We start from the raw sequence: 144,179 nt of genomic DNA on the forward strand, positions 1-144,179 counted from the left end.
TCTGCACCAGAAACTCCACCATACAATGATCACTCTCCCCAAGAGGATCCTTCACCGCAAGGTCCCTAATTCTACCCGCCTCATTACATAGCACCAGATCCAAGATAGCTCGCTCCCTCGTCGGCACCAACACACACTGTTCCAGGAAACTATCCCGGCAGCATTCCAAGAGTCTTTTGGAGAGTCGTTGCAGACTCAATGGGCTGAATGGCCCCCTTCTGCACTGTCGGGATTCTATGATTTTAAAAAGAAAAGCTCAGAGAAGGCGACAAAAGCAGAAACCCAATCTGTTTATGTTTAACATCCCGATTATTGTTTTTCTCTCCAGGAATGCACATAGCAGTGTCCTGAAAATTGATCTTGAGTTCCTTGGGAGTGGGTTTCCTCTGGGTGCCACGGTTTCCTCTCACAGTCCAAAGCTGTGCCGGTTAGGTGGATTGGCATGCTAAACTGCCACCACTGGGCATCTCACCCATGCCCACCCTTCAGCCGATCCCAAAAATTCTATGCATTTACAACCCCAAAGACGTGATGATTAGGTGCTTGGGCCGTGCTAAATTCTCTCTCAGTGTATCCCCACAGGTGCTAGAGTGTGGAAACTAGGGGATTTTCACAATAACTTAATTGAAGTGTTAATGTAAGCGTACTTGTGACACTAATAAATAACTTTTTAAATAATTCCCTTAACCAATAACACTTTTGGGCACTAGGTGGCAGTTTAGATTGCCAATCCACCTAACCTGCAGCGGGGAGAACGTGCAAATTCAATGCAGACAGTCACCCAGGTTGTGGAGAGTTGGCAGGAGTGGAGAATTTTGTGACTGTGTTACGTCTGTGTGTTGTGAACGGCCCAAACACAGTATGATTTTGCCAGATGTCTGAATATTAAATATTCAGCGTCACATGCAACGAGGAATGGTGTGATGCATCAGCACATGCCTGCGCATATTTTAAGTCGGCTCGCAGTCATTGCATCACATCTCTGAATGAACAGGGAGGAGGACGCAGAGGCAGCCGCAACACTGAAACCGCTTCAAACTCGCTCGCCACTTTGAGCAACCCATTGAAATGCTGGGTTTGGTCGATCCCGTCGAGATGTTATTCCTCAGCCTCCTTCTCGTCCTGAGGCTCGGTTTGCTGCATAGTGCAAGTAAGGGGTTGAATGGAGAAAGGCTTTTTTTAAGAGAGAGAGCTGGAGAAGGTGGTTTGTGTAAAAGGCGTTGGATTTATGAACAAAAAAGAAAGGAACATTTCTGAAGCTGCTGCAGAGTAACCGAGTTCAGGGGCTGGCGAAGAGAAGGGGCAGGGTAGCTGACTCTATTTATTAATGTCACAAGCAGGCTTACATTAACACTGCAATGAAGTTACTGTGAAAATCTGCTAGTTGCCATGCACTGGCACCTGTTTGGGTACACTGAGGGAGATTTGATTTATTATTGTCACATGCATTATTATACAGTGAAAAGTATTGCTTCTTGCACGCTAAAAAAAAAGCACACCATACCTAGAGAACGAAAGGAGACAGTGCAGCATGTAGTGTTACAGTCATTACTCAGGTGTAGAGAAAGATCAACTTAATGTGAGATAGGTCCTTTCAAAAGTCTCATTGCAGCAGGGAAGAAGCTGTACTTGAGTCGGTTGGTAAGTGACCTCAGGTTTTTGTATCTTTTTCCTGATGGAGGAAGATGGAAGAGAGAATGTCCAGGGTGTGGAGGGTCCTTGATTATGTTAGCTGCTTTTCTGAGGCAGCAGGAAGTGTAGGTAGATTCAACAGATGGAAGGTTGGTTTGCGTGATGGATTGGGCTACGTTCACAACCCTTTGTAGTTTCTTGCATCTTGGACATAGTGGGAGCCATACCAAGCTGTGATACAACCAGAAAGGATGCTTTCTATAGTGCATCTGTAAAAGTTGGTGCGAGTTGTAATGGACATGCCAAATTTCCTTAACCTCTTGAGAAAGTAGAGGCATTGGTGGGCTTTCTTAACTATAGTGTCAGCATGGAGGGACCAGGACAGATTTTTGGTCATCTGAATACATGGAACATGCAGACTCCACACAGATAGTAATCCAAGCTGGGAATCAAATGTGGGTCCCTGGTGCTGTGAGGTCAGGGACCCATGTTCTACTGTGCCACCTATGTAGGATTTGTCACTAATTAAGCTAATATGTAATGAAAGAACTTTATTTACTTGAAGATTAGAATATAGAGTAGCAGAAAGAATAGATGAGGGAAATAGAACTTAAAGGAAGCTTATTTAGAGAAAAGAATTTTGAGCAAGGCATGAGTGGGACAAGGATGTTACATTTATTATTAGTTACCTACAGGCCAACACATTGTTGTTACCTCACTAGAGAATCAATTTGTTAATTATTATTCATTACCAACAACATTTCAATCAATTACTGGGTTATTAGTCTAAATAAACAAACACACATGACACAAGGGCTATTTTGATAATTTAAGGAAGTGGAGGTTCATGTGGAATGCAGATGCTAGTGGCTAAATGGCTTGTATATACGATATAAGAATAATGTTTAACCTGACGCTGTTTTATTTGATAGCTGAATGTGGGTTTGCTGTTTAAAAAGAAAATCAGCATTTCAATAAGTGTCAAGCTCTCCGCCCATGAATAATGCTTTAATTTAAAAGCACTGAAAATAACTTTAAAAATATACAGAACCTTTTTAGTTTTGCTGGTGTACAAGTGATTTTTTTAAAAAAATTAAGTTCAGTATATTTTCAATGTCCACAGTACCTGTGTATTGAAGAAGATTAGCACAATGTAAAAGCAGTCCAGCCGAATCTTGCAATGTCAACTCGGTATTGTGGATTGGACCTGATCAGCAAAAGAAAGGCAGAATTTTGGGTGGCACAGTGGTTAGCACTGATGTCTCTCAGTGCCAGGGACCCCTGTTCAATTCTGGCCTCATGTCACTGTGTGGAGTTTGCACATTCTCCCCGTGCCTGCATGGGTTTCCTCTGGGCACTCTGGTTTCCTCCCACAGTCCAAACATGTGCAGGTTAGGTTGATTGGCCATGGTAAGTTGACCCTCATGTCAGGGGGGATTAGCAGTGCAAATATGCAGGATAATGGGAATAGGGCATGGTGGGACTGTGGTCGGTGCAGATTCGAAGGGCCAAATAGCTTTGTTCTGCACTGTAAGGATTCTATTCTATGATTTGTACAGTGCCTTTCACTAATACAGGACATTCCACATAATTTGCTGCTGGTAAACCACATGGGAACATAACTTATGATGAGTCAGTTTGTTCTGTGTCATACATTCCTGTTGTCATAGCTCAGTGGCACACCCATGAGGTTGAAGGCACGTGGGTAGCATGTTTATAGATGTGGTCACCCACAGCTTTTGTGTGCCTTGAATGATCCCATTCTTTAACCAGTATTTTGTTCTGAATACTGCATAACTATTCACTTCATCCCTCCTGTTCATTATCCAGTAAATTCACACCTAACTATCTATCAAGGTTTTTATTGTTAATTTCACCCAATCTCTGGGAATTGCAACCAAGGTCAAGTCCAGAACATCAGGGCTGGCTCAAATGTACAGATGGACAGGGAGAACATTGGGTATGGTGACTCCTTAGTAGTTAGGCATTCCTGTGGTTGTAGACATGAATCCCAAATTGTGTGTTGCCTACCTGATCCGAAGGTCAAGGACTTCATGGAACAGCTACAGGGCCCCCGAGAGGGGTAGGTTAAACGGTCAGCGATTGTGATCCACATCGGAATCAATGAGAGATCAATATAGTTATGTAGTCCTGCAGTCAGAACTTGGCAAGCTAGGTGGGAATTTAGCAAGCAGAACCTTAAAAGTAGTTATCTCTGGAATATATTTTGCTCTTACATTTATTTTCACCTCCTATCGCAGGGAAACCCATAGTTGGAAATGGCTGGAAAACTTCCAGCTCATGTGCACTTACTTGTAGAATATGTACCCTCATTTACTGTTATTTACTTGATTCATTGTTACTTTTTTTTGTTACCAGCTGGAAGTAAAGATGTGTTTGGTGCCATTGCTTCATCAGTTTTACTGGATCCTGAAGTCGAAGGAGATCTCAGCAATAGTGACATTATATGGGAATTTCTTGGTAGCAATCGAAAGATTGTTACTATTTTGGATTATGACCCGATTCACCCTAAAGCGGAACCAAATAGACAGTTCAAATCCCGTTTGTCTTTTAATGCATCCAATGGTTCTTTGATGTTAAATGGCTTGAAACCCAACGACCAAGGAGTTTATATCATCACTGTAGATGGCAAGAGTAGAGGAAGCAGAGTTCTGAAACTCATTAGTAAGTAGTTTCAATGCTTTCTTGTTTTGAAAGTGATTTGGTATGCAAATTATTCAGCACTGTACTTAAAATAAATTTAGCATCGAATTTGTGGTTGTGGTCTTGAAACTTGTCCAGTGGGACACACAATTGAAAGGACAATTGGGTGGCACAGCGATTAGTACTGCTGCCTCACAGCGCCAGGGACCAGTGTTCGATTCCATCCTCGGGTCACTATATGGAGTTTGCACATTCTCCCTATGTCTGCGTGGGTTTCCTCTGGGTGTTCCGATTTCCTCTCACAGTCCAAAGACGTTTGGGTTAGGTTTAGGCCATGCTAAATTGACCATACTGTCAGAGGAATTAGCAGAGTAAATATGTGGGGTTACGGAAATAGGACCTGTTTGGGATTGTGGTCAGTGCAGACTCGATAGACCAAATGGCCACCTCCTGCACTGTAGGGATTCTATAGATAACAAAAATTGAATGTGGCTCTTAAATGTAATTTATTATTGTCACGTGTATTGGGATACAGTGAAAAGTATTATTTCTTGCACTATACAGACAAAACATACCATTCATTGACTACATAGGGGAGAAGGAAAGGAGAGGGTGCAGAAAATAGTGTTACACTCTTAGCTAGGGAGCAGAGAAAGGTCAGCTTAATATGAGGTAGGTCCATTTAAAAGTCTAATGGCAGCATGGAAGAAGCTGTTTTTGAGTCAGTTGGTACATGATCTCAGACTTTTGTATCTTTTTCCCAATGGAAGAAGGTGGAAGAGAGAATGTCCAGAGTGTGTGAGGTCCTTGATACTGCTGGTTGTTTTTCCGAGGCAGCAGGAAGTGTAACAGATTCAATAGACGGGAGGCTGGTTTGCCTGGGTTACTTCCATAACTTACTGTATTTTTGTGGTCTTTTTGCAATCTTCACAAGCCTCCTTGATAAATAAACTTTAAAAAGACCCACTTGGGAGCTTGCTGCTCTGAATCAAGTTTCAGTGCAGTAATGACAATGTCATCTACATAAAAAAGGAAGATAATTCTAATGTGGCCATGTACAGCTTGTTCTTTTAACGTCCTCTCAATCATTAATTGAACAATAATGCCTAAATTCTGAACAAGCTCAGTAAGTTGGGTATCACCTGTGGACAAAAAAAAAGTAGAGTGAATATTTCGGGTCGATGACCTTTCCTCTGTTTCTTCATGATGCCTGATTTATGGAGGGTTTCGAGCATTTTATGTGATGTCCAGCAATTGCAGCATTTTGTTTTGGAAACATAAAGTGTTAATGGGAGTTAGCAATGATGCCAGCTGCAGGCTCAAAGGGCTGAATGGCCTGAGCCTGCTCCTAGTTTCTATGATCTTACAGCTGACAGTCTTTGTAATATAATTATGGCATCAGTAGTTCAGTTTGGAATTGTAGTGTGCAGTTTTGGGCGCCGTACTTGCGCAAGGATATTTTAGCCTTGGAGGGAGTGCAGAGGAGGTTTACTAGGCTGATTCCGGAGTTGAGGGGGTTGAGCTATGAGGAGAGGCTGAATAGATTAGGCTTGTACTTGTTAGAGTTTAGAAGAATGAGGGGAGATCTCATTGAGACGTATAAGATGATGAATGGGATGGATAGGATAGAGGTGGAGAGACTCTTCCCGCTCAGAAAGGATAGTAGGACTAGGGGGCACAGCCTCAAGATAAAGGGGGGGCGGTTTAGAACAGAGTTGAGGAGGAACTTCTTCACTCAAAGGGTGGTGAATCTCTGGAATTCTCTGCCCGTTGAAGTGGTGGAGGCTGCCTCGCTAAATATTTTTAAGGCGCGGGTTGATGAGTTTTTGATGAGAGAGGGGATTAAGGGTTATGGAGAGAGGGCGGGAATGTGGAACTGAGCCACGACAGATCAGCCATGATCTTATTGAATGGCGGGGCAGGCTCGAGGGGCTAGTTGGCCTACTCCTGCTCCTATTTCTTGTGTTCTTGTGTGAATATTATCAGGGCAGGAACAGAGCTCTTGTTTAGCTAACGACACTAACAGCATGTGAAGCAGTGATGTCCTTTTGCTGTTTTCTGTTCATTTCTTCTCTCCCGTAGAGCCACTGCCAGAGCCTTCGATCAGTATTATCCATCTCAATACCACCATCAAACTGACCTGTCAAATATCTGAGGGAAAAGTAAGTTCCATTCTATGGCAGAAAGGTGACAAAATGATCAGAAATACTGAACGCTATTGGTTGATGCAAAACAACAGCGTGTTGATTATATCAGAGGCCAACAAATCAGATTGCGGAATCTACACTTGCATTGTGGAGAACCCTGTCAGCAGGAAGAACTGTTCATTCCCTTTAATTAATGGTGAGTCAACCCAGTCTATCAATTCATTTTATTAGTTATGATCAATATTCCGTGGACGTGCCTTGTTAAAGGTGTGTAATGTTGGACTAACATGTCTTTCTGTGACCAAATAAAGGAGCAAGATGGAAAACACAAGCTGGGACTGTAATTGGGACTTTCCTGATGTACACTCCAACTTTTCCAATCAGCACCAAATAAAAAATCTCCCAGTTTTCTTCAGAGTATGGACAGGTGCAGTGTCCATATCCTTCCTACAGTACAGAAAGAGGCCATCAGCCTATTGAGTCTGCACCAACCACAATCCAACCCAGGCCGTACCCCTATATCCCTACATACTTACCCATCAATCGATGCATCTCAGGGCATTAAGGGTAATCTTTGGCATAGCCAATCAACCTAACCTGCACATCTTTGGACTGTGGGAGGAAACCGGAGTACACCCACGCAGACATGAGGCGAATGCGCAAACTCCACACAGACAGTGACCCAAGCCGGGAATCAAACCCAGGTCCCTGGAGCTGTGAAGCAGCAGTGCTAACCACTGTGCTACCATGCTGTCCATATGGACAATGGGGTCAAGATATGTTGGGACGGAATAAGTTGGCAAGTAGTTTTAAGCCCTTTCACTTATGACTTTTAACAGGGTGTGTTTTGGAGGCTGGTGGGAAACCTCTTAACCTAAATAAGCCAAGAGCTAATTAATTCTGCCTTTGATCCAGCATTCTGGCTTTGACAGCCAGCATAAGCAAGATTTTCCCGTTGCGCCCACTCCAAGACCAGAATTTCCTGCTCCCCCTCGTCAATAGACCTTAAAATGGTCTGTCAAATTTTCCAGTCCCGCAGTTTAGCTGAAGGTTAAAATCAAAGCCTACCAGACCATTCTCCTTACCAAGCTGCTGTACGGCACAGAATCCTGACTCTGTTGTAGGCACCACAACAAAGCTCTGGAAGGCTAAAATATAATCCGTGGTTCAAGGAAATGCAATCCTATCAAAAGTAACAATTCTGCATTGTCAAATTAAAAACTCTTAGAATTATAGAATCCTACAATGCAGAAGGAGGCCATTCAGTCCATTGAGCCTACACTGACAACAATCCCACACAGGCCCTATCCCTGCAGACCCATGTATATACCCTGCTAATCCCCCTGACAATAATAGTCAATTTAGCATGGCCAATCAACATAACCCAATCTTTGGAATGTGGGAGGAAACCAGAGCACCCGGAGGAAACCCACGCAGACATGGGACGAACGTGCAAACTGCACACAAACAAGACTGGATTTGAACACCCATTCAGAGTGCTGTGAGGCAGCAGTGCTAACCATTGTGCCACCCTAATAATGTCTGCACATTCCTGCAATAATGTGGATTGTTCATCATGTGGATTGTTCATCATATTATTGCAATTAGCTCAGCACAATGGTTAGCACTGCTGCCTCGCAGAACCAGGGATCTGGGTTTGATTTCCAGCTTGGGACACTGTCTGTGTGGAATCTGCACATTCTCCTCGTGTCTGCATGGGCTTACTCTGGGTGTTCTGGTTTCCTCCCACAATCTGAAAGATGTGTTGGTTAAGTGCATTGGCCATGCTAAATTCTCCCTTGGTGTACCCGAACAGGGCCTGGAGTGTGGCGATGAGGGGATTTTCATAGTAAGTTTATTGCAGTGTTAATATAAGCCTGCTTGTGACACTAATAAATATACTTAATGTCCGGCTTGTAAGTGTCCCCGTATGTGTTGTGTGAAGTTAATATATTATTCACTCCAAGAGTGAATAATACCTCTCCAGTGTTTCTTTTAATCTCTGTCACCAACCCTCCTTCTGTTAAGGAAGCTGACAATGGAATGCCTTGCAATCAAGATGCAGATTTTCCTTTTCAGTGCAGGCTTGGCCCACAAAGCACCACGGGCAAATTCAAATGCCTGTTGCTCATGATTCCAAATGAATGGTTAGAAAATGGTAGCAACATGTGCTTGAATTTGTATCTGGTGTTCTCAGCAAGTGAAGCTGTGATGTCTGGCTGCAACTCTGAATGATTAGCTATTAATTTGGTTATATTGGCAGCTGTAGTTTCAGAAATTGTGGCCAGAGGTTTTCAGCCATTCATGCCCACTGTCGCTCCAAGCAAGGATGAGAATTTAATGCTAGACCAAATTTCTGTTCACTGCACTGGGACCAGAAAACGCCGCCAGTGTGAATGGCTGGAAAATTCTGCCTGAAAAATCCTGCCCTATGTCATTGTCAACAAAAGTCAAAATGTATTCATTAAAATAGATCTCTCATGGTGTTGCTTCATTTTTATTTAATATCCATTAATGGGACGTGGGTGTCGTTGGCTAGGCCAATATTTACGGCCCATCCTTAATTTCCTTTACAAAGCTGGTGGTGTGCGGCCGTCTTGAACTACTGCATTCTACATGTTGCATGAGTGTCAACAGTGCTGTTAGGAAGGAAATTCCAAGATTTTGACCCATCGACAATGAAGGAATGGCAGTTTAGGTTTAAGTCGGGATGGTTTTATGAGGATTAGATTGCTAACATTTTGTTTTAGACCACAGACTCTTTGGGCAGGCTTTTTTGGTCACATTTGCCCAGGGGCTCGAAATTTCCCTTTGAGGTCAATGGACCTTTCACCAGTCAGTCAAATTATCCTTCCTACTTGTGACAAACCCTGTGGCAGATGGGACAGGAAGATTTAGGCCTCAAATTTATTGGAGATGGCACAAGCAGCAAAAGATGGGAATTTAAGATGCCGTTAATGAGGGTTCATGTCATTTTTCCAATCTATAACGCGTTGTAAGAATCAAATGGGTGAATTTTACAGCCCTTCCCAGCAGCAGCATTTTCCAGTCCCTGCAGAAATCAGTGGACTTTGAACTGCCCCATCCCACCATGACAGGACTATAAAATTTTCCCCAAAGAGAAATATATATCAAGTAGCTGTTTTAGAGAAGGTAGTGGTGTAGTGGTATTCTCACGGGACTAGTAATCCAAAGACCTAGGGTGAGGCTCTGGGGATCCAGATTCAAATACCACCACAGCAGATGGTGAAATTTGAACTCAATTTTTAAAATCTGGAATTAAAAGTCTCATGATATCAAACCTGTATCGATTGTCATCAAAACCTATCTGGTTCATAAATGTTCTTTAGGGAAGGAAATCTGTTGTTCTTACCTGGTCTGGCCTCCAGGTGATTCCAGACCCACAGTGATGTGGTTCACTCTTAACTGCCCTCAGGGATGGGATGGGCTCAGCCAGCAATGCCTACATCCACTAAACAAATTTAAAAAAAGACTATAGTGAGTTTTTCAACCAATATGCTGTCTAAAACTTAAGTTTATGTATTTGTGATTATATCAATTACAGATAAAGATTGTGAATCATCGGAGCTTGCAGCCAATGCACAAACAAGTGTAACTGGTACCATGTTGGGGATATTTTTCCTCTTGGTTGTACTTTGCATCATGTGTAAGTATTGATCACGGTGTTACGGGTTGTTTCAACACTTGTTTAATGGATACAAGCTGCTGTTTGAAGAAATTGTTACTAATGGGATTTTTTCCCCTTTTGTTCATTATTTGGAGCCATTGGGTGTTCATATTGGGATATTCTGTGCTTCCAGGCAAAACTATTTTTTTTCAGAGTGGTCAGCGTGTAACGTCCTTGAGGCCCCGAGAGAAAAGGAGATGGTGGATCCTGTCGGATGGTTCCCTGAGCAGACTGTCAGTGTCATTTGGCAGAACGCCTCATCACCAGAACTCACAAACAAGCACCAAGACTTGGCTTGGCAGGTGGTGAGAAGGGCACTCCCCGTCAGATCCTTTATGTACACTCAAGGTCTCAACATCACCGCACGCTGCCCTCGAAGCAACTGCAGGGGTGATGAGACGGCTGAACACCTCCTTGTGGAATGTGCCTTTGCAAAGAAGGTCTGGAGTGGGATGCAGTGGTATTTGTCGAGGTTCGTCCCGAGCAGCTCAGTGACACAGAACTCTGTGCTCTATGGGCTGTTTTCGGGGACTCACATCGAGACAAATGTCAACTGCTACTGGAAGGTCATCAACTCGGTGAAGGACGCACTTTGGTCCGCCCAAAACTTGCTGATCTTCCAGTTGAAAGAACTGTCCTCGACCGAGTGTTGCAGACTGGCACATTCCAAGGTCCAGGACTATGCGCTGAAGGACGCGTTCAAGCTTGGAGCAGCCGCCGCACAGGCACAATGAGGAAAGGCCACACTGTAAGGCCTTTTAACAGAGGCAGTCCGAGGGCCCGGGAACTGCAGAATACCCTCGGCCTGTGTAACTATGTGTCAATCTGAAAAATAACAGCACAATAAAATCTGAGGCACATATTTGGTTTTAAGTTTTGAAATGTAATGACTGTAATTTTGTATAAATAAGATTGTATATGACTGTAATTTTGTATAAATTGTATAGGACTGTAAAAATGACTTTTTCTTCAGTGTAATTTTTAGATATGTCGATTTGCAATAGTTTAATTGAGTTTTTTTTGTGAGTAAAGTATATTTTTGAAATAAAAAAGTATCTGAGAATTATCTCAACACTCTACACAGTTAACAGTCAAATGTTGTATCTCTCAAGGCAGTTGTAGTTAATAGAGAATATCACTTACATCCCTCTGAAATGTGCCTTTTTAAAGCAGGTCTGGCTGAAAAGAGATATAGTGAATTTTGACCTTCAGGAGATCCATGGCAGGGTTATTTTTGTGAGTCTAGAGAGGATGTGCTTTGTCACTGTTACAGTAGTGCAACTATTTACCCTGTAACTTTGTGTGTTACATGCACTAAAGATTGACATGAAATGCATATTCTAAATATAACCTGTAATGGGAAGTGTGCTGAGCAATCTCGGGCACTGTATTGAAAGAAACTGATCTGTACTATACTTGATTGAGATTCCTTTTAACAATTTTGTGAATCAAGTTTTTTTTATGTAAGTAACTTTATCAAATGTTGTATGTTAACCTCGGATCTATCAGTTAGAGTAGGGTTTCCCAAAATTTTCCTGCTATAGAACCCTTTTGACCATGGAAGCATAGTGACATGATTTTTGGGAAACATTCTCATTATATTGAAGAGTTAAACCACAAAAAACGTTGTTACAAACATACAAAAACAGTTTATAAAAGTCTTTTCTATTTCTCATATGTGTATATTTATTTATTTGCCTTAATCAACAAAGCGTTTAAGCCTTAACTAATTTTTGTAATTTTTAATGGGAGGCATAATGCTGCTGCTTTTGCTCAAGAATTTGTTTAATAATAGGAGTGCTCCTGGAGAGCTGGATTCACATACGAGGTGTGTGTGTGTGTGTGTGTGTGTGTGTGTGTATACACACAGATGCCCATACATGTGCCCTCACCCCACAGTGGCACAGCGGTTAGCACTCTTGCCTCACCCGGCTTAGGTCACTGTATGTGTGGAGTCTGTATGTTTTCCTGTCTCTAGGTGGGTTTCCTCTGGGTGCTCCAGCTTCCTCCCACAGTCTGAAACACATGCTGGTTAGGTGCATTAGCCGTGCTAAATTCTCCCTCAGTGTATCTGAACAGGTGCTGGAGTGTGGCAACTAGGGGATTTTCACACTGCACTGTTAATGCAAGCCTATTGTCACATTAATAAATAAACTTTAAACTTGAACACACTCACTCTCACCTCTTTCTCTCTCACACGCAATCACACCCTCACCTATCTCTCATTTTTCCTGAGCTAGTGATTCTGTCAAAGACTGTGGCAGGTTTGAACCACAAGGGTTAATGATATTTGTAATGTTGTGTAACTAAATGAAGAATCAATGCTTCAGTCAAGGTATGATTCGATTTGTAAAGGTGTGGCCTCAGTTGAATAGACCCAGCTGTTTCTCCAATCTATTCAACCTTAAGTTCCTCAGCTCTGGAACCATTCTTAATCTTTTATGTACCTTCTCTGAAGCATTCATTATTGTTGGCACGCTTCTGTCTATGTGAGAAGATGACCATGCAACAAATCTATTGGAATTGAGGTGAGTGAAATTGGAAAAGTGCTATATAACCATTCCCATATCAAACTTCAAGAATCCAGCAACTTCTGGGAAGACTGATACGACGTACACATGGGGACGAATTTTTTAGCCATTCACACTGTGACAATATTGTGCCTTTAAGAAATGTTTTTAATCATGGTTCTCTGTAGAATGTTTTAGCAGTTCCTGGGATTTTATTGGAGCTGTGTTGTCTGCAGCTGGTGGCCTTTATTGTTACTGAAGCAGTATAATTGACATCATGTTTGTGTTAATCTGAACTAATGCAGTGTTCTATGGTGGTGCTACACTCTCAGGCAATGGAAGGTGACACAGTACAACTGCATTTGCTATATGCATTCCAGGCCACTATTGGAATGTATACTCGCATGCTGGTAATATTAATGCCCAGTACTGAATCCTTGTTGATAAGAATAGTGGAAAGTCTTGTCTTCCTTAAAAAGACTCAAAGTTGGTCTATGGTCCTTTACAATGGTCAACTGCCTTCAATACACAAACAGGTGGAACTTCTTTACTCCATACAGCCAAGTCTTCTTTTTCAAATTGAAAATAGTTTTTATCAGCCTCTGGGTGGAATCTGGACACATATAGGTTTTTAGAACCATCATCCATTTTATGAGACAGAATTGCATAGATGCCATAAGAAGAGACATTATAAGTTAACACCAATTCTCTGGATGGTGGAAGTAGACTAATAAGACAAATGTAATAGCTATTTTACTTTGTTTCTGAGATGTACTTCTTTATTAATATGTCTGTGTTATCAATGTTGACAAATTCAGCAGAAAATAGCCATAATAATACACCATTTCTAAGAAAGGCTTAAACTTTGACATGCTTCTGAAGGCTGGTGCCTCTTATTTCTCTAACCTTATCTTCCATGGAGTGCAACTCATATAAGAACATAAGAACATAAGAAATAGGAGCAGGAGTAGGCCAACTAGCCCTTCGAGCCTGCCCCGCCATTCAATAAGATCATGGCTGATCTGTCGTGGCTCATAACCCTTAATCCCCTCTCTTATCAAAAACCCATCAACCTGCGTCTTAAAAATATTTAGCGAGGTAGCCTCCACCACTTCAACGGGCAGAGAACTCCAGAGATTCACCACCCTTTGAGTGAAGAAGTTCCTCCTCAACTCTGTTCTAAACCGCCCCCCCTTTATCTTGAGGCTGTGCCCCCTAGTCCTACTATCCTTTCTGAGCGGGAAGAGTCTCTCCACCTCTATCCTATCCATCCCATTCATCATCTTATACGTCTCAATGAGATCTCCCCTCATTCTTCTAAACTCTAACGAGTACAAGCCTAATCTATTCAGCCTCTCCTCATAGCTCAACCCCCTCAACTCCGGCATCAGCCTAGTAAACCTCCTCTGCACTCCCTCCAAGGCCAAAATATCCTTGCGTAACTCACTTCATTGATCTGAAAAGTACATTTCTCCTTGTGACAAAGTCTGGCCTCTTGAAATCTTCTTACATCTTCCAAGTTATCAAGTTGCTTGTCTTCTGTTGAATCCATTATCAAGACATCATCCAGGTTGCAAGGATTTCTATATATTACATGTAGAAATCTTGCAACAAACCTTCCATCATTCTCTAGAATATGGCACAAGCTGATGACACTCCAAGAGGAAGATAGATATACTGAAACAAACACGTGTGTTAATTGTAACAGAACTTCAGGAAGCATCGTCCAGCTCTAACTGCTGATAAGCAAGCTTATGTTTATATTTTCATAAGATTGACCTCTGGCCAGCTTTGAGTACAAGTCTTGCATCTTTGGAATGGGATACTCGTCTAGCTTGGCAGCGGGATTCATTATCAACTTACAGCCCCACAGGTGTGGATTAGTCAGATGATTCTCAGTTCTTCTAACCTTTTCAATTCTGCCTCTACCTTTTTTTTAAGAAGGTATAGGTCTGGTCCTGAAAAACCATGGGGCTGCTTCTGGGTCTGCATCAATTTTTGCTTGCAGGCCCTTAAGTCTCCCTAGCTCATCACAAAATGCATCTTTGTACTTCTTTATTAATTCTAGCAGGCCTCCTTCTTTTATCTGAAATATTTCTGTCCAACTTGATTTCTTTGAGCCAGTCGAGACCCAGTAGACTTGGTTCTCAAACTGATACAACAAGTAGTGAGAGTTGGGTAGATTGCTGCTGATATCTCACTATTACAATAGTACTACATTATACTCTATAATGTTAGATATAGTAGTACTATATCTTACTATTACAATAGTACTACCCATGATCTTGATGGCTTCTCCCATACAGGTTGCCAATTTTACCAATGTATTTCTTAAATCCAAAGCCTGAACTCCGTCTTGCAAATACCTGCAAGAGTGTTCCCCTAATATGGTAGCGTATGTTTGTGTCTACTTCCATGTCTATAGGTTTACCATTAATCAAAAACACCGCAATGATGAGAGACTGGGGGTGGGGGGAACTACCTTATCCACTTTTTTGTTTAGTGAATGAATACTCATCATTAGGAGGGAAATCTTCTACACTATGTACTTGTGATGTTGTTCTATTGCCCTTAGCACTGAGCAGGCTTGGCTTGCTTTTATACTGGTGCTCCTTCCTGAATAGCATTCTGCTTCCTTAAACCTCCAAGTTTTTTGGAAGTGATTATCTTGCATTGGTAACACTCTCTGCTTCATTCTTCGGTGTTGCGTTCAGTCTCCTAAAGCTCCTAACACTGCTTGCTGCTACATCTGACCTTTGAAGCGAGCAAGCCAGAAGGTGGATTTCAGTCCGCCTTGCTTGCTCAGCATATTGATGCTGTAGCTTGAAGGAAGACAAAGAACAAAGAACAACACAGCACGGGAAACAGGCCCTTCGGCCCAACGAGCCCGTGCCGCCATTTTAACATTATGAGTGCCCTCCTCCACCCATGACCTTTGTCTACACCTACTGGGGAGGATTGAGTGAAGACTAATTTAGGGACAATTTGTTACCCCAATCAGCCTAAGAGCACTTTTTTTGGGGGGGGGGCTGTGGGAGGAATCCGGAGCACCCGGAGAAAACCCACGCAATCACGGGGAGAATATGCAAACTCCGACAGACACCTGCCCAGACGCCTGTATCTGCGCAGCAAACAGTGATAGTCACTGAGCTGTCACGGTCCACTTTAAGCGCACGCTAACGACATCCGGTCGAAGCAGCGAATCCTGTCCTCTGCGCTGCTATGACATCATCTCCCGGCGGACAGTTCCGCCCTGTGTGCTGCTGCAACCACCGCGCTCTGGCCTGGAAAGGTCTACCGTGATCAAACTGGGAGGGGAAATGAGGAGGGGGAGGAGAGGCCTCGGGCACTGCTCCAAACTGTTCCAAAATAACCGCCGGTTATTTCAAACCTCTCTCTCTCTCTTCACCGAGTAACAGCTGCGTAAGGGCCATCCAGCCGCGATATCTCACCTCGGCTTCCTGCTGGGAATCAGCTTAATCCGCACTGAAGGTAAAGAGGAACTGAGTTTGGAGAGAGTGTATGTGTTTTTTTTAGTGATGGAGAGAGGTGAATTTTGGCCGGTGAACGTTGTTGTTGTTGTCGTTTTAGCGAAAAAAAGGGGTTTGAAAATGTGAACGAAATGGCGGCTGGCTGGCTGGCTGCTCGCTCGCCGATTTGCAACGTCAACTCTAAATACCGCCTCTGTCGGGGGCAAAGTGCCTTTGTTGTTTCGTTTCTAAATCGTACTTCATTCACACATCCGCGAATTCGTTACAAACGTATTTTTTCCCCCTGTGTGTGTGATGGCCCTTTTGCAATGATTTTCAGGTCCTTTCTAACATTTTATCAAGCGACCATAAGATATAGGAGCAGTTTTAAGCCATCCTCCCCATCGAGTCTACTCTGATCATGGCTGATAAGTGAGTTCCTCAACCCCCATTCTCCCCGTAACCTTTTATCCCATTACCAATCAACAACCCTCTGTCTTAAATAGGTGGCACGGCAATTAGCATTGCTGCCTTATAGAGCCAAGGAGCTGGATTCAGTCCCAGTGTTGGGTTATTGTGTGGAGTCTGCACATTCTCCCTGTGTTTGTGTGGGTTTCATCCCACCGTCCAAAAGACGTGCTGGTTAGGGTGCATTGGCCATGCTAAATTCTCTCCCAGTGTACCCAAACAGCTGCCAGAGTGTGGCGACTAGGGGATTTTCACAGTCACTTCATTGCAGTGTTTATTCAGTGGAACTGAGCCACGACAGATCAGCCATGATCTTATTGAATGGTGGGGCAGGCTCGAAGGGCTAGATGGCCTACTCCTGCTCCTATTTCTTATGTTCTTAATATAAGCCTACATGTGACACATAAATATACTTTTAAATCAAGGAACCATAAGATGTAGGAGCAAAATTAAGTCATTCGCTCCATTGAGTTTGCTCCGCCATTCAATCATGGCTAATATTTTTCTCATCCCCATTCTCCTGCCTTTTTCCCCATAACTCCTCATTCCCCCTATTAATCAAGAACCTATCTATCTATCTTTGTCTTAAAGACACTCAATGACCTGGCCTCCACAGCCTTCTGTGGCAAAGAGAATTCAGTCAGAAAATTCACCATTTTCTGACTGAAGAAATTCTTCATCTATTTTTTAAAAGATTGTCCCTTTTAGCCTGAGGTTGTGCCCTAGTTCTAATTTTTCCTACAAATGGAAACATCCTCTCCATGTCCACTGTATCCAGGCCTTGCAGTATTCAGTAAGTTTCAATAAGATTCCCCCTTCATCCTTCTAACTCTGCGTACAGATCTAGAGACCTCAACTGTTCCTCATACGATAAGCTCTCCATTCCAGGGATCATTCTTGTGAACCTCCTCTGGACCCTTTCCAAGGCCAGCACATCCTTCCTTAGATACGGGGCCCAAAACTGCTCTCAGTACTCCAAAAGAGGGTCTGAGCAGAGCCTCACACAGCCTCAAAAGTCCATCCCTGCTCTTGTATTCTAGCTCTCTCAACATGAATGCTAACATTGCATTTGCCTTCCTAATTGCTGACTGAACCTGTACATTAACCTTAGGAGTCTTTGTTCAAGATTCTCTTAAATCCCTTTGTGCCTCTGATTTCCTAAGCATTTTTCTATTTAGAAAATAGTCTATGCCTCCATTCCTCTTTCCAAAATGCAATAATCTCACACTTTTCCAATCAAGAATCTATTTCTGTCATAAATACACTCTATGACCTGGTCTTCACAGCCTTCTGTGGCAATGAATTCAATAGATATATGACTGTCTGGCTGAAGAAATTCCTCCTTATGTCCATATCCATTCTATCCAGGGCTTTTAGTTTTCTGTAAATCTCAATCAGATTTCGCCTCCACCCACCATCTTAAACTCCTTTGAACACATATCCACAGTTCTCAAAAACTCCTCATAGGCCAAGCTTTTAATTCCCGGGATCATTTTCGTGAACCTCTTCTTAACCCTCTCCATAGGCCAGTACATCCTTCCTTAGATAAGGGGCTTAAGACAATGTAGTAAAATAAACATTTCAAACATTTTACAGTGGTCTTTCAAATTTTGCAGTTAAAGGTTGGCTATATAGAACAAGTTGTACTCCAAGGGGGGTGGCAGGGTAGCACAGTGGTTAGCGCTGCTGCTTCACAGCTCCAGGAACCTGGGTTCAGTTCTCGGCTGGGGTCACTGTCTGTGTGAAGTTTGCACGTTCTCCTTGTGTCAGTGTGGGTTACCTCCAGGTGTTCCGGTTTCCTCCCACAATCCAAAGATATGCGGGTTAGGTTGGCTGGCCATGCTAAAATTGCTCCTTAGTGTCCTGCGATGTGTAGATTAGTGGGATTAGCGGGTAAAATACGTAGGGATAAGGGAGTAGGGCCTGGGTTGGATTGTGGTCATTACAGATTCAATGGGCCAAAATGGCCTCTTTCTGCACTGTAGGGATTCTTCTATGAAGGTACTTCAGTATATGTAATATTCCCTGTACACATTCAGTGTGTCATTCTGCTCCTCTTGGTTCATTGTGGTTGAAAGGTCTAAGACAGCGACCTTCCCTATTGTGTCACTGCAGCAGCTGCCCCAAGCTTTAGTGCATTATGTTTTATTATAATCCCAAAGGAGCAACTGAGCAAATCCTATTTAAAAATAAAACATTGTTGTTGTTGGAGGTTTCAGATCTGATCATGTGCCATTTAAAAAAACATTGCTGTGTTTCCCCATCCCACACTGAGCTGGATTTGAAGGACCTGATAACGTCTCTTTGCAAGCGTGTATTTTGTTTGTAAAATTATCTGAAAGAACATTACGCCCATTTCAAAATGGCCCACAGTGCAATAACATTCAGGTATACAATAATATTCAACATGCATTTGATTTATTATTGATGCATTTATTGAGATGCAGCAAAAAGTATTGTTTCTTGCAAGCTGTTACATACAACATACCGGTCATAGAGTACATAGGGGAGAAGGAAAGGAAAGGGTGCAGAATATAATGTTGCAGTTACCAATAAGCTGATCTTTCTCTGCAGTTTAATGTGTGATAGGATCATTCAAGTCTGATGACAGCAGGGAAGAAATTGTTCTCGAGTCAGTTGTGTCTTCAGACTTCTGTATCTTTTCCTGATGGAAGGTGGAAGAGAGTATGTCCGGGGTGCATGGGGTCCTTGATTATACCAGTTGCTTTCCTGAGGCAGTGGGAAGTGTATATATCAGCAGAAGTGCATATTGGCATATAGTCCTAGACTTTGGAATGTATCAGTCTACAACAATTGGTTAAGGACAACTCCTGATGACTGTTTGCCTTGACTTTCATGTTTAACTGATTAGATTCTGATTTTTTTTTTCTCCCAAATTTTACTGTCATCCTTGGAGATCCCTCTGCTGCTGCACCCCTTTAAGAATTGTAGCCTTTATATTGACAATTCATGTTCTTCCTTCCAAAATTAATCACAAACTTTTCTGCATTGAATTTTATTTGCCACTAATCTGTCCACTTGCCTATGCCCTTTTGAAGTTCTACACTGCCCTCTTCACAATTTACAATGCATCCAAATTTTGTGTCATCTTCAAAATTGTTCCGTGCACACCAGGATCTAGATCATGAATCATTTGACTTTAAATCCATGGTTATTGCATAGGAGCCAACTGTTTGACTTCATTTTTCCAAAAAAAAACTAAGTGCAAAGACAACAAAATGTCTCTTTTGGGTATTGGAAGAATAAGTTGCTTCAGGTGTCAATTTAGCTCAGTTTGCTATCCGGCTGGTTAGTGATGCAGAGTAATGCCAACAGCACGGGTTTCATTTGCTTACTGGCTGAGGTTATTCATGAAGGCTTGCCCTTTCAACCTTGCCCCTCGTCTGAGGTATAGTGACTCTCATGTTAGATCACCACCAGTGACAGCAGCCTATCATCATCTGGGACATTGGTGACTTTACATTTTTTAAAAATCTTGCCCTGAGTTTGCACGTGCACTTGAACTCCTGCCAACGCAAACATGGACTTCAGGAGTGTGAGTGCGCACGTGCAGAAATCCACCCTTGTAAATGGTGATAGTTTATTCAGTTGCCCAGGCAGTCACAATGGCAATAAATTAGGGTTGTAGGAATAGAATGGGGGAGAGGGCTTGGGTAAGATACACTTGTCAGTGTTTGTGCATACTTGATGGGCCAAATGGCCTCTTTTGCATTGTCGGGTTCTGTGATCCTACTAAATTAGGGGTGGTGACCCCTCTCCCTCCAAAAGAAATATCCCAGCGTAGACTTACACTGACATTGCAATGGAGTTACTGTGAAAATTCCCTAGTCGTCACGCTCCGGTGCCTTATCGGGTACGCGAGAGAATTTAGCATGGCCAACGTGTGTAACTCGAACGTCTTACAGACAGTGACGCAACTGGGAATTGAACCCGGGTCCTCGGTGCTGTGCTAACCACTGTGCTGCCCCTGAAGGCACAATACTGCAAATGTTGGAATCTGAAACTAAAGGAGAAAATGCTGGAGAAACTCAGCAGGTCTGACAGACCGACTGAGTTTCTCCAACTATATCTGTTTCTGTCGTGACCTCTTCATTTGCGTTGGGTTTGTTCTTTATCAATATGAAGCTATTGGAACCAGCCACTTCCGTTTTTATGATGTGGAGGAAATTACTAATGTTGTCAGAGCAAGGACTGCCTGTTTCCAGTGTTGTCAGAGTAAGAGCCGTCCTGTGGGTGGCACTGACTCAATCTGCAGAGGTCGGCTGGGCAAATAACATTTTTAATTCAATTTATTATTGTCACATGTACCAAAATGCAGTGAGAAGTATTGTCATGCATGCCAGCCATGCAATTCATATGATAGCTCACCAAAGAGTTGTCACGCTATGGCACTGTGTTGAAAATGGATATGGTTAATCCACAGTGAGATAGACAGAAATGGGGAGAAATCAAGAGAAAGAGAAATGCTGGTGAGAGATAGATATGGGGATGTGTAACACCAGCCTGGAGTGCATTGGAGTTGTCGAGTTTAGATGTAACATAGGCACAAATGAGGGTCTCAGCCTTCTATTTATTCATATGCAATAGAAGGGGCAAGCCATGACTTGAAACTCAGTTTCACACACATCATTAGATTTGATTTATTATTGTAACATATATTAGTATACAGTGAAAAGTATTGTTTCTTGCGTGCCATACAGACAAAGCATATCGTTCATGGAGAAGGTACAGATAGTAGCATTAGTTATAGCTAGCAGGTAGAGGAAGATAAACCATATTAGATGAACTATAAGGTAAAAAATGGAGGTTCATTCAAAAGTTTGATGGCAGCAGGAAAGAATCTGTTGTTGAGTCAGTTGGTGTGTGACTTCAGACTTTTGTATCTTTTTCTGAGTGGAAGAAAGTATGTCTGGGGTGTGGGGAGTCCTTGATTATGCTGGCTGCTTTTCTGAGGCAACAGGTAGTGCTGATAGAGTCTGTAGACAGGCAGCTGATTTACCTGATGGACTGGGCTGTGTTCATTAGGTTTCACCTTGAGGTGCTTCAATGCAATAAATTAGTTAATTTTACCATTTGTTGTGTTTGAATCCCTCTTTTGGTGTCACCGTTCTGATTGGGGAATTTTGCGATCCCCATAATTGTGTTTGAATCACTCTTCCCAATTACTCTTAAATACGGTTAAAGAAACATTAGATATTTCAAAATGGATATTGCAAATGGTGCCATGTTTAAGTTTTCTGTGTAAATCGTGCTACACTCGGGTTACTTACAGGTAATTGTGACGTGTAATATTCACGTTCAATGTGAGTCATACAGCCGGAGCAGGTTGTATATAATTCCACTCCTTGGCCATTCCTGGCTGCCTCTATTGCACCTCTGCAGAAGCTGCCCAAGCTTCAGTGTGTCCCTCAGCTAAGACCTGCCATTTGGAATGTGCCAGTCTGCAACACTTGGTCAGGGACAACTCCTGATAACCTGTTTATCTTGACTTTCATATTTAACAGATTAGAGTGCTTTTTTACTCCTGGATTTGCTGTCATGTATTTACTCAGCATGTCGACTAGGCTGATTATATAGGAGATATCTCAGTGGGAGGAGGGGCAGACTGAACAAATGCAAAATTGAAATCATTTAAGTATTTCCAAAGTACTGTGACCAGAGTTCAACCTTGTTGACTAACCCACAGCAGCTGTGCGTCTTTGTTTTTTTAATGAGTGGGACTGCCTTGATTGGTTCATCTTTAAGTGTCATTTTGTCATCAGGCTCTGATTGTCCAATTGGGCATTGCAGTGATGTGTACATGCCAAGGCTTTAGAGCACTGGGCTTTTGCTTTGGCTTGTGTTGGAGCTGATTTGAAGGAGGAATGGACAGATCAAGTTGTAAAACCTTCTGCAACTGTTCTGCCATTTTCAATGATTTACACATATATAATGAGATAAAGATTGCCAGCGTTGGACTGGGGGTAAACACAGTAAGAAGTCTCTCAACACCAGGTAGAGTCCAACAGGTTTATTTGGTAGCAAAATCCACTCGCTTTCGGAGCATTGCTCCTTTGTCAGGGAAATGGGAGTTCTGTTCACAAACAGGGCATATAAAGGCACAAACTCAATTTACAAAATAATGGTTGGAATGCGAGTCTTTACACGTAATCAAGTCTCAAAGGTACAGACACTGAGTGGAGAGAGCGTTAAGCACAGGCTAAAGAATGTGTATTGTCTCCAGACAGATCAGTTAATGAGATTTTGCAAACCCAGGCAAGTCATGGGGGTTACAGATAATGTGACATGAACCCAAGATCCCTGTTGAGGCTGTTCTCGTCTGTGGAACTTGGCTGTCAGTCTTTGCTCAGTGACTCTGCGCTGTCATGTCGTGAAGCCGCCTTGGAGAACGCTTACCCGAAGATTAGAGGCCTGTGACTACTGAAGTGCTCCCCAACAGGAGAACACTCTTGCCTGGTGATTATCGAGTGGTGTTCATTCATTCGTCATGACGTCTGCATGATCTCCCCAATGTACCATGCCTCGGAACATCCTTTCCTGCATCATATCAGGTAGACAACATTGGCCAAGTTGCAAGAGTATGTACCGTGTACCTGGTGGATGGTGTTCTCATGTGAGATGATGGCATCCATGTCAATAATCCAACACATCTTGCAGAGGTTGCTTGGCAGGGTTGTGTGGTGTTGTGGTCACTGTTCTCCTGAAGGCTGGGTAATTTGCTGCAGACAATGGCCTGTTTTAAGGTTGTGAGATTGTTTGAAGGCAAGAAGTGGGGGGTGCAGGGATGGCCTTGGCAAGATATTCGTCTTCATCAATGACATGCTGAAGGTTCTGGAGAAGATGTCATAGCTTCTCTGCTCCGGGGAAGTACTGAATAACGAAGGGTACTCTGTCCACCGTGTCCCGTGTTTGTTTTCTGAGGAGGTCAGTGCAGTTTTTCGCTGTGGTGCGTTGGAACTGTTGACTGATGAGTTGAGTGCCATATCCTCTTCTTATGAGGGCATCTTTCAGTGTCTGGAGGTGTCTGTTGCGATCCTACTCATCTAACCAGATCCTGTGTATATAGAGGGCTTGTCCATAAGGGATGGCTTCTTTAACATGCTTAGGGTGGAAGCTGGAAAAGTGGAGCATCATGAGGTTATCCGTGGGCTTGCAGCACAGTGAAGTGCTGAGATGACCATCCTTAATGGAGATATGTGTGTCCAAGAATGCAACCAATTCCGGAGAGTATTCCATGGTGAGTCTGGGATGGAACTTGTTGATATCTATCATATAGTTGTTTCAGTGATTGCTCACCATGAGGCCAAAGGAAGAAAATATCAGCGATATATCTAATGTATAGCATTGGTTGAAGGTCTTGTTCGAATCTGTGCACGAAGCTGTTGGCATAATGAGTTGCACCACTTTCTGTTCTTATGAGGGCATCTTTCAGCATCTAAGTGTCTGTTGTGATTTTCCTCATCTGAGCAGATTCTGTTTATATGGAGAGTTTGTTAGGGGATGGCTTCTTTAACGTGTTCAGGGTGGAAACTTCACAATGCTCCAGTTATCAGTGGGCTTGCGGTACAGTGAAGTGCTGAGGTGACCGTCCTTGATCTACAACGATGGATGAATGAACACCACTCGACAATCACCAGGCAAGACTGTTCTCTCCCTGTTGGGGAACGCTTCAGCAGTCACGGGCATTCAGCCTGTGATCTTCAGGTAAGCGTTCTCCAAGGTGGCCTTCACGACACCCGACAGCACAGTCGCTGAACAGAAATTGATAGTCAAGTTCAGCACAAGAGGATGCCCTCAACAGGGATCTTGGGTTCATGTCACATTATCTGTAACCCCCACAACTTGCCTGGGCTTGCAAAATCCCACTAACTGTCCTGTCTGGAGACAATACACATTGCTTTAACCTGTGCTTAACACTCCCTCTACTCACATTGCCTGTACCTTTTAAGACTTGATTAGCTGTAAAGACTCACATTCCAATCATTACTTTGTATATTGAACTTGTCCTTGTATGCCCTGTTTGTGAACAAACTCACACTTACCTGATGAAGGAGCACTGCTCCAAAAGCTAGTGGATTTTGCTATCAAATAAACCAGTTGGTCTGTAACCTGGTGTTGTGAGACTTCTTACTGTGTTTACACATATGTACCCATGGTGAGATTTGAGCCAGGGACCCCCATTTGTGAAAGTCTTTTAAGTTTATTAGTGTCACAAGTGGGCTTACACTAACTGCTATGAAGTTACTGTGAAAAATCCCACAGTCACCACACTCTAGTATCTATTAGGGTACACTGAGGGAGAATTTAGCATGGCCAACGTATGCAACTCAGTACATTTTACAGACAGTGACCTAAACCGGGAATTGAACCCGGGTCCTTGGCGCTGTGATAACCACTGAAGGCACAATACTGCAGATGCTGGAATCTGAAACTAGTGGAATTTTATTTTTTTGTTTACTTTATTCTAATCCAAACAAGTCAAATTAAAGCCAATTCAGAGTCCCAAGAAGTTGGGACATTCCCGATCCAAGCTGACAAGACAGGGCTTTCACCACCTGTCTTGGGCTTGATCTACATGATCCAAGCTGATTGGAGTAGGTGTAACTCCTCCTCCAAGGCTTGATCTTATTTGCATCTTAGCCAAATGGCTGAGATGCCGCTTTAAAAAATTGCTTCAAATGAAGCTGAAATGTAACCCAATGACTTCAACCAAGTGCAGCATGTCGATACTACACTTGATCTTAGCCAAAAGGCCGAGAAGCGATACTAGAGGAAATGCTGGAGAAGTGCAGCAGGTCTGACAGACTGACTGGGTTTTCCCAACCATTTTCTCTTTTTGACTTCTAAGTATGGAGGAGGTCTCTAATGTTGTCAGAGCGAGGACCGCCTTGTGACGCTGTCAATCTGCAAAGCCCGGCCGAGGAAGAGGCTTCTCTTCTCCGGCCGGGAGCCGGCTGTGAAGGAGCTGATAACCCGCTTGCCTTTGTGCTTAGCGGCTGAGATTCTCATTCCTTCCCGGGGCTTGCTATCATGTTGTTCTGTGGCCTCCTTTATCTCACCCTCTCTTCGGCGGAGGGGCGATTTTGTTTTTAAGGATCGGCCGGGAGCGCCTGCTAAACGGTAAGGCTTGAGGCCGCCGAGCACAGCCCTCCCTGGGCCGCCGAGCACAGCCCTCCCTGGGCCGCCGAGCACAGCCCTCCCTGGGCCGCCGAGCACAGCCCTCCCTGGGCCGCCGAGCACAGCCCTCCCTGGGCCGCCGAGCACAGCCCTCCCTGGGCCGCCGAGCACAGCCCTCCCTGGGCCGCCGAGCACAGCCCTCCCTGGGCCGCCGAGCACAGCCCTCCCTGGGCCGCCGAGCACAGCCCTCCCTGGGCCGCCGAGCACAGCCCTCCCTGGGCCGCCGAGCACAGCCCTCCCTGGGCCGCCGAGCACAGCCCTCCCTGGGCCGCCGAGCACAGCCCTCCCTGGGCCGCCGAGCACAGCATGTGTGTATATAAGGAGGGCTTTTGCAGTATTGCCATTCAGACTCGGGGCTGCTCTCGATTGACTGACTGTGTGTGAAGCCCGGCCGGAGGAGAGGCTTCTCTGTCGGAATCTGCAGCTCGGAGGTTGGACTCGTACCTGGAGTCGGCTGAGATGGGTTTTACCGTCATGTTGCTCCTCAGCCTCTGTGTTCGGCTTATCGGAGGAGGTAAGGGATTGGGTGAGGGGAGGGGGGGGGGGGCTGCCGCTGGTATGATTTTTAAAGTAGCAGGAGCGGTTGAAGTGAATACTCCAAGTGCCTTGACCTGAAGTAAACTCTGGCCGCAGGCCCTCATTTCCTTGTTATGAATGGGCCAGGCGTGAGCCGTGCTGATTGGGTTAATGTTGTCCAATCAGGGAGTGCGTGGAGGCCGCCATTTCCCAAATTAGTTAACCCTTTGATTTCCCGTCAGGTTTGGATGCGCGAGTCCTGCCGTCAGGCCACGCGCGGCTCCGCCTTCCCCGCCCCTCGCAACCAAAATATTAAGATTTTAATATCGCATTAAAATCGCCACACTTGGAACACTACAGTTCTGATCACCCTATTATAAAGGATATTATTAAACTAGGGGAGAGTGCAGAATGGATTTACCAGGATGTTATTGGGACTAGATGGTTTGAGTGAGAAAGAGAGGCTGGATAGACTGGGACTTTTTTTCCCAGGTGCATAGGAGGTTGGGGGGTGATCTTATGAAGGTCTGTAAAATAATGAAGAACACAGATCAGCTCAATAGTCAACATCCTTTCCCAAAGGTAGCGGAGTCCAAAACTGGAAGGCATAGATTTAAGGTGAGAGGGGATACAAAAGGAATGCTTTCACACAGAGGGTGGTGAGTGTCTGGAACAAGCTGCTAGAGGTGGGTAGAATTTTGTCTTTTAAAATGTATTTAGACAGCAAGATAGGTATAGAGGGATATGGGCCAGATACAGGCAATTGGCATTAGCCTAATGGTTTTAAAAAAAAGCGGCATAGACAAGTTGGACCAAAGGGTCTTTTTTCCATGCTTTAAATCTCTATGACTTTATATGTGGAAAACAAAATTGCAAGTCAAATTATTGGACTAAAGTTAATCAATCACTTCTGATTTTTAAAATGAGATTCACTGAATATGAATAGTACCTGATGTGGGCTTTGCTTGTGGTCAAATAACATTTTTGATTCAATTTATTATTGTCACATGTACCAAAATGCAGTGAAAAGTACTGTTTTGCATGCTAGCCATGCAAATCATATGATACATAGTTCACAAAGAGTTGTTAAGCTCTGGCGCCATCTTGAAACATGGATATGGTTAATCCACAGTGAAATAGATATGGGGAGAAAGCAAGGGAGAGGGAAATACTGGAGAGGGACAGATATGGGAATGTGTGACATCAGCCTGGAGTGCACTGGAATTGTCGAATTTAGATGTAACATAGGCATGAATGAGGGTCTCAGCCTTCTTTATTTATGTGCAATAGAAGGGACGAGCCATGATCTGGAACTCAGTTTCACGTGCATCATTTGATTTGGTTTATTATTGTCACATGTATTAGTATACAGTAAAAAGTATTGTTTCTTGCGTGCCATACAGACAAAGCATATCGTACATAGAGAAGGAAAGAAGGTGCAGATAGTAGCATTAGCCATAGCTAGCAGGTAGAGAAAGATAAACCATATTAGATGAACAACTATTACATAAAATATGGAGGTCCATTCAAAAGTCTGATGGCAGCAGGAAATAATCTGTTCTTGAGTTAGTTGGTGTGTGACTTCAGATTTTTGTATCTTTTCTGGATGGAAGTGAGTATGTCTGGGGTCCTTGATTATGCTGGCTGCTTTTCTGAGGCAGTGGGAAATACAGATGGAGTCTGTGGACAGGTGGCTGTCATTTTGTCATCAGGCTCTGATTGTCCAATTGGGCATTGCAGTGATGTGTACATGCAAAGGCTTTAGGCTTTGGCTTGTGTTGGAGCTGATTTGGAGGAGAAGTGGACAGATCAAGTTATAAAACCCTCTGCACTTGTACTGCCATCTTTAATGAATTACACATATATACCCATAGTGAGATTTGAGCCAGGGATCCCCATTTGTGAAAGTTTTTTTTAAAAAAATATTTATTTTTGTGTCACAAGTGGGCTTACAATGAAGTTACTGTGAAAATCCCATTGTCTCCACACCCTGGCATCTGTTCAGGTACACCGAGGGAGAATTTAGCATGGCCAACATATGCAACTCAGCATGTTTTACAGACAGTGACCCAAGCTGGGAATTGAACCTGGGTCCTCGGCATTGTGCTAACCACTGTGCCACCTACTAAAGGTATAATACTGCAGATGCTAGAATCTGGGATGGCACAGTGCTGCTGCCTCACGATTCCTGGCTTGGGTCACCATCTGCATGTTCTCCCAGTGTCTGCGTGGGTTTCCTTCGGGCTGTCTGGTTTCCTCCCACATTCTGAAAGACACGTTGGTTAGGTACATTGACCTGAACAGGTGCTGGACTGTGGCAATTAGGGGAATCTCACAGTAACTTCATTGCAGTGTTAATGTAAGTCCTTTGACGAATAAATAAACTTTAAGCATAAGGAAGAAATGCTGGAGAAATTCAGCAGGTCTGACAAACTGACTGGGTTTCTCCAACAATTTCTGTTGTCGTTCCCACCACCGCTCTCTCCCCCCCCCCCCCCCCCCCCCCGCCTCATTTGCTCTGGGTATGTTCTTTATCAATATGAACCTGTTGAAACCAGCCACTTCTGTTTTTTGTAATTATGAAAGAAATTTCTAATGTTCAGTCAGTCAGAATAAAGGCCGCCCTGTGTACATTCGCTCAACCTGCAGAGCCCGCCCAGAGGGGAGGCTTCTCTGTCGGTAGTGCCACAGCTTGGCAATTGGACTGGCACCGGGAGTTGGCTGAGATGAGTTTTAGGGCGGCATGGTAGCACAGTGGTTAGCACTGCTGCTTCACAGCTCCAGCGACCTGGGTTTGATTCCTGGCTTGGGTCACTCTCGGTGTGGAGTTTGCACATTCTCCTCGTGTCTGCGTGAGTTTCTTCCGCGTACTCCGGTTTCCTCCCACAGTCCAAAGATGTGAGGATTAGGTTGACTGGTCATGCTAAAATTGCCCTTGGTGTCCTGAAATGCGTAGCTTAGAGGGGTTAGTGGGGAAATATGTAGGGATATGGGGGTAGGGCCTGGGTGGGATTTTGGTCGGTGCAGACTCGATGGGCCAACAGCCTCTTTCTGTGCTGTAGGCTTTCTGTGATTCTATGATACCGTCATGTTGTTCCTCAGCCTCTCTGCTCAGCTCATTTGGAGGAGGAGGAGGAGGTAAGGGATTGGGGGGGTGGTGGGTGGGTGTGATTTTAAAAAAAAATTCGGTAAGGAGTGCCCGGTAAATAGAACTGTTGAAGCGTTGTTTGAAAATTCAATTGCTGTGAACCAAAGTTCACCCCGGTGCATGCCCACGGTGGGGATTCCTTTTTTATGAATGGACCGACCATGCACCGCGCTGATTGGTTCAACATGCAGCGTCGTGTTGGCCTCAGGATCCAGTTGTCCAGTCAGGGACTTTGTGGAGGCTGCGCTCATGCGCTGACTGTTTGGAAGCATGAGACCTGCGCACACAAGGTAAATAAAGCCCTGCCCTGGTCCCTTGCTCTCCAGTCAAGTGAAATATCCCAACCGCCTGAACATTGTCTAAAGTTTATTTATTAGTGTCACAAGTAGGCTTACATTAAGATTGCAGTGGAGTTACTGTGAAAATCTCCCAGTAGCCACACTCCAGCACCTGTTCGAGAGAATTTAGCACGGCCAATGCACCTAACCAGCACATCTTTCGGACTGAGAGGAAACCGAGCACCCAGAGGAAAATCTACTAGAACAGCTTAGCGGGGTTTGTGGCAAGTCCTGGTGCACAAGTCTTCAATACTTTTGTCAGACTATTGTCAGGGTTTATAGCATTTATAGTATCTGGTGACTTGAGCCATTTCTTGATATCAATGGAGTGAATCAAATTAGCTGAAGACTCCCGTCGTGCTGGGGACCTCCAGAGGAGGCCAAGATAGATCTTCTACTTGATACATCAGGCTCAAGAGTCTAGTGAAGCTTCAGTCTGATCTTTTGAATTGATGGGCTCCTTCATCATTGAGGATGGGAATATTGTGGAATCAAATTGGCTGATTGGCATTTGTGACCCTGGAGGTCTTAGGAAAGGGCCAAGGGTGATTATCCACTTGGCACTTCTGGCTGAAGATAGTTGCAAATGCTTCAGCCTTGGTTTTGCACATTAATGTGCTGGGTTCCCTTATCATTGGGCATATTTGTGGAGCCTGCTTTTTCAGTGAGATATTTGCTTTTCCATCACTATTCATGGTTGGATGTGGCAGGACTGGAGAGCTTGTATCTGATCCATTGCTTATGGGGGATTGCTTAGCTCTGTTACTTGCTCCTTATGCTGTTTAGCAAGTAAGGATGATCTAATTGACGTTGATGAAAGTTCAATTTGTATGATAGTGAACATTTTCTTTTGTGAGGAAAGGCATAACTGGAAGCCATCAACATAAGATAGTCACCAAAAAAATTTAATAGCAAGTTCAGTAGAAACTGGTGAGAATGAGAAACTCGTTACCATAGGGCAGAGTTGAAAAGTGCTATGGATTTATTCAAAGTGATGCTAAGTAAGCATGTGAGAGAGAAAGGAATTGATGATTATAATGGTAGATTTAGGTGAGGAATAGTGGGAGGAGGCTCATGTGGAACATAAAAAGTCACTGGGCTGGATGGGCAGAATGAGCTGTTACTCTACTGCCTATCCTATGCCTGTCTATTCTTAAGTCTGAAACCATGTTTGTCCAAGTGTTTAGTCATTGTCCCTAATGTTAAAATGCAGTGACTTCTTCCCATAACAACTGGCTGGTTTAACAATCCATCCTTGGCCAGACCATTAATGGAATGGTGGTTAGCACTGCTACCTCGCAGTGCCAGGGACCCGGGTTCGATTTCTGCCTTGGGTCACTGTCTATGTGGAGTTTGCATGTTCTCCCCGTGTCTGGTGGGTTTCCTCCAGGTGCTCCAATTTCCTTTCACCGTTCGAAAGATGTGCGGGTTAGAGGTATTGGCGCCGAACAGGTGCCCGATTCTGGCGACTAGTGCATTTCACAGTAATTCCATTGCAGTGTTAATGTAAGCCTTACTTGTGACTGATAAATAAAAACTTTAAAACCACGTAAGGAAGTGTTCTACTCTCCATCTAAATCACTAGTCAAAGACTATCCAACATTGCAAAGATTACAGCAAAGATATCATTTAACAAATAAAGGTTTGTGCATAAAAGTGAGAGGGGAGTTGTTTCTGGTGGTTACATTTACATCTCTATCTGAATTAATTTTCCTCATTGCTCCTCTTTCTAAATCTGCCCCTTTTCTGCAATTTGTTCGCAACGGATTCTCAATCTCAGAATAATATCTATACATTGTTGTGCTACATAATTTCCTTGATGATATGATATCCATGTTATTTGATCTTGTTCCCCTCTACCCCCCGGCCCTTTCCATGTCTCTGTGCCTGTAAAGTGCTCGGTTGGTTGTTTTTCTTGCAGGAGAGGTGGAGTTTTTTTTTGTAATCTGTTCTGATATTTGATATGAAGTTGTACAGATGATTGTGTATGGCATTGCAGAGGCTGGTGTTGGTGTTTTCTCATTTGAAATGTGGGATATCAACAGTAGCTGAATCATGAACTACTTTGTGGAACATTGTAAGCCTACTCAGTTATCTTCTTTGTCACATAAGCCAAATCGGAGAGTTGGGCATAGACAATTGTGTGTCCTAGCACAGTCATTGAAGGTGAAACATTCTGAGCATTGTCAAACAATTTCCAGTTTGTATCCAATGATTAATAATTGTTATTGAGTTCATTTCTCATTTTCAAGCATCTTTGAGGTGCGAATTTGGTCCCCATGGCTGTTCCGTGTGTTTGGATGATAAACTGGTTGTTGAAGGTGAAGATATTGTGGCCCAGGATGAAGCAGATGAGTTGTAGAATTACATCTGGAGATTGGCAGTTGTCTGAGTACTGAGGCAGTTGCAGCAATGCCATCGTCAACACACCATCTTGGTCCTTTTGTCACTTGCCATTTTGACACACCATCCTATTCTCACGTCCACATGTCCATCCTTGGCCTGCTGCAATGTTCTGGTGAAACCCAACGTCAATTGGAGGAACAGCAGCACCTCTTCTGATTAGCCTTCTGGTCTTAACAGTATTAACAACTTAATACTGAAAGCTATCTCCTCCACTTTCACCCCACTTTTATTTGTCTATTTTTATTTTGTCCTTTGTTTAATTTTCCTTCCCCTTCTCCTTTTCATCCCAACTTCTATCTATTTCTCTCTCACCATCGTCTCCCCACCCCACCAGGATCATTTGATCCTTCTTCCAGTTGTCTTTCGACACACTACTCACCTTTGTTCTGCCACTAATGCAACCTGATCTCTTAATGAGCCACTGTCAGCAAGCACCTTTCTTAGCCATGATCACCACCATTACCATTTCCTTTGTCTTTTTATGCACAACATTTTTGTCATTCTCTCCATAGCCTCCACCTAGTGCTGGCCCTCTATCCAGCCTTTACAACTCAACCCCACCCCCGACAACAATATAAATCTCATCCAAGCTCTGGTGAAGAGACATTCAGACTTGAAATGTTACCTTAACAAAATTAAGTTAACCATCCCAGAGAGTGGCCTTTGGAACCAGGAAGGATTACTTTGTTCAGAATAAAATGCAATAGTAATCTTCACCCGGGTGATTTCCTTTCGTTTTATTGCTTCCTATGACACATTTTCAGTTCTGTTATATATACAGCTGTGTTTGCAGCCAGTGCAGCTCGTGTAAGTTATATCTGTGGCTGTTTGTACAGCAAGGTGCATGTGTGGTCGTCACTGGTTCTTGACTTGGAAATGACACGGTACCTACAGCATCAAGCTATTGGCACTTGTAAAATAAAACAAACTGAGAACACAGCATCCATTAGCAATACAAGATTGCTGATCTCAATCTGTGTAGGCGTGCTTGTCCACGCATGCGCAAAAACCAATCAGTTCATTTACTGGATGCACCAGCAGCACAAACAGCCCATTTAAAAGACATTGAAAACTAAATTGGGAGATAGTTTTCTCCCCCAGGATAGATATAGAAGGAAGAATGTTTACGGTTGGGATGGGGAAGAGGGATGTACATGGAAGATAATAATGATCTGAAATAGCCTTCCTCATGTGTAATTGGTAAAATGGTAGTAGCAAAGCCATGTGGCAATTTCTATGGAGGGCGATATTAAGGGAGGACAGGAGGGCACTGAGTTCAGAGGACAGAATGTGATGAACTGAGATGGAGTTAAAATCACTGAGCATAAGAAGTCACTTAAGGGGCAGAAGGAGGAAAGCAATTCAAAGTAGGGAGCTGAAACTAAGTCAAAAGGAAGCCCAAATTAGCTCTTCACTGTGAAACCAAATAAAATTGCAAGGTTAACAATCAAATCATGCATCAGGGATAAGTAATTAAAATAACAGAATCTCAACTGACACCAGCAAGATTGGCGTGCTACACAGTCGGAGGTGCCATCTAACATATGGGAGAGGAGAAGGGAGAATGCTGTATCGGTTGGGGGGACGGGTATGGGGCTGGTTGTTGGGGACAGGAGCTCAGCGATGGGGGTTGGGGGTGTTTGACAGATCTCCCAGTGTACCATGTACACTATGGACACAGTATACTGGGAGATCAGCGCACCAGTACAGTGGTGCCCAAGCAGGCTGCAGCTGGCTTCACCCATTCGCCTTACTGGTAGGGATCACATTACAGCCTTTCAGTGCCATATAATTGTTACTTGTCTCACTGGAAAAATGGGTGAGAAAACAGGAGGTTCTGTCACCCGTTTCACACTTCAAATTTTTCTGGGAAAATTCCACCCGTGATATTAAACTGGGGCATTGTTTACTCCTCTTGCAGGCAAAAAAAGGTTCACTAGCGCTTTTAAAAATTGCTTCAGATGTAGCCACGATGTAACCTTCTGACATCAACCAAGTACAACATGTCGATGCTACACTTTTTTTCATTTAAAAAAAACTCTGAAATAAACAATTGTCAAATGACAGATCGAAAAATTACAAAGTGCAAAAAAGAATTGTTTATTTACACGACATTACATTCATTACATTTCATTGCATAAAACTACATACATGCCTCAGATTTTACTGTGTCCTGTTATTTTTCAGATTGACACATAGATACGCTGGGCCGAGGGTATTCTGCAGTTCCCGGGCCCTCGGTCTGCCTTGGATGCAAAAGCTTTACAGTGTGGCCTTTCTCCATTGTCCCATTGCGGCGGCTGTCCCAAGCTTGAGCGCGTCCCTCAGCACATAGTCTTGGACCTTGGAATGTCCAGTCTGTAACACTTGGTCGAGAACAAATCTTTGCTCTGGAAGATCAGCACACTTTGGGTGGACCAAAGTGCGTCCTTCACCGAGTTGATGGTCCTCCAGCAGCAGTTGATACTTGTCTCGGCGTGAGTCCCTGGAAACAGCCCTTAGGGCACAGAGTCCTGTGACACCGAGCTGCTTGGGACGAACCTTGACAAATACCACTGCATCTCACTCCAGACCTTCTTTGCAAAAGCACATTCCACAATGAGGTCTGTGACCGTCTCATCACACCCGCAGCCGCTTTGAGGGCAGCGCATGGTGATGTTGAGACTTTGAGTGTGCATAAAAGGATCTGATGGGGGGTGCCCTTCTCACCACCACCCAAGCCAGGTCTTGGTGCTTGTTTGAGAGTTTAGGTGATGAGGCATTCTGCCAGATGACACTGACGGTCCGACAGGATCCGCCATCTCCTGTTTCCCTCAGGGCCTTGAGGGAACCGCTCGAGGACCGCTGCTTGATTGCCGTGCGTTCAAAGGTATGTTTGCAGGAAAACTTCTCCACAAAGGACAGGTGCTGAGGTACGGCCCAACTACTTGGAGCTATCCACAACAGTGTGGCCAGACCCATCCTCCACAACACTTGGGACAGGTAGAACCTCAAAAAGTAGTGGCACTTGCTGTTAGTGTACCGTGGATCTACACACAACTTGATGCAGCCGCACACAAAGGTGGCCATCAGAATGAGGGCGGTGTCAGGAATGTTTTTCCCTCTGTTCTCTGGAGACTCGTGCATCGCTTCCCTCTGGATGCGATCCATCTTTGATCTCCAGATAAATTTGAAGATGGCCTGGGTCACTGCTGCTGCACAGGGTTTGGCGATGGGCCACAGCTGCGCTACGTACAACAACATGGACAGCACCTTGCACCGGGTCACCAGGTTTTTTCCTGTCATGGAGAGGGAACGTTGCTCCCACAAGCCCAGTTTTTGCCTGGCTTTGGCAATGCACTCGTCCCAGTTTTTGGCGCATGCCCCTGCCGCTCCAAACCACATCCCCAGCAACTTAAGGTAATCTGCCCTGACAGTGAAGGGGACAAAGGATCTGACAGCCCAGTTCCCAGAGGACATGGCCTCGCTTTTGCGTTGATTGACTTTGGCTCCCGAGGCCAGCTCAAACTGCTCGCAGACTTGGAGGAGCCTGCAAACAGACAAAGGGGTCCGAGCAGAAGACAGCTACGTCATCCATGTATAAGGGGGGCTTTGACCTGCGTGCCTCCACTGCCTGGGTCGCTTCTGATGGCCTCGGCACAGGGTTCAATGCAACACACAAAAAGGACGGAGGAGAGAGGACAGACCTGATTTGAAAGCTATCTGATTCCCACCCGTTGACTGAAACTACGCTACTGATGTCTGTGTAGAGCAGCTGGATCCAATTGCGGATTCCCTCCCCAAAGCCCGTTTTGGAGAGCACATTCATCATGTAGCTGTGTGATATTCTGTCAAACACCTTTTCCTGGTCTAGGCTGATGAGACACGTATCCACCTGCCTGTCCTGCGCGTAGGCGATCGTAGCCTAGCGCTACTCGGGGATATCGGAGATCTTTCTGCCGCTTACAGCACAGGTTTGATCAGGATGGATCACTGACCCAGTTGGCGGTGACCTTGGCCAGAATTTTATAGTCCACATTCAATAGTGAAATAGGTCGCCAATTTCTAACTTCTTTCCCCTTTCTGCTTGTAGATGAGGGTAATGATGCTTTTCCTCATGGATTCTGACATGCTGCCTTCCAGAAGCATACTCTGGTATACTTCCAGTGGGTCTGGGCCCATCAACTCCCACAACGCCGAGTAAAACTCAGCTGGTAAGCTGCCGTTTCAGGGAGCTTTACCCTTCTGAAAGGACTCAGCCCATCAAGAGATACTGGTCTGTCCAGGGTCTCCCGCTCGTCGTCGTCTAAGACCTGCGTGATAGATGATGGGAAAGACTGGGAGGCTGTGCTGTCTGTTGGCTTCAGGTCATGCAATCTGGCACAGAAGGATTTGCAGATCCTCAATGTCAGAGTGCGATCTGCGACTTACAGAGCCAACTTCTTCCTTCAGGCTGCTGATCAGAGGTTTCTCTGTGCACCTTCTGGAAAAAGAAACGCAAGCACTTTTCGTCCTGCTCCACGGAGTGAACCCTGGACCGGAAGATGACCTTGGAGGCCTTCGAGGCAAAGAGCGAGGCTTGCTGGCTCTTCACCTCCCAGAGATCCTCCTTGACATCAACCCCTATCGACTGCAGTTGGAGTAGCTCCTGCATGCTTTTTTGGAGTTGGGACATCCCCCCCCGCCCCCCCATCTCTCCCTGGCCTTTTGAACCCCTTTGTGGATGAAGAACCTCTTGATGTTGCCCTTGATGGTTTCCCACCAGAGCAATAGAGACTCAAATAAGGTTTCACGGTCTTCCAATCGTGGTAAACCCTCTTGAGTACTTCGAGGTTCTCTGGGGTCAGTGGTTTGACATTCAGCTTCCAGGACTCCCTGGTTTTCCCTCCAGCTGACAGTCAGCCAGCAGGAGGCAGTGGTCAGAAAAGAAAACCGGCTTGACATCGATGGACCTGACCGTGAGCGTGCAGGATACAAACATGAAGTTGACCCTGGAGCAGACAGACCCATCTGGCCGCGACCACTTGTACCTATGCTGCACTCCGTCTGCTGGGTTGCTGAAGACGTCGAGCAGCTTGGCATCTTTGACCATCTCCAGCAGCGCTCTGGACATAGCGTCCAGTTTGTTTTCAGCCCTGCTGGATCGGTCGGCCTTGTCGATGATGCAATTAAAATCCCCACCAGAATGATCAGCCTGGCAGTGGTGAGCAGCAGTGGCTCAGAAACCGGCAGGACAGGAAGTGAGAGTCCTGTCTTGGACCTGGAATGCCTCGCTTGTTGAGACTTTGAATTGGACTTTGATTTGAATATTAAAAAAAAGGCTGTTTAGTTCCCTCATTGATAAATACCCAGCTGGGAGCCCGGCTGTTGTCAATGTGCCTGCAGTCTGTTGCAGCGAGTCTGAGGGTCGCTGCGGTCGAATCGGGAGTGGGGTGTTGTGTCTGTATCAGGGCTGCAGAATTACGGATACACCGCTAGTCACCGTCATGTTGTTCCTTGGCTGCTTTTCCCTCAGTCTCTCCTTTATATTGATCGGTGTGGGAGGTAAGGATGTCAATTGGAGAAATGATTTCTTTTAAATTCCCGGAAAACCGTCGTAGGAAATGTTTAAATGTGGCGGGAACTTACTGAGTTTGTTTTGCGCGAGTGTGTGTGTTGTCCCAGCGGAGTTGAAACCCGGGAGTGGGGCTCTTTCACAGTAAGTCGCATCCCAGTGTTTCCCAATGGGGATGGGGTTTTGAGCCTCTCCCCCCTCCCTCCTGGGGGTGGGGCCGGGGTCCAACCCTTTCCCTGCTGGAGCAGAGAGGGCTCGATAGGAGGTTTTCTGAAGTCCTGCGCTTGTACCGAATTGGTAAAGGCTCATTTCCACCGGCTTTGCTTTTCTGTGCAGTGGCTGCTTAATTCCCTCATTGTTTCTTGGTCTATTGGTTAAGATAAGTGTGGTTTTACTGTTTTATGACATAGCGGAGACGAGGACTGCGGTCGAGTGTCGCTAGGAGTCATGTTTGTAAGGGCGAATTACAATGCAAGGTTGTGAGGGGGCGGCTGCGGTCGAGTGTTACTCATCACATCATGTTTGTAAGGGCAAGTTACAAAACCCAGTAACCATCCTGACACGAGTTTAGTCACCCCTAAAATGCCGTGGCTCTTTAACCTGTGCTTAATCCTCTCTCCACTCACATTGTCTGCACCTTTTAAGACTTGCTTATCGATAAAGACTCGCATTCCAACCATTATCTTGTAAATTGAATTTGTCTTTATATGCCCTGTTTGTGAACAGAACTCCCGTTTACCTGACAAAGGGGCAGCACTTCAAAAGCTAGTGGCTTTTCCTACAAGTAAACCTGCTGGACTTTAATCTGGTTTTGTGAGACTTCTCACTGTGTTTATCCCAGTTCAACGACGACACCACATCATGGCTAAAATGGGGAGCAGGGAACTCACTGAATAATGTGGAGAACTCAGCTGACATACAGCATCAATCTTTTTCTCAAAGTATTTTAATACACAGATTTTCATACACAATCTTATGCAAAGTTTAATACCTATTTTCAGGATCTTGCGAAGCTGCTTTTTTGTGTTGGGGTCCTATTAATTTTCTAATTTGAAGTTATTGAACAGCAGGAGACCATTCAGCGTGGCTTATCTGCACTGACTCACTGACAGAACATTTTGCTTCGGCCCTATCCCTGTAACCCCACTGATTTACCTCAGTCATCCCCCCCCAACCTGCACATCTTGTTTAAAGTTTATTTATCAATGTCACAAGTAGGTTTACACTAACACTGCAATGAAGTTACAGTGAAAATCCCCTGGTCGCCATACTCTGGTACCTGTTCAGGTACACTGAGGGAGAGTTTAGCATGGCCAATGCACCTAACTAGCACATTTTTCGGAATGTGGGAGGAAACCGGAGCACCCGGAGGAAACCCATGCGACATAGGGAAAATGTGTAAACTCCACACAAACAGTGGTCTGAAGCCGGAATCGAACCCGGGTTCCTGGAGCTGTGTGCAACAGTGTTAATCACTGTGTCACCGTGCTCTCGGGGCACTCTAGAACATGAGGTCACAGGTTGAGAGATGATAGATTTAACACTGAGATAAGGAGGTACTACTACTCACAGAGGGTGATGAATTTGTGGAACCTGTTGCCCCAAAGCACAGTGGAACCTGATTCGTTGAATGGTTTCATGAGGGAGATGGATATATTTCTAATTTTAAAAAGGGGAAGAAGGATTTGGGGAGATGGATTTGGTACCAGGGAGAGATCAGCCTTGATTTGATTGAATAGCGGAGCAGTCTCGAAGGGCTGAATTTGCCGCCTTCTACTCTTAATTCCTATGTTCCAATTCCTAAAGCTGTAATAGGCCTAATGCAAATGCTGCCTGGTTAAAGATGCTGGTTAAAAACATTAGGAAGTAAAACCAGACATTTCAGAATCTCCAAATCGTTTTGGCACAGAAGGAAGCTTTTCACCTCATCATGACCAGACAAGATCTGCAGATAAACATTCTAGCTTAGTACCATTATCTTGCCTTTCTGTATACCTTTGCACACTTTCTAATCAAGTTGCCTTGATTTGGACATAATAAGAACATAAGAAATAGGAGCAGGAGTAGGCCATCTAGCCCTTCGAGCCTGCCCCGCCATTCAATAAGATCATGGCTGATCTGTCGTGGCTCAGTTCCACATTCCCGCCCTCTCCCCATAACCCTTAATCCCCTCTCTTAACAAAAACCCATCAACCCGTGTCTTAAAAATATTTAGCGAGGCAGCCTCCACCTCTTCAACAGGCAGAGAATTCCAGAGATTCACCACCCTTTGAGTGAAGAAGTTCTTCCTCAACTCTGTTCTAAACTGCCCCCCCTTTATCTTGAGGCTGTGCCCCTAGTCCTACTGTCCTTTCTGAGTGGGAAGAGTCTTTCCACCTCTATCCTATCCATCCCATTCATCATCTTATATGTCTCAATGAGATCTCCCTTCATTCTTCTAAACTCTAACGAGTACAAGCCTAGTTTATTCAGCCTCTCCTCATAGCTCAAGCCCCTCAACTCCGGCATCAGCCTAGTAAACCTCCTCTGCACTCCCTCCAAGGCCAGAATATCCTTGCGTAAGCACGGCGCCCAAAACTGCACACAGTACTCCAGCTGCGGCCTCACCAATGCCCTATGTAGCCGCAGCAAGACCTCCCTACTTTTATATTCAATCCCCCTCGCTATGAAGGCCAGCATCCCATTAGCCTTCCTGACCACCTGCTGCACCTGCAAGCTGGGTTTTTGCGACTCATGCACAAGGACCCCGAGGTCCCTCTGCACCGTCGCCTGCTGCAGTTTTTCGCCACATAAGTAATAATCCTTCCTACCATTATTCCTACCAAAGTGGACCACCTCACACTTGCCAACATTAAATTCCATTTGCCGTTTCCTGGCCCATTCGCCCAGCCTATCTAGATCCTTCTGCAGACTCTCCACACCCTCCGCGCAATTTGCCGTTCCACCAATCTTGGTGTCATCAGCAAATTTCGACACCATACACTCGGTTCCCTCCTCCAGATCATCTATATAAATGGTAAATAGCTGAGGCCCCAGCACCGACCCCTGGGGTCTACCTCCACCTTCCAGACAGTAAATTTCAGATTACAACCACTCACTGGAAAAGTAGTCTTTTAAGAACATAACATAAGAACATAAGAAATAGGAGCAGGAGTAGGCCATCTAGCCCTTCGAGCCTGCCCCACCATTCAATAAGATCATGGCTGATCTGTCGTGGCTCAGTTCCACATTCCCGCCCTCTCCCCATAACCCTTAATCCCCTCGCTTATCAAAAACCCATCAACCTGCATCTTAAAAATATTTAGCGAGGCAGCCTCCACCACTTCAACGGGCAGAGAATTCCAGAGATTCACCACCCTTTGAGTGAAGAAGTTCCTCCTCAACTCTGTTCTAAACCGCCCCCCCCCCCCCTTTATCTTGAGGCTGTGCCCCCTAGTCCTACTATCCTTTCTGAGTGGGAAGAGTCTCTCCACCTCTATCCTATCCATCCCATTCATCATCTTATACGTCTCAATGAGATCTCCCCTCATTCTTCTAAACTCTAACGAGTACAAGCCTAGTTTATTCAGCCTCTCCTCATAGCTCAACCCCTTCAACTCCGGTATCAGCCTAGTATCAGAGTGTTTTGTATCAGAGTGATTTTCAAAACAAACAAATAAGTCAGTGCCCCGTTGTTGTCTATGTTTTTTACAAGCGGGACCGGTTTCTCCCTATCTGTCCAGCTCACTTCTGGTTTTGAACACCTTTTCTTGAATCTCCTCTTAGCCTTCTCATTTCCAAGGAGAACAGTCCTAATTTCTATACCTTCATAACTGAAGTTTCTCATCTCTGGAACTATTATTGTAAACCTCTTCTGCATTCTCTCCAATGTATTCGCACCCTGCCTCCTGTGGCACCCAAACAGCACACTACTTCAGCTGAGGTCAAAGTAGTCTTGTATAAGTTCAGTATAACTATGCTCCCATTAATAAAGCTCAGAATATTAAATACTTTATCAACAGCTCGCCACCTGTCCTGTTACATCAATGATTTGTACATACACGCTCCCAACTGCCTCTGCACCTGCACCCCCTTAAGAATTGTGCCCCCTACTTTGTATTGACTATCCATGACTTTCCTATCAAAATTGTACACTCAAGATCTTGTTGATAATTCAAATTTAAATCTGATTATTGCGTTAGAAAAATGGCTTGTGATTCTATATTGAGAAAACAGTGCAAAATAGCATCCATTGACGCTGTCTACATTTGCCTGTTTCCTTAGCAATGCAGCCAGCATAATCAAAGGCCCCACACAGCCCGAACCTAACACGTATCAACAGACTCTCAAACTGCTTCTTCTCTGCTGCCATCAGACTTTTGAATGGAGCCACCGTATATTCAGCTGATCTTCCTCTTCACTCTAACTGTAACTGCAGCACTACATATTCTGCACCCTCTCCTTCTCACATATTCAATGAACAGTATGTTTTGCCTACACTCTAGAAACAATACTTTTCACTGTATCCCAATACATGTGACAATAAAAAAAAAACAAATAATGTTCCAAAGCAAGATGGGTGCCGATTGTGCAATCTCTTGTAAACAATGATAGTTTATTTAATTGTCCCTGTAGCACAAACCGGCCACAAGTTGCTTGGGTTTGGGAGGTGCAGGGCTGTAACCAGTCACTTGGGTTTTGTGGGTGTAAGATTTTCACTTCAACCCGAAAGCAAATTTTGTGGGAATTTGTGTTGGCCGTCAAAGCTAAGGTGCAGTTGTGTAAGGAGTATTTTGGATGAGTGGAGAACATTAGAATTCGAGGCGTAGCTGAGCTGTGTTTCTGTGCAGTGGCAGGCGAGTGTGTGGATACCACCCAGCTCGGAGAAAACTAGCGTGCAAGTACAGCAGATAATAAAAGAAAGCGAATGGAATGTTAGCATTTGTAGCTAATGGAATAAAATATAACAGTAAGGAAGTATTGTTGCAACTATATAAGGCATTGGTGAGGCTGCGTCTGGAGTGTTGTGCAGAGTTTTGGCCCCCTTATTTGAGGAAAATGTAGTAGCATTGAAGGCAGTTCAGTAGAGTTTTTCTAGAGATGAAGGGTTTATCGTCTGAAGAGAGTTTGGTTGGATGTCCCTCACAACAGCATCTTTAAGGGCAAATTACACCAGGCACGACAACCATCTTGATGTGGACGGTGTATTATGCATGCATGGCAGTCTCTAAACCAGACACAATGAATGATGTGGAGAATCCAGTTGAAGTACAACAACATGAAATCTTTCTTTCAAATTCATTCAAGACAGATTTTTATACATTTGCTATACTATGCAATCTTCGATATTTATGCTCAGGAACTTGTAATGCCGCTTTTTGCTACCAAAGCAGCGTGCTGACACAGTGGTGAGCACTAGGGACCTGGGTTCAATTCCAGCCTCGGATCATGGTCTGTCTGGAGTTTACATGTTCTCTCCATGTCCATGTGGGTTTCCTCCAGGTGTTCGGTTTCCTCCCACGCTCCAAATATGTGCGGGCAGGTGGATTGGCCATACTAAATTGTCCTTAGTGTCAGGGGGCCTAGCAGGGTAAATATGTGGGATTGTGAGGATAGAGCATGGATTAGATTGTTGTTGTCGGTGGCGGCGGTCAGCTTGATGGCCGAACGGCTTCCTTCTGCCGTGTAGGGATTCTATTACTGTTGAATTGGAGCTTGGGCGTGGGGGTGGGTGGATTTGTGGATGTACCAGAATTCATCGTTATGTTGTTCCTCAACTGCTTTTTGGGTGGCGCTGTGGTTAGCACTGCTGCTTCACCACACCAGGGACCCGAGTTCGATTCCAGCCTTGGATGACCCTGTCTGGAGTTTGTTATGTTTTCCCCATAACTCCATGGGTTTCCTCCCATAGTCCGAAAGATGTGCTGGTTAGATGCATTGGCTATGCTAAATTTTCCCTCCATATACCTGAACGGGGATTTTCACAGTAACTTCATAGCAGTGTTAATCTAAGTCTACTTGTGGCACTAATAAATAACTTATAAACCTCAGCCTCACTTTTATACTGATTGGTGTGGGAGGTAAGGATGTCAATTGGAGAAAAGGTTTTTTTCCTGGGAAACTGTCGTAGGAAATGTTTAAATGTGGCTGGAACTCATTGAGTTTGTACTGAATGAGTGTGAGAGTGGTCACAGCGGAGTTATAGAATCCTACAGTGCATTCGGAGACTCTTTGACCAATTTAGTCTGCACTGAATCTCTGATAGAACATCTTATGCAGGCCCTATCCCCTCAACTCCACATATTAACCCTGCTAATCCCCCTAACCTACACATCTTGGGACACTTGAGGGGCAATTTAGTATGGGCAATCCACCTAACCTGCACATCGTTGGACTGTGGGAGAGAACCCTGTAAGAAGTCTCACAACACCAGGTTAAAGTCCAATGGATTTATTTGGTAGCAAAAGCCACTAGCTTTCAGAGCGCTGTTCCCTCATCAGGCGAGTGGGATTTCAGTTCACAAACAAAGCATATAAAGATACAACCTCAATTTACAAAATAATGGCTGGAATGAGAGTCTGCACAGACAATGTGAGTGGAGAGATGGTTAAGCACAGGTTAATGAGATGTATATTGTCTCCAGCTAGGACAGTTAGTGAGATTTTGCAAACCCAGGCACGTTGTGGGGGTTACAGATAGTGTGACATGAACCCAGGTTCCCAGTTGAGGCTGTCTTCATGTGTGTGGAACTTGGCAATCAGTCTCTGCTCAGCGACTCTGTGCTGTTGTGTGTCATGAAGGCCATCTTGGATAATGGTTACCCGAAGATCAGAGGGCAAATGCCTGTGACTGCTGAAGTGTTCCCCAACAGGAAGAGAACACTCCTGAAAACTCTTGCAGACACAGAACTTGCAAATGCTACACGGATGATCATCCTAGGTCACATTGAACACTGGCCCTTGCACTGAGGCAGTGGTGCTAATCACTGTGCTACCTTGCTGCCTCCTGACATGGGCAGTTAAGGAAAACACAGTTTTAATTGTTGGGTGTTCATGTTTGATCAGATTTCAATTGTACATGCCTTGGAGGTGGGTTCTCCGTAGTTTGGTCCTGGCTTCATTCCAGAACATGTTGCGCAAAAAGGGAAAACTAAGCCTGAGGAAGTGGAAAAGCTGCAGCCAGAGGAACCAAGATGGTGGGCTCAAGGGAAGATCAACGGTCGGAATTATTTTTACCCATTGGCAAAGAGCAGTCACAGTTGAGAGGGATTCAGTAACTTTAATGGCTCAGAAACCCAGCCCACCTTTGTGTGACTCTGGAATAGTAAACTTGGCATGTGTTAAAAATTAGCAAGGGTAAATCAGACAACTTTCAGATCACAATAGATGGTTCTGTTCTGCATTTCTTACTAGCTGAGCACATCTGACAGTATCAGTTGAGAGACAACATATGAGCGGCATGGTGGTTAGCACTGCTTCCTTGTAGTGCCAGGGACCCGGGTTCGATTGCCAGCTTTTGGGTCATTGTCCATACAGAGTCTGCAGTTCTCCCCTTCTCTGTGTGGGTTTCCTTCGGGCGCTCCGGTTTCCTCCTGCAGTCCGGAAAACATGCTGGTTAAGGTTCATTGTAAGAAGTCTCACAACAGGTTAAAGTCCAACAGGTTTATTTGGTAGCACAAGCCACAAGCTTTCAGAGCGCTGCTCTTTCATCAGGTGAGTCAGAGTTCTGTTCACAAACCGGGTATATAAAGACACAAACTCAATTTACAAAATAATGATTAGAATGCGAATCTTTACAGGTAATCATGTCCTAAAGGTACACACAATGTGAGCGGAGGGAGGGTTCAGCACAGGTTAAAGGGTGTGTGTTGTCTCCAGCCAGGACAGCTAGTGAGATTTTGCAAGCCCAGGCAAGTCGTGAGGGTTACAGATAGTGCGACATGAACCCAAAATCCCAGTTGAGGCCGTCCTCGTGTGCGGAACTTGGCTATCAGTTTCTGCTCAGCGATTGTGCGTTGTCGTGAAGGCTGCCTTGGAGAACACTTACCCAAAGATCAGAGGCTGAATGCCCGTGACTGCTGAATTGTGCCAAAATCCACAATTAATAAATGTGATTGAAGCACTGTGGGGGATAGTCAATACAGAAAAGAACTGCAAGTAAGTGCAGAAAATTAATAAAGTTGTAGAATGGTAAATTACTAAAGTTCAATGTGGATAAATGTGAAGTAGTTTAGGTTGGGGGAAAAAGTCACTTATTTCTTGGAAGGTGTCAATTTAGATAGAGTGGCGGAACACTAGCACCCTGCTGTACAAATATAGCATTCATTAAGATTTGTGCCACGCGTTAGTGAAGCTTGGAACAGAGTAAACCAAGCACTAGGCTTTATTTTCAGAGTCACAGATTGCTGAACCTTCGTGGAACCTCTACCCTCAGAAATCCAGACACTGAGCTCCCAATAAGTCAATTATTTGTTGTGTTTTTTCTTGACGTTTCGTTGCCAGTGTTTAACTTGCTTTCTTTTGTCAATCAGTTGGGCAGGAAGAAGTACTTGCTGCTGTTGGTTCATCACCTTCACTGGACCCTGAAATTGATGAAGATCTGAGCAGCACTGAAGTACTGTGGGAGTTCACAGGCAGTGATGGAAACCTTGTTACTATTTTGGATTATGTACCAAATTTGCCCAAGCAGGAGCCAAATGAACAGTTCAAATTTCGTTTATATTATAATGTTTCCACTGGCGCTCTGATGGTAATGAATGTAACATCTAGAGACGAAGGAATTTACAAAATCACAGTAGGAGAACTGAGTGGAAGGAGAATTCTGAAACTTATTGGTAAGTAGTTTCATTGCATTGTCATTTGGAAGTGTTGCCACTCATGAATTACTCTGTACCAAACTTAAGAAAGGTGACACAGAATTTGTGGTAGTTGTTTTTGCTGAAAACAAAACTATAAATGCCTTATCCCGAAGGCAAAAGAATTGAAATGCAAGCTGTGTAAACCAGATGCTGCAAATATCCCAGAGGAGGTGCAGAAGACCCACTTGAAGCTTGTTGCTCCTAAGCCAAGCTACATGAGTATAGTGATGAGGGGCGGTGCAGTGCCAGAGACCTGGGTTCAATTCCTGGCTTAGGTCACTGTCTGTGTGGAGTTTGCATGTTCTCCCCGTGTCAGCATGGGTTTCCTCCGGTGCTCTGGTTTCCTCCCACAGCCCAAAGGTGTGCAGGTTAGGTGAATTGGCCATGCTAAATTCTCCCTTAATGTACCCAAACAGGTGCCGGAGCGTGGCAGCTAGGGGATTTTCACAGTAACTTCATTCCAGTCTTAACATAAACCAACTTGACTCATGAATAAATAAACTTTAAGAGGAAAGGAAGATAATTCTAATGTGGCATCATCTAGCCTGCACTGGTGACCGTCTCTATGGAAGCAGGAGTAGGCCATTTAGCCTGCTTCGCCATTCAGTGTGATCATGGTTGTTCCTCTACCTCAGTGCCATACTGTTGCTCTCTCCCCATACACCTTAATTCCTTTAGTGTCTAGAGACCTATTTTTAAGTTACATTTAGTGCTGTGGCCTCCACAGCCTTCTGTGAAGAAAATTCAGTCTTCAGGCCTAAATGGCCTACTCCCATGTCCTGACATTGTGAGCCCTTGTTCTAGACCCATTCTTCCCTAAGCCAGAGGTTACGCTATCCCTCTATCCAGTCTGTACAGCCCATTCAGCCTGTTTATTTCCTTCTCACCACTCAATTCCATCCAGATGTTTCCTTGGTTAAAATTGCAGAATTATTCCAAAAAGATAATTAGTCATAGCACTACTAAATAACGTCTTATAGGAATTCACCACTTTCACGAGAAATTATCCAAACATGCTGGTCCAAAACAAACCGTAATCATTCTCAGGAATTAATTTGTCACTGTATTATTGCTAGTGTAGTTTGCACAGTCCATATGTAGATTAAAGTCACCCAGTCATCAGTTGAGCATAAATGTTGGACAAATTGAGCAATTGTGTAGAAAGAAGCGGAGAATATATTTCAGGCCAGTGAGCTTTTGGAATGTAAAATGTTCACTATTTCAGTTTCTGGAAATGCTGCCTGATTTGAGTTTTGAGTATTTTGTTTCCGATGTCCAGCAACTACAAAATTTAGTTTAGTAGATTGACAGTGGAATCAAGTTTTGAGTTATTTTATTAGTATCACAAATAGGCTTATACTAACACTACAGTGAAGCCACTGTGAAAATCCCTAGTTGCCACTCAAACACCTGTTGAGGTACACTGAGGGAGAATCCAGGGGTATCAGACAATTCGGGAGGACACACAAGGTATGGGAGGTGTTGTAGCTCTGTTTAAGGATGACATCAGGGTGGTAATGAGCGATGATATAGGTTCCAAGGAGAAAAGCATTATATCCATTTGGGTGGAAATTAGAAATAGTAAGGCGAAAAAGTCACTAATAGGTCTAGTCTATAGGCAGCCAAATAATATCACAGTGGGACAAACAAACAAGGAGATATCTGACGCATGTAAAAATGGTGCGGCAATTATGGGGGACTTCAGTTGATTGGTCAAGGCAGTCTTGAGGAGCAGTTCATAGAATGTATCCACAATTGTTTCCTCAAACAATATGTAATAAACCGATGAGGGAGCAACCTACCCTAGATCTGATCCTGTGTGATGAGACAGGAATAATTAACAATCTCACAGTTAGGGATCCTCTCAGAAGGAACAATCACAGTATGATTGATTGAATTTAAAATACAGATGAAGTATGAAAAGGTAAAGTCCAAACCAATCTCGTCTACTTAAACAAAGACTACAATTGGATAAGGGGGGCTGCTGGCTAACATAGACTGGGAGCAAAACTTTATGGTGGGACAATTGAGGAACAGCGGAGGACTTTCAAAGCAATTTTTCACAGTGCTCAGCAAAAGTATATACCAGTGATAAGGAAGGACTGTAGAAAATGAGATAGTAAAAAGTCTGACAACACCAGGTTTTAGTCCAACCGATCTATTTGATAATAGACTCACAAGCTTTCGGGGTTAGCCCCTTCGTCAGGTGAATGGAGAGTTCTGGCCTCAGACAGAGCATATAAAGCACAGACAGTTTAGAGATTACTGATTAGAATGCGAATTCTTACACCTAACCTGCTGTTCAAGACCTCAAGTGGCTGACAATGTGAGTGGAAGGAGCACTGATCACAGGTTACAGAGATGTGTATTGTCTCCAGACAGTACAGTAAGTGAGGTTTTGCAAACCCAGGCAAGTCACAGGGGTTACAGATAGTACGACATGAACCCAAGATCCCTGTTAAGACCGTCCTCGTGTGCAGAACTTGGCTATCAGTCTCTGTTCAGCGACTCTGCGCTGTCGTGTGTCGTGAAGGCCGCCTTGGAGAACGCTTACCCGAAGGTCAGAGGCTGAATGCCCGTGACCACTGAAGTGTTCGCCAACAGGAAGGGAACAGTCTTGCCTGGTGATTGTCGAGCAATGTTCATTCATCCGTTGTCGTAGCGTCTGCATGGTCTCCCCAATGTACCATGCTTCGGGACATCCTTTCTTGCAACGTATCAGGTAGACAATGTTGGCCGAGTTGCAAGAGTATTTACCATGTACCTGGTGGATGGTATTCTCACGTGTGATGATGGTATCCATGTCGATGATCCGGCATGTCTTGCAGAGGTTGCTGTGGCAGGGTTGTGTGGTATTGTGGTCACTGTTCTCCTGAAGGCTGGGTAGTTTGCTGCGAGCAATGGTCTGTTTGAGGTTGTGTGGTTGTCTGAAGGCAAGAAGTGGGGGTGTGGGGATAGCCCTGGCGAGATGTTCGTCTTCATCAATGATATGTTGAAGACTCCAGAGAAGATGTCGTAGCTTCTCTGCTCCGGGGAAGTACTGGACGACGAAGGGTACTCTGTCCACTGTGTCCCGTGTTTGTCTTCTGAGGAGATCGGTGCGGTTTTTCGCTGTGGCGCATCGGAACTGTCGATCTATGAGTCGAGCACCATATCCTGTTCTTATGAGGGCATCTTTCAGGGTCTGGAGGTGTCTGTCACGATCCTCCTCATCTGAGCATAGGGAATGGCTTCTTTAACATGTTTAGGGTGGAAACTGGAGAAGTGGAGCATTGTGAGATTGTCTGTGGGCTTGCGGTACAGTGAGGTGCTGAGGTGACCGTCCTTAATGGAGATGCGTGTGTCCAAGAATGCAACTGATTCTGGGGAATACTCCATGTTGAGTCTGGTGGGGTGGAATTTGTTGATATCATCATATAGTTGTTTCAGTGATTGTTCACCATGAGGCCAAAGGAAGAAAATGTCATCGATGTATCTAGTGTATAGCATTGGTTGAAGATTCTGTGCAGTGAAGAAGTCTTGTTCGAACCTGTGCATGAAGATGTTGGCATATTGAGGTGCAAATTTGGTCTCCATGGCTGTTCCATGTGCCTGGATGAAAAACTGGTTGTTGAAGGTGAAGACATTGTGGTCCAGGATAAAGCGGATGTCTTGTAAAATTGCATCTGGAAACTGGCAGTTGTCAGCATGGAGTACTGAGGCAGTCGCAGCAATGCCATCGTTGTGGGGGATGTTGGTGTAGAGCGCCGAGACACCCATTGTGACGAGGAGTGTCCCTGGTTCAACTGCTCCATGTGTGCTGAGTTTCAGTAGGAAGTCCATAGTGTCGCGACAAAAGCTGGGGGTTCTTTGTACAATGGGTTTCAGGATGCCCTCGGCGTAGCCGGAGAGGTTCTCACAGAGTCCCATTGCCCGATACGATGGGATGGCCAGGTGTGTTTGCCTTGTGTATCTTTGGGAGGCAGTAGAGATCTCCAATGCGGGGAGTACGTAGAATGAGAGCACGGAGGGTGCTCTGAAGGTCTGGATCAAAGGTCTTGATCAGATTGTTGAGTTGACGAGTGTGTTCTTTGGTCGGATCTGTGGGTAACTGTCTGTAGTGTTCCTCATTGTTTAGTTGTCGATACACTTCTTTACAGTAATCCGTTCTGTTCAGTATGACGATGGCCCCTCCTTTGTCTGCTGGTTTGATGACAATGTTGTGGTTTGTCTTGAGAGCGTGGATGGCGTTGCGTTGTGCTTGGGTGATGTTCGGGGCTGTCTTGAGTGCGGTTGATGAATCTGGTGTTAACGCACCTCCTGATGGTTTGGGCATACAAGTCCAGTCGAGGGCAGCGGCCTTCCGGAGGAGTCCAGTTGGATTCCTTCCTCTTAGGTTGTTGCACTGCGGATCTCTCTGTCGGTTGTTCTGGTTCATCGGCTGTCTCATTGTGTTTGCTGTAGGCCTCTTGGGGTTTGTGGAAAAACTCCCGCAGCCTCATTCGCCTGATGAATTCCTCTGTGTCCGCTGCAAGACTGATGGGGTCCATTTTGGTGTTGGGGCAGAAATTGAGCCCTCGGCTAAGAACTTCGATTTCATCTGGTTGAAGTGTGTAGTCCGACAAGTTGACAATAGACCTACTGAAACTCAGCACACATGGAGCAGTTGAACCAGGGACACTCCTCGTCACAACGGATGTCTCGGCGCTCTACACCAACATCCCCCACAACGATGGCATTGCTGCGACTGCCTCAGTACTCCATGCTGACAACTGCCAGTTTCCAGATGCAATTTTACAAGACATCCGCTTTATCCTGGACCACAATGTCTTCACCTTCAACAACCAGTTTTTCATCCAGACACATGGAACAGCCATGGAGACCAAATTTGCACCTCAATATGCCAACATCTTCATGCACAGGTTCGAACAAGACTTCTTCACTGCACAGAATCTTCAACCAATGCTATACACTAGATACATCGATGACATTTTCTTTCTTTGGCCTCATGGTGAACAATCACTGAAACAACTATATGATGATATCAACAAATTCCACCCCACCATCAGACTCACCATGGACTATTCCCCAGAATCAGTTGCATTCTTGGACACATGCATCTCCATTAAGGACAGTCACCTCACTGTACCGCAAGCCCACAGACAATCTCACAATGCTCCACTTCTCCAGTTTCCACCCTAAACATGTTAAAGAAGCCATTCCCTGTGGACAAGCCCTCCGTATACACAGGATTTGCTCAGATGAGGAGGATCGTGACAGACACCTCCAGACCCTGAAAGATGCCCTCATAAGAACAGGATATGGTGCTCGACTCATAGATCGACAGTTCCGATGCGCCACAGCGAAAAACCGCACCGATCTCCTCAGAAGACAAACACGGGACACAGTGGACAGAGTACCCTTCGTCGTCCAGTACTTCCCCGGAGCAGAGAAGCTACGACATCTTCTCTGGAGTCTTCAACATATCATTGATGAAGACGAACATCTCGCCAGGGCTATCCCCACACCCCCACTTCTTGCCTTCAGACAACCACACAACCTCAAACAGACCATTGCTCGCAGCAAACTACCCAGCCTTCAGGAGAACAGTGACCACAATACCACACAACCCTGCCACAGCAACCTCTGCAAGACATGCCGGATCATCGACATGGATACCATCATCACACATGAGAATACCATCCACCAGGTACATGGTAAATACTCTTGCAACTCGGCCAACATTGTCTACCTGATGCGTTGCAAGAAAGGATGTTCCGAAGCATGGTACATTGGGGAGACCATGCAGACGCTACGACAACGGATGAATGAACATTGCTCGACAATCACCAGGCAAGACTGTTCCCTTCCTGTTGGCGAACACTTCAGTGGTCACGGGCATTCAGCCTCTGACCTTCGGGTAAGCGTTCTCCAAGGCGGCCTTCACGACACACGACAGCGCAGAGTCGCTGAACAGAGACTGATAGCCAAGTTCTGCACACGAGGACGGTCTTAACAGGGATCTTGGGTTCATGTCGTACTATCTGTAACCCCTGTGACTTGCCTGGGTTTGCAAAACCTCACTTACTGTACTGTCTGGAGACAGTACACATCTCTGTAACCTGTGATCAGTGCTCCTTCCACTCACATTGTCAGCCACTTGAGGTCTTGAACAGCAGGTTAGGTGTAAGGATTCGCATTCTAATCAGTAATCTCTAAACTGTCTGTGCTTTATATGCTCTGTCTGAGGCCAGAACTCTCCATTCACCTGACGAAGGGGCTAACCCCGAAAGCTTGTGAGTCTATTATCAAATAAATCGGTTGGACTAAAACCTGGTGTTGTCAGACTTTTTACTGTGTTTACGCCAGTCCAACGCCGGCATACCCACATCATGAAAATGAGATAATCAGTGATGGATATCCAAGGAAATAAAGGAGGATATCAAATTGAAAGAAAATATGTATAAAGTAGCAAAGAATAGTGGAAAACTAAAGGATTGGGAAATCTTTAAAGGTCAACAGAAAGCTACAAAAAAAGCTATAAAGAAAAGTAAGATAGATTGAGAATAAACTAGCTCAGAATATTAAAACAGGTAGAAAAGATTTCTATAAATGTAAGAGAAAAGAGTGGCTGAGCGAAACATTGATCTTTCAGAGGATGAGAAGGGGGATTTAATAATGGGAAATGAAAAAATGCAGAGGCAATGAGCAGGTATTTTGTGTCGGTCTTCACAGTGGGAGGCACAAATAATGTGACAGAAATTGGTGACAAGAAGGCTATGGCAGATAAGGACCTAGAAACTATCATTATCACTAAGGAAGCAGTGTTGGGTAAGTTAATGGGGCTAAAGGCAGACAAGTCTCCTGGACCTGATGGAATGCATCCCAGGTACTAAAAGAGATGGCAGGGGAAATAACAAGTGCACTAGTGATAATTTTCCAAAATTTGCTGGAATCTAGGTGGTTCTGGCAGATTGGAACACAGCAAATGTGACGCCACTAGTTAAAAAAGGAGTTAGACAAAAGGCAGGTAACTATAGGCTGGTTAGCTTAACTTCTATGGTAGGGAAAATGCTTGAATCTATCATCAAGGAAGAAATAGTGAGATATCTGGATATGAATTATCCCATTGGGAAGACGCAGTGTGGATTCATGAAAGGCAGGTCATGTTTAATTTAGTGGAATTCGTTGAGGACATTGAGTGCAGTGGGCAACAGGGAACCGGTGTAGTGTATCTAGATTTCCAGAAGGCATTTGACAAGGTGCCACACAAAAGGCTGCTCTATAAGATAACAGTGCATGTTGTTATGGATAATGAATTATCATGAATAGAGGATTAGTTAGCTAACAGAGTGGGGGTAAATGGGTGTTTTTCTGGTTGGCGATCTGACTAGTGTGTCTCAGGGATCAGTGTCGAGACTGCAGTTGTTTACAATTTACATAGATGATTTTGAAGTTGGGGACCAACTGTAGTGTGTCAAAGCTCACAGATAACACTAAGCTGAGTTGTAGAGCAAAGTATGCAGAGGGCACTGAACATTTGTAAAGGGATATAGATAGATTGAGTGGGCAAGGGCCTGACAGATGGAATACAATGTTGGTACACGTGAGGTCATCCATTTTGATAGGAATAACAGCAAATGGACTACTATTTAAATGGTAAAAAATTGCAGCATGCTGCTATACGGAGGGATCTGGGTGTCGTTGTGCATGAATTGCAAAAAGTTTGTTTGCAGGCACAGTAAGTAATTAAGATGACAAATGGAATTTTGTCCCTCGTTGTTCAAGGGATGGAGTTTAAAAACAGGGAGGTTATGTTGCAGCTGTATAAAGTTCTGGTGAGGCCACACCTGGAAGTAGTGTGTCAGTTTTGGTTGTCTTACTTGAGGAAGGATATACTAGCACTGGAGGGGGTGCAGAGGAGATTCACCAGGTTGACTTGGGAGTTCAGAGAGTTGGCTTATGAAGAGAGACTGAGCAGTTGGGACTAATTGGAATTTAGAAGAATGATGGGGGGAATCTGATAAAAACACATAAAATTGTGAAGAGAATAGATAAGATAGAAACAGGGAGGTTGTTCTTGCTGGTGGGTGAAACCAAAACTAGGGTGCATGGCCTGAAAATAAGGGGGAATAGATTTAGGACTCACTTGAGGTGGAATTTCTTCACACAAAGGGTTGTGAATCTGTGGAATTCCCTGTCCAGTGAAGCAGTTGAGGCTATCTCGTTGAATGTTGTTAAGGTAAAGAAAGATTTTTGAACAGTGAAGGAGTTAAGGATTATGGTGAGTGGGTGGGTAAGTGGAGCTGAGTCTATGAAAAGATCAGCCATGATCTTGTTGAATGGAGGAGCAGGCTTGAGGGGCCAAATCCTGCTCCTAGTGCTTAGGTTAATTGTATGGCCAATGCACCTAACCAGCACACCTTTCAGACTGTGGGAGGAAACCCAATCAGACACAAGGTGAACATGTAGATTTCCCCAGACAGTGATCCAAGCCAAGAGTCAAATCCAGGTCTCTGACGCTGTGAGGCAGCAGTGCTAACCGTCGTGCCACTATAGTGCCCTTAGTCAACTAATCTGCTGACTACCTTTATGTTAGAGAATTATGGCATCAGAAGTTCAGTTTAGAACTGATGTAGTGAGGTACCTGTGAAGGACAGAGTTCTAAGACTACACAAACTTAAGGTGAAGGAGTGAAGTCCTCATTGTCAGTCCAGTTTTATCTTTTTCTTCTTCTCTCTTGCAGAGCCACTTTCTGAACCTTCAGTCAATGGTACCTGTGTGAATAACACCATTAAACTGACCTGTCAAGTGACAGTGGGGAAAGCAAGCTCCATTCTGTGGTGGAAGGATAGTAGAATAATAACAAACAGTCAACACTATCAGTTGGTGCAAAACAACAGCATGTTAATTATTTTTGAAGTCAACAAATTAGACTTTGGGATCTACACTTGCACCATGGAGAACCCTGTTAGTAAGAAAAACTGTTCATTCTGTGCTAATTGGAACACACTTTCTGTTTACGGTGAGTCAAGCCCATTCCATTTGGTAGTTAAGTTCAATATTATATTGTGCATTAAAATCAGTCTTGCTAAAGGTATAAAATCGTAGAATCATATGGTCCATTGAGTCTGCTCCAACACGCGAGAAGCACCTCACCTCCCACCTAATCCCATCTACCAGTGCTTTGAATGTTATGACATGCCAAGTGCTCATCCAGGTACTTTTTAAAGAATGAGGCAACCAGCCTCTTTCATCCTTCCGAGCAGCGCATTCCAGACCGTCGCCACCTTCTGTGTAAAAGTTTTTCATATCTCTTTCTCTCCACACAAACCCCACTCCACCCTCAAAATGTCCCCTCGTGACTGACCCTTCAACACAATGAACAGCTGCTCCTTATCCACTCTGCACATGCCACTCGTAGTGTGTTAACGTAAGAATATCTTTGCCTGATGAGAAAAGAACATGATGGAAAAATCACAGGTTGGTAATGCATACTTCCAGCACCCAAATAAAAATCTGTCTCTTTATTTTCAGAGTGTGGAAAGCTTCCCAGTGTGGACTATGGAGTATTGATGAGGAATCATCCAAACTTCTGCTTGTGGGAATCCTGATAGATTGTTTGGGAGAATGGTGATTAGTTTACTTATAAGACAGAAAGAAAGGGTTCAAGGGTGGGAGGTTAAGTCCTCAGAAGCTGTCAGTATTCTAGTGCTCTTGAATTGTTTGGGGATCCTATAGCCATCCATGAGAGGAAACATGGTCGATCTAACTAATTGAAAGTAATCCAACAGCTAAATTTTCAGCAGGATGGTCTGCATGCTGTTGAGATCAGCATAATGAAGGACTTGCTGTTAAATTGTGAATGTTTGGTGGAAGCCCCAAGCACATTTTATAAAACAGGCATAACCATTGATGACACCAGTCTTAAAATTTTGCAATAATTCTCATACCTTAGTGAGCCCCTTGAGGGATGGGTCTCTTGAAAATACCAATGTAAGTATCCAGAAATAAAATTCTCCCTATGGCTGGTTCCACAATCATGCTTGCAAGCAGGATGGCATTAAACTGAAGGCCAAAATCAAAATCTACTAGGTCATAATCCTCACCACTCTCTTGTATGGTACAGATTCCTGCCCCCCTCATATAGATACCACAGCAAAGTTCTGAAAAGCTAGGATGCAGTGAATGGTTCAAGTACATTCAGTCTGTTGTGCCTGCCGCACAGTCTGTTTTAACCCTATATGATGGACAAAGAATTGCAAGTAGACTTCTTGTCAGTGCCACAATATTTATTTAAACACGCAATTAATAGTCACCCAGAAACACTGAAGTTGAAGCCCAGTACTAGACCATCACTTTGTGTGACTGGCAAGTATCTAGGCAGATATTGGCCTTCATCCATGTGTTGGTCTCTGTCGTGCTTTGCATAGCCTGGTCCTTTGGTCTCGTCCGACACTCTGGCTTTGGTCTTTCTTCCTTCTTGAGTGTGGTGGCTCTCCTCATGCTGGTCATTGCTGGTGATGGTCACCGTTGTTGCTCATTCGTGGGGTGAGAGAGGAAGCTTCTTTTGTGCAGCACCTCTTATCCCTCCTTGGTTTTGTGCCCTTTTGGGTGGTCTCCTGATTCTTGTCAACCAATAGATGGTGCCTTGATCGATAAGAGTCCAATCAGATGCTGCCACACCGATCTCCGGGTGTTCACCCAATGGCCATGCCTGTCTCTAGATGCTGGAAGCATGTAGATCACATACCTCCCTCCCAAATAAGGACAGTAAGTAGTCTCAACACCAGATTCAAGTCTAACAGGTTTATTTGGTAGCACGAGCTTTCAGAGTGTTGCTCCTTCATCAGGTGAGTGAAGAGTTCAATTCACAAACAGAGCATACACAGACATAAACTCAATTACAAGATAATGCTTGGAAAGCGCGTCTTTACAGGTAATATCTTTACAAGTGCAGACAGTGTGAGTGGAGGGAGCGTTAAGCACAAATTAAAGAGGTGTGAATTGTCTCCAGCCAGGATAGTTTGTGAGACTTTGCAAATTTCAACCAGGATCTTGGGTTCGTGTCACACTAGGCACTTGGTTGAAGTCATTCGGTTACATTTCAGCTTCATTTGAAGCAATTTTTTAAAGCGGCATCTCGGCCTTTTGGCTAAGATGCAAATAAGTTCAAGCCCTGGAGGAGGAGCTACACCTACTCCAATCAGTTTGGATCATGTAGATCAAGCCCAAGACAGGAGGTGAGAGCCCTGTCTTGTCAGCTTGGATCGGGAATGTCCCAACTTGTTGGGACTCTAAATTGGGTTTAATTTGACTTGATTGGATTGGAATAAAGTTTAAAATAAAAATAAAAATCTGTAACCCCCTTTTGGCTAAGATCAAGTGTAGTATTGACATGAACTTTGTTGAAGTCATTAGGTTACATTTTAGCTTCATTTGCTGCAATTTTTAAAAGTGGCATCTTGGCCTTTTGGTGAATATGCAAATAAGATCATGCCTCGGAGGAGGTGCTGTGCCTACTCCAATCAGCTAGGATCATGTAGATCAAGCCCAAGACAGGAGGGGAGAGCCCTGTCTTGTCAGCTTGGATCGGAAATGTCTGACTTGTTGAGATTCTGATTTGGACTTGATTTGATTGAATTGGAATAAACAAAAATAAAAAAATCTGTAACCCCTACAACTTGCCTGGATTTGCAAAATCTCGCTAACTGTCCTGGCTGGAGATGATTCACACTTCTTAAACCTTGCTTAACCCTCTCTCCACTCACATTGTCTGCATCTGTAAAGACCTGATTACCTGTAAAGACACTCATTCTAACCAGTATCTTGCATTGAGTTTGTGTCTATACATGCCCTGTTTGTGAACTGAACTCTTCACTCACTTGATGAAGGGGCAATGCTTCAAAAGCTTGTGCTACCAAATAAATCGGTTGGACTTTAATCTGGTGTTGTGAAACTACTTACTGTGCCTACCCCAGTCCAACGCCAGCATCTGCACATCATCCCAAATAAGGGGTTAAGGCTGCCCTTTGTCTGGTAAACGAGTATATTTAAGCAGAAAGTGTCCGTTGTCTTTGGGATAGCCGATTTCCCATGTATTCAGTCGTCTGAGCTGTAGCCTGTTTATCTCTGTCTTTTAAGCTGCAGCCTGCTGTTTCAGTGCTTGTCCAATTATCCCAACATATTCTAAGTCACCGTTTTAGGTGGCTTCTTTGGTCACAAGTTCCATCTGGTTTTAGCACCAGATTAAAGTGCATATTTTGATGCTCAAAGTTTTGGATAATTTCTCATCATTTGAAGAATGATTATCAACCTTTGTATTATAGTTAAATTAATTAAGTACAGATTCAATTAATTAAGTACAGATAATATATGTAATGTAAGCTGCGCACTTAATTTGATACTGTTTTGTAAGTATTCCAGGATCTGTTGCATTATTTACTTCACAATCTTCTGTGAAAAAGCAGTGCTTCTTTCCAATCTTTCCTGTCCCTTCCATCAGTGGGAGGGAAATTATTGGAGAGATTCTTCAAGACAGGATTTATTCCCACTTGGAAATAAATGAATGTATTAGTGAGGGGCAACATGGTTTTGTGAAGGAGAGGCCGCGTCTCACGAACTTGATCAAGTTTTTTGAGGAAGTGACAAAGATCATTGAGGGTAGGGTAGTGGATGTTGTCGACATGAACTTCAATAAGGCCTTTGACAAGGTTCCTCATGGTAGACTAGTGAAGTCGTGTGGGATCAGAGATGAGCTGGCAAGGTGGATACAAAGCTGACTCAGTCAAAGAAGTCATGATGTGGAGATGCCGGTGTTGGACTGGGGTAAACACAGTAAGAAGTCTGACAACAGGTTTAAGTCCAACTGATTTACTATCAAATAAATCAGTTGGACTTAAACCTGGTGTTGTCAGACTTCTTACTCAGTCAAAGAAGACAGTGGAAGGGTGTGTTTCTGAATGGAGGGCTGCGACAAGTGGCATTCCTCAGGGATCATTGCTTGGACCTTTTACTGTTTGTAATATATATCAATGATTTAGAGGAAAATGTAACTGGATTGATTAGTAATTTTATGGACGACACACAGGTTGGTGGATTTGTGAATAGTGATGAGGTCCATCAGAGGATACAGCAGGATATAGATCAGTTGGAGACTTGGACGGAGAGATGGCGGATGGAGTTTAATCCAGACAAATGAGGTAAATTTACTGTATGTTTCTTATCTGTATTAGACCTTCCATTTTGGAAGTCTAATACAGATAAGGAATATACAGTAAATGGAGAACCCTAAAGAGTATTGATAGGCCAAGGGATCTGGGTGTACAGGTACACAAGTCACTGAAAGTGGTAATCAAGAAGGCAAATGGCATGCTTGCCTTCATCAGCCGGGGCATTGAGTTTAAAAATTGGTAAGTTTATGTTGCAGCGTTATAGAACCTTTAGTTAGGCTGCACTTGGAATACAGTGTTCAATTCTGGTAGCCACACTACCAGAAGGATGTGGAGACTTTGGAGAGGGTACAGAAAAGATTTACCAGGATGTTGCCTGGTATGGAGGGCATTAGCTATGAGGAGAGGTTGGAGAAACTTGGTTTGTTCTCACTGGAACGATGGAGGTTGAGGGGTGACCTGATAGAATCTACAAGATTATGAGAGGCATGGACAGACTGGATAGACAGAAGCTTTTTCCCATGGTGGAAGAGTCAACTACTAGGGGGCACAGGTTTACTGTGCGAAGGGCAAGGTGTTTAAAGGAGAAAAGAGGTAGATTTTTTAGAGGGTAGTGGGTGCCTGAAACTTGTTGCTGGGAGAGGCTGTGGAAGCGGATATGGTAGTGACTTTTAAGGGACGTCTTGACAAGTACATGAATAGGATGGGAATAGAGGGATATGGTCCCCGGAAAGGTAAGGGGTTTTAGTTCAGTCGAGTAGCGAGTGTGGTGCAGGCTTGGAGGACAGAAAGGCCTGTAATTTTCTTTGTTCTTTGTTCCACACTTGCTCCTTTAAGTGAGCAGACGATGGAGTGCCCTGAAACTGCAACACCGATTCTTTCAGCATCAGATCATCAGAGCTTGGTTCACAAAGTGACATATACAAAAGACTATTGCTTGTTAATCGTCTTCAAATTAATGGACCGAGAATGTTAACATCATTTGAACCCTTACAGTACAGAAGGAGGCCATTTGGACTTTTTAGTCTGACTCTGACAGAGTATCTTACTCGTGCCTGACCTATCCCAGTTACACCATGCACTTGCCCCGCTAATCCACATAACCTACACATTTTTGGACACTAAGGGATCTATATGTATTGATTAAAGCAGTTCTCTCATGGCATTGTCTGATGTAACCTGCTGTCTTACAAAGACAGATCTGCTGCTGAGATTTGTTTTCAGACAGCAAAATCTTGATACCAGATGTATTGGAGATGGTGTAGGCAGTGCAGGTTGGGAATCAAAGAGTTCTTGTGGTTGTGATGTAATCAAGACGTCACTGCTGAATGCTTAGTTACTTTCTATAGCGTGGTCGTGTGTCGTAGTGAGTCTTTCAGTGAACGTGCTGATTAAAACTGTTTATGTACGATCTATTTCAGGTGAAGAATGTGAGCCATTAGAATCGACAAACAAAGTAAAAATTGAAATTATTTGTACAGTGATTGTGGTATTCTTCATTGCACTGCTAATCATGTGTAAGTATTGATGATGCAGTTAGTTTCATTTTAAAACTGTTGTAATGGCTACAAAATGGGAATAAATTGTGATTGACTGAAACTTTTGACTTCACTCACTCCATGACCACATCAGGAGCACGTATTGAAAGTTTTGTACCTTTAGCGGTTAGCTCTTGACTATCCACTAGGTTTTACTGATTGTTAAAAACAGAAGTGGGGGTTAATTTAAGTAACACTAATGTATCCTCTTACTACCTGTCTTCAATAAAAAGAGGTTTTAGGTTTTTTTTTTGCACCTTTTTAAGTGGTGGTTGTAAGTTTTTTTTTTGGGTTTCCAAGTTGTGCGTTTTTAAATTACAAACACTTAAGCTCAAAATTTCTGAACACTGGAGTCCTCAGTTGTGGTTGACCTAACAAGGTACAAATAACTAGTACTTCTGAAGCAAGATTTTATGTATGCATGGAAGACAATATGGAAGTTCCTCTTGTAGCCCTGTCTGGCCTAAAGGAATCTATTTGTTGAATAAATTTTGATTTAATATGTAACCAGTTGTCCACCTTACATTTTCCTTACTGCATTTCCTTCTTTGGGCTCTCTCTTATTCCTGTTTGCTTTTTTGAAAAAAAAGACCTGTGGCTGCAGAATCCATACCATAACGTTTGGAAGGGGCTTAACATTCCTGGGATATTCCTCTCTCCGGCAGGGGCAGCAAAATAAGCAGATCAGTAATATGCAAATAGGTGTTGATGCAAGTTGTTCAACTTTGGTACACTATATGGTAAAATTTGGAAGAAAAATGTTTTAATGGGGGAAGGAAATTGCAGACTGATATTCTAATAGGCAGCACGGTGGCACAGTGGTTAGAACTGCTGCCTCACAGCGCCAGGGACCTGGATTCAATTCCCGGCTTGGGTCACTGTGTCTGTGCACGTTCTCCCTGTGTCTGCATAGGGTTGCTCCGGTTTCCTTCCACCATCTGAAAGGTGTGCTGGTCAGATGCATCAGCCATGCTATATCTCCCTCAGTGTACCTGAACAGGCGCCAGAGTGTGGCGACTAAGGGATTTTCACAGTAACTTCATTGCAGTGTTAAATGTAAGCCTACTTGTGACTAATAAACTTAAAAACTTAATCAATTCAATATGATTCATTATATATTGCCATTAACAGGTTGGATTTACAAAAAAAATCAAACTGGATGTCAGCCATCCTCCTATTCTATTTGAAAACAACACGAAATTTCTGTAAGTACTCTGATCAAATGCAAATGACAAGTTAGATATACATGTGTTGCTCTGAAATTTTCTATAAATGAATGTTCTTGTAAGTGCGACAAACCGAAATTGCTCTTCAAGATTGTAAGACTAGAACTGCTCCACTATCTGCTGTCAAAATGCATCCGTGTCATGGTTTGTTACCAGAGACAGATAGAGTGGAATTTTTTTTGTTAAGCCCCGTTCAATATCTAAAAGTGAAATGAAATAAAACCAATACCCTCCAAGTAGGCAGACAAGAGGATTAAATATCCAACACTAGAAAGCTGAAAATTTATAACAAATTTATCATATTGCAGTAAATGATCTTTTATGAGCCTAAGCTTTAGAAAGTGGGGTAATTCTGAAAGTGCTGTATGTATAGAGATAAAATGCAATAAGTACATATATTGTTGTGTAGTCCATAATAAAGGCATATTGTTAGATGGGGTGATGACATAGTTTACAAAAATATCCTGGCCACTAGCATTTTCTGAAGGGGGAGGGGAACCTTAAACCTAATGTACAAAGAACAATCAAATGTATATCACCAACTGAAACTGCTTTTTATAACTTTTGTATCAAAAAAATTGGGCTTTTTCTGCCATTTGCAGACATTTTAATCCCCTTTCTTTTTTTTTTGTAGGAGTCAAAATCCAGGAGTGCTGGCCTGGGAATATGACTTGCATGAAAAACTGTAATTGTGATTTTTGACTGTGAACATGGCACTGCCAACACTGGCTGGGCCATTTTGTACTTTTGTATGGGTCGTTTTGTACATTTTGCTTTAACTTATAAATTAAACAATACAACTTGTTTGTAGATTCTAACTAAATCTCCCGTATTCCTTTTCCAACTTGAATATTCCAGCTTTTTGGAAACTGGTATGTTACTGGAAATGTTTCCAATCTGCAAGACATGCCGGATCATCGACACATGCCATCATCTCACGTGAGAACACCATCCACCAAGTACACTATACATACTCAGTATATAGTCATACATATGTACAGTGGAAGTGACATTTAAATTAAATGTGTTTTTCCAATAAAGATTGTAACATATTTCTGATACACAGTTTGGAGGAGAGGTTGAGGCCCAGCGAGGCAGCACGGTGGCACAGTGGTTATTTCTTCATTTTTGTGTCATTATCAAAGCCTGCGAGAGAGGGATCAGCGCACAGACCCATTGTTACTGCCCTCACCGCACAGTGAAAGGTCATAATTAACAGGGAAGGAGCTGATTTATCCACACAGAAGCCCCTCCAGCCTGCTCCAACAGTCAGTTTGATTGGATCTGCTCTGTATATCCCATTACCTGGCCACAGCAGGAACCCATCAGGAGTGCTAGCTCTGTGTATATATTACAGTTTGTAAATAAAGAAGCTTGGTGACAGGACTTTCGCCTCTGGAATTATTTCAGTGTTGTGACATGGGCGGCTGTTCTGCATTAGCAACCCCTGCTCCTTCCTCCCCAGCCTGTGTGTGTTCCTGATCTAATTGCAGCTCCAATCCACACTGATCCATCCAGTGATTGGCCCTTCCTCCTGCAAAATTGATTTTTAGAATGCTATGTCAGTCTAGCAGTGTGGGGTGATTACATTGAGATTGCAAGTGTCTGGAATTGGTGGTTGAACAGTTTGTGGAGGGCTTGTTTTCTCTGAATTCTTGTATTCCTGTGTTTCCACTGCTGCAGAGTAGGAACATAGAACACTACAGCACAAACAGGCCCTTCGGCCCACAAGTTGCGCCGATCACATCAATACCTACCAATCCATAGACCTATCTATAACCCCCAATCCCATTAAATCCCATATACTCATCCAGAAGTCTTTTAAAAGACCCCAGCGAGTTTGCCTCCACCACCACTGACGGCAGCCGATTCCATTCACTCACCACCCTCTGAGTGAAAAACTTACCCCTAACATCACCTCTGTACTTGCTTCCCTGCACCTTAAATCTGTGTCCTCTCGTAGCGACCATTTCAGCCCGGGGAAATAGCCTCCGAGAATCCACCCTATCTATTCCTCTCAACATTTTATAAACCTCTATCAGGTCGCCTCTCAACCTTCATCTCTCCAGGGTGAAGAGTCCCAGCTCCCTCAACCTATCTTCATAAGGCATACCTCCCAATCCAGGCAACATCCTTGTAAATCTCCTCTGTACCCTTTCAATAGCTTCTACGTCCTTCCTATAGTGAGGCGACCAGAACTGCGCACAGTACTCCAAGTGGGGCCTGACAAGGGTCCTATAAAGTTGCAGCATTACCTCCTGACTCCTAAACTCAATCCCTCGATTAATGAAGGCCAGTACACCATACGCCTTCTTGACCACATCCTCCACCTGTGACATTTAAATTGTGTTTCTCCAATAAAGATTCTAACAGTTCTGGTGCACGGTTCAGGGGAGAGGTTGAGGCCTACTGGGGCAGCACGGTAGCAGTGGTTAGCGCTGCTGCCTCTCAGTGCCAGGGACCTTGGGGTCATTTCCCAGCTTGGGTTACTGTCTGTGCAGAGTTTATACATTCTCCCCATGTTCCGCATGGGTTTCCTCTGGGTGCTCCGGTTTCCTCCCACAGTCTGAAGATGTGTGGGTTAGGTTGATTGGCCATGGCAAATTGCCCCATGGTATCAGAGGGACTAGCAGGCTAAATACATGAGGTTAAGTGGATAGGGCCTGGGTGGAATTGTGGTAGATGCAGACTCGATGGATCAAATGGCCTCCTGCACTGTAGTGATTCTACAGTACTGGATTTAAATCATCAGTTGTTTCCTTTATATGATCTTTTCTCTGCTGCCTTACAGGAAAGCTTCTCTCTTTAAACTTCTAATCACATTTATTTTTGGAATTTTTTGTCATGCAATGATTATACAAAGCTGCTGATTTCAGCCAAATACTAACAGTCATGATTAATGTTCTTCACCACAAACTTCCTGAATGTCATTCTGCAAAAGTGTTTCCTGTCCCATTTTGTTTCATGCCCTGGGGCATGAACGGTCGTTGGGAGGTTAGATCACACTGAATTTAAAGCTTAAAACTTTAAAGTTTATTTATTTGAGTCACAAGTAAGGCTCACATTAACACTGCAATGAAGCTACTGTGAAATTTACCCAGTTCGATAGACTTTGGTGCCTGTTTGCGTCCGTACGCCTAATCAACACATCTTCTAGACTATGGGCGAAAGCTCATGCATCACAGGGACAACGTGTAAATTCAGCACAGAGTGACCCAAGCCAGGAATCGAACCCAGGTCCCTAGTGTTGTGAGGCAGCAGTGCTAACCAGTGCGCCACCAAATACAGAAACAGGTCCTTCGGCCCCAATGAAGTATCATTCATGCTCCACATGAATTAGCTCCAACATTATATAGAACCGTAGAAAATTACAGCTCAGAAACAGGTCTTTTGGCCCGTCTTGTCTGTGTTGAACCATTTTTTTTGCCTAGTCCCACTGACCTGCACTTGGACCATATCCCTCCACACCCCTCTCATCCATGGACATGTCTTAAATGTGGGGTCACTTTTAATATTTAAGAAAAACTTATCACCTTTTCTGGCAGCTCATTCCACACCCCCACCACTCCCTGTGTGAAGAAGCTCCCTGCCCCACCTAATATTCTCTTTAAACTTTTCTCCTTTCACCCTTAACCCATGCCCTCTGGCTTTTTTCTCCCCTAGCCTCAGTGGAAAAAGCCTGCTTGCATTCACTCTATCTATACCCATCAAAATCTTATGCACCTCTATCAAATTTCCCCTCATTCTTCTACGCTCCAGGGAATAAAGTCCTAACTTATTCAATCTCTCTCTCTAACTCAGCTCCTCAAGTCCCGGCAACATCCTTGTGAACCTTTTCTGCACTCTTTCAACCTTATTTACATTTTTCCTGTAACTAGGTAACCAAAACTGTACACAATACTCTAAATTCGGGCTCACCGATGCATTATATAACCTCACCATAACACTCCAACTTTTATACTCGATACTCCGATTTATAAAGGCTATTGTACCAAAAGCACTCTTTACGACCCTATCCATCTGTGACGTCACTTTTAGGTAATTCTGTACCTGTATTCCCAGATCCCTCTGTTCAACTGCACTCTTCAGAGTCTTACCATTTAGCCTGTACATTCTACTTTGGCTTGTCCTTCCAAAGTGCAATACCTCACACTTGTCTGCGTTAAATTTCATTTGCCATTTTTCAGCCCATTTTTCTAGTTGGTCCAAGTCCCTCTGCAAGCTTTGAAAACCTTCCTCACTGTCCACTACACTTCCAATCTTTGCTGATCCAATTTACCACGTTATCATCCAGATCATTTACATAGATGACAAACAACAATGGACCCAACAATGGATCCCTGCGGCATGCCACTAGTCACAGGTCTCCACTCAGAAGAGCAATCCTCCACAACCACACTCTGGCGTCTTCCATTGAGCCAGTGTCTCATCCAATTTACAACCTCCTCATGTATACCTAGCGACTGAACCTTCCTAATTAACCTCCCATGGGGGACCTTGTCAAAGGCCTTGCTGAAACCCAGGTAGATAACATCCACCGCCTTCCCTTCATCCACTTTCCTGGTGACCTCAAAAAACTCTTAATAGATTGGTCAAACATGACCTACCATGCACAAAGCCATGTTGACTCTCCCTAATAAGTCCCTGTCTATTCAAATATTTGTAGATCCTATCCCTGATCACACCTTCCAATAACTTGCCAACCGCCGATGTCAAACTTACTGGCCTGTAATTTCCCAGACTTCTTTTGGAACTTTGGAGCACAGCTACCCTCTTCTCCCCACCCCTTCCCCCCATCTCCCTTTCCACTCCCAGAGGAGTAACAAGTAGCCACAGGGAAAGGCAGCGTGGCTAATTCCGTCATCACCACAATACATGCTCATACACAGGCCATCAGAATACCTTGCTTCCTCACTTAGCGGCGCTGAGGACCATTCTGAAAAAACTCAGCAGGGCTGCATGAATGAGATATCCTACGCTCTAAAAACCAGCATTATCCTTTTCAAAACAATGTCTAACAAGACACTAGAGACGCCAGCTTTCTCCCTTCAACTTGCTACATATTTGGTTACACAATTGGCAAGCTCAGAAGTATAAATATTCAACAACTGAAAGTTTCGAGGAAACTGGTGAAAACAGGTTGGTTAGTCCTGCCAATAAAGGGGCTACCCTAACAGAAACTGCTGTGATGATGAGAGCTGTAGTTAAGAAGCAGGCAAATTCTGCTCAATGCAGAAGCTGTTCTCCAATCTGACCCCGTTTTAACAATTGAAAATTAAGATGACCCCAGAATCCAGTAATAAAGCAGCAAAGTTACGCTCAATGTATAATCCTTAAAATTTGTGTATCATAAATCAACTTGCGTTTTGAAGTGCTTTGTAAAACGTATTATTTTATATTTTCATATAGTTTTTGTATGAGGAGCTATCAAATTGGTGAGGATTACATTCACTGGAGTTTAGAAGAGTGAGAGGGGAATCTCGTAGAAACTTATAAAATTCTAACAGGGTTAGACAGGGTAGATTCAGAAAGAATGTTCCCGATGTTGGGGGGAGACCAAAACTAGGGGGTCATAGTTTGAGGATAACGGGTAAACATTTTAGGACTGAGAAATTTCTTCACCCAGAGGGTGATGGATGTGTGGAATTCGCTCCCACGGAAGATAGTTGAGGCCAAAACATTGTCTGATTTCAAGAAGAAATTTGATATTGCTCTTGGGGTTAAAGGGATCAAGAGCTTTGGAGGAAGGGGGGATCAGAACATTGAATTTGATCAAAATGAATGAAGGAGTAGGCTGGAAGAGTCGAATGGTCTACTCCTTTTAGTTTCAATGCTTTAGCCTATATCTCTATATTCCTGAATAAGGGAAGACTCAGTGAATACTCCCACCTCACACACATTGTGATCAGCCCATTCCCCCCTTAAATATCACACATGTTCTGCCAGTTTGGACCTTTCTGTTCCCTTTCCAATTGCCTAGTGAAGGGCAGATTCCTGCTCCAATCTCTCTGCTGGGACATCAAGAACACGGAGACATCATCAGTGAAAGGAATTCTCTGCTGCTGTGTTGACATTACAGTCCGCCATGGTTCAATAGGTTTTAAAGGTGTGGATGTGGGTACAGTAGCACAGTGGTTAGCACTGCTTCCTCATGGTGCCAGAGACTCAGGTTCGATTCCCAGTTTGGTTCACTGTTTGTGCGGACTTCTCCCCGTGTCTGCGTGGGTTTCTTCTGGGCTGTCCGGTTTCCTCCCACAGTCCGGAAGATGTCCTGGTTAGATGTACGGCCATGCTAAATTCTCCCTCAGTGTACCTGAACAGGTGCCGGATTTTCACAGTAACTTCATTGCAGTGTTAATCTAAGCCTACTTGTGACAATCTATTCTGATACTTTCACTGCCAAACTGCAGGAGCGCTGCACTATCTAAGGTGCTGTCTTTCAGATGAGAGTAAAACTGTGGCATTGCCCACATTCCCAGGTCAATGTAAAAGGTCCCTCAGCAATATTTGGAGGAAGAGGAGGGCAGGAGGTTTCTTTGATATAGAACATTTATTTCTCAACTGACCATTAAAAATAAAAATAAACAGAACTGCTTCATTGGCCATAAGGGTCATCCTGAGGTTGTGAAGGGCGCTAAATGAATGCAAGCTCTGCCTTAGGTTCTGATCTCTGTCCAGCTATGAACCCATGACCTCCTGAGACAGAGGCTGAGAGTCAGAGACTGATAATTAGTGAGGCTTTACATGCTGGCTGCTGCAGGAAAACAGAGCCGCTGTTTGGACAGTCACAAAAGTGGGGTTAGCTGGAATATTGCTCTGTGCCAGCAGTGGGATCCCAGTGAATTGACAGCCTGTTCCTACCCTCTGTCCAGTTTACTTTTCCATTGGGTTCAGTGGAAAGAAAATGGGAATCCATGAGTTGGTCCAATGCTGCTGCTGCAGCCAAATTTCAACAGAAATGTAATCAGTTGTAAATTCCATCCCCGTTTTCCTTGGACTGAATGAGCAGCACCTGGTGATTGTGTTGCTAAGTGTAATCTGAGCGTTTCCAAGCTTCAGACCTGTCAATTACACCTATTATCGTCACAGAGACATTTTTTATTTATTGCTGAGGAGCTAATCCTGCTGTTTAATCCACAGGATTTAGGATTCAGACAGTTGGCAATTGTTCAGGGGGGTAGGTGCGAGGGGGTGGTAATATGGGACTCAAAGTTTAATCTTGGCTGTGCTGCTGCTTCACATTGTTCACAGTTCTTTCAGCAAAAAAATATAGAACCTTAATGGTTAAAAACAGAAAGGAAGGCTATTCTGTCAATTGTGCCCATGTTAGTCCTCTACAGGAGCAAACTCCTCCCCACCCCAACACCCCCACCACCCACTGTCACTCTATTATTGCCATCAGTTTCCGATTTCATGTCACGTTGAGTTTGCCTCTGATATATGTTCAGGCTGTGCAGTTCCAATCCTAACTCTTCACACTCACACCACCACACAAACTCCACACACACACTCCACTCATACACACAATCCACTCATGTGAACACACACACACACACACTCAATCACATACACACAAAATCACAGCACACACAAACACACTCACACCATATACACACACACACCATACACACACTCAAACACACAAAATCTGTCTGCATAACTGAAGTCCTTCATCCATGGAACTGAGCTTAATAATCTTTTCAGCACCTTCTCCAAAGACTTTGTATTCTTCTGAAAGTGAGATGTCCAGAAATCAGATGAGATACTCAAAAAAGGTTCCTTTGGCAGCGCCTTCCAAACCAATGGCCACCATCATCTAGGAGGACACATGGGAACACGCCACCTGAAAGTTCTCCACCAGGTCACTCACCATCCAAACTTGGAAATGTATTGACTATTCGCCAGGTCAAAATCCTGGTGGGATTTCAGGTATGGTCTGGATGGAACATTTTTTTCTTTGGAGAGTCAGTACAGGCTTGATGGGCTGAATGGCCTCTTTCTGGACTGTAAGGATTCTATGAAATAGAGATAAGCAAAAAATGCTGGCCTAGACTCGTGAAGCCCTTGAATGAATAAAACAGAAGTTCCTGCTGTCCAAGAGGTTTGATGTAACTTTTTTGCTAGTCTCACTCTCTTAAGTACAAAGCTCAGGTTTTTGTTTGCCTTTGTAAATACTTTCTCAGCTGCCCCTCCACTTTCTCCGATTTGTGCACACGTACCCCGAGATCTATCTACCCCTCCCTCCACTGTGGCCACGATTGTGGCTGAGGTAGGGAGGATATGGTATCCACCAACACGTTTCAGGCCTTCCACAGGAAGCTGGAGTGCATCATCACACACCATTCCCCCCATCCGCAGACCCACCTTCCCCTGAGAAATTACATTTTGGTTCCGTTAGTTAAATTTCCTTTGAAATGTTGTTTTAGTTGCAATGCCCCACTGGGGACTATGTCATTTTTGTTTCCCATTATATGGACCTTCACCACTGGGAATCCCGGAGCAATGTTTCACTGTCAGCAGGACTGGAAGATCCGGCTGGCGGGAATGGCTGGAATTTTCCTTCCAATAGAACAGACTTGTATTAAAATTTCCCCTTCTGCAATAAAAACAAAAATCTTTTGTAAATGAAAGGTGAGGCAGAGTTACGATCAGGAGAGGTCTAGACTTCTGTTCATGGAGATAGTTTGCTGAACAATATGACAGGAGTCTGCTGATGAGATTTCAACACAAACAGTAAAACCTGCAACACCATTAAAAGTAAAACCGTCAACACCATTATTATTCCCACAAAGCTTATCGCAACTCTGTGGCTTGGGGCTCAGCTCTTCCCTCTGTGACTGGATTCTGAACTTCCTAACTCACAGACCACAATCAGTAAGGATAGGCAACAACACCTCCTCCATGATCATCCTCAACACTGGTGCCCCACGGGCTGTGTTCTCAGCCCCTACGATATTCCTTATAAACCTATGATTGTGTGGCCAAATTCCCCTCCAATTCAATTTTCAAGTTTGCTGATGACACCACTGTGGTGGGGTGAATCTCAAACAATGACAAGACAGAATACAGGAATGAGATAGAGAATCTGGTGAATGAATGCGGCAAAGATAATCTCTCCCTCAATGTCAACAAAACAAAGGCGATTGTCATCAACTTCAGGAAGCATAAAGACTCCTATCTACATCAACAGATGAAGTAGAAAGGGTTGAGAGCTTAAAGTTTTTAGGTGTTCAGATCATCAACAACCTGTCATGGTCCCCCCATGCCGACACTATAGTTAAGAAAGCCCATCAATGCCTCTACTTTCTCAGAAGAGGAAGGAAATTTGGCATGTCAGCTATGAATCCCACCAACTTTTACACATGCACCATAGAAAACATTCTTTCTGGTTGTATCACAGCTTGGCATGGCTCCTGCTGTGCCCAAGACTGCAAGAAACTACAAAAGGTCGTGAATGTAGTCCAAACCACCATGCAAACCAGCCTCCTATCCATTGACTATGTCTAAAATTCCTGCTGCCTTGGCAAAGCAACCAGCATAATTAACGACCCCACGCACCCGAACATTCTCTCTTCCACCATCTTCCGCTGGGAAAAAGATACAAAACTCTGAAGTCATGTACCAACCAACTCAAGAACAGTTTTTTCCCTGCTGCCATCAGATTTTTGAATGGACCTATCTTGCATTAAGTTGATCTCTCTCTACACTCTGCACTCTCGCCTTGTCTATGTACAGTATGCTTTGTCTTTATAGTGTGCAAGAAACAATACTTTTCACTGTAAATACATGTGACAATAATAAATCAAAAATCAAATCAAAAACCTTTATTAAACAAGAACAATAAATTATACTACACCAGACACAAAAGTTGGAAAGATCCCAAAACAAATCACAGGAAAAGGATTCAAATGATTTATTTCTTTACAGGCACAAATTCAGAAAGACAAAACAATTTACCATATCTGATTTACACTCTAATTAGCAGCAAACTGTGGTCAGACATGTTACATTTCAAAGTAAATGACAGATGAAACCTAAGTAAATGCCATGGATTTCTCAACAAGCCTCTCAGACATTTGTCACTATTGGACAACTAGTCTCACTTAAATTTTATCTTTCTCATGAACATAGAACATAGAATGTTACAGCGTAGTACAGGCTCTTCGGCCCTCGATGTTGTGCCGACCAGTGGAACAAATCTAATGACCCTCTAACCTAAACTGCTCCAATGTTATCCATATGCCTGTCCACTGATCATTTGAACGCCCTTAAAGTTGGTGAGTCCACAACTGCTGCAGGCAGGGCATTCCACACCCTTACTACCCTCTGAGTAAAGAACCTACCTCTGACATCCGTCCTATAATTATCACCCCTCAATTTAAAGCTGTGTCCCCTCATGTTAGCCATCACCATCCAAGGAAAAAGGCTCTCACTGTCCCCCCTATAATCCTCTGATCATCTTGTATGCCTCAATTAGGTCACCTCTTAACCTTTTCTCTAACGAAAACAACCTCAATTCCCTCAGCCTTTCCTCATAAGACCTTCCCACCATACCAGACAACATCCTGGTAAACCTCCTCTGCACCCTTTCCAGTGCTTCCACATCTTTCTTGTCATGCGGCGACCAGAACTGTACGCAATACTCTTAAGTGTGGCCGCACCAGAGTTTTGTACAGTTGCAACATAATCTCACAGCTCCGAAATTCAATCCCTCTACCAATAAAAGCTAACACACCATATGCCTTCTTAACAACCTTATCAACCTGGGTTCCAACTTTCAGGGATCTATGCACATGTACACCGAGATCTCTCTGCTCATCGACACTACCAAAAGTCCTTCCATTAGCCCTATATTCTGTAATCCTGTTACTCTTTCCAAAGTGAATCACCTCACACTTTTCTGCATTAAATTCCGTTTGCCACCTCTCAGCCCAGCTTTGCAACTTATCTATGTCCCTCTGCAAACTGTAACGTCCATCCTCACTGTCTACAACTCCTCCGACTTTAGTGTCATCCGCAAATTTACTGACCCATCCTTCTACACCCTCATCTAGGACATTTATAAAAATGACAAACAGCAGTGACCCCAAAACAGATCCCTGCGGTACACCACTAGTAACTGAACTCCAGGTTGAATATTTCCCATCAACCACCACCCTCTGTCTTCTATCAACTAGCCAATTCCTAATCCAAACTGCTAAATCATCCTCAGTTCCATGCATCCGTATTTTCTGGGGAACCTTATGAAATGCTTTGCTAAAATCCATATGCACCATGTCAACTGCTTTACCCTTATCCACCTCTTTGGTCACCTTCTTAAAGAACTCAATAAGGTTTGTGAGGCACGACCTACCCTTCACAAAACCGTGTTGACTATCCCTAATCAAATTATTTCTCTCTAGATTATTATAAATCCTATCCCTTATAATCCTTTCCAAAACTTTGCCCACAACAGAAGTAAGGCTCACCAGCCTATAATTCCCAGGATGGTCTCTACCCCCCTTTTTGAACAAGGGAACATCATTTGCTATCCTCCAGTCTTCCAGCACTATACCTGTAGCCAATGATGACATAAAGATCAAAGCCAAAGGCTCTGCAATCTCCTCCCTAGCCTCCCAGAGAATCCTAGGACAAATCCCATCTGGCCCAGGGGACTCATCTATTTTCATACTCTCAAGAATTGCTAACACCTCCTCCTTATGAACCTCAATCCCGTCTAGTCTAAAAGCCTGTATCTCAGTATTCTCCTTGACTACATTGACTTTTTCCTGCGTGAATACTGATGAAAAATATTCATTTAGTGCTTCTCCTATCTCTTCAGGCTCCACGCACAGCTTTCCACCCCTGTCCCTGACTGGCCCTAGTCTTGCCCTAATCAATCTTTTATTCCTGACATACCTATAGAAAGCTTTAGGGTTCTGCTTGATCCTACCTGCCAAAGTCTTCTCATGTTCTCTTCTAGCTCTTCTTAATTCTCTCTTTAGCTCCTTCCTGGCTAATTTGTAACTCTCCAGTGCCCTAACTGAGCCTTCATGTCTCATCTTTACATAAGCCTCTTCCTTCCTCTTCACCAGAGATTCAACTTCCTTAGTACACCATGGTTCCCTCGCTCGACCACTTCCTCCCTGCCTGACAGGTACATATTTATCAAGGACTCGCAGTAGCTGCTCCTTGAACAAGCTCCACGTTTCAGTTGCTCCCAGCCCCTGCAGTTTCCTACTCCTCCCTATGTATCCTAAATCTCGCCTAATTACCTCATAATTACCTTTCCCCCAGCTATAACTTCTGCCCTTCGATATATGCCTATCCCTTTCCATCACTAAGGTAAATGTAACCGAATTGTGGTCACTATCACCAAAGTGCTCACCTACCTCCAAGTCTAACACCTGGTCTGGTTCATTACCCAGTACCAAATCCAACGTAGCCTCACCTCTCATTGGCCTATCTACATACTGTGTCAGGAAACCTTCCTGCACACATTAGATAAATACTGACCTCTCTAACATACTTGAGCTACAGCTTTTCCAATCAATATTTGTAAAATTAAAGTCCCCCATAACAACTACTCTGTTACTTTTGCTCCTATCCAGGATCATCTTTGCAATCCTTTCCTCTACATCTCTGGAACTTTTTGGAGGCCTATAAAATACTCCCAACAGGGTGACGCCTCCTTTCCTGTTTCTAATCTCAGCCCATACTACCTCAATAGACGAGTCCACATCAAACGTCCTTTCTGCCACAGTAATACTGTCCTGAGGGTCTCCAATCTCCACAATTCAAGAACTGTCCTTGGAATTCTCTCCAAATGCCATCAACAAGGATCCAACTCCATAGTTTCAATCTCACAGTCTGAAATTTCTTTCCACTGGACCTCCGAATACAATCAAGCTTCACCCTTCAAGCACATTTTCAGAAATGTGGCTGTGCTAAGCAGAACACTCCTGCTGCAAAGGTCTAGTGTACAGAATCATGAGACTTTGGCTATCCCTTCAGATCTCTGTGGCCTCTCACAAGGTTGCTTTACTTCAAGTCTGCTCCCTGTGCTCTCTCTCAAAGTTATAGCCTATTTTTCTGTTCCTTACTATCAACTGTACCTGAGAGGAGCTGTGTCTGATCTCAGTGCTTGTACCTTACCTGAGACCTTTTTCTGAGATCTCTTTCTGTCCCAATCTTTCTTGGTTTGGGTTTTTTTTTGTGATTTGGGACATTCTGTCTCTGCCCTTATCCTAGTGTCTTGCTCCTTGGGACACTCTCTCTGGAACAGTGCTTCGTTTCAGCTCGCCTAATATGAAATCTTGATTTTTTTTGCTTCATTTTTATTCTGGACGTGTGCAGGGCCCGTTCTTAATCAAAAGATGTAAAAATCAACAAACTGAGCATGTCTGGCACCTTCTTGTCCAGCCCATGCACAGAGGTCCCGAGGCCCCCTCTGGGACAGTAGATCTTGGTCCCTGAACCCCCACCGATCTCTGACTGCCGATTGAGGTAAGAATAGGAGCTGGTTACAGCCCCATGTCTGGAAAGAATAAAACAAAGTTAACTTTTCAGCTTGACTACCTTTCATAGGGGGAGGGAAGGGTGTGGGGGGAGGGGCGTGGAGGGCAGGAAAACAAACCAAAAGCAGGAGTAAAACTAAAAAAAGCCTGCAAAGAAAAAAATGACCAAAATAGGGAAAGGGATGTGAAATTGTTGAAATGACTGTTGAATCTGGGAGTGCCTAATCTTAAGATCAAATCAAATCAAATAGAATCCCAACAGTGCAGAAGAAGGTCATTCAGCCCATTAAGTCTGCACTGACTCTCCGAAAGAGCATCTTACCCAAGGCTTATTCTCGTAACTGAGAACAGTAGCACAGTGGTTAGAACTTTAGCCTCACAGAGCCAGGGACCTAGGTTCAATCCCTGGCTTGGGTCACTGTCTGTGTGGAGTTTGCACTTTCTCCCCATGTTGTTGAAATGCCTGTTGCATCTGGGAGTGTCTAATCTTAAGATGAAGTGCCTGAGTTGGTAATAACCCTGATTGGAACATGAGTGCAGGCTGAGGACAGAGAGATCAGATGAGAGCGAGATGGGGAAGTAAAACGTCTGAAGCTAAAGATCATGCTTCTAGACTGAGAGGAGATGTTCTGCAAAGCTTCACCCAGTCTGCATACGGTGTCCCTAGCGTAGGGCAACATCACGAGCACCCAAAACAATATACAAAATTAAAAGAATGGCTGTTTCACCTGGGAAGAATCATGGAATCCTTTTACAATGCAGAAGGAGGCCATTCGGCCCATTGAGTCTGCACCAAACACAATCCCACCAAGGCCCTATCCCCATAACACCATGCATTTATCCTAGCCAATCCCCTTGACACTAAAGGGCAATTTAGCATGGCCAATCCCCCTAACTTGCACATCTTTGGACTGTGGGAGGAAATGAACACAGACATGGGAAGAAAGCACAAACTCCACACGGACAGTGACCCAAGCCAGGAATTGAGCCTAGGTCTCTAGCGCTGTGAGGCTAAAGTGCTAACCACTGTGCTACCGTGCTCGGTTACGAGAATAAGGCAAGGCGATAGCCTTGGGTAAGATGCTCTTCCGGAGAGTCAGTGCAGACTAAATGGGCTGAATGACCTTCTTCTGCACTATCGGGTTTCTGTTTGATTTGATTTGATTTGTTATTGTCACATGCATTAATGTACAGTGAAAATAATTGCATTTTGTGCACTATACAGACAAAATATACTGTTCATAGAGTACATAGGGGAGAAGGAAAGGAGAGGGTGCAGAATATAATGTTACAGTTATAGCTAGGATGTAGAGAAAGATCAACTTAAGGTGGGCCCGTTCAAAAGTCCAACAGCAACAGGGAAGACGTGATCTCAGACTTTTGTATCTTTTTCCCAACAGAAGAGGTGGAAGAGAGTATGTCAGGGTGTGTAGGGTCGTTGATTACGCTGGTTACTTTTCCGAGGTAGCGGGAAGTGTAGACGGAGACAGTGGAAAAGAGGCTGGTTTGCGTGATGAACTGGGCTACTTTCATGACCCTTTAAAGTTTCTTGCAACCTTGATGAGAGCAGGAGCCATACCAAGCTGTGATACATCCAAAAAGCACACTTTCTATGGTGCATCTGCAAACATTGGTGAGAGTCATAGCTGACATGCCAAATTTCCTTAGCATCCCAAGAAATTAGAAGCGTTGGTGGGCTTTCTTAACTATAGCGCCAGCATGAGGGGATCAGGACAGGTTGTTAGTGATCTGAACACCTAAAAACGTGAAACTCTCAAGCACTTCTACCTCATCTCCATTGATGTAGACAGGGGCATGTCCTCCAATATACTTCCTGAAGTCGATGACCATCTCCTTTGTTTTGCTGACAAAGAGATTATTGTCATTACATCATTTCACCAGATTCTCTATTTCCTTCCTGTACTCCATCTCATCATTGTTTGAGATCCGATCCATGGCAGTGGTGTCATCAGTAAACCTGAAAATGGAGTTGCAGGGGAATTTGACCACTATTTGGATTCTCTGAATGGGAGAATGGGAGAATTTGATGAATGGACAAGTCTGTGGAAGCGGGAACAATCCCCTCAGGATGGAGAAAGGACAGGGGGAAGATGTGTTTGAAGGTAGCAGGAAGTGGCAGTAATGGCAGAGGACAACTCATTGAATGTGACGGCTGATGGGGTGGGAAGGTGAGGAAAGGGAAAATGATATAATGGCTCTGGGGGGAAAACGGTGAGAGCAGAAGTGTGGAAAATGTGATGGTCACAGTTAAGGACATTGTAGGATTTTGGGGTGGGGGATTATGAGGGAATAAGGAAGACCTATCCTAAAACAAGTCATATTTGTGTGAAAGATATTGCATTCAAAGATATGTGACAGAGATGGGAGGAACTGGGAGAATGGAACGGCATCGAGATAGGAAGCAAGGTGTAAATAAACTGTAAAACTTTTGTCCTTCATCACAGATGCTGCCTGACTTGCTGAATATTATCAACATTTTCTTTGGTTTTTAATTCAAATGTCCAACATTTGCAGTATGTTACTTTTGTATTGTGTGAGGAAGTCTAGTTGAGGTTACTGTGGGAGTTGGAAAATATTTATTACTAACAAAGTCCAAAGATGTGCAGGTTAGTTGGATTGGTGATGCTAAATTGTCCCTTAGTGTCAAGGGGACTAGCTAGGGTAAGTATATGGGGTTATGGGGATAGGACCTGGGTGGAATTGTGATCAGTGCAGACTTGATGGGCCGAATGTCCTCCTTCTGCACTGTAGGATTCTATAATTCTATGATTCTAACCTATCCTCTGGAAAAGAGTTAGTGAAGGTCAAAGAAGGACAGAGAAGAAAACTGACCATGGGAAGGGAGAGAAAAATGGAATTTGGAGACAAACTTGGTGAGATTTTCCAGTTCAGGGCAAGACCAGGAGATGGCCTATTTAGTAAATCAACAATTGAGAGGGGGGCTTGACTAGGATTAGAACAAATGGCTAGAGTTTTCTGACAGTTCACCCCAACAGGATTCTCTGGCCCTGCTACAGTGAATGGAGATTTGGCTGAGTGCCAAATTCTCCGACCTTGCTCGCAGCAGCGACAGGGCACTAACGGTGTAACATTAGTGCGCCTTAAAGGAAGATTTTTTTTTAAAAAGCATGATTTCTGCAGCTCTCACAGCTTCAGTTGCTTTCTTCCTTTCACCTGTTTGACTGGAAAGGTCCTTTTATTGCTACTTAAGTGGCTTAAATTGGGTTGTTTGTGTTTACTGTGGGATTAAGGATGGTCATGTGTTTTTGGACAGTTTTGTTCCCAGCAAGCTTCAGGTTTCATTTTCTGTTTGGCCGGAGTTTGAGTTGAGTTTTAGAAGGGACATCAAGCTGAAAAAAAAGTGTATCCTCTCTCTCCCTGTTGTTTTGGAAATTCTGTGGCTTAGCTGAAAGCCTCCCTGGACTAAGAATCTGCTGCTGGGGCTTGGTTCAGGGAAACTGTTCTGACCTCATCCTGTTCAGGGTGTATTAAGATCTTACAAGACTGAGAGTTTTCAATTCTCCAAAGGACATCGATTCCTTTATCACGTGAGCAGAAGACTTTGCAGTATTGAACCTGTTTAAGGGGTTTTGTCAATGGCAAGGGTTTTGGGTCGATTGGAACACGTTAGATACCTTTGTTAAGGGTTACATATTAAAGTGGTTATTTTGTTTCTTGTTTGTAATTGATAAAAGTTCTTGCTAATTTGCTTATTTTTTTCCAAAAATATACTTTATTCATAAAAATCTCAAATAAACCATTGCGAATCTACATGTCTTTGAATTGCAAACAGTGCAGAATTAAACATTTTTACAGTTCTATACAAATTACAGTCATAACATTTCAAACCTTCAAACTATATACATGCCTCAAAAATTGCTATGTGCCGTTATTTCTCAGATTGGCACACTGTTGCGCAGGTCGAGTGTATTCTGCAGTTCCAGGGCCCTCGGTCTGCTTCCATTAAAAGGCCTTACAGTGTGGCCTTTCCCGAACCACCTTTTTTCCAAAAATATACTTTACTCATAAAAATCTCAAGTAAACCATTGCAGATCTACATGTCTTTGAGTTGCAAACAGTGCAGAATTAAAACTTTTCTCAGTTCTATACAAATTACAGTCATAACATTTCAAAACTTAAAACTATATACATGCCTCAAAAATTACTGTGTGCCATCATTTCTCAGATTGACACACAGTTACGCAGGTCAAGGGTACTCTGCAGTTCCCGGGCCCTCGGTCTGCCTCCGTTAAAAGGCCTTACAGTGTGGCCTTTCCCCATTGTGCCTTTGCAGCGGCTGCTCCAAGCTTCAGTGCGTCCCTCAGCACGTAGTCCTGGACCTTGGAATGTACCAGTCTGCAACACTCGGTCGAGGACAGTTCTTTCAATTGGAAGATCAGCAAGCATCAGGCAGACCAAAGTGCATCCTTCACCGAGTTGATGACCTTCCAGCAGCAGTTGGTATTTGTCTCGGTGTGCGTCCCCGGAATTTTCTTATTATACGTGATGACCAAGTTCTTAAATAAACTTTGCTTGATAAAAGCTCCCTAGTGGATCACTTGAATCTAACCTGAAGTGAAACCTATCACACTTATCCTAGCCAAATTCAAGATGCAAAACTTATGATCCAGATGGGCTCCAAAAAACACTGGAGTTTCTGAGCTGAACCATAACAAGTGCCACAATATTCCAGCCAATATAGCCCACTTACCCCACAGACAGACAGTTCGAGTTTAACTAATGAGTAAGTCCAGAACAGATCCCCAGGTCTGATGATGGTTGCAATTCCGCAGGATATTCTGCATTTCCATGGCACAATCCTTTGGAATCCTTGCTGGGGGAGGGGGCGGGTAACATTTTCACATTGTTTAGATCAGTGCTTCCTAAACTTTATCCTGGTGTGATCCCTTTTTAATTGCCGCAAAACTGGAATCTCCGACCGGAGATCAATGGACCTTTTCTTGGTCCACCCCTCACTTGATGCAGAATGGGAAAATTTGCCCCCATGTGAAAAATTTAGGAGGTCACTTTGGGGATTTGGAAAACTTTAGTTGTTGAGGGGGTGGGGGTTTGCAGAGGCTTCCGTGGTGGATGGAGTGGCTTCATTTGATCATTGGAGGTGCTTTAGTTTTTGATCTAGGAAGTGGAGAGAAGAGGAGTTCAACATCAGGAGGAATTGATGAAAAGATTTTGGCAAACAAAATGTGCAATTATCTTTTCATGGGCTTATTTTGCAGCAGCAATGGAGCCTCAGAGAATAGTCTATTTGGGGCTGGCCCATCAGTGGAAAATAAAGAGGATTTAAAGGGGTTGTTAATAATTAGCCCAAACTCCCCAGCAGCCAGTGCTTGGGGGTCATGACTCACAGTTTGGGAAACCCTAGTTTATATTCTTAACTCTCTTTCAACAGTTAAATAGACCCAACAGTTGATAATCTACGTACATATATCTACGTATACACAAACTTACCAATTAGGAGCAGGAGTAGGCCACTCTGCCCCTCGAGCCTGCTCCCCCATTCAATAAGCTGATCTGTTTATAACCTCAAACCATATTCCTGTCTACCTGCCATAAGCTTTTACCCCCTTATTAATCAAGAATCTACCTAATGCTGCCTTAAAAATATTCAAAGACATTTCTCCACTGTCTTTTGAGGAGGAGAGTTCTAGATTTTCATGACCCTCATATGGGCAACGTAGTGGTACAGGGGTTAGCATTGCTGCCTCACAGCACCAAGGACCCAGGTTCAATTTCTTGGGTCAATGTCAATGCAGCATGTAAACGTTCTCCCCGTAACTGCATGATTTCCTCCTGGTGCTCTGATTTCATCCCATGGTCCATAAGATGTGCAAATTAGGTGGATTGGCCAAGCTAAATTGTTCCTTAGCATCTCAAGATGTGTAGGTTATGGGAATTAGCATGGTAAATACATGGGGTTGTGGGAAAAGGGCTTTGGTGGAATGCTTTATCTGAGAGTTGGTGCAAACTTGATGGGCCAAAAGTCCATTTTCTGCACTGTGTGGGTTTCCTCCGGGTGCTCTGGTTTCCTCCCATAGTCTGAAAGACATGCTGGTTAGGTGCATTGGCCGTGCTAAATTCTCTCTCAGTGTACCCGAACAGGTGCCGGAGTGTGGCGACTAGGGGATTTTCACAGTAACTTTATTGCAGTGTTAATGTAAGCCTACTTGTGACACTGATTAAAAAAACTAAAAAAAACCCTCTAAAGAAATTAATTCTCCTCATCTGCATCTTAAATGAATGACCCCTTATTTTTGACTTCTAGATTGTCTGACAAAAGGAAACATCCTCTCCGCATCTACCCTATATTCTAAATTCTAATGGATACAAACCTAACATCTCCAATCTTTCTTCATGAGACAATCCTTCCTTTCCTGTTATTAATCTAGTAAACTTTCTCTGAACTGCTTTTAATGCATTTACATCTTTCCTTAAAGAAATAGGCCAACATGTACACAATACCCCAGATGTGGTCTCACCAATGTCCTGTACAACTGAAGCATAACCTCCCAATTCCCCTCACAATAAATGATGAGATTGTATTTGATTTCTTACTAGCTCCAGCGGAGGAAAGTAAATGTAATTATCTGGTGGTAGATTTACAGTTAGTGGGGCAGTGCCTCAGCTTAATTTGTGTCCTCCACTCATAAGAACATAAGAAGTAGGAGCAGGAGTAGGCCATCTAGCCCTTCGAGCCTGCCCCGCCATTCAATAAGATCATGGCTGATCTGAAGTGGATCAGTTCCACTTCCCTACTTTTTCCCCATAACCCTTAATTCCCGTGTCTACCAAAAACCTATCTACCCGCGTCTTAAATATATTTAGCGAGGTAGCTTCCACCACTTCAACGGGCAGAGAATTCCAGAGATTCACCATCCTTTGAGTGAAGAAGTTCCTCCTCAACTCTGTTCTAAACTGCACCCCCCCCTTATCTTGAGGCTGTGCCCTCTAGTCCTGCTGTCCTTTCTGAGCGGGAAGAATCTCCCTACCTCTACCCTATCCATCCCTTTCATTATCTTATACGTCTCTATAAGATCCCCCCTCAACCTTCTAAACTCCAGCGAGTACAGACCCAGTCTATTTAGTCTCTCTTCATAGTCTAACCCCCTCATCTCCGGTATCAGCCTAGTGAACCTCCTTTGCACTCCCTCCAAGGCCAAAATATACTTGCGCAAGTGCGGCGACCAAAACTGCACACAGTACTCCAGCTGCGGCCTCACCAATGCTCTGTCCAGTTGCAGCAAGACCTCCCTGTTTTTATATTCTATCCCCCTCGCTATAAAGGCCAGCATCCCTTTCGCCTTCTTGATCACCTGCTGCACCTGCAGACTGGGTTTTTGCGACTCAGGCACAAAGACCCCCAGGTCCCTCTACACTGTAGCATGCTGCAGCTTTTCGCCTTTTAAATAGTAATCCCTCCTATTATTATTCCTGCCAAAGTGGATAACCTCACACTTGCTAACATTGTACTCCATCTGCCAGGTCCTCGCCCACTCACTCAGCCTATCTAGATCCCTCTGCAGACTTTCCACACCCTCCGCACAATTTGCTTTTCCACTCATCTTCGTGTCATCAGCAAATTTCGTCACCCTACACTCAGCCCCCTCCTCCAGATCATCTATATAAATGGTAAATAGCTGAGGCCCCAGCACCGATCCCTGCGGCACTCCACTAGTTACCAACCGCCAATCAGAACAGCACCCATTGATACCAACTCTCTGCCTCCTATTAGACAACCAATCCTCTATCCATGCTAACACCTTACCCCCAACTCCATGCACCCTAACCCAGAAACCAAAGGTCAAAGCCAAGAAAATACACAAATTAATCATTGCTTCTTCGCTTGTAGAAACATATCTGTGAAAAGATTAATAATCACACAAGTTTAAAAATCATGTAAGTTGTAAGCTACATGCAAACAGAGCTGAAAGTCCAGGCCTCTGTTAAAGCAGATCCAGGTAAGCGTCAAGGACCATAAAATTCCAAGTTACAAGGGAGGCTTTAGGCACACAGTATTGCACACAGAATCCAACTGAATGATGTGAGGCTGCAGCTCATGTGTGTTCATTAGAACAAGGAGCAGTGCAAATGGGAGGATGTTGATATTCCATTGGTCATTGAGGGAGAGGCAATGGCCTGGTGGAATTATTGCAAGATTATTAATCCAGGGACCTGGGTTCAGATCCAGTTATGGCAGATGGTGAAATTTGAATTCAAATAAACAATCTGGAATTCAGAAAGTGCTGATGACCCTGAAACCATTACCGATTGTCGGAAAAACCCATCTGGTTCACTAATGTCTTTGAGGGAAGGAAATCTGCCTTCCTTACCAGGTCTGGCCTACGTGTTACTCCAGAGCCAGAGCAAGATGGTTGACTTTCAACTGCCTTTGGGTGAGTAGGGATAAGCAATAAATGCTGTCCAGCCAATGACACCCATGTCCCACAAATGAATTTTTAAAAAGTCATATTGCTATCATATTGTGCCTGGAGGATGGTGGGTAGTAAAAACAAAATGCTTGCTGGGTGATAATATAATTAGGTAGACATGCACAAGTAGTAATTGGACAACTATATGCTTATGTATACTGAATTAATAGTTGTGAATGGATGTAGATTACTTCTATACAAATGTACATTTTTGATTGGTGTAAGCTAATTAATTGTAATCAAATCTGGACGTATATCTGTTTGCGTAAGTCTGTATCCAATGCTCTGGACCATCACCTGGCCTGTTGGAGCTCTTGCTATATATTGTAAATAAACATCTGAAGATTAACTCCAAAATTCTTCAGGTGGAATTTTCCAGCCATTCACGTTGGCAGGATTTTCTGGTTCTGCTACAGCGAATGGAGATTTGGCTGGGTGCCAAATTTCCTGCCTTGCTACAGTGGGAGCGTGGCATGAACATTCGGTAAGATTGCACACTAAGTCCGGTTCATTGAAAGAAACAAATTCCATAACAAGCTGAACATGTAAGAGCCCCATAACACTTGTATGAATAATAGCCTTAGGGGAGGTAGTGGCGTAGTGGTATTGTCACTAGACTAGAATTCAGAGACCAAGGATAATGCTCTGGGGACCCAAGTTTGAATCCCGCCACGGCAGATGGTGAAATGTGAATTTAGTAAGAATGTGGAATTTTAAAAAAGTCAACAGATGACCAAAAAACCATTGCCGAGTGTCGGAAACACGATCTGTTCACTAATGTCCTTTAGGGAAGGAAATCTGCTGTCCTTACCCAGTCTGGTCTACATGTGGTGGCTCCAGATCCACAGCAATGGGTTGATTCTCACATTCCCTCTGAAATGGAGGGCAATTAGGAATGGGTGATAAATGCTGGCCCAGCCAACAATGCTCACATCCTGTAAATCAAATATTAAAAAAAAAGCCTTGTTGAAATCCATGCTAACCTCTTGTCTGAATGATGGTAAATATTGCACCGTGAGGTGAGGGGACATGGACCTTGCTGACAAGAAACAAGATGGATGAATCAGCCGATGTCATCACTGCAGCACAGACAGCGCCAAGATGGCAAACACAGGTTGTTCTAGAAAACTAGTACCTCAGCAACCCGAAAATACACTCATTTATTCACAATTTATTTTGTCTGCGCTTTGTATGGTTTTTGAGGAAATGAAAACCTTCTGGCTATTTACATAGAATCATTTTGAATGGTCAAGTCCATTGTAAGATCATTTTAATTAAATATTATAAAAGACCTGTGCAGCTAGTTTAAAAATTGCTTGGTAACTCTTTCTCTAAAGATCCATCCTTCACACAGAAACATATGAACTAGAAGCAGGAGGAGGCCATTTGGCCCTTTGAGCCTGCTCCACCATTAATTTTGATCATGGCTGATCATCGAATTCAATATCCTATTCAATTCCTCCCATATCCTTTGGTCCCTTTATCCCCAAGAGCTTTATCTAATTTCTTCTTGAAATCACACAACGGTTTGGCCTCAACTACGTTCTGTGGTTGTGAATTCCACACGTTCACCACCCTCTGGGTGAAGAAATTTCCCCTCACCTCAGTTCTAAGTTAGAGTCATGGTTAGGATATGTTCAGACTGAGTCAAGTGAAGGTCTGTTAAGAACCCCTCTGATGTTAAATGCGCGGGTATCTCAAAGTCCAGGAGGGTAATTTGAACACCGGCTCTTAGTGGTGTTTATTTTCAATTTGGTATAATGTGTGAAAAGATATAAAAGCAGAGAGGTCATGTTGCGATTAATTAATAAAGAATATTTATTCACTTAAAATAACACAGAAGAAGGACTTTCTTTAGTTACTGTGCCATGATCTTACCTTTTTGCTCTGCCAGCCAATGGATGGGGCAAGCCAGTAAGACCATCTGATTTCTCGCCTCTTGCGATCTTACGGCACCAGATATCCAGTGGTATCAATATTTAAATTTATTGAAATTAGAATTTAAATATTATAACTGAGCCCGGCCCTCTCCAACGCTGAAGAGAAAGGTTTGGCTTCGTTTTTTTTGACAGAGTTATGTAAGATTGGATTTTTAATTTGCCCAAAAAAGGTGAGAATTTCACCTGTTTTCACCCTTGTTTGGCACTTCAGAGTTTTTTTGTAAAATTGCCCAGATCATCTTTTCCCTTTGATGTTTCCCACCCTGTGGACCTGGCTTTTAGCATATAAATCCCAATTCCCTCATCTGTCCTCTTCTCCATCCCATCATTTCCCCAAGACACATAGGTAAATATTTGCTTTTCTCACTGGTATGCTAATTCACAAATATCAAAACCCACTTCAGACAGTTGCTCTTATCAATTCCCCTTTTCATTTTACTCCAATTGCATTTTTTAATCTTAATTTTCCACAATTCTTTACAAGGAGCAGATAAATAAGCTGCTACTCACTACATTTCTCAGATTCTCATCCAGTTTGAAAAATAAGAGCTAACATCCCCTGAAGAAATAAAATAAAAGGTATTGGTACAAAGTTACATGAGTATAGTCCAGTGAGTCGAGGTTCAATTTAACGTGGCTTTGTCCAATAGAGTTTTGTTCCTATATTAAGACGTTCTGGAGAGATGGTGGTTAGAGGCAGGCTGTTATCACAGAACTACCAACATGTGAACAGCTGATCAAACATTTGATCAGCCCAACAACTGTTCATGTTGAAAAACTGAATGTAAACAAGAGAATAAAGAAGAGGAGCAGATTTTTCTTCATAGAATCACAGAATCTTACAGTGCAGAAGCAGGCCATTCGGCCCATCGAGACTGCACTGACCACAATCCCAGCCAGGCTCTATCCCCATAATCCCGTGCATTTACCCCAGCTGGTCTCCCTGACACCAAGGGACAATTTAGCATGGCCAATCTACCTAACCCACACATTTTTTACTTCATACCTTGATGGCACACAATTTAGATAGCTTTTCTTCTACACTTTTTCTTTTTAAAATTGTAATTACATCTGCGTAAATAATATCTTGTAAAGATGCATTTCCAATTGTCAATATTCCACAATCTGTCAGATGTTCCTGAGTCATCACATTCACATAATTTTTAACTCTTCTCAATAAAAAAGAATGTCGATCAGAAGCATTGATGAATGGATTAACAATATTTTCAGAATGGTTTCCACATTTGGAAAGGTCCTTCCTGCAAACTGTCCTGTACAAGTCTGTACAAATCAACTGGTGATCTTGAACAACAGATCTCATAGTATTCAATAAAATGAATAAAATGTTTTACATCTTCTTCAAAAAGATATATGTTTACCTCCTTTTGGTACAATTCATTTAATTTCTTACTGCAGTGGACTTTAGCAATTTTGTTCATGCCTCTGTCAAAAATATATCAATAGGTATTTTTAGAGCTTCATCTCTACTCTGTAATTGTATTATTATAGTGTCACAAATAACATTGATGTGGAGATGCCGGTATTGGACTGAGGTGGGCACAGTAAGAAGTTTCACAACACCAGGTAAAGTCCAACAGGTTTATTTAGAATCACAAGCTTTCTGAGTGCTTCTCCTTCGTCGGGTGAGTGGACAGTCTCAAACATGATCTCTTTTTCTTTAGAATTGCTTTTATTGTCTCTGCTTTCATTGAAAAATAACTTCCTGCTTCTTTTACACTTTCATCAAATTATTTTTAATTTTTTTAAACTCCATTCTCAAAGTTACAAAGCCAATGCTCAGAGTGGACTGGACAAACCCAAATCCATCCATGCTTGCATCATTTTCTGTTAATGTTGGTAGAATTTATTTATTAGTCACAAGTAAGGCTTAAATTAACACTGCAATGAAGTTATTGTGAAATTTCTCTAGTCGCCACACTACAGCACCTGTTCCGGTCAATGCACCAACCAGCGTGTCCTTTAGACTGTGGGAGGAAACTCATGCAGACAAAGTGCAAACTCCACACAGTGAGTGATTCAAGCCAGGAATCGAACCCAGGTCTCTGGTGCTGTGAGGCAGCAATGCTAACCACTGTGCCACCAGGCCACCCCCTTGCCTCTAATTCCACTGAGCTGTAGTCAGTTTGAACTCCCAGGACAAAACTTTTAACTGAGGCTACCAACTCTGCAGCATTCAAAAAAAAGTATTAAGTGTTTATAGCAATTTGCAGGTGATTTTCACAAAGACATGCTGGTGAGATGCATTGGCCATGCTGAATTCTTCCTCATTGTACCCGAACAGGCGCTGGAATGTGGCAACTAGGAGATTTTCATAGTGACTTCATTGCAGTGTTAATATAAGCCTATTTGTGGCACTAAACTTTAAAACATGACATTAATTATTTGAAGTGAACAGTTCCACAGAAGAGTATAAACAACAATATTGTACTTTCTGCTAGGGATTTACTTCAGATTTTACATGTACTTTTGTTGTGAATTAGTTGTGGCCATGTGAAATAAGGTTTTCTTTATATCGTCATAGCTCATTTTCAAAGACAAAACAGCATTTGCACCAGCAGACCAGCTGGTTTCACAAACTCTTGCGACTGTCAAGTGTATTTCCCTTTGCTCACTCCAAGCGTAACAAACTCCACCGACACATGGAGAGTGAAGAAAAGACAGGCATGCTTTGAACAAAGTATAAAATTGTGTGGCTCCCTCACATTTCTCAAAGGTTCTGTGATGATTTTGAACTCCGCCTCACCCTCTTCCCCCAGGTGTGTTTTATTGTACATCTCCCCTTGTTTAACCATCTGTTGTTTTTGCTTTAAAGTTACAATTGAAAAGAAAGGCTGGGAATTGTTTAGGGTGAGCGTGGGGGACGTGTTGAGTATTTCAGGATGGAAAACCCCTGGCAAGTCCCTACAGCGTAGTTTCTGCTTTGAACGAGATATCAAACAAAGGGTCAGAAAAGTTCCAGCAAAACACTCAGTGCTTCCCTCTGCTGTCCATGCCTCACACATTCAGTAAGAAGCCTCACAACACCAGGTAAAAGTCCAACAGGTTTACTTGGTATCACAAACTTTCGGAATGCTACTTCTTCATCAAATGAGTCAGTAGAAGCAAAAAGTATCATTCATAGAGTACACAGGGGAGAAGGAAAGGAGAGGGTGCAGAATATATTGTTAAAGCCACAGCTAGGGTGGAGATGCCTAGTTAGGGTGTGCAGAAAGAGCAACTTAATATAAGGTAGGTCCATTCAAATGCCTGATGGCAGCAGGGAAGAAGTTGTTCTTGAATGAGTTGGTACATGTCATCAGATTTTTGTATCTTTTCCTAACAGAAGAAGATGAAAGAGAATTTGTCCGAAGTACGTAGGGTCCTTGATTATGCTGGCTGCTTTTCCAAGGCAGTGGTAAATGTAGACAGAGTAAATTAATGGGAGGCTGGTTTGTGTGATGGACTGAGCTACATTCATAATCCTTGTTTCCGGATTTTCCCCACCCCTTGTCCTTGATGCAATGAGGTGTGTTGTGGGGGAGTTGCTTGTGAGTGGGGGGGCCATTTGCCTGATATCTGTGTGGCGGGGATTGCCCTGATAGCAGTGTGATAAGACAGGAGGGAACCACATTTGTGTTGCAGGGGGAACACCAATATCTTTGTGGTGAGTGGAGTTGCCCTGTGGAGTGAGGGAGAGAGGGAGCTAATTTTTATTGCAAAGCATGTGCCCTTTAAAGATGGTGCCCTGATCTCTTGCCAGCTCTAACAGGCCTGCCCTGCCGTGCCAGAGTGACAGTGCAAACCACACTCCCTAATTCCCTGTGGACTGAGTGCCAGAATCTCTGGAATGAAAACTCAGCTGTGCAGTGAGAGAGACACATGGCAGTTTGTAGTCTGAACCTGGCACTGTGCCAGATTCCATTTATAAAGCTGCAGATTTTCTCTTTGGTTATCTACTAAACAAAGCAGGAAAAGCTGGAGCTTGCACATTCAAGTGTGGAGTCTATTTCTTCAAGTTTTACTTCACATTGACACTCCTGAACTTCCTCCCTCTCCCTAACTCTCCAATTGTCATGTACTCCCTCTCTCTAACTTTTCCTCACTTCTAAATCTCCCTCACTCCCTCCCTCCCTGCCTAACTCCCTCTCTCTCTTTTCCTAACTCTCCAACTCTCCCTCACTCCCTGCCTAACACCCTCCGTCTCTCTAATTCTTCCTAACTCTCTAACTTTCCCTCGCACCCTTCTTCCCTAACTCCCTCCCTCTAACTCTTCATAATTCTCAAACTCTCCCTCAGTCTCTTCCCACCTAATTTATCCTATTTGAGATATTTTTCTGCCAATTTTAGTTTTCCTTTCATTCCTATCTTTCTGATTTTTAAAGTTTGGCAGCTAGACTACAAGGTGGGAAAGTGTGAGGTTGTCCATTTTGTCTGGAAAAATGGAGAAGCAGAATATTATTTAAGTGGTACAGAGGGATCTGCGTGTCCTTGTGCATGAATCACAAAAGGCTAGCATGCAGGTATAGCAAGCCATTAGGAAGACAAATGGAATGTTGGCTTTTATTGCAAATGGAATAGGATACAGAAGTAAGGAAGTCTTGCTACAGCTGTGCAGGTCATTGGTGAGACCATAGTTGTGTAGCAATGTTATCGCTGGACTAGTAATTCACAGACCCAGGGCAAGATCTGGGAACCCATTTTTGAATCCCACCATGGTAGATGGTGAAATTTGAATTCAATAACCATCAAGTTTGATGCCCATGGAACCATTGTCGATTATTGTAAAAACTCATCTGGTTCACTAATGCCCTTTCGGGAAGGAAATCTGCTGTCCTTACCTGGTCTGGCCTACATGTGACTCCAGAGCCACAGCAATGTGGTTGATGTTCAAATGCCCTCTGCAATGGAGAGAAATTAGGGATGGACAATAAATACTGACCCAGCTAGCGACACCCACATCCTGTAAATGAATTTCAAAAAATACTTATATTATTGTGTACAGCTTTAGTCTCCCTAAGAAAGGATATTTTTATGTCAGAATCAGATCAGGGAAGGTTCACTGGACTGATTCTTGGGATGGAGGGGTTATCTTATGAGGAAAGGTTGGGCAGTTGGACCTTACACTCATTGGAATTTAGGAGAATGGGAGCAGGTCTTTATTGAAAGATATGAGAATGTGGGGGCCTTGGCAGGGTTGACGTTGGGAGAATCTGAAGGAATTGAAAATTAGGGTGCACAGGTCACAGAGTGAGCTCTCCCAATTGAAGATGATAATGAGAAGGAGCTTATTCTCAGAGAATTCTCTTCTACACGGAGCAGCAGAGGGCGGGTCATTGAATATAGCCAAGGTTGAGCCAGACTGATTTCTGATTGACAAGGTAGTGGAGCTGGGTGTTTCTTAAACAACAAAAGAACAATACAGCACAGGAACAGGCCCTTCGGCCCTCCAAGCCTGCACCGCTCATGAGCCCAATCAGACCATTTGTTTGTATCCCTCTATTCCCAGTCTGTTCATGTGGCTATCTAGAGGCCGCCTCAAATACATTGCTTGGCAGTGCATTCCAGGCCCCTACCACCCTCTGTGTAAAATACGCTCCCCTGACATCTGTGTTGAACCTTGCCCCCCTCGCCTTGAACTTGTGATCCCCTGTGTTCGTCACCTCCAACCTGAGAAAAAGCTTCCCACTGTTCACCCTATCTATGCCCTTCATAATTTTATACACCTCTATTAGGTCGCCCCTTATCCTCCTTCTTTCCAGGGAGAACAACCCCAGTTTACCCAATCTCTCCTCATAGCTAAGACCCTCCATACCAGGCAACATCCTGGTAAACCTTTTCTGCACTCTCTCCAAAGCCTCCACATCCTTCTGGTAGTCTGGCGACCAGAACTGGATGCAGTATTTCAAATGTGGCCTAACCAACATTCTATATAGCTGCAACATCATGTGCCAACTTTTTATACTCTATGCCCCGTCCAATAAAGGCAAGCATGCCACCTTTAAGGATCTGTGGACTTGCATACCCAGGTCCCTCTGTGTGTCTATATCCTGATGGTTCTGCCATTTATTGTATAGCTCCCCCTACGTTAGATTTACTGAAATGCATCACTTCACATTTATCTGGATTAAATTCCATCTGCCATTTCTCTGCCCAATTTTCCAGCCTGTCTATATCCTGCTGTATTCTCTGACGATGTCCATCACTATTCACAACTCCAGCAATCTTTGTATTGTCCGCAAACTTACTGATCAAACCAGCTACATCTTCTTCCAAATCATTTGTATATATCACAAACAGCAGAGGTCCCAGTACAGAGCCCTGTGGAACACCACTAGTCACAGACCTCCAATCTGAAAAAGACCCCTCCACTGCTACCCTCTGTCTTCTATGGCCAAACACAGTAAAAAGTCTGACAATACCAGGTTTAAGTCCAACCGATTTATTTGATAGTACACTCACTAGCTTTCGAAAGTGAGTGTACTATCAAATAAATCGGTTGGAGTTAAACCTGGTGTTGTCAGACTTTTTACTGTGTTTACCCCAGTCCAATGCTGGCATATCCACATCATGACTTCTATGGCCAAGACAGTTCTCCACCCATCTAGCTAGCTCACCTTTTATTCCATGAGATTTAATCTTTTGCACCAGCCTGCCATGAGGGACCTTGTCAAACGCTTTACTAAAATCCATATAGATGACATCCACGGCCCTTCCCTTGACAATGTTTTTGTCACCTCCTCAAAAAACTCAATCAAATTTGTGAGGCAAAGTGGCATGGTAGTCAAGAAGGCATATGGCATGCTTGCCTTCATCAGCCACAGCACTGAGTTTAAAAATTGGCAAGTCATGTTGCAGCTTTATAGAACCTTAGTTAGGCCGCATTTGGAATATAATGTTCAATTCTGGTCGCCACACTACCAGAAGGATGTGGAAGCTTTGGACAGGGTACAGAAAAAATTTACCAAGATGTTGCCTGGTATGGAGGGCATTAGCTATGAGGAGAGGTTGGAGAAACTTGGCTTGTTCTCACTGGAATGACCCAGAAGTTGAGGGGTGACCTGATAGAAGTCTACAAGACTATGAGAAGCATGGACAGAGTGGATGGTCAGAAGCTTTTTCCCAGGGTGGAAGAGTCAATTCCTTAGGGGCACAGGTTTCAGATGGGAGGGGCAAGGTTTAAAGGAAATGTACAAGGCAGATTTTTTACACAGTAGTGGGTCACTAGGAACCCGTTGCCGGGGGAGATAGTGGAAACGGATACATAGAACATAATAGTGCAGTCAGGCCCTTCAGCCCTCGATATTGCGCCGACTAGTGGAACCAATCTAATGACCCTCTAACCTAAACTATTCCAATGTTATCCATATGCCTATCCAATGACCATCTGAACGCCCTTAAAGTTGGTGAGTCCACAGCTGCTGCAGGCAGGGCATTCCACACCCTTACTACCCTCTGAGTAAAGAACCAACCTCTGACATCCATCCTATAATTACCACCCCTTAATTTAAAGCTATGTCTCCTCGTGTTAGCTGTCACCATCTGAAGAAAAATGCTCTCACTATCCACCCTATCTAACCCTCTGATCATTTTCTATGTCTCAATTAGGTCACCTCTCAACCTTCTTCTTTCTAACGAAAACAACCTCAAGTCCCTCAGCCTTTCCTCATAAGACCTTCCCACCATACCAGGCAACATCCTGGTAAACCTCCTGTGCACCCTTTCCAATGCCTCCACATCCTTCTTATAATGCGGCGACCAGAACTACACGCAATACTCCAAGTGCGGCCGTACCAGAGTTTTGTACAGTTGCAACATGACCTCACGGCTCCGAAATTCAATCCCTCTACCAATAAAAGCTAACACACCGTACGCCTTCTTAACAACCTTATCAACCTGGATGCCACCTTTCAGGGAGCTATGCACATGTACCCCGAGATCTCTCTGCTCGTCAACACTACTAAGAGTCCTTCCATTAGCCCTATATTCTGTAATCCTGTTACTCTTACCAAAGTGAATCACCTCACACTTTTCCTCATTAAACTCCATCTGCCACCTCTCTGCCCAGCTCTGCAGCTTATCTATGTCCCTCTGCAAACTGTAACATCCATCCTCACTGTCTACAACTCCTCCAACTTTGGTGTTAACTTTTTGGTACAGTATTAACTTTTAAGGGCATCTTGACTAATACACGAATGGGATAGGAATAGAGGGATATGGTCCCTGAAAGGGTAGGGGGTTTTAGTTCAGTCGGATAGTATGGTCAGTGCAGGCTTGGAAGGCCGAAGGGCCTGTTCCTGTGCTGTAGTTTTCTTTGTTCTTTCTTCCGCACTTGCTCCTTTAAATGAGCAGACAATGGAATGCCCTGAAACTGCAGCACCAATTCTTTCAGCATCAGATCATCAGAGGACTATTGCTCATTAATCCTCTTCAAATTAATGGACAGAGAATGTCAACAACATTTGAACCCCTACAGTGCAGAAGGAGGCCATTTGGACTTTCGGGTCTGACTTCGACGGAGTATCTTACTCGAGCCCAACTCTCATCCTATCTCCAGTTACACCATGCCCTTAACCCACTGATCCACATAACTTATATATAATTGAACACTAAGGGGCAATTTAGCAAAGTCAATCCACCTAACCTGCACATTTCTGGACTGTGGGAGGAACCAGAGCATTTAGAGGAAACACACGTAGACACAGGAGAATGTACACACTCCACATAGGCAGTCACCCAAGACTGGAATTGACTCCATATCCCTGGAGCTGAGGTAGCAGTGCGAATCACTGTGCTACCATACCTCCAGTGCATATATGTCCAGATGTGTAAACAGATGCTTCCAACAAATGCAGCTTTGGTGTACCAATTCTGGTTAATAGCAGCAGCCATAGTTTCAGAAATTAGGTCTCTAGGCATCTATATGTATTGATTAAAGCGGTTCTCTCATGGCATTGTCTGATGTAACCTGCTGTCTTACAAAGACAGATCTGCTGCTGAGACTTGTTTTCAGACAGCAAAATCTTGATACCAGATGTATTGGAGATGTTGTAGGCAGTGCAGGTTGGGAATCAAAGATTTTTTGTGGTTGTGATGTAATCAAGATGTCACTGTTGAATGCCGAGTTACTTTCTATAGCGTGGTCGTGTGTGGTAGTGAGTCTTTCAGTGAACGTGCTGATTAAAACTGTTTATGTACGATCTATTTCAGGTGAAGAATGTGAGCCATCAGAATCCACAAACAATGTACAAATAATTTCAATCTTTGCTGTGATTGTGGTATTCTTTATTGCACTGCTAATGTGTAAGTATTGATGATGCAGTTAGTTTCATTTTAAAACTGTTGTAATGGCTACAAAATGGGAATAAATTGTGATTGACTGAAACTTTTGACTTCACTCACTCCATGACCACATCAGGAGCACGTATTGAGAGTTTCGTACCTTTAGCGGTTAGCTCTTGGTTTTACTGATTGTTAAAAACAGAAGTGGAGGTTAATTTAAGCAACACCAATGTATCCTCTTACTACCTGTCTTCAACAGGGTTTTGGTTTCCTGGCACCTTTTTAAGTGCTTCGGGTTTCCAAGTTGTACGTTTTTAAATTACAAACACTTAAGCTCAGAATTTCTGAACACTGGAGTCCTTAGTTGTGGTTGACCTAACAAGGTACAAATAACTAGTATTTCTGAAGCAAGATTTTATGTATGCATGGAAGACGATATGGAAGTTCCTCTTGTAGCCCTGTCTGGCCTAAAGGAATCTATTTGTCGAATAAATTTTGATTTAATATGTAACCAGTTGTCCACCTTACATTTTCCTTACTGCATTTCCTTCTTTGGGCTCTCTTACTCCTGTTTGCTTTTTTGAAAAAAAAGACCTGTGGCTGCAGAATCCATACCATAACGTTTGGAAGGGGCTTAACATTCCTGGGATATTCCTCTCTCCGGCAGGGGCAGCAAAATAAGCAGATCAGTAATATGCAAATAGGTGTTGATGCAAGTTGTTCAACTTTGGTACACTATATGGTAAAATTTGGAAGGAAAATGTTTTAATGGGGGAAGGAAATTGCAGACTGATATTCTAATAGGCAGCACGGTGGCTCAGTGGTTAGCACTGCTGCCTCATAGCGCCAGGGACCTGGATTCGATTCCCGGCTTGGGTCACTGCTTGTGCACGTTCTCCCTGTGTCTGCGTGGGGTTGCTTCAGTTTCCTTCCACTATCTGAAAGATGTGCTGGCTAGATGCATCAGGCATGCTACATCTCCCTCAGTGTACCCGATCAGGTGCCGGAGTGTGGCGCCTAAGGGATTTTCACAGTAACTTCATTGCGGTGTTAATGCGTGACTAATATATAAACTTAAAAACTTAATCATTTCAATATGATTCATTATATGTTGCCATCAACAGGTTGGATGTGCAAAGAAAAATGGAAAACTGGACGTCAGCCATCCTCCTATCCTATTTGAAAACAACATGAAATTTCTGTAAGTATTCTGATCAAATGCAAATGACAAGTTAGATATACATGTGTTGCTCTGAAACTTTCTATAAGTGAATGTTCTTGTAAGTGCAACAAATTGATATTGCTCTTCAAGATTGTAAGACTAGAACTGCTCCACTATCTATTGTACTGTCAGAATGCGTCCATGTCATAGTTTGTTACCAGAGACAGATAGCTAAATGGGAATTATTTTACTATTAAGTCACGTTCACTGTCTAAAAATGAAATTAAATAAAACCAATTCCCTCCGTGTGGGCAGCCTAGAGGATTAAATATTTAATACTAGAAAACTGAAAACTTGTAACCAATTTGTCTTTATCAAATTGCAATCTTTTATGTGCCTAACCTTTAATTGGTGGGACAATTCTGAAAGTGCTGCATGTATAGAGATAAAATGCAATATTGTTGTGTAGTCCATAATAAAGGCATATTGTTAGATGGGGTAATGACGTGGTTTACAAAAATATCTTGGCCATTAGCTTTTTCTGAAGGGGGAGGGGAACCTTAAACCTCTTGTGCAAGGAACAATCAAATGTATATCACCAACTGTTGGAACTGTGCTTTTCATCATTTTTGTATCCAAAAAATTGGGCTTTTCTGCCATTTGCAGACATTTTAATCCTCTTTCTCTTTTTTTCTGTAGGAGCCAAAATCCAGAAGTGCTGATCGGGGAGTACAACTTGAAAGAAAAACTGTAACTGATTTTGACTACCTGTGAGCATGGCACTGACAAAACAGTTTCGTTTTGTGTGCTTTCGATGTGAGCAGGACGTGGGCCAGATTTTTTTTAGCTCCTTTTTTGATTTTGGAGTCAGCTATGGTTTTCGATACTTCTCTTTCCATACTTGTACATTTTAAGTAGCAAGTCCATGCAAATATTGAAACTGAGAGGTATGCTGGCTGAGTCATTTTGCGCATTTTTGTGGGGCTGTTCTGCACATTTTTTTATGGGTCCGTTCTGCACATTTTTTTATGGGTCCGTTTTGCACATTTTTATGGGGTCATTTTGCACGTTTATACACGCTTTAACTTATGAATAAGCTATATTGCTTAATTTATAGATTCTAAATAAATCTCCCATAGTCCATTTCCAACTTGAATATTCTACTTTTTGGAAACCGGTGTCTTATTGGAAATGTCTCCAATCTGCAGCCACTTTTAACAATTACTTACAAACGTTCTCCGGCGTTCTTTAGTTTTCTGCTCATTTCAATTTTCTCAACACTCCAATTTAAAGTGAATGCTGACAAGCATGTGAGGATACTATTTTCCAAATTCCAACGCTGCAGAAAGGTAACACGTTAATTCTGTAGCAGCAAACGAACTATTGGACTAGTGATCTACTTATTTCACATGTGCTTCACTTTGTCTCTTAAGCTAGCTTCTTTTATGTTTTATCTATGGTTTAATGAGAGTTTGGAACCCCTTGTTACAGAAATACCCTAGTTAAGTTAAAGATACATGGCACTTTATTCAGATGTTTGATTCACGAATTGTGTTGTGCAGAGCTGTGGACACTGCAAGTCCATACAAATGTTGCTGTTCGCTATACTTATAGCCTGACAGATCAGGTGATTTGATTCCTACACTTGAATTTAACAAAGAATGAATTCTATGTTCAATCAAAGGTACGATGTTGGTAAGAAATTTGTCTCAGTCCATGTAAACATAAACTTTTCAAAGTGGGAAACTAATGTATTAATAAATGTTGCAGGCTCCCGATGTACTATTGAAGATATTTGAATATCATATATGGGAAACTTGGGTTTCCACAGAAGCACAATTAGTAGAATTCATCAGTATTCTCAAGTATCACTCCTGCGTTAAACTTGTAGCTTCCGTACACAAATCATTAGTTTCCCAGGCAGAGTCTTGAAATTGGCATAAGAAAGCAGTAGGTCTTAGCTAGAAACAAAAGCTGATCGTTTTCAAATAATTGGCACACACATTCTCAGTTCTATATACAGAAAGCCACTGGGTGGTGGAAAGGGAAAATTGCAATTGGTGCATCTGCTGCACATGTATGGGAAGGTATCTTGGGAACTTCTAGTTTGTCATATGTTTAATTTTGAAAAAAAATCTGCCTCAAATTGGGTTGTCTTGCATGACTGACATTCCATTTTCATAGGAGACAGTACACATCTTTTTAACCTATGCTTAATGCTATCTCCACTCACATTGTCTGCACCTTAAAGACTTGACTGCCAGATTAGCTGTAAAGACTCGCATTCTAATCAGTATTCTGTAAACTGTGTGGGCCTTTATATGCCTTCCTCTGATCAGAACTTTCCACTCACCTGACAAAGGAACAGCTTTCTGTAAGCTTGTGGGTTTACTATCAAATAAACTTGTTGGACTTTAACCTGGTGTTGTGAGATTTCTTACATATACGTGAAGACAGAGTTAACATTTTAGAGTTAACCTTTCATTACCATTATATTTTTCTTTTTGATTTCTAGCATCTGCAGTATTTATATGTTTTTTACACAACAATCCAGACCAACAACATTGATATTAGTGTTTTCTTCACACTTTTACATTTACTGTTCAGGTAAGTATTTGTCCCTTTAACAGTAAAAGGGTGGTGTTGCATCAGAATATTATGCTGTCCTACACTTAATCAGTGAGATAGTAAACAGGAAGGAAACACGCAAGTTCAGCCTATTTTCAGCACATTATCCAATTTCACTACAAATTAGTGGATGCCTTATGGTCTTGCCATATGTCAACAGCATAGGTATTCTTCAGGCGAAGGAGGAGGGTTAGATTTAAAGGGGAAGGAGAGTGGGAAGAGGTAATAATTAGACCAAATGTAGGCAGAACAATAGATTCCCTATTTGAAAGTTTCACATTCTGACCTGTGTATAGTCGCTATTGAATGTTCTTGACACTGATTTGAAATTAACGTTCAGTAGATATGTGAGGATGAGCAATAGCTCTTTTTCATCTATCGCTCCTTTTACTGTGTGAATATATGGTCAAAGACACTGCAAACACCCTTTCTGTGGTTTTTGAATATACAAAATAAACATATGTTCATCTGTATTAATCCTCCCGCAGTCTGAAATATGTGCTGGTTAGGTGAATTAGCCATGCTAAATTCTTCCAAACAGCTAACTTAAGCTTTCGGAGCGCTGCTCCTTCATCAGGTGAGTGAGGAGTTGTGTTCACAAACAGGGCATATAAGACACAAACTCAATTTACAAGGTAATGGTTGGAATGTGAGTCTTTACAGGTAATCAAGTCTTAAAGGTACAGACAATGTGAGTGGAGCGAGGGTTAAGCACAGGTTAAAGAGATGTGTATTATCTCCAGCCAGGGCGGTTAATGAGATTTTGCAAGTTGTGGGGGTTACAGATAGTGTAACATGAACCCAAGATCCCGGTTGAGGCCCTCCTCATGTGTGCAGAACTTGGCTATCAGTCTCTGCTCAGCGACTCTGCGTTGTGTGTTGTGAAGGCTGTCTTGGAGAACACTTACCTGAAGATCAGACACCGAATGTCCGTGACCGCTGAAGTGTTCCCTAACAGGAAGAGACCACTCCTGCCTGGTGATTGTCAAGTGGGGTTCATTCATCCATTGTTGTAGATCAAGGATGGTCACCTCAGCACCTCACTGTACCGCAAGCCCACTGATAACTTCACAATGCTCCACTTTTCCAGTTTCCACCCTAAACACGTTAAAGAAGCCATCCCCTACAGACAAGCCCTCTGTATACACAGAATCTGCTCAGATGAGGAGGATCACAACAGACACCTAAAGATGCTGAAAGATGCCCTCATAAGAACAGGGGGATGTGGCGCTCCACTCGTTGATTGACAGTTCTGACACGCCACAGCGAAAAGCCGCACAATTTCCTCAGAAAACAAACACTGGACGCGACGGACAGAGTACCCTTAGTCGGAGGGTACCCGGAGCGGAAAAGCTATGACATCTCCGGAGTCTTCAACATGTCATCGATGAAGACGACCATCTCGCCAAGGCCATCTCCATACCCTCTTCTTGCCTTGAAACAACTGCACAACCTCAGGCAGACCATTATCTGCGGCGGACTGCCTGGCCTTTAGAAGAACAGTGACCACAGGGCTGCATGAATCTGCTGTGGTAACCTCTGCATGATGTGCCGGATCATTGACATGAATGCCATCATCTCACTTGAGAACACCATCCAACAGGTCAACGGTATATGCTGTTGCCACTCGGCCACCATTGTCTACCTGATATGCTGCAGGAAAGGATATTCCGAGGCTTGGTACATTGGGGAGACCATGCAGATGTTACAACAATGGAAGAATAAACACCGCTCGACAATCACCAGGCAGGAGTGTTCTCTTCCTGTCGGGGAACACTTCAGCAGTCACGGGCATTCAGCCTCTGATTTTTGGATAAGCGTTCTCCAAGGAGGCCTTCACAACACATGACAATGCAGAATCGCTGAGCAGAAACTGATAACCAAGTTCTGCACACATGAGGACAGCCTCAGCCGGGATCTTGAGTGCATGTCACACTATCTGTAATCCCCACGACTTGCCCGGACTTGCAAAATCTCACTAACTGCCCTGGCTGGAGACAATACACACCTCTTTAAACTGCGCTCAACGCTCTCTCCACTCACATTGTTTGTATCTTTAATACTTGATTACCTGTAAAGACTCGCATTCCAACCATTATCTTGTAAATTGAGTTTGTGTTTACATATGCCCCGTTTGTGAACACAGCTCCTCACTCTCCTTTATGAAGAAGCGGCGCTCCAAAAGCTTGTGCTACCAAATAAACCTGTTGGACTTCAACCTGGTGCTGTGATACTCCTTACTGTGCTTACCCCAGACCAACGCCGACATCTCCCCATTATACCCAAACAGCTGCCAGGGTGTAGCGACGAGGGGATTTCACAGTAACTTCATTGCAGAGTTAATATAAGCCTACTTGTGACACTAATTAATAAACAAACTTTAATAAATTTAGTAAATGGGGGATAGATCTAACATCCTGCATTAAGAGAAAAATCACATGCTAGTTAAATGCTATCGCAATGAATTTCATACATCATCTCAAGGGCTGAGATCACCTGAACTTGCCAGCAAACTTACTGATTAGAAAAACATGGTTTTCTGGGAAACAATAGACGAGATTTTGGGAAACAATAATAGAAACACAAGATTAGAAATTAAACAATGTTCTGCGTACTGACTATAAATAGTCCGTATCTATGATTTGGTGGAGAGAGTTGTACTACAATGCTGTCCCTGTGAGAAGTGTACTGGAGTTGTCAGAATTGAGAGCTGTATTAGATAAAGTTCTGCTTGAGGTTAGTTAGGGGAATTCCATTTGCAATTGGGTTCTCTTCCCCACCCATCACACACACACACACACACCTCTCCTACCAGTACAGAGCGAACTCTGCGACTGATATCCTGTTCTCTTCATGCTTGAATCATGAATAAATTATTGTAACCCTTCAGTGAGTCTCCTGTGGTTAGTTGGATGAAGTTTACACAACGTGAGGAAAGATCTGCAAGCCGTGAGGAAAAGTCCAGTGTTTTGCAATCATTCGAATAAAAGAATGTTTATTAAATTGAAAAACACACAAAGGCCAGAATGCAAAGCTCAATTAACTACAGTAATGGCACCCCCACCCCACCCCCCGCCACCCACACACACACACACTATGCTTGAATTTATTCTGTTCCACAGCTATCTATATTGCTAAACTCCAAGAATGTTCCTTGTCTTAAAACAGCACCCAGTAAAGTTTATTTTTATAAACCAGTCCAGCAAGTAGTTAGCACACTTAGAATCATAGAATCCCAACAATGCAGAAGGAGGCCATTCTGCCCATCGAGCCCAACAAGGCCCCATTCCTGTAACCCCACATATTTACCCTGCTAATCCCACCCCCCCTCACATTTTGGCAATTTAGCATAACCAATCCACCTAGCCTACATGTTTTAGAGTGTGGCAGGAGACAAGAGCCCCTAGAGGAAACCTGTGCAGACATAGGGAGAACGTGCAAACTCCACACAGTCACCCAAGCCACAATTTAATCTGGATCCTTGGCGCTGTGAGGCAGCAGTGCTAACTATTGTGCTACCATACCACCCCAATCACACATGATTTAGCTTTATTTAGGAATGCTTCTTCTTGGGTTCAGAATCTTTGAGATGTTCATTAAAGAAGTTTTCAGCACCAACTTGCTTTTGGGGGATATTCCATTTGTTGTTGGGTGTGTTTATGATTTAAGCTGTTTGTTCTGCTTCTCCTTCTCTCTCACTTCTCCCAATACAGAGCTGACCTTGCTACTGGTATACTATTTTTCTCCTTTGATGTTATCCTATCTAAATGACATCTTAGAAAACCCTGCTTTTAGCATGTAAGTGTGACATACATTTTTGTGTCTCCACTTTGAAGCCATATTTAACAACTATAATTCTATAACCCATTGTCCCTCATTTCACTTAGGTATCTGCTTCTCTGGGGCTAAGCTAATTTGCATATCAAAAAACCCTCCGGACCGTGTACCAATTCCCATTTTATCCAATTCTTTAAACTGTTTTATCCAAAATGTCTTCACCAAAATAATCCTAAATCCATGACTTCTTTTTCTGGATCCTTCCACCAGTTTGTTGCATTCTTTAACCACTGGTTTATGTAGGTACACCCATTATGCTATTAGGTAGAGAGTTCCAGGATTTTGACTCATCACCAGTGACTTCATGTTATCCAAAACTGCTTTTATCTTTATTTTATTCAATTCTTAAATCTTTGTTTTACTCAAAGATCTTGACACATGCAATAATGTTACCATTGATGGAATATTCCCCACTTGCCTGGATGGGTGCAGCTCCAACAACACTGATGAAACTTGACACCATCCAGGACAAAACAGCCCACTTGATTGGCATCCCAACCAGAATCATTCAATCCCTCCACCACCAATGCACAGTGGTACCATCTACAATGTGTACTGCAGGAATTCAGCTTAGACAGCACCTTCCAAACCCACATCCAATAGCATCTGGAAGGACAAATGCAGCAGACACATGGGAATACCATGTGTTTATTGTGTGCAGTTTTACTGTCCTTATCTGACGAAGGATGTCCTTGCTAAAGAGGGAGTACAGTGAAGGTTTATCAGGCTGATTCCTGGGATGGCAGGTCTGTCATATGAGGAGAGACTAAGTCATTTAGGATTATATTCAATGGAGTTTAGAAAAGTAAGCGGGAATCTCATAGAAACTTATAAAAATTCTAACAGGGTTCGACAGTGAGGTTCAGAAAGAATGTTCCCAGTAGGCCGGGGGAGGGGGAGGGGGCGGGATTCCAGATCTAGGGGTCAGAGTTTGAGGATAAGGGGTAAACCTTTTAGAACTGAGGGCATGGGGGATCAGGACATTGAATTCAATGATCAACCATGATCAAAATGAATGGGGGAGCAGGCTCGAAGGACCGAATGGCCTACCCCTGCCTCTGGTTTCTGTCACCTGCAAGTTCCCTTCCAAGTCACTCCCATCCTAACAGATCAGCCATGATCTTATTGAATGGCGGGGCAGGCTCGAAGGGCTAGATGGCCTACTCCTGCTCCTATTTCTTATGTTCTTATGTTCCTTCACAGTCACTGGGCCAAATTCCTCCAATTCTCTTCCTAACAGCGCTATGGGTGCACCCACACCTCAGGGACTGAGGCGGTTTAGGGAGGCAGCTCACCACCACCTTCCCAAGGGCGATTAGGGGTGGGAAATAAGTGCTAGCTTTAGCCAGTGACACCCACTTCCTCGCCCCAAACAAAAAATGAATTTAAGAAAGGGAAAAGAAAAACTTTTCACTGTTGGAAGGACCCAGATTGAATGAAATTGGCAAAATGAGAGACAGGAGGAGAAATGTTCTCAGGCAACGACTGGTTAAGGTGTGGGATTGCCCTACCTGACAATGTGGTGGGGGCAGATTCAATCGAAGCGGGGGGTGCGGGAGCACCGTATTTTTGTCTTAAAAAGAATGTGCAGGGTTGGAGAGTGGTGAGGATGCATTGCTCAAAGACGTGTAGACGTGCTATAAATAATCATCTACCTTAATAAGTCACGACTTTGTGGTGTCAGTGGCTTCCAATTCTTGTAATATTTTCATTTCGGTACGTGTCGATTTTAGAGCGCGGTTTAGCGAAGGAGGCAGGGTATTTCGAACAAGGTTGTAGAAGCGTGCTGCTGAAAATACCGCCGTGCTCTGGGGAGCTTTGTGTTTGACTTCAGCGGGAAAGTTGATCTGGATGGAGCATCGATTCACCTTTTGGGATCTGCCCTCCATCTCCTTTGTCCTCTTGCACCTACCTGCCCTCCTCCGCCTCTGGCTGCTCGGTGAAGCAGGTGAGCAACTGACTACTTGAGGTTGGCAAAGGGGGAGTTAAAATTGGGGCAGTCGATAGAAGCATTCCCGCAGAGTTTGGGGAAGGGGAGAGAGTTCCGGGAGTTGATCACCTCCTTCCCCACTAACACTGCAGGCAGCAGGATTTCTTTATCATTTCAATCTCGAAACAGCGGCTGTAGCATTCAAAATGTCTTTCAATCTCTGTAAAATCTGCAAACATTTAAAACTTTAAGATCACCTGACATTCACATGACCATAGAATGCCTACAGTACAGAAAGACAAATGTTTTTATAGATAAAAAATGTATAAAAAAATGAACAAAATACATTTTAAAATCAAAAATGTTTAAAAATAAAATGTATTTAAAAATAAATATGTAGAACATATACAAAAAATAAGAGGTGATGCAGCTTTTACAATGTTGCCATTTTTCTTGGCTGATACCTCTGTTCAAACACATGCAAAGTAAGTAGCACTGTGGTTAGCACTGCTGCCTTGCAGCACCAAGGAGCCGGGTTCGATTTCCGGCTTGGGTCTCTGTCTTTGCGGCATATGCACATTCTCCCTGTATCTGTGTGAGTTTCCTCCGGGTGCTCCAGTTTCCTCCCACACTCCAAAGATTACAGGTTCGGTGAATTGGCTGTGCGAAATTGCCCCTTATTATCAGGGAGATTAACAGGGTAAATGCGTGTGGCTATGGGGATAGGGCTTGGGTGGGATTGTTGTCGGTGCAGGTTCAATGGGCCGACTGGCCTCTTTCTGCACAGTAGGAATGCTGTGACTGTATGAAAATGCTGGAAAATCTCAGCAGGTCTGACAGCATCTGTGGAAGGAGAATAGAGCCCACGTTTCGAGTCACGGTGAACTATTGTCAGAGCTGCGAGACTTTTCAGCATTTTCTGCTTTTGTTTCAGATTCCAGCATCTGCAGTGTTTTGCTTTTATCCCCATTCTTTCAATAATGCCGTGTTAGAATAGCAGAATTTCTGCTTTGTTATTTAAGTGTCAGAACAGCAGCTTTTAACACCAGGAACTGTAAGTCACTATCACTGTGAGCAATAACAACATTTAAAATTTTAAAAATTAAATTAAAGAAATTTGTAAAAATGAAATAAATGGCAGATGATGCAACCATTTACACTTAGTGTCTCCCCCAGTTGGAGGTGATATCCTCCCTCTTGTGGATCCCCGTGATTACTGCACCAATGATGGCCATGCATTCAGCGCTGGGCAATTGCATTAATCCTGAACTCTGGAAATACTTCATGACATGCCTCTGCCCCAAAAATTCACATTCCTCCTCCCAGCCATTGCTTTACAATACACCTCTCTGCTATCTGAAAAGGAAGAGTGTGTGGGGCCAGGGTTGGGAGTGGGAGATAATGGCATTAGGTGACTTGTTCTCTAGGACAGCCAGCACCAATGCGATGGAGGAATGGCCTCCCTTTGTACTGTAACCATTCTGTGATTCGGCGACCCAAGGTTTTAGCCTGTGTATTGCTTTTTCCTGTTCCAGCGCAAGCTTTTACTTCATAACTCCGCTGAGAAGTACCTTGGGCTATACAATGAATTTAAGGGATTCCGTCCATGCAAGTTGCTGTTGTCAATCATCCAAAACCAGGTAGACCATCACTGAGCAGATGAGGAGGGTGACACAGTGGTACAGTGGTTAACACTGCTGCCTCATGGCACCAGGGACCCAGGTTCGATTCCAGCCTCAGGTGATTGTCTGGTGGAGACTGTATGTTCTCCCCATGTCTGCATGGGTTTCCTCATGATAAGAGGACTTATCATGAACTCACGATAAGTTCATACGATATAGGAATGGAATTTGACCCATTGGGCCTGATTTTACCATTTTTATTCTAAGTGCTGAATCTGGGCACAATTGAGCTCCGACATGGAAATCTGCTTTCAGGCACCCCCATATGCATTTTGCCTCAAAAACAAATTGTGAATCTGAATCATGTTGTGGGTGGGGCTTAGTGCATGCATGGTGAAAATAAATTGAAAAACATTTTCACATTGCTCCCAGGCCACAAAAAGTGGATAAAGTGGCCCGCGAGTGATAGTCCCCACAGACATAGCCCCACCCCCATAACATAGCTGTCCCCCTTATCCACCCACCCCTCCGCTACCCAGACTGATCACGACCCCCCCGCCCACCCCCCACCAATCACCTGCCGAGTGGCAGCGGTCCCCCCGAGTCCCATTTCCCCCCCCCCCATCAGAGGTCCATCTGGCCTCCGCCTTTCAACCAGAGAATCCTCCCTCCCCACTCCGAACCCCCCCTTCTCTCCCCCGTCCCCACCACCAACCGGAGAGCAATTTGGCCTCCCTGTGCACCCCTCCTTCCCCTGCCCCACCTCTGCCCCCACTCCCCACATTCCCACCACCAACCGGAGAGCAATCTGGCCTCCCTCTGCACCCCCTCCCACCTGACAACGATCTGGCCTCCCTCTGCACTCCCACGTCCCCACCCCACCAGAGAACGATCGGGCCTCTCTCCCCCCTCACCAGAGACATCTGACCTGCCACCGCCCCCACCCCATCCCCGGCCAATCAGAGAATGATCAGGCCTCCCCCGACCCCCCCACACCAATCTAAGTTAAAAAGTCACTGGAAGCTCTGAACTTACCTTTTCAGAAGATGGAACGCTTGAAACAGACCTCTGCTGAACATATCTGTTTTGTGCCGAATCTAGACGTGGAACACAATGGCAAAGGGGGAAATGCTGGCCAAGTTGGGTGGGCAGTTTACTAATTCAAGTTAGATGCGTGCAAATACATTTAAATCGCTGTTTCATCTGTTTCTGGTGTGAATTGGATCGTGGCCATTTTTGGGCCTTGGTAAAGTGAGCATCTGTGCGGACACAGGCATGGATAGCGTTGATGGCCTCATGTCTGACCTTACCATGTTTCCCTGTCTGGAAATGGGCGCGAGGTAATAGTAGAATCTGGCCCATCAAGTCCGCTTTGCCATTCGTTCATGGTTGATATATTCCTCATCTCCATTTTCCTGCCTTTTCCCCATAACTCTTCAACCCATTACCAATAAAAATCTGTCTAACTCCTCCTTAAATTTACTCACCGTCCCGGTGTCCACTGCACTTTGGAGTAGTGAATTCCACAGATTCACAACCCTTTTGAAAAAGCCGTTTCTCCTCAACTCTGCTTTAAATTTGCTATCCCTTACCCTAAGACTGTAGCCTCTCTTCCTAGAATGCCCCATAAGAGAAGCATTTGCTCCAAGTCTACTTTATCCATACCTTTTATCATCTTGTATACCTCAGTTTGATAATTTGCTAAATTTCCCCTCAGTGTCCAAAGATGTGTAGGTTAGGTGGATTGGTAGGTGGAGGGGAGGGTTTGAGTAAGATGCTCCTTTGGAGAGGTGTTGCAGATTTGATGGGTTGAATGGTCTCTTTCTGCAATGTAGGAACTCTACACAAAAAAAAGTAGGTCACCCCCATGAGTGTGCATCCACTATTCAGTTAGATTATGACCAATTTATACCTTTACTAATGAAAAAAATCAATTTCGATTGACCCTGGATCTTTAATAGATTATTTTAGGATTAGACTGTTCCAGATTTAGGCAAAGCTTTGTGTGAGGAAGTGTTTTCCCCAATCTCCCCCGAGCAACTGAGTTCCAATTTAAATGTTTACCTCTTTGTTGTGGAATCTACTGCCAGGGGGAAATGGTTTCCCTCAGTCTACACTATCAATTGGGTAGCACAGTGGTTAGCACTGCTGCCTCACAGTGCCAGTGACCCAGGTTTAATTCGCAGCTTGGGTCACTGTTTGAGCAGAGTCTGCACATTGTCCCCCCATTTGCGTGGGTTTCCTCCGGGTGCTCCAGTTTACTTCCACAATCTGAAAGACATGCTGGTTAGTTGTATTGGCCATGCTAAATTCTCCTTCCATGTACCCAAACAGGTGCCGGATGTGTGGCGACTGGGAGATTTTCACAGTAACTTCATTGCAGCGTCAATATAAGCCTACTTATGACACAAATAAATACAAAGAGCAAAGAAAATTACAGCACAGGACCAGGTCCTTTGTCCCTCCAAGCCTGTACCGACCAAGCTGCCCGATTGATCTAAAACCCCCTTCTCTTCCGGGGACCATATCCCTCTATTCCCATCCTATCCATATATTTGTCAAGATGCCCCTTAAAAGTCACTGTTGTATCTGCTTCCACTACCTCCCCTGGCAGCAAGTTCCAGGCACCCACCACCCTCTGTGTAAAAATAAACTTGTACATCTACTTTAAACCCTGCCCCGCGCACCTTAAACCTACACTTTAAACAATTCCATTAATTATAAAGACGTTCATTGGATCACCCCTTTGGCCTGCGCTTACTTTCCTGAACACAAAAAACTAATTTATATAACCCACATAATCACAGAATGGTTATAGCATAGAAAGAGGCCATTCGTCCTGTCACGCCTGAGTTGCCTCTGGTGCCAACGTTAGTGTTTTACTGCAGCAGTTTAAAGATTATATTTGCTGTTTTATTTTTGTTTTAATCAGTTGGAAGGAAGGAAGCAATTGGAGTCGTTGGTTCTTCAGTTTTACTGGATCCTGGGTATGGAGCTAACCTTGGCATCAATGACGTTATATGGATGTTCAACGGCAGCCATGGAAATCCTGTAATTATTCTGGATTATGTGCCAAATTATCTGAGTGAGGAGCCAAATGAACACTTCAGATCGCGTCTATTTTTTAATACATCCAATGGTTCCCTGATGTTGAACAATTTAAAAGCCAGTGACCAAGGAGTTTATACCATCACTGTAGGCGGAGGCTGGCAATGGAGTACAGATTTGAAAACTGTTCGTAAGTGTTTTCAGTAGCTCACCTTGAAAGTGTTGCACCTTTCAGTGCATTTACTATTCACTGCTTAAGAACTAGCTCAGAAGAGGAACATGAATATGCCAGGCCTTAGAGGAGGCGATGGTCTAGTGGTATTATCACTAGGTTATTAAATCCAGAAACTCAGTTAACGTTCTGGAAATCTGGGTTTGAATCCCGCCACAGCAATTGATGAAATTTGAATTCAATTAAAAAAAAATCTGGAATTATTGACCATTGTCAATTGTTGGAAAAACACATCTGGTTCACTAACGTCCTTTAGAGAAGGAAATCTGCCGTCCTTACCTGGCCTGGCCTACATCTGACTCCAGAGACAAAGCAATGTGGTTGACTCTCAACTGCCCTCGGGCAACTAGAGCAGTTGGCCCAGCCAGTGACAGCCACGTCCCATGAATGAATGAAAAAATAAGCAAAAAAATAAATTCTCCCTCAGTGTACCTGAATAGGCGCTGGAGTGTGGCGACAAGGGAATTTTCCCAGTAACGTTGCAGTGTTAGTGTAGGCCTACTTGTGGCACTAATAAATAAACTTAAAAAAACTTATCTCACACATCCATGAGCCCCCACATCCATTCACCCAGCAGAAACGTCTGTGATCTGAGTCTTACATGTTTCAATTCAGTTGTTTTGTGTCCTGTAAAACATTTCACTGATTTCAGTTAGCTGTGTGTTTCACAGGCTCTGATTTTAAGACAGTGTTCTGGATGAATTGGTGATTGGTCATTTCATGCCAGATTAAACTGAATCATTGATCACTCGGAAAATAAATGAAACCTTAAAGTTTTGAGTTCACTCACTTCCCATTGTTGTTGCCCTATCTGTGATCCTGGCTGGAATCCCTCAGGAAATGTGATCAGTTATCCATCGATTTAATGGTGTAACTGTTCCTCAGTTTCAGTCTATTGGAAGTTTTTAATGGGAGAAAGTCTGTGAAAGGGAGAGGTGAACACTATCAGGATTGAGATTATACATGTTTTATGTCTCACTTTATTTAATAAATCTTAAAAATGTTACTAATGAACTAAATGCAGTGGAGAATGGAGGGTACACTGCAGAAGTGAAAGATTCAAGTGAAGTTATGCTATGGCAATGGATTTCATTAGAATGCTGCAGGGGTTGTCAGGGTACAGTGGTTAGCACTGCTACCACGCAGCGCCAGGAACTTGTGTTTGATGTCCACCCTGGGTCACTGTCTGTGCAGAGTTTACACACATTCTCCCCGTGCCTGCATGGGTTTCCTCCAGGTGCTCCAGTTTCCTCTCACGGTCCAAAAGATGTGCTGGTTAGGTGCATTGGCCATGCTAAATTCTTCCTCAGTGTACTGGAGTATGGCGACTGGTGATTTTTCACAGTAACTTCAATGCACTGTTAACGTAAGCCTGTGACACTAATAAATAAACTTTAAAGTCAACTGAGGCTGTTGAATTCTGCCCAGAATGAGGAGGTGTGGGGGGTTTAGTAACATGTCACTGGCATCAGGCTAACTGAGGAAAAGATAAAACTGTGCTGTGCGGGAATTCTGTATATTACACACAACCAGGCACAGAATCATACACGGCAGAAGCGCCCCATCGGCCCATTGGGTCTGCACCAACACATAAGAGACACCTGACCTCCCACCTAACCCCGTCTGTCAGCACTTGGCCCAGAGCCTTGAATGTTACGATGTGCCAAGTGCTCATCCAGATACTCTTTAAAAGATGTGAGGCAAACCACCTCTACCACCCTCCCAAACCATCTAAAGGTGAAGAAGGCTCACGGAACTGAGTGGCCTATCCCTCCTATTTATGTTGTGGGTGTTTAACCATGATTACATACCAAGATCTTGAATTGTGGGGTTAGACTTATTTTTATTTGTAGAAATTATAGAAACCCTACAGTGCAGAAGGAAGTCATTCAGTCCATTGAGTCTATACCGACAACAACCCCACCCTAGGTCCTTTTCTCACAACCCCCACACATTTACTCTGCTAATCCCTCTAACCTACACATCCTATTTAGCATGGCCAATCAACCTAACCCGCACATCTTTGGACTGTGGGAGGAAACTGGAGCACCTGGAGGAACATGCAGACTCCACACAGACAGTGACTCAAGCCAGGAATCAAACCCAGGTCCCTGGAACTGAGGCAGCAGTGCTTGTCACTGTGCTGCACTAGGCTTCGCAACATTTATTGCCCACCTTTTGTTGCCCTTGTTCAGAGGGCAGTTGAGAGTCAACCACATTGCTGTGGCTCTGGAGTCACATATAGGCCAGACCAGATAAGAATGGCAGATTTCTTTCTCTAAAGGACATTAGGCAACCAGATGGGTTTTTCCAACAATTGGCAATGGTTTCATGGTCATCAGTAGGTTCTTAATTCCAGATATGTTTTTTATTGAATTCACCATCTGTGTGATGGCATTCAAAACCATGTCTCCAGAACGTTAGCTGAGTTTCTGGATTAATAGTCTAGCTATAATACCACCACGCTGTGGCCTTCTCCAGCTCTTTTCTAGCCAGTCTAGATCATGACTGAACAGTTTCCTCCCCAGCTGCGTGGACACATGGATATGTATTTATTTTTCTCTGGGAAGAAGGAGAAACAGAGGGAGGGGAAATTTGCAAAGGAAGCTGACAGTGTTAAAGGAAAAGATAAAACTGTGTGCTCTGCAGGAATTCTGGTGTTTACACACAACCTGGAAAGAATCAGACAGTGCAGAGGAAGCCTTTCTAGTGAGCTCTGTCGCACAAGAAACACCTAAACTCCCACCTAATCCTATCTGCCAGCACTTGGCCCATAACCTTGAACATTATGATGTGCCAAGTGCTCACCCAGGTACTCTTTAAAGGATTTGAGGTGACCCACCTCCACCACTCTCCCAGGCAGTGCATTCCAGACCCTCACCATCCTCTGGGAGAAAAGATTTTCCTCAAATCCCCCCTAAACCTCCTGCCCATCAACTTGAACCTATGTCCCCTCATGACTGACCCTTCAACTATCGGGGAACAGCTGGTCCACATCCAGGGGTTTTATACCAAATTAGACCATTCTGAAAATACTAGTAAATTGTTGGTGAATTTATTATAAAGGGACACATTGCTCTGTGGAATAATTGATCTTGATTCTAACCAGAGAGCAGTGGAAGCTGGATGATTGAGAATAGATTTTTGACCGACAATGGAGGGGTAGAAATATAGAGTTAAGATTGTAATCTGATCAACCACCTAAAGGTGAAGAAGGCTCAAGGAACTGAGTGGCCCTATCCCTCTTTTTTGTATGTTGTGGGTGTTTAACCATGCTTATGTACCATGATCTTGAATTGTGAGATTAGACTTTGTTTTATTCATAGAAACCATAGAAACACAACAGGGCAGAAGGAGGCCCTTCAGCCCATTGAGTCTACACTGACAACAACCCCATCCTGGGCCCTATTCCCACAACCCCACACATTTATCCCACTAATCCCTCTAACCTACACATCCTATTTAGCGTGGCCAATCAACCTAACCCGCATATCTTTGGAGTGTGGGAAGAAACCGGAGCACCCAGAGGAAACCCACGCAGACACTGGGAGAACGTGCAAAGTCCACACAGACAGTGACCCAAGGCTGGAATTGAACCCAGGTCCCTGGCTCTGTGAGGCACCAGTGCCAACCACTGTGCCAGCCAGTGCCAACTACTGTGCCCTCATGCCGCACTTGTGGGACTAGCATCGCAGCATTTATTGTCCGTCTATTGTTGCCCTTGTTCAGAGGATAATTGAGAGTCAGCCACATTGCTGGAGTCACATGTAGGCCAGACGAGGTAAGGACGGCAGACTTCCTTCCCTAAAGACATTAGCGAACCAGATGGGTTTCTCCAACAATCGACAATGGTTTCATGGTCATCAGTAGATTCTTAATTCCAGATATGTTTTTTTATTGAATTCACCATCTGCCATGGTGGGATTTGAACCCAGGGTCCCCAAAACATTAGCTGAGTTTCTGGATTAATAGTGTAGTGATAATACCGCTAGGCTGTGGCCTCCTCCAGCTCTTTTCTAGCCTAGATGTCATGACTGAACAGTTTCCTTCCTGGCTGCGTGGACATGTGTATATGTATTTATTTTTCTATGGGAGGAAGGAGCAGCAGAGGGAGGGGAAATTTGCAAAGGATGTGAAAGTGCTGGAATGTATAAAAGACCAGACTGGAAATTTTGGTGGGAGGGGGGTTGTGGGGGTTGCCAAGGTAACTTTGACACAGTAGAGGGGATTAGAGAGAGTCAGGATGTGGTGGGATTTAATGGGAATTTTAAATTTAAGACATTAAGGGACAGGACCCGACGCAGGTCAGTAAGGGTCAGAGGGACGGGTGAGTTGAACGTAATGTTGGATAGGAGAGCAACGCCAGAGGTTAAAAGAACTGGTGGATGGAAGTTGCCTATACAGCATTGGCATAGTGGAGTTTATGTGTGAGAGGGCTGATGGGTGAGGACTTCAACATCAGCTGGGCTAAAGTGGCTCCTGAGTTGGAGGTTGACCATCTTTGCGATAGGATTATGGCATCAGAAAACTTGGCTTTCGTTATTGGAGTATTGTGTGCAGTTCTGGTCACCACAGTACCAGAAGGATGTGGATGCCTTGGGAGGGCACAATGAAGGTTCACCAGAATGTTGCCTGGTCTGGAGGGTTTTAGGTACGAGGAGCGGTTGGATAATCTCAGATTGTTTTCACTGGAAAGACAGAGGCTGAAGGGCGAACTAATAGAGGTCTTCAAAATAATGAGACACTTAGATAGTGGAGCTAGTCAGAGGCTTTTTCCCAGGTTGGAAGGGTCGACTGCAAGAGGGTACAGGCTTAAGGTGAGAGGTGGTAAGTTTAGGGGAGACATATGAGGAAAAGTTTTCACACAGAGGGTGATGGGTGCGAGGAACGCACTACCAATGGAAGTGGTGGAAGCAGCCACATTAGAAATGTTCAAGGTCCTGATAGACCCTGATAGAATGGGAGGCAAATGAAGAGATGGAAACTGCTTATTGCTGCAGGCTTAGTGGGCTGAAGAGCTTGTTCCTGTGGTGTATTGTACTTTGTTCTATTCTGAAGTTACATAGCAGTGAATGACGAACTGCTATTGGTGAACCACTTTTGAGGTAAAGTCTCATGCTCTGACCTGTTTATTTAACTCGCTCCCACAGAACCACTGTCAGAACCTTTCATCAATGAAACTAACGTGAACGGCACGACCAAGTTAACCTGCCTGGTGTCTGTGGGGGAAGCAAGTTCTATTTTGTGGAGGAAAGATGACAAAGTGATAACAAATGGTCAACATTATCGATTAGTGCAAAGCAACAGCACGCTGATTATCTCTGAAGCCAACTGTGGCATCTACGTTTGTACAATGGAAAATCTTGTTAGCACGGGCAGCAGTTCACATATTCTCACATCTTACAGTGAGTCAAGCCAGGGGAGTCAATTGCTTTAATAATTTTAGTAAAACAATGTTCCGCTAACTTGCCTTATATTTGGGTTCACTAAAGAGCTCAATTTGGGAATAATACTGTATATTAAGCAGCACTGTGGCACAATGATTAGCATTGCTGCCTCTTGGCACCAGGGGTCTGGGTTCGATTCCTGGTTTGGGTGGCTGTGTGTGTGGAGGTTGCACATTCTCCCCATGTCTGCGTGGGTTTCTTCCGGGTGCTCGGGTTTCCTCCCACACTCTAAGGATGCACAGGCGAGGTGAATTGGCCATGGTAAATTGCCCTTTCGTGTCAAAGGGGTTAGCAGGGTAAATACATGCAGTCACAGGAATAAAGCCCTGGGTGGGATTGTTACTGGTGTAGATTCGATGGGCCGAATGCCCTCCTTCTGCATTGTAGGGATTCTATGACTCTGTAATATTTTCAGGATAGGAGGAAGGACTGGGATGGAAAAATCACAAACTGCTAATGCACGATTTCCCAATGTACACTCAGGCCATAAGGTGCAAGTGCAGGAGAAAGCCATTCGGCCCATCGGGTCTGCTGCACTATTCAATGAGATCATGACTGACCTGATGTGATAAATCCTCAACTCCATTTTCTGCCTTATGCCCATAACCCTCGATTCCCTTACTGATTAAAAATCTGTCTATCTCAGCCTTGAACATACTTAACAATACAGTTTCTGAATTTCACAGATTCACCACCTTCTGAGAAAAGAAATTCCACCCCATCTCTGTCTTAGGGCAACCCCTTCCTCTGAGATTATACCCTCTGGTCCTAGACTCTCCCATAAGGGGAAGCAAGCTCTCAGCATTGTGTCTCAGTCAGCAGCTGGTTTGAGCTTGAACGCTCTGGGTCCAAGTTCGTGCAACAGATTTGAGAACCGCCCTGAAAATTATCCTCATGCTTCCTGCACAATTTCCCAAGGGAAAAAAAAACAAGTGAAATTACAGAACAAAGCAGTAATGTACATTTACTGAGAGTGGGAAGTCTCACTTTTAAGTATGTCATTTTCTTCAGATTGCAGGCAATTTGCTCAATTGTGGAAAATGAAGCACTGGTAAACTCCTGATCGTGGAGCCAAAGTATATTCAGAGAATCATAGAATCCCTGCAGTGCAGAAGGAAGCCATTCAGCCCATTGAGTCAGCACCAACGCTCCACGGTGCATCCCACCCAGTCCCTATCCCCGTAATCCTGTGTATTTACTCCATTAATCCCCGTCCCCTCACCTACGTGACCAAGGAGCAATTTAGCATGGCCAATCCACCTAACCTGTACATCTTTCTCCCCATTCAGAAACTGAATCCCCATGCCTATGTGGGTTTTCTCCGGATGTTCCAGTTTCCTCCCACAGTCCAAAGATATGTAAGTTAGGTGGATTGGCCATGCTAAATTGCCCATTAGTGTCTCAAGAAGTGCAGGTTAGATGGAATAGCCATCATAAATGTGTGGTGTTTCAGGGGTAGGGCAGGTGAGAGGGTCTGGGTAAGGTACTCTGTCAGACAGTCAGTGCAGACTCAATGGGCCGAATGGCCTCTTCTGCCATTGTAGGGATTCTGAGTGTATGGTATGTCACCTTGAACAGATGTGAGAATGCTTGAAAGTCGCAAGTGGGTCCCTGATGTACAGTGTTCTGTTTTCAACAGTCAGAATGCTTAATAATCATATCCCAAGGGGACGAAAATCTTGCTTGTAACTTGTAAACTGCTATCAAAATATTGAAGTTTCAAATCTATTTCAGGTCTTTCACCGCTGCATTACTGCACAATGGGATTGTCTGTTGCCACATTGACTACTGCTGGCCCTGACTTAAGCTGTACAATCATTTCATTCCTGCCCGTGTCCAAAACTAAATGTAAGAAAAATCTGTTATTTCTTCCATTGGTGTCGAAAGTTTCAAAAATGTCACATTTAATATTAGAAACTGTATGAAATTTTAAAAGCAATATTGGTGTCATTTTAGGTGGCACAGTGGTTAGCACTGCTGCATCACAGCGCCAAGGAACCCAGGTTTGATTCCCGGCTTGGGTCAATGCCTGTGCTGAGTCTGCACATCTTCCCCGTGTCTGCGTGGGTTTCCTCCCGTGCTCTGGTTTCCTCCCACAGTCTGAAAGATGTGCTGGTTAGATGCATTGGCCGTGCTAAATTCCTCCTCAGTGTGCCTGAACAGGCGCCAGAGTGTGGCGACTAGGGGATTTTCACAGTAACTTCATTGCAGTGTTAATGTAAACCTGCTTGTGACACTAATAAATCAAATTTAGAAAACAAAATCAGTTTCTGAATGTGGGGCGATTGTTTCAAATATGTGAATATTATTTGTTCAAGTAATATTGATGTGAATTTGCTTATCATTGCAGGTTTTCCCTTTCTTCTATATGTGCTCCAAGTCTGGCAATATATACCAATGCTGTCATTTCTCCTCTTTGCTGGTGCGATGCTGTGTTGGATTCCAGTTGAAGGTACTGTTTGAGCTTCTGTTTCATTGTCCCAGTTGCTATTCCTACAATGCAGAAATTCTGATACATTAAATTCCAATTTACCATGTTAAAAGTAAAATTGGTTTATTAGTCAAAAGTAAGGCTTACGTTAACACTGCAATGAAGTTACTGTGAAATTCCCCTACACTTCGGCGCCTGTTTGGGTACACTGAGGGAAGAATTATCATGTCCAATGCACCTAACCAGCACATCTGGGGAGGGAACCCAGAGCACCCGGAGGAAACCCACGCAGACACAGGGAGAACATGCAGACTCCACACAGACAGACAATGACCTGAGGCTGGAATTGAACTCGGGGTTCTTGTCATTGAGACAGCAGTGCCAACTACTGTGCCATCATACCATTAGTAACATCGGTTAACTTCCTGCCTCCTGGTACCAGCAATCCTGCACAACAAATGTGCTTTTAACTGACCTGGCCACATCAAACCCCTCTGGTCCATTTTTCCCCTCAGCAGGGTTGCACCATTTCTGAGGTTCAGCAATGATGTTTCTATTTCTGTACACTCTGCCAGGCTGGTCTTATGTGTTTTGCTGGCAGACCCCTCATTAAATACTGTCTGCTGCTTTTGTAATCTCTCTACAGAGATATTCAAATTGCTAGGAAAAAGCTGGGAGAGCCAATGACCTAGTCACTAGACTTTAATCCAGAAGCTCAGCTAATGTTCTGAGGACTGGGATTCAAATCCTGCCATGGCAGATGGTGGAATTTAAATTTAATTAAATAAAGTAAGAATCGACTAATGACCATGAAACAAGTGTCAGAAAATCCCACCTCGTTCACTAGAGTCCTTTAGAGAAGGAAATCTGCTGTCCTTACCTGGTTTGGCCTACATGTGACTCCAGAGCCACAGCAATGTGGTTGACTCTCAACTGCCCTCCAAAGGCAACTAGTGATGCGCAATAAATGCTGGCCTGCCAGTAACGCACATGTCCCACTAAAATTTTAAAAAATCCAGCTTGTGCCAATCCCACAGAGAATCAGTAGCTGTAACAAATCTATTATTCCTGATGTTTGTTTATGGAAATTCATGCATCCATGAATAGTACTGGGTCAAGAATCACACCTTTTTTAAACTCCACAGTCAACTTGACTTCCCTTGTTGTGATCTGGGGAAGCAGATGGTAAGGGTCAGACCTCCCTCACCGCCAGCTCCCAAGAAGAGGTTATTACTGCCGAGGAATCCAGATGACAGGCTAGAGAAATGGGACTGGATTCTTTTTGCAGTCCTTTGGTGAAAAAATAATGGGCAGGATTCTGGGATAATGATCCTGATTCCGGGATCCTGGCCCCATTTCCAGGCTGCCCTAATTTTCACCAGTGCAGGTTAAGTTTGTGAGTTGTGTGCCACCTCTGCACGACACCAAACCTCCAAAGTGGGGACAGACATCTGTACAATTTTCATGGAGTTGGAACAGCATTTCAAGGAAATGTGGGTCATTGCCCCTCACTGGTGTCACAAGTCATTGTCTGGATGTAGAATCTTTGAAAGGTCTTGCCCATATATCCTTGATGGCCCACCATCAAAGACCATAAATCCCTAGCCTCACATACTTTCCTTGCCAACATATGATACTTCAATGCCCATTTACCCAGTACTTTGTAACCAATTAATTCAACAGTCACAATGGTGTGTATGGACTATTTAAAAAAAAATACTCATTCATTCATAACTTTCTACTTTCGTAAAAATACTCTTTTTACTACAGCTCTATAAAAGCATCAATCATCCAGACCTTTAAAATTTCAATAACAGAAATAGCAAGCACTTGACATTGCCTATGTCGTGAAGATCAACATTGTACAATTGACAGAATAGATCACAGAGTAAGAGCAAAGTTTTCCTTTGAGTGCAGATGTATGGACCCTTAGTTAAGAATACATAATTAGGCTTCAGTGATTAGCTTTTCCTTGCACGCTGTTGTTACGATACAGTTCATTATTTTTTAACAGAGTATTTACTGGGTGATTGGGAATATATGTGCCATAGATTACGACGGGCCATTGGAGATGGGTGGGTGAGCAGTATTGGTTATGATAGAAGGTTTGTGGGCTGAAGGTTGAGGTGGTCTGAGTTGGTATGGATGGGGCATGGGGAATGTGTGATGGGTGAAGGCTGGGGGCCAGGGGACAAAGCTGTTTTCTTTTGCCTGTGAAGTTCTAGAGCGTTGAGGATCCGGCAACCCCTGTGATTGGCTCCGAACAGTATTTTTTTTGCGGGGGGGGGGGGTGGCGAAGGGGGAACAGTAGATCCAACATCAGATATCAGATGTCCTCCAGAATGAAAAGCCCACATTCGCAGTCACTTTTCCCTGGGGTGGGTGTGCCCAACTGGAAAGGTTTCCAGTACGCGCTACAGGCTCTGGGATAGAATCCATCCTGAGGGCTCACATTTCAGCTGAGTAACTTAATTTACTTAATTAAGTAATTCTGAAACTTTCACAATTATCTCATTTGTATATTACATCTCACTCGTTTTGGCCTCGCCGCAAGTGTAAACATCTTATCATTTACTTGATCAATTAGTCACCGTTCTTTCTGATAGCTATAACTTTCAAATTCTGATTTAATTCTTGTGAATGTTTTACGCACTTTCACGAGTGCCTCTATCGTTCTTATGAATGCAGGAGTAAACAGTAGTCTACATGTCCTGTAATCAAGGTTTGATACTATTTTAATATAACTTCTTAGCTTTTCAATTTGACTTTGATCTGACTTGATTTATTATTGTTACATATTAGTATAGAGTGAAAAGTAGTGTTTCTTCTCACTATACAAATAAAGCACACCTTACATAGAGAAGGAAAGGAGAGAGTGCACAATATAATGTTACAGTTGTAGCTAGGGTGCAGTGAAAGATCCATCCATTCAAAGTCTGATGGCAACAGGGAAGAAGCTGTTCTTGAGTCGGTTGGTTTGTGAGCTCAAACTTTTTCCTGACGGAAGAAGGTGGAAGAGAATATATCCAGGAGGTTCTTGATTATGCTGGCTGCTTTTCTGAGGCTATGGGAAATGTTGACAGAGTCACTGGATGGGAGGCTGGTTTGTGTGATGGACTGGGCTTCGTTCACGACCTTTTATAGTTTCTTGCGGTCTGGAAGCAGGTGCCATACTAAGCGGTGATACAACCAGAAAGAATGCTTTCTATGGTGCATTTGTAAAAGTTGGTGAGAGTCATTGCTGATATTGCCAAATTCCCTTAGTCTTTGAAAAAAGTAGAGGCGTTGGTGGGCTTTTCTTAACTATAGCATCGGCATGGAGGAACCAGCACAGGTTAAGAACATAAGAACATAAGAAATAGGAGCAGGACTAGGCCATCTAGCCCTTCGAGCCTGCCCCGCCATTCAATAAGATCATGGCTGATCTGAAGTGGATCAGTTCCACTTTCCCGCTCTCTCCCCATAACCCTTAATTCCCTTGTCTATCAAAAACCTATCTACCTGTGACTTAAATATATTTAGCGAGGTAGCCTCCACCACTTCAACGGGCAGAGAATTCCAGAGATTCACCACCCTCTGAGTGAAGAAGTTCCTCCTCAACTCTGATCTAAACTGCACCCCCCTTATCTTGAGGCTGTGCCCTCTAGTCCTGCTGTCCTTTCTAAGTGGGAAGAATCTCTCTACCTCTACCCTATCCATCCCTTTCATTATCTTATACGTCTCTATAAGATCCCCCTTCATCCTTCTAAACTCCAGCGAGTACAGACCCAGTCTATTTAGTCTCTCTTCATAGTCCAACCCACTCATCTCCAGTATCAGCCTAGTGAACCTCCTCTGCACTCCCTCCAAGGCCAAAATCTCCTTGCGCAAGTGCGGCGAGCGAAACTCCAGCTGCGGCCTCACCAGTGCCCTGTACAGTTGCATCAAGACCTCCCTACTTTTATATTCTATCCCCCTCGCTATGAAGGCCAGCATCCCATTCGCCTTCTTGATCACCTGCTGCACCTGCAGACTGGGTTTTTATGACTCATGCACAAGGACCCCCAAGTCCCTCTGCACCGTAGCATGCTGCAGCTTTTCACCCTTTAAATAGTAATCTCTCCTACTATTATTTCTGCCAAAGTGGATAACCTCACACTTGCTAACATTGTACTTCATTTGCCAGGTCCTTGCCCACTCGCTCGGCCTATCCAGATCCCTCTGCAGACTTTCCACACCCTCCGTGCAATTTGCTTTTCCACTCATCTTTGTGTCATCAGCAAATTTCGTCACCCTACACTCAGCCCCCTCCTCCAGATCATCTATATAAATGGTAAATAGCTGAGGCCCCAGAACCGATCCCTGTGGCACTCCACTAGTCACCAACCTCCAATCAGAACAGCACCCATTGATACCAACTCTCTGCCTCCTATTAGACACCCAATCCTCTATCCACGCTAACACCTTACCCCCACCTCCATACACCCTAACCTTCTGAAGCAACCTTTTGTGAGGCACCTTATCAAACGCCTTTTGAAAATCTAGAAACACCACATCCACCGGTTCCCCTCTGTCCACCAGGTTGGTGTTGATCTGGACACTGAGGAACATGAAGTTCTCGACCATTTCCATTTCATCCCCATTGATGTAGACAGGAGCATGTCCTTCAGTGTGCTTCCTAAAGTCAATGACTATCTCTTTCGTTTTGCTGACATTGAGGGAGATATTATTGTCATTGCACCAGTTCACCAAATTTTCTATCTCCTTCCTGTACCCTGTCTCATCATTGTTTAAGATCTGACCCACTACGGTGGTGTTGTCAGCAAACTTGAAAATTGAATTGGAGGGGAATTTGGCCACACTATCAAAGGTGTATAAGGAGTCTAGTAAGGGGCTGAGGACACAATCTTGTGGGGCAGCGGTGTTGAGGAGGTGTTGTTGCTTATCCTTATAGATTATGGTCTGTGGGCTAGAAAGTCTCAGATCCAGTTGCAGAGGGAGGAGCCAAGCCCTAGGGCATGGAGTTTGGGGATGAGTTTGGTGTTGAAGGCTGAACATCAGGAAAGAGCCTCACTTTCTGACTTAATGTTGAAGGTGTGTCATTGATGAAACAACTGAAGTTACCTGGGGTAACACTCTTGGAGATGCCTGAGTGAAGCTAAGTGCGGCTGAAGTATGTAACCAAATCTTTGAAGTGTATTGGGGCTGTAGTTCTCCAGCCTCGCCCATGGTTGGGATTCTCCAGTCCTGCTGCAATGAATGGAGGTTTGGCCAAGCATCAAATTTTCTGTTCTCGCTGACAGTGGTGGCTGAGCGGACAACATTGGAAATTCCAGCCAGGATTTCGGGAATCACTGCTGCTCGCTAAGCCATGTACTTAGACTCTGGTTTGAGATCCAGTCGCAGAGGGAGGTGCCAAGTCCTAAGACACGGGGTTTGGAGATAAGTTTTGTGTTGAAGGCTGAGTTGTAACTGTGGTTTCAATTCTGTTCCTCTAGAAATGGACCTCGGTACATGTTTTTAATGGCTTTATTGACCTGCATCATGAGTTTTATGATCTATACCCTTACCTCGTAGAGTCATAGAAGTTTACTGCATGGAAATATCTTTTGGCCCAACTTGTCCATGCCATCCTTTTTTTAACTACAAAGCTAGTCCCAATTGGCCCATATCCCTCTATAGCCATCTTGCCAATGTAACTGTCTAAACACTTTCTAAAAGATAAAATCGTACCCGCTTCTACTATGACCTCTGGCACTCATTCCAGACACTCACCATCCTCTGTGTGAAAAAGTTGCCCTCTGGACCCTTTTGTATCTCTCCCTTCTCACCTTAAATCTATGCCCTCAAGTTTTAGACTCCCATACCTTTGGGAAAAGATGTTACTATCTCGCTGATCAGTGCCCCTCAATATTTTATAGACCTCTGTAAGATCACCCCTAAGCCTCCTACGCTCCAGAGAAAAAAGTCCCATTCCATCCAGCCTCTCCTTATAATGCAAACCATCAAATCCAGGTAGCATCCCAATAGATCTTTTCTGCACTCTTTCTAATTTAATAATATCCTTTCTATAATAGAGTGACCATAACTGTACACATCACTTTGTTTCTCTACTGCCACCTTGACTTTTATTTTCCAAGACTTTTATCCATTCTACTTTGTGACATTCTCCGACATTACTCATAAGCCTTATCTAAGACCCTTTGAACATCCATATATTACTTCTGTTGTATCACCCTCAAGTGCACCATAAAACCTGCCAGTGATTGGCATGCTGCATATTCTTGTTATGTTTTCAGAGCTGGTGAATTAAGCAGCTATGATATTTGATCTGACTTTTTGTTCTTTCAATAGGACTTCATAACAACACACTGTGGATGTTGCTGCTTTCTCTTTGTCTCGTACTAATATCGTCCTTATTGTTGATTTGTAAGAAGGTTTGTGACAAGAAAAGGAAAAAGTTATTTGACACCTTGAAGATCAAAAGTAAGTTCAAAGATAAATTATATATTTGTATAGCATGTTATGACATGGAATTTGATGCCCTAAGACATAACGCTGGATCTTCCCAAAGAGGAATATCTTGCCTCACAATCTGCTAAAAGTGTGTGCGAAGGTGTGAACTGTTTTTCTGTAACATTTAGTGGTTAACTAACAGAAATACCTGACACTGACTTTAAGATGAACACTTAACAATTTATTTATTTAACTAACAGGGAATTTAACTAACCAAGTAACATACTGAATAAAATTAGATTCTTCTGGATTGCTGTTCAAATAAATACAATGCCCATTCATTAACAAAAAAAAAGACAATTTGGACAGTCTCAAACAATATACAACCAGGTTTTGTGTCTTTCAGAACCTTCAGAAGTTTCTTGGTTGATTTCTCTGTGAATTCTTTTTGATTTGGTACCTTTCGCTGCTTAGATGGTATTTTCTCTTAAGAGATGTATAAAGCTGCATGATAGAGAGCTGCTGTCTCCCGCTTGAATCTTGAGAGGTGACAGTTGCTAACTCCTGTCTTTCCCCCTTACATTCTCTTTTATACCTGCAATGACTATTAATTTTCCTACAATAGGATTGGTCTGCTGTTGTCAACAACATCAAATTCAAATCTCATAGCTTCTTGGTAGCTGAGCACTTGCTTTGCATTTATTGGGCAAAATTCAAACAACAACAGGTTGCCTTGTCAAGACTACTGCTTAACTTTTTGATACAAATGTTTCAACTTGGACTTTGGATGTGCTTTGCATTTTAGACCACCAAGCACTGAAACAAAACACCATCTTTTAAAAGGACCACTCAACGTTTTCTCTCTTTAGCAATTTTTTAAACCTTCTTTACATCTTTACCAACATCACATTCCATCTTCACAAACTCAGCTTTACAACAAACACAATAAGACCCTCACGGCCAATATTTGTTTGGGAGGTTTAGATTCTGGGAAATGGGAGATGGTGGAGGAAAGAGATTGAGAATGTGACGAGGTAGGCTGTTCAGTGTGGTGTTTCAAACTTAGATTTGCTAAGTTTCTGTTCGATATTTGGTTGGGGAAAATGTAGGAAGGCTGAGTGCAGATTGGCAGTGTTCAGCTGTGGTATTCTGTGCTGAGAGAGGAACACTGTCCCTGGAGTGTTTTCAGTGGCTATTTCTATGGAGAAAAACTTGTCAATGTTTTCACAGCACTTATTCCCTCTCAGTGCTTTTCCAGATGCTGAACAGATGCTGGGACTTTTTTATATATTTAAATTGAGACACTGCTGACTTCAGGCAGTTTTTCTGGGAAGTCTTAAAGCAGAGTAGACCAATACTAAAGCGTCAATACCACTAGAAGTAGATTAGATGTAGGATCGGGAATGTCAAAAATTGGTATATAAAATAGCCATTTTGTATTCAGTAAGTGTACAAGCAAATTTCTAACTTGTGTTTCCAAATAGCCTCTGCCGAACATAGAAATGTAGAAAGGAACAGGAGTAGATCAAGAGGAAATTAGATATAGTTCTTGGGGCTAAAGGGATCAAAGGATATGGGTGAAATGTGAGAATTAGAATATTGAATTTGATGACCAACCATGTTCATAATGAATGGCAGAGCAGGCTTGAAAGGCGAAATGGCCTCCTCCTGCTTCTAGTTTATATGTTTCTATGTTTGTTTCTTCAAGCCTGCTCCGCCATTCATTATGATCATCCAACTCAGTAGCCTCATACCGCCTTTCTCCCATATCCTTTGATCCTCTTCACCCCTAGTGCTATATCAAGCTCCTTCTTGAATATATACAATGTTTTGGCCTCAACTGATTTACGTGGTAATGAATTCCATAAGCTTACCACTCTCTGGGTGAAGACATTTCTCCTTATCTCGGTCCTAAATGGTTTACTCCACATCCTTAGACTATGACCCCTTGTTCTGGGAACATCCTCCCTGCATCTAATCTGTCTGGACCCTGTTAGATCCCCCCCTCATTCTTCTAAAGTCCAGCAAATATAATCCTAACCAACTCAATCTCTCCTCATAAATCAGTCCTGCCATCCCAGGGATCAGCCTGGTAAGCTTCCTTTGCACTCCCTGTATAGCAAGGACTTCCTTCTTCAGGATATTAAAATGGCACACAGTATTCCAAGTATGGTCTCACCAAGGCCGTGTGTGATTGCAGCAAGACATTCCTGCTCTTCTGCTCGAATACTCTCACCATGAAGGTTAACATAGCATTTGCCTTCTTTTCCTGCATGTATATGAAGGCATCCAGGTATCATTCCCTTCTCTCAACCTGTAGAAATTCACCTTGCATTCATCCACATTACACTGCATCTGCCATGCATTTGCCCACTCACTCAACTTGTTCAAATCACAATGAAGCAAGTCTGCATCCTTCTCACAGTGCAAGTGGTGAATTCTGCCCTTGTTAACATTTCAAGTCAATGAGCCTTCAGATCTGCTCTGGGACTACTGGATCACCTGGGCATGCAGGAGAGTAAGACAGAAAGACATGGATATCCATAAAGAAGACAACTCAGTTTTCTATCCATTGAATTTAAGTGGGTAGACTATTCAGTCACTATTCCTTCCTGCTTGATTTTCCCACATTTGTTGCATCCAAGGTAATCAAGTAATCAATCCCAAGCATAGGATGTTTCCTGTACTTTTCTCGATCGGTCGCATTTCCCAGAGTTACAGCAGGAAGAGGACGGATCTGGATTTCTGTGTGTGTGTACTGATTTTGTTTTATTTTGTTCCAGTTTTACTACCTTTGGTAACTGCATTGGGTGAAATCAGTGTGATCTTTGGGTCAGTGTTCCAGATTGTGGAACTTAATAATCAAGCAGGTGAGTATTCAATGATAAAATCATAGCAAACAAATTAATTCTAAAAGTAAAATCCTGTCCAGAATAGAGTGATTGGGAGTGCTGATTACATTGTCATTCCTGTCACAAGTTTTCATTGGAAGTATCAATTGGTTATTAGTTTCCGGTGCTAAAGGAGGCCATTTGGCCAGTTGTGTCCCTGCCAGTTTGCTGGACCAATCTGAATCAAATCACTCTGCTCGGCTATCTCCTCCTAGCCCCCGTTTCACCTTCTGCTTCAAGGACTTATCCAAACCTCCTTTTAATAGATGCAATGGTTCCCATCTCAAATGCTTCCCTGCTTCAGAATCTCGTCTGCAAAGAAATTTCTCTGGAACTATTGTTCTACGTGACTGGCAATTTTGTGTGAACACTGAGAATTATTTCGAACACCCAGTGCAGAAATAGGTCTTTCGACCCAGGCAGTCCTGACCAATGTCAATGCTCCCCTCAAGACTTCCGCTAGGGGATTTTCATAATAATTTCATTGCAATGTTAATATAAGCTTCTTGCAACTAATAAATAAACTTGACTTTAACTTTATGATTTTTTCTTAAGGAAGGCACGGTGGCATAATGGTTAGCGCTGCTGTCTCAGCACCAGGAACCTGGGTTCAATTCGCAGCTTGGGTCACTGTCTGTGTGGAGTTTACACGTTCTCCTCGTGTCTGCATGGGTTTCCTCCCACGTCCAAAGATGTGCGGGTTAGGTGGGCTGGCCATGCTAAATTGACCATTAGTGTCAGGGGGATTAGCAGGGTAAATACATGGGGTTACAGGGATAGGGCCTCGGTGGGATTGTTATCAGTGCAGGCTTGATAAGCCTAATGGCCTCCTCCTGCACTGTAGGGGTCCTATGATTCTACGATTCTGTGAATCATTTGAAAAATTCGTAACAGAATTGTTACAGTGCAGAACGAGGCTATTGGTCCATTGTGTCTGCACCAACTCACTGAGTAACTTCCCTAGACCTATTTCCCTACCTTCTTCCCCCAACCCTGTTTCTAATTAGAATTCCCCAATGCTGTGTTCAATGCTTCTATCGAACCTGCCGCCACCACACGCTCAGACAATGCATTCCACCCAAACAGTCACTGCATTAAGACATTAGTCCTCATATCACCATTTCTTCTTTTACTAATTACGCTTGCTTGCAATTCTTTCACAAAGTTTCCTCTCCAACTATCTGCCCAGGTCTCTCATGATTTTGAATACTTCCATCAGAACTCCTTTTGATCTTCCTTTCTCCACAGAAAAACAGTCCTAACTTCCACAGCCTATCTTTTTAACTGAAGTTCCTCATCCCTGAAAGCATTCTCAGTAAATGGGGTGACACGGTGGCAGAATGGTTAGCACTGCTGCCTCACAGTGCCAGGGACCTGGGTTCGATACCCGGTTTGGGTCACTGTCTGTGCAGAGTTCTCCCTGTAGCTGCGTGGATTTTCTTCAGGTGCTCCAGTTTCCTCCCACAGTCCGAAAGACGATGATGATGGATGCAAAGTTGATGTTAATGAATTGATCAAACTTGGGCAGCACGGTGGCACAGTGGTTAGCACTGCTGCCTCACAGTGCCAGGGACCCGGGTTCAATCCCTGGCTTGGGTCACTGGCAGTGGGGAGTCTGCACATTCTTCCCTTGTCTGTGTGGGTTTCCTCCGGGTGCTCCGGTTTCCTCCTGCATTCTGAAAGATGTGCGCGCTAGGTGTATTGGCCGTGCTAAATTCTCCCTCAGTGTATGCAAACAGGCGCCGGTGTGTGGCAACTAGGGGATTTACACAGTAACTATACTGCAATGTTAATGTAAGTCTACTTGTGACACCAACAAATAAGCTTCAAATATTTTCCGTACTCTATCCAATCCTTCACAAATGTCCTACAGTGTGCACCCCAATGTGGTTGCAATATTCTAGCGAGCAGAATGATTGCCTTGGACAAGTTCAACATTATTCCCTTGCTCTTGTACTCTGTGCCCTAATGAATCAAGTCAGGATGCTGTGTGCTTTGTTAACTGTGCTCCCAACCTACCCTGACACTTTCAATGACTTGTGCACATAAACACCCAGGTCCTGCTGCTCCAATACCAGCTCTCAAATTGAAACTTTATTTTATATTGGTGATTATCATGCAAGTTCAAGGGTTGGGAGCTAAAGATTTCTATTGGTGAAAGGCCTCAGTTAATTTTTCTAATGGTTTGTGTGCTTACACTGAAGACTAAGGTGGGATTTTCTTCAGGTGCTCGTTTCCTCCCACAGTCCGAAAGACGATGATGACGGATGCAAAGTTGATGTTATTGAATCTATTAAACTTGGGCAGCACGGTGGCACAGTGGTTAGCAGTGCCCCCCGCGGTGTGTTTAATGGCAGCGGAGTTGGCCCGCCATCGGCCGGGGGTGGGTTCTACTGGTCCCACTGTTGTCAACCCGCAGCCGGGGGTGGGGGGTGTCGGGGAAGACGGGGTGTGGGGGGGGAGGGGGTTTTGGGAGGAAGGGGTTAGGGGGAATGGTGGGGGTGGGGGATTCACTGTCAGTGGGACCAGAACAGTCCACTGGTGGCAATGGCCAGAAAATTCTGGCCTGTGCATCACAATATGTATTTATTGTACTCATTTTCAGTAACTGCATTCAGTCTTTCGATTAATGGTGTTGATTAGAATTACAGTTTCTGTGTTTGTATGTTATCAATCGCAGATAAAGGATGTGAGGCAACAGTCTACCTACAAACAAGTAGAATTCTTGCTGTGGTGCTATCGGTTTTCTTGCTTGCAGTTCTTGTACTGGGTAAGTTTGGATGATTTGGCGACAGGGGGTTCCCAAACTATTGCAATAAATGCAAAGTGCTGTGGGAAGGAAGTGTGACTGACTGACAGATTATTTGCTTCACTCACAGTGACAACCAGGAGCGCTATTTAACTCCTGATTTTTACTGAGTAAAAGAATGAATTCTAAGTTCCACTAGCTGCTGTATTTCTAGAACGTCAGCTAGGGCTTCTGGATTAATAGTCCACCAACATTACCATGGTCTACCCCCTGAGCTGTAACAATCAAATCCATTCATGATGTGAACTGGATCTAGCTAGATTGCTTTGTGCACTCAAATGAAGGCAAAGTACTGTGGATAACATAGCTCTGATGAAGGGTCACCCAGATTCAAAATGTTGACTCTATTCTCTCTCCACAGATGCTGTCAGACCTGCTGAGTTTCTGTAGCATTTTCTGTTTTGTACTTAACACACTTGTATTCCTGCTCCTGTCTGCTAAAACTGCACACGTTCCACGATCATTCTGGAATATTAAGATGAGGTTGTGGAATCTAAAGCAGTGGTCAGAACTGCTGCCCCACTGCGCAAGGGACTTGTGTCCGATTCCCGGCTTGGGTCACTGTCTGTCTGGAGTTTGCACATTCTTCCCGTGTCCGCGTGGGTTTCCTCCAGGTGCTGCGGTTTCCTCCCAATGTGCGGGTTAGGTTGATTGGCCGTACTAAATTAACTTCAGTATCAGGAGGAACAGCAGGATAAATATGCAAGATTACTGGAATTGGGCCGCGATGGGACTGTGGTTGGTGCAGACTTGATGGACCGAATGGCCTCCTTCTGTACTGTATATTCTACGATCCTGACTCCTTTTCTCCATCAAAATCTCTCCTCCTTGCTCCTCCATTTTCCCTTTCAGCAATGAGTACAAAAATTAGATGGGCCACATTGGCACTACGTTCAAGATCATCCAGCAATTCCATGAGCTCACTAGGCCCAAACCTCTTTGCTTCCCCCGATCCAGTCCCAAACTCACATCTTCCTCTACTTACTTTCTTATTGCCCCTCTTGTTACGCCGTTGTTTAAGAAGGGTGCCAGGCAAAAGGCGGGGAATTATAGGCCGGTTAGTTTAACGTCTGTGGTAGGTAAAATGTTAGAATCCGTCATTAAGGAGGAAATTGCGAGGCATCTTGAAGGGAATTGCTTGATAGAGCAGACGCAGCACGGTTTCATTAAAGGGAAGTCGTGTCTGACAAATTTACTGGAGTTCTATGAGGATGTGTCTAGGGCGGTGGATAGAGGAGAGCCGGTGGATGTGGTCTTTCTAGATTTTCAGAAGGCGTTTGACAAAGTACCTCACAAGAGGTTATTGCAGAAGGTCGAGGGACATGGAGTTGGGGGTAGGGTGTTAGCATGGATAGAGGATTGGTTGTCAAATAGGAGGCAGAGAGTGGGGGTCAACGGGTGCTATTCGGATTGGCGGATGGTGACTAGTGGAGTGCCCCAGGGGTCGGTGCTGGGGCCTCAGCTTTTTACCATTTATATAGATGATCTGGAGGAGTGAACCGAGTGTAGGGTGTCGAAATTTGCTGATGACACCAAGATTGGGGGAACGGCAAATTGTGCGGAGGGTGTGGAGAGTCTGCAGAAGGATCTAGATAGGCTGGGCGAATGGGCCAGGAAATGGCAAATGGAATTTAATGTTGGCAAGTGTGAGGTGGTCCACTTTGGTAGGAAGAATGGTAGGAAGGACTATTACTTACGTGGCGAAAAACTGCAGCAGGCGACGGTGCAGAGGGACCTCGGGGTCCTTGTGCATGAGTCGCAAAAACCCAGCTTGCAGGTGCAGCAGGTGGTCAGGAAGGCGAATGGGATGCTGGCCTTCATAGCGAGGGGGATTGAATATAAAAGTAGGGAGGTCTTGCTGCAGCTGTATAGGGCATTGGTGAGGCCGCAGCTGGAGTACTGTGTGCAGTTTTGGGCGCTGCACCTGCGCAAAGATATTTTGGCCTTGGAGGGAGTGCAGAGGAGGTTTACTAGGCTGATACCGGAGTTGAGGGGGTTGAGCTATGAGGAGAGGCTGAATAAACTGGGCTTGTACTCGTTAGAGTTTAGAAGAATGAGGGGAGATCTCATTGAGACGTATAAGATGATGAATGGGATGGATAGGATAGAGGTGGAGAGACTCTTCCCGCTCAAAAAAGACAGTAGGACTAGGGGGCACAGCCTCAAGATAAAAGGGGGGTGGTTTAGAACGGAGTTGAGGAGGAACTTCTTCACTCAAAGGGTGGTGAATCTCTGGAATTCTCTGCCCGTTGAAGTGGTGGAGGCTGCCTCGCTAAATATTTTTAAGACGCGGGTTGATGGGTTTTTGATAAGAGAGGGGATTAAGGGTTATGGGGAGAAAGCGGGAAAGTGGAACTGAGCAGCGACAGATCAGCCATGATCTTATTGGGTGGTGGGGCAGGCTCGAGGGGCTGGATGGCCTACTCCTACTCCTATTTTCTTATGCCCCCTGTAATATCATCCTGCCCCTGAGATCTGCCTCCTGTTCTCTCAATCCTGTTTCTACTAATCCACAGAACCTCATAATGTCCCCTCTTGGCTCCAATGTCAGCTAGTATTGTTAAAGGTTTCCTCTTTTCAGGTCTCCTTCAAATCTGTTGTCATCATCCCTCTCCAGTAAAGAACAACCATTGACCTCACTGTTCTTGCCCAATACCATCCCACCTGCTACCTCCCATTGCCCTCCAAGATCTTTAAATGTGTTTTCACTTACAACAAAGAACAAAATCAGCCCAGGAAACAGGCCCTTCGGCCCAACGAGCCCGCGCCGCCATCTCAACACCACCAGTTCCCCTCTCCCCTCACGACCCCTGTCTAATGTTTTATGGCCATCCAGATTGAGGGAAACTGATTTAGGGACAATTTATTCTTGCCAATCAGCCTACCAGCACATCTTTGGGGTGTGAGAGGAAACTGGAGCACCCGGAGAAAACCCACGCAAGCACCGGGAGAATGCGCAAACTCCCACAGACACCGGCCCAAATCCATGTGTCTGCACAGCAATCAGCGATAGTCACTGAGCTGTCGTCTTGCCCAGTATCTTGTCCAGTTTAGGCACACACTAACGACATGAAGCACTAGGCCAATCTCGAACAACCAAGAGCAGCCCCAGTACGACCCATCGCCTGTATGCCCCTCGTTGGACACGATGTGGACCGACTTAAAACCTGTCAATGAAAAGAGAAAAAACATTATCATACTATACCCATTTACATTACCAGGGATGCCCCAATGCTAATGATCCTTATTTAAAACAATCTCCTATATCTACCCATCTCCAACTCAGTCATGTGCCTGTCTAAGTTACTCTTAAAGGACTCTAGCGTGTTTGCCTCCACCACCTTACTTGGCAGAGCATTCCATACCCCCACTACCCTCTGTGTGAAAAACCTCCCTCTAATATCTGTGTTGTACCTCTCCCCCCTCACCTTAAGTCCATGGCCCCTTATCCTACGTGTCTCTATCCCAAATCCATTGCGATCTTTCCATGACCTCTCATCTTTGAATGGTTTCTGTCCTAATGCAGCACAAAATGGCTCCCACTAATGTAAAAGATGACATCCTGCGTGACTGTGACACGTGTAAACTTTTTCCTCTCACAGACTCAATGGGCCAAAGGCCCTTTACTGCATTGTATGACTCTTGTTCTTCTCAGCCTGTCTGCAGCCTTTGACCTAGTTAAAAAAAAGGTTTATTCATTAATCACAAGCTTACATTCACAATAACTTCATTACAGTTAAATTCCCCTAGTCGTTACACTATGGCACCTGTTTGGGTCAATGCATCAAACCAACATGTCTTTCAGACTGTGGGAGGAAACCGGAGCACCCAGAGGAAACCCACGCAGGCACAAGGAGAATGTGCAGACTCCACACAGGCAGTGAACCAAGCCGGGAATCGAATCTGGGTCCCTGGCGCTGTGAGGCAGCTGTGTTAACCACTGTGCCGCTCCACTAACCCCAATGTGCTGTTGCCTGGTTCGGTGTGGTGGCTCTCACCTAGGTCCATTCTTGTCCCTCTAGTCTATAAGCCTTGACTTTGTTAATCAGTTTTTTATGTCATTCCATTCTATCCTGGCTCGATTCCTTCTCATCATAATGAAATTATGCTCTGAATTAGGTGTTCTATATTTCATTTGTTGCTTACGAAGATAAACCTTAAGATCTCATTGAGACGTATAAGATGATGAATGGGATGGATAGGATAGAGGTGGAGAGACTCATCCCGCTCAGAAAGGACAGTAGGACTAGGGGGCACAGCCTCAAGATAAAAGGGGGGCGGTTTAGAACGGAGTTGAGGAGGAACTTCTTCACTCAAAGGGTGGTGAATCTCTGGAGTTCTCTGCCCGTTGAAGTGGTGGAGGCTACCTCGCTAAATATTTTTAAGACGCGGGTTGATGGGTTTTTGATAAGAGAGGGGATTAAGGGTTATGGGGAGAAAGTGGGAAAGTGGAACTGAGCAGCGACAGATCAGCCATGATCTTATTGAATGGCGGGGCAGGCTCGAAGGGCTAGATGGCCTACTCCTGCTCCTATTTCTTATGTTCTTATGTTCTTATACGTGGTCACTCTTAACCAGATGTTCTCACACTGGTCTATTTACCCACCTCATTTCCCATTCCTGCATCCGACAATGCCTCCACTCCAGTTAGGCCAGACCACACTAATCAAGGAAGTTCTTCTGAACACAATTCAGAAATGTCTTCCCTTCCTGGCCCTTGAATCTAACAATAACAAAATCAATACTATTGGTAATTAATTTTTGTCAATGAAAAAGTGATTACATGGCATATATATTTAACATTGTTTCAATATGTGATGGAATGTTCACTCTTACAATATTAGAATCTCCACAGTGCAGAAGGAGGTTATTTGACCCATCGTGTCTGCACCAACAACAATCCCAGCCAGGCCCTATCCCTGTAACCTCATGTGTTTACCATACTAGTCCCCCTGACACTAAGGGTCAGTTCAGCATGACCAATCCACCTAATCCACACATCTTTGGAGTGTCGGAGGAAATCAGAGCACGCAGACATGGGGAGAATGTGCAAAGTCCACACAGACTGTCCGCCGGAATTGAACCAGGTCCCTGGTGCTGTGAGGCAGCAGTGCTAACCACTGTGCCACTCTACCTCCATTCGTTACAGAAAAGCTTTTCTTCATATTTTACTTGTCTTTGCACAAGACCAGTCAGTCGCTTTCACTTTTTCTTGCCACCTTCACTTATTTTGACTGTCTCAGTGCTATTTTCTTATTACCGTAAGATCAGAGGACAACATCGTTGAGTTTTGAAATGATGGAAACATAGAAAACTAGAAACTAGAAGCAGGATTAGGCCATTCGGCCCTTTGAGCCTGCTGCATTATTTATTTTGATCGCGGCTGATCATCAAATTCAACATCCTGATTTCCCCCCTTTCCTCCCATATCCCTTGATCCCTTTAACCCAAGAGCTATATCTAATTTCTTGAAATCAGACAACGTTTTGGCCTCAAATACACTCAATGGTAGTGAATTCCAACATTCACCACTCTCTGGGTGAAGAAATCTCTCCTCACCTCAGTCCTAAAAGGTTTACCTCTTATCCTCAAACTATGACCCCGAGTTCTAGATTCCCCCACCATTGTGATCATTCTTTCTGAATTTACCCTGTCTAACCCGGTTAGAATTTTATAAGTTTCTGTGAGATCCCCTCTCGCTCTTCTAAACATCAGTGAATAGAATTTTAACCGACTTAGTCTCTCCTCATATGACAGACCTGATATCGGGTGATGGCAAGCAATCCTCAAATTTTTAATATATTTCTATGAAATTCCTATGTTACTTTAGAGCATTTGAAATAAATGGGTTAATGTTATCATGAACAATGGAATGAACTTGTTAAACCTTGGCACACCACCTGGTTAAAAATTAAAGGCTGACTAGTTCTGTGAAATAACATGGGCTAATTAATCATCTATTTATTGAAAACTTTTGCTCAGTTAATTTTCTCATTGATATCACTTCTTGTATTTGTTCACCATCAGCAGTTAAAACATGCACCAAACAGACCGATGGAAATAATGCTGAGACTGAGAAGATTGTAAGTATTGGAACCAAATACAGGTGGTCAGTTGGAAATTCATCTGTTGCTTTGAACCGTTCTGTAAAGGGCCGTTCCTATCGTTTTCATTCCTTTATTGCAGCCTGAAATGGTGATACAATTATATATTTTTTAAAAGTATATTTATTTATGTCACAAGTAGGCTTATGTTAACACTGCAATGAAGTTACTATGAAAATCCCCTAGTCGCCACACTCTGGCACCTGTTCGGGTACACTGAGAATTTAGCGCAGCCTAACCAGCACATTTTTCAGACTATGGGAGGAAATCCAAGCAGACATGGGGAGGACATGCAGACTCTGCACAGACAGAGACCCAAACTGGGAATTGAAGCCAGGTTTCTGGTGCTGTGAGGCAGTAGTGCTATCCACTGTGCTGCCTATCATGATGCCCATGTGCCACAGTGCCACCCATTTTGCTGTTGGTGAGTTTTTTTTAATGGAGAATGAGGAAATTGAGCCAAAAGTATGGATGGCCACAGTGTTGACTGTTTCTTCAGAAGGAACTCTTCAAATGCAGGCAATAAAATATGCCAAAGCTTACTCCAATTTATAAATCAAAGAAAGAGATTAATAAAGAAATTTCATTACTCCAAACCTGAGACCTCACCCTGGGGCAATCCACAATTTCAACAGGTTCTTATTTATAGTGAGTCAGCTGGTCAGCTGACAATCACATCATTCTGCAATTGGTTGCATGGTTTATTGGGTCAGCTGACCCTTACAGCTTATTATCATTGGTTACATTACCTCCAATACAAAGTTGTTGCTGCTTACATTTTAACATTGACTTCATGCTGTGTTGTTTGATTTTGGTGATACACAGATGGAGGGTTATTTTTACAAAATTTTGACAATATATTATAGAGCAATGAAAATAAACCCTGCTTGAGGGAAAGATGAACAAGATTATATTAATATTCTTGAGTTTAATGCCAGTTAAAAATTTAGGACTAATTTGCCTTTATCAATTTGCAATGAATTTACTCTTGAAAAATGATTAAACTTGGGAAACACGAGAATACTCAAACATTCTGCCTTTGTGGAGAGGGTTTCAATAGCTGTATTACTGACTAGTCCATTATAATGTTTATTGTGAAAACCAGACTGCTTGAAGGTTTATACTGCAAACTTGAATAATAAGAATTATTCATGTCTAAAAAAAATTCAATTGAATTCAAGCTTTCAAAATTCAATTCAATTCAATCTTTTAAAGAGACAAGTGGATGTTATTAAGTAGTTTTCCTACTTGCAAATTTTTTTAAAAAAAGCCAACCTTTTACTTTCCAAAACAAAACGCTGCAGGTGCTGGGAATAAAATCATAGGATCCCTCCAGTGCAGAAGGAGGCCATTCGGCCTATCAAGCCTGCAATGACAACAGTCCCACCCAGGCTCTATCACCATAACCCCACATATTTATTCTGTTAGTCCCCCGATACCTAGAGGCAATTTAGCATGGTTAATCACCTGTACTGCATATCTTTGGAGTGTGGGAAGAAACTGGAGCATCCATAGCAAACTCACAAAGACACGGAGAGAATGTGCAAGCTCAATGCTGACTAGTTTCTGTTTTTATTACAGAACAAATGGTAAAGGGGAAAGTAAAGAAATGAAACATGTGACTTGATAAGTTGTGAATGGCTGGAATGGAAAGGGGCGGCACAGTGGCAAAATGGTTAGCACTGCTGCCTCACAGTACCAGAGACTGGGTTCAATTCAGGTCTTGGGTGATTGTCTTTGTAGGATTTGCACATTCTCACAAAGAGATGGCTAGGACCAGGAAAATGGAAAGTGTTGAATTGATGTAGGATGATGGAAGAGTCAGTTATGGAGATAGAAAAGGACTGGAAAAATGAGGGTGAGTGGGAGAATAGTCAGAATAGGTAATAAATTCAGTGGCGGTAACTGGCTGAAGCAACGGGCTGTCAGGTGCATTCCCATTTCGTGCATTCCTATTTTGCTGTTTGCAAACATGACAGCTCATGTTCTTTTTTCGATTTTTCTTCAGCAGGAGATGACTGGACCATCATATAATCCCAGCAGCAATGTCCCACTGAAGAGTGATATTGAATCAGGAAACTTGGTCTACGTTGAGAAACACTGTTCCCAGTGAAGAATTGCTGTATATTGGAGAGCGGTTTTCCCATTGATGAACTGCCACATATTGAGGAAGATCTGTCAATAAAGAATCTATTTTAAACTTTAAATTTCAACAATTGCAAACAGCGCTTCTTCATGCAGTAGAATTTTCTGAGATCTTGTTTGATTTATGTGGCTTTGCATTGCAAGTGGCTCATCAGAACATCTGCAAAGCTTAAAATTTTGTGTCCTTGAATGTCATTTTTAATTTCTTCCCTCCTGGGAAATCATGAAGTAGGAACCTTAGTGGGACGTTTGGCCCATTTTGACTGTTCCACCGTTTGATAAGATCGTGACTGATCTGATTTGGCCTTAATTCCATGTTCCTGCTTGCTCCCCGTATCCTTTGTTAACTCATCTGCTGACTTCAGCCTTGAATATGTTCAAGAAAAAAGACCCTGCAAAGGTTCATTGCCCTCGGGCGGGATTTCTCAGCTTTGGGATGTGCTGGAAAATCCTGCCCCTAAGATCTGTGAATGTTCTGCTTCAAATGGGTACTTGCCAAACTTGGTCTGTTTTACAAAAGTTGTATTTGTCTTGTGGGGAGGCCTTACTGAGTATTATGCATGATTCATGAGAAGTGTTTTATTATAACTTTTCATTTCTCAGTTTTTTTTAATGAATTTTATCTTGTATAAGCTTTTGGAATGTTTTTTGTATTTTTATGGTTAATATGAGCATTTGTGAATCACTGAGATATTGAGATAAAGGCAGACGTTATCCTTTATCACTAGTTACGCTCAGGATGTGGGCATGGTTCACTATTACTGTAAATGAATGTGTCTCTGGTTACTCACATGACTTGTGGTGACGCCATCAGAGACAATTGTGGTGTGTTACCTCTCCTCCATCCTGGAGTCTAAGCAGTTTAGATTAGTCTATTTATTAGTGTCGCCAATAGGCTCACATAAAACCTGCATTGAAGTTACAGTGAAAATTCCCTAATTGGATACACTGAGGGGGCATTTTGCATGGCCAATGCACCTAACCAGCATGTCATTTGGACTGTGGAAAGAAATCCAAGGGGAGAACGTGCAGACTTTGCACAGATAATGACCCAAGCCGAGAATTGAAACCGAGTCTCTGGCACTGTGAGGCAGCAGTGCTAATCACCGTGCCGTCCCCTAACAAGCAACACCTATCTAATAAATCTCGATCAACTGGTTACGTAACACACCGTGCGGTAACCTTTTACCTTTGCTATACAAGTGAGCTGACTGCATTACTATACAACACTGACAAAGCTGGCATTTATTCAGGATTCCTCATTGCCCCTGAAAAGTTTGCAGTGAACCAAGCTCTTGAACTTCCTGCAATCTGACAGTCTAACGATTCTCCCGCAACAGTTGAAAACATTGAAATTGTTTAGCGCTGCAAACCATCTCAGCGTGTGTTCTTTTCAACTGGTTCAAAGACAAGCTTGCAACTTTGTGTGTGTGCAATTTGATGGTTTCACTTTTTTGAATAGCACTAATATATGATGAGTGAGTCTGTAAACATGACACAGTAATCATGTTAGTTCAACAAAAGTGGAGATGATTGAAAAAAAAGGACAACTGAAATTTTTGATCTTGGAAAAGTCAATTAAATTCTCCAAGGAGAAGTGTGTTGAAACTTTTATATACTTTCATATCATTTATAAAAAATGTACACACTTTTTTAACTTACCTATGATGACATAAGGGCACTGGGAGAATTGTCCCTGTTGAGTATTTGAATTCAAAAAATGGTCTGAGATACAGACATCAGAACTGTGACACTTCTGAAACTTCAGTCAGATCATGGAGGTGTGGTTGTGGGGGGGAGCAGTTAAGTACTTATATGCCTGTACTGTTTATTCAATAAACCGACACCTGATTCTGATGTTTAAGAGCCTGATTGAAAATGTTGCACTAACACACTTTACGCTGACATTATTTTGGTCTGATTGCAGGAAGGCATTGTGAATAGAATTGAACATCTTGATCAGACTTGATTTATTATTATCACATGTATTGGGATACAGTGAAAAGTATTGTTTCTTGCGTGCTATAGAGCCAAAACATATCCTTCATAGAGTACACAGGGGAGAAGGAAAGGAGAGAGTGCAGAAAATAGTGTTGCAGTCATGGCTAGGGCGTAAAGATTAACTTAATATAAGGAGGTCCATTCAAAAGTCTGATGGCAGCAAGGAAGAAGCTGTTCTTGAGTTGGTTAGAATGTCTACTCAGGCTTTTGTATCTTTTTCCCAGTGGAAGCAGGTGGAAGAGAGCATGTTCGTGGTGCGTGGGGTCCTTTGATTATGCTGGCTGCTTTTTCGAGGCAGTGGAAAGTGTAGACAGAATCAATGGATGGGAGGCTGGTTTGAGTGATGGACTGGGCTATGTTCACAATTCTTTTTAGTTCCTTGCGGTCTTGGGTGGAGCAGGAGCCATACCAAGCTGTGATACATCCGGAAAGGATGCATCTGGTGCACCTGTAAAAATTGATGAGAGTCATGCCAAATTTCCTTAGCCTTGTGAGAAAGTTGAGGTATTGGTGGGCTTTCTTAACTGTAAGGTGGGTCTGGAGGGACCAGGACTGGTAGTTGGTGATCTGGATACCTAGAAACTTAAAGGTCTCGACCATTTCCATTAGATTCTGTATCTCACTCCGCTACTCCATCTCATCATTATTTGAGATCCGACCCAGTACAGTGGTGCCATCAGCAAACTTGAAAATGGAGTTGGAGCTGAATTTGGCCACATAATCCAAAGTGTATATGGAGTACAGTAAGGGGTTGAAGACACAGCCTTGTGGAGCACTGATGTTGAGGATGATTGTGAAGAAAGTGTTCTTGCCTGTTCTTACTGATTGCGGTCTGTGGGTTAGGAATTCTGTCCAGTCACAGAGGAAGGATCCAAGCCGTAGAACATGGAGTTTGGAGATAACTTTGGTTGGGATAATGGTGTTGAAGGATGAACATCAGGAAAAGAACCTCACTTTCTGACTTAATGTTGAAGGTGTGGTCATTGATGAAACAACTGAAGGTACCTGGGCTTGGAATAACCTGCATGAAGCTAAGTGTAGCCAAGCATGTAACCAAGTCTTTGAAGCAAATTTTCCAGTCTCGCTCATGGTGGGGTTCTCCAGTCCTGCTGCAATGAATGGCGATTTGGTCAACTGTCAAATTCTCTTCTCGCTGGTAACAATGGCGGGGCACACGACATTGGAGAATTCCAGCCAGGATTGCGGGAATCACTGCTGCTCGCTAAACCATGACCTTAGACTCAGATTTCCTCAGGTAACCAAAGGCTGAGCTGGCACCTTGGAACTGGTGGTGAATTTCTTTGTGTATACCTCTCTTTTGTCAGAAGGAAGCTTCCAAGGTATTGAAAACGGTCCACAGTTTCTGGGATCATAGCTTTGAACTTAAGGAGCTGCAGTCAGAAGAATAAGAGAAGATCTTATAGAAACGTATAAGATTATGGAGGGAATAAATAAGATAGAAGCAGGGATGTTGTTTCCACTGGTTGGTGAAACAAGAAATAGGGGGCGTAATCTCAAACTAAGGGGAGCAGATTTAGGACTGAGTTGAAAAGGAACTTCTTCACCCAAAGCGTTGTGAATCTGTGGAATTCCATACCCAGTGAAGGAGTGAGGCTACTTCATTGAATGAACAGTGGAGGAATGAAGGGTTATGGTGAGCAGGCGGGTAAGTGGAGCTGAGTCCATGAATAATCTGCCATGATCTTATTGAGTGGCGGTGCAGGCTTGAGGGGCCAGATGGCTTACTCCTGCTCCTCGTTCTTATGTTCTTATGACATGAGAGTCACAGGTTGTGCTGTGGGAGCTGGTTGGAAGAGAAGCTTTTCTGGGATTTTGATAAAAGGTCTATTATTTTCATGTGCTTTGGAAAAGGAATCAGCAATAAGTTGGACTTCAGTTTCTGAGTAAGTGCACAGACAAGCTACACTCAGCAATGTACTGAAACCAGGGTATGAATGTCCAAGGGTGGGGCCTGGATCCATGTGTTTGACTGGACTGAGGGAAATTGGGAATCAGATGGTGAGTTGACCCAGGAGAACTGTATCGATGGTGGAAGCCAAACAGCTCTGAAAATGTCTTATCATAGATTCCCTACACTGTCATTCAGCCCATCGAGTCTGCACTGACAACAATCCCACCCCAGTCCTTATTTCCATAACCCCATGCATTTACCCTAGCTAATCACCCTGACATTAAGGGGCAATTTATCATGGCCAATCCACCTAACCTGCACATCTTTGGACTGTGGGAGGAAACATGTGCACCCAGAGGAAACCCATACAAACACAGGGAGAATGTGCAGACTCCACACAGACAGTGATCCAGGTCGCTGGGGCTGTGAGGCAGCAGCGTTAAGAACATAAGAACATAAGAAATAGGAGCAGGAGTAGGCCATCTAGCCCTTCGAGCCTGCCCCGCCATTCAATAAGATCATGGCTGATCTGTCGTGGCTCAGTTCCACACTCCTGCCCTCTCCCCATAACCCTTAATCCCCTCGATAATCAAAAACCCATCAACCCGCGTCTTAAAAATATTTAGCGAGGCAGCCTTCACCACTTCAACGGGCAGAGAATTCCAGAGATTCACCACCCTTTGAGTGAAGAAGTTCCTCCTCAACTCCGTTCTAAACCGCCCCCCTTTTATTTTGAGGCTGTGCCCCCTAGTCCTACTATCCTTTCTGAGCGGGAAGAGTCTCTCCACCTCTATCCTATCCATCCCATTCATCATCTTATACGTCTCAATGAGATCTCCCCTCATTCTTCTAAACTCTAACGAGTACAAGCCTAGTTTATTCAGCCTCTCCTCATAACTCAACCCCCTCGACTCCGGTATCAGCCTAGTAAACCTCCTCTGCACTCCCTCCAAGGCCAAAATATCCTTGCGTAAGTGCGGCACCCAAAACTGCACACAGTACTCCAGCTGCGGCCTCACCAATGCCCTATACAGCTGCAGCAATACCTCCGTACTTTTATATTCAATCTCCGTCGCTATGAAGGCCAGCATCCCATTAGCCTTCCTGACCACCTGCTGCATCTGCAGGCTGGGTTTTTGCGACTCATGCACAAGGACCCCGAGGTCCTCTGCACCGTTGCGTGCTGCAGTTTTTCGCCACGTAAGTAATACTCCTTCCTACCATTATTCCTACCAAAGTGGACCACCTCACACTTGCCAACATTAAATTCCATTTGCCAGTTCCTGGCCCATTCGCCCAGCCTATCTAGATCCTTCTGCAGACTCTCCACACCCTCCGCGCAATTTGCCGTTCCACCAATCTTGGTGTCATCAGCAAATTTCGACACCATACACTCGGTTCCCTCCTCCACTAAAAATCTAAACAGCAATGGTTTGGATTTTGTGATAAAAACATACAACATATACAGCATCAGAACTCAGTTTCTCTCCCGTAGACACTACCATAACTAAGTATTTCTAACATTTTCTATTTTGAAATGAGTTACCAACCCTGTCAGATCCTATTCTTCACCTCTAACATCTTTTGCTCATTTAAGCATTCACAGAATGTGGGTGTCACTGGCTTTGCAACATTTACTGTTGATCCCTAACTGCCCTTAAATACAGTTTAAATGCCATTCTGATTTTCAGGGAGTGTGGGTGGTGGAAAATTCTGCAGGAGTCCCAAAATGCATCTTCTGCTGGAGGGATTTCCTGTTGCGATTGTCCAACCAATGCTGTAATGGATGTTCTGACATTAAATATATTTAATGGAGATCCTGACATTCAAAGATAATTATCAGCCTTTATCCATGACAATCATTCCCCCGACTCTCCCCACCCCTCCCCCCCA

At 43.7% G+C, this 144,179-nt stretch overlaps 2 protein-coding genes and 1 non-coding gene across 3 annotated transcripts; 2 read left to right on the top strand and 1 right to left on the bottom strand.

Annotated features, from left to right (window-relative positions):
* The first annotated feature begins 1,036 nt into the window (after positions 1-1,036).
* On the top strand, positions 1,037-11,075 carry LOC145348532 (HEPACAM family member 2-like). The gene is made up of 4 exons (XM_080196722.1): positions 1,037-1,150; positions 4,012-4,317; positions 6,379-6,639; positions 10,009-11,075. The coding sequence occupies exons 1-4, from the start codon at positions 1,069-1,071 to the stop codon at positions 10,119-10,121; spliced, it is 762 nt and encodes a 253-aa protein (XP_080052848.1). The 5' UTR covers positions 1,037-1,068; the 3' UTR covers positions 10,122-11,075.
* Positions 11,076-15,899: 4,824 nt separating this feature from the next.
* Positions 15,900-63,848, top strand: LOC145348170 (cell adhesion molecule CEACAM7-like). The gene is made up of 6 exons (XM_080196363.1): positions 15,900-16,133; positions 46,228-46,530; positions 55,280-55,558; positions 61,127-61,222; positions 62,375-62,448; positions 63,104-63,848. Exons 2-5 carry the CDS (start codon positions 46,443-46,445, stop codon positions 62,428-62,430), a joined length of 519 nt encoding a protein of 172 aa, XP_080052489.1. The 5' UTR covers positions 15,900-16,133; positions 46,228-46,442; the 3' UTR covers positions 62,431-62,448; positions 63,104-63,848.
* On the bottom strand, positions 25,174-25,365 carry LOC145348797 (U2 spliceosomal RNA). The gene has a single exon (XR_013888018.1). It is a non-coding gene; the product is annotated as a U2 spliceosomal RNA (small nuclear RNA).
* Positions 63,849-144,179: the final 80,331 nt, after the last annotated feature.

The sequence above is a fragment of the Carcharhinus amblyrhynchos genome, chromosome 9 (assembly GCF_965287045.1).
Source record: "Carcharhinus amblyrhynchos chromosome 9, sCarAmb.v2.hapA, whole genome shotgun sequence".
Taxonomy (NCBI): domain Eukaryota; kingdom Metazoa; phylum Chordata; class Chondrichthyes; order Carcharhiniformes; family Carcharhinidae; genus Carcharhinus; species Carcharhinus amblyrhynchos.

Bases quoted from the DNA above. Each gene is read 5' to 3' on its own strand.
- LOC145348532 (XM_080196722.1), top strand. From the start codon at position 1,069: ATGCTGGGTTTGGTCGATCCCGTCGAGATGTTATTCCTCAGCCTCCTT. The intron at 4,318-6,378 runs GTAAGTAGTTTC...TCTCTCCCGTAG, and splicing joins CAGAGTTCTGAAACTCATTA to AGCCACTGCCAGAGCCTTCG. The intron at 6,640-10,008 runs GTGAGTCAACCC...TATCAATTACAG, and splicing joins TTCATTCCCTTTAATTAATG to ATAAAGATTGTGAATCATCG.
- LOC145348170 (XM_080196363.1), top strand. From the start codon at position 46,443: ATGGTAATGAATGTAACATCTAGAGACGAAGGAATTTACAAAATCACA. The intron at 46,531-55,279 runs GTAAGTAGTTTC...TCTCTCTTGCAG, and splicing joins GAGAATTCTGAAACTTATTG to AGCCACTTTCTGAACCTTCA. The intron at 61,223-62,374 runs GTAAGTATTGAT...TGCCATTAACAG, and splicing joins CATTGCACTGCTAATCATGT to GTTGGATTTACAAAAAAAAT.